At 38.3% G+C, this 124,100-nt stretch overlaps 3 protein-coding genes across 4 annotated transcripts in view; 1 reads left to right on the forward strand and 2 right to left on the reverse strand.

Moving 5' to 3' along the window:
* Nucleotides 1-5,861: 5,861 nt before the first annotated feature.
* On the reverse strand, nt 5,862-91,075 carry rps6ka2 (ribosomal protein S6 kinase, polypeptide 2). The gene is made up of 21 exons (XM_073835214.1): nt 90,756-91,075; nt 67,862-67,978; nt 64,487-64,568; nt 61,747-61,827; nt 61,237-61,316; nt 47,367-47,473; nt 41,747-41,784; nt 41,510-41,652; nt 39,008-39,078; nt 38,708-38,796; nt 26,436-26,500; nt 23,117-23,219; nt 22,627-22,757; nt 16,179-16,304; nt 15,878-15,967; nt 13,520-13,678; nt 13,211-13,372; nt 12,837-12,913; nt 10,683-10,800; nt 9,510-9,647; nt 5,862-7,017 (listed from the first exon to the last, which is right to left on the reverse strand). The coding sequence occupies exons 1-21, from the start codon at nt 90,852-90,854 to the stop codon at nt 6,892-6,894; spliced, it is 2,202 nt and encodes a 733-aa protein (XP_073691315.1). The 5' UTR covers nt 90,855-91,075; the 3' UTR covers nt 5,862-6,891.
* A 20,371-nt stretch (nt 91,076-111,446) lies between these two features.
* Nucleotides 111,447-120,016, reverse strand: rnaset2 (ribonuclease T2). 2 transcript variants are annotated; one of them, XM_073835216.1, is made up of 10 exons: nt 119,800-120,016; nt 119,563-119,660; nt 118,438-118,492; nt 118,277-118,326; nt 117,597-117,654; nt 117,440-117,504; nt 117,243-117,356; nt 116,316-116,361; nt 113,538-113,612; nt 111,447-112,922 (listed from the first exon to the last, which is right to left on the reverse strand). In XM_073835216.1, the coding sequence occupies exons 2-10, from the start codon at nt 119,658-119,660 to the stop codon at nt 112,728-112,730; spliced, it is 756 nt and encodes a 251-aa protein (XP_073691317.1). In that variant the 5' UTR covers nt 119,800-120,016; the 3' UTR covers nt 111,447-112,727. The 2 variants fall into 2 exon arrangements, with proteins under 2 accessions (XP_073691317.1, XP_073691316.1); XM_073835215.1 differs by having other exon boundaries at nt 119,823-120,015.
* Nucleotides 120,017-121,057: 1,041 nt separating this feature from the next.
* The window catches only part of myom2b (myomesin 2b), a 52,782-nt gene continuing 49,739 nt past the window's right edge, over nt 121,058-124,100 (forward strand). The window contains exons 1-5 of the mRNA XM_073834266.1: nt 121,058-121,162; nt 122,130-122,248; nt 123,423-123,480; nt 123,676-123,830; nt 124,031-124,100. The exon at nt 124,031-124,100 is cut by the window's right edge and continues 7 nt beyond it. Coding sequence (XP_073690367.1) covers nt 122,163-122,248; nt 123,423-123,480; nt 123,676-123,830; nt 124,031-124,100 — 369 coding nt within the window. The 5' untranslated portion in view covers nt 121,058-121,162; nt 122,130-122,162. The remainder of the gene's footprint in view (nt 121,163-122,129; nt 122,249-123,422; nt 123,481-123,675; nt 123,831-124,030) is intronic.

The following is a 124,100-nucleotide window of genomic DNA, read 5'->3' on the forward strand; positions in this document are numbered from 1 at the left end:
ACCGACAAAGTACGCTTTCTCGACGCTCCCATCTCCCAGAGTGGCCTTTTCGGCGACGCTGTCGAGGACTTTGCCCAGCAGTTCTCGGCAGCCCACAGACAGACGGAGGCGGTTAAACACATCTTGCCCCGCCGTGAAGCTTCCATCCCGCCGCCGGAGGCGCCTCCTCCGCCTCCTCCGCCTGCACGTCGCCGAGCGCGCCCCCCTGCGGCCGCAACATCTACGGCTCCCCCCTCCGCGGAGGCCCACGACGCCAGGTCGGCGAGAAGGGCCCGCAAGCGCAGAGCCAGCCGCAGGAGAGTGGCGCCGCCCGCGGCAAAGGGACCGGCCCGAAACACTCGCAAGAAAACTGCGAAACGTCCCTGACGCGGGCCTCTACAGGTGATTGAGACTGCTCTTTAGGGGATGCTAACATCTAACGCTCCCCGCTCCCGGTGGAGGGCCGGGAGCCTCTGTGTACTTCAATGCTGCCGTCGGCCATCGGTTGACGGTACCCACATTTTCTCAAAAAGAGCAAATTTCTCACCTCTGGCTTCGGCCTCGAGTTTCCTTCCTGAGCAGCACTTACACTCCTCGGAACCCAGACTCGCGGCCGGCCTTCGCCAGCGCGGGATCCAGGGAAGAAGGTAAGCACTGCTTAGTGCAGTTAGACATTTCTCCAGGACGTTCATCCTTCTGGGTTCTGTCTCCTTCCCTGTCTCCCCATAGGCTGCCCCACCACGGTCACGTCGGTCAACGTTCCCTTGATACCACTACACTGGTTGATACGGACGGCACGGCCCGGCCCCAGGCGTCCGCCCAGACTCAGAGGTACCCCTTACATTCTTATTCGGGCAGGCGTGCCTCTGTTCTGCCTGCGGAGGTCACATTCCTACTGGCGAAGAACGCGATCCAGCCTGTCCCTCCCCCGGGAAGAAGTCGGGATCTCTCAGTAAAGCCCGACTTCACGTGTCCAGTTAATGTGGTGGGTTAATATCCGTCCTGGATGGAGCTCTGTCCCGATCTCTTTCAGGCTGTCGGCACACTCGCTCACGACGAAGCACATACAGGTATGTTTCCGTCTCCAGGGCTGGGTTGCAGCCATCTGCCTGAAGGGCACCCGCTGTCGCGTCTCGATTCTCCCCGATGCACACCCCCTCGGCGGTCTGTTCCGGGGGTCGAGCTCTTCAGCGTGAGGTGCTTCCATTTGGCCAGTCCCCCTCCTTCCTGCCTTTTTTAGGCCATGGGAGCTCCCCTGTCCCCTCTTCGGCAGACAGGACTTCGCATCATCAACCGTCTCTTCGACTGGTGCTTGCCAGCCCACTCGTGAGTTCCGTTGTGCGAACTTGGGGACCTGGTGCTTCGGCACCCCCGCCATCTGGTCCTTCAGGCCAACCGAAGGAATTCGTTCCCTCGGTCGGGAGCCCGACTCGGTCCACAAGACAGCCCGCCTTACTACTAAGAGCGCGCAGTCAGTGCTGTAGTTCCTGAGTCAATCAGGCACAACATAGCGGTCCTCTCAAATTTTGAGGCTCCTGGGGCACATGACAGCTCTAAGCCGCTTAAGAGCCGCTAAGCTTGTTCATGTGAGACCGCTTCAGCATGATCGAGTCCCATGATGGGCATGGCATCTCGGCCCACTCCGGACTGGCGTTTTCCCGCAGTTTGGCCGACAAGCCAGCCCGTGGCTACCACGGGTTGGGTTGCCATGTACGACAGAGGCTTACAACCTCCCCATCTGCTCCCATGGAGTCCAACGTGGCAGATTTTGCTACTTGCCATTCACTTGAAGCAGGGAAACTCAACCGTGCAGCCTGTCGGCTCTCACGGCAGTCTACCCACCTGCAGGATGGCGACTCCACCCCGTGATGCAGCTAGTTTGGAGTATATCGGTGGGCCAGCCACATCCGCTCGTCTTCCGATTCCTCTCATTCCAGCTGTCTCTTTCAGAGTAACGCTGGCACACAGCTGACCTCCGGGGCCCAAGTACGCCCTTCCCCAGCGAGCCTCCTTGCACAGACACTGTGCAAGTCCAGGGAGGACGAGGAGTAAGTCTTTTGGTTGCGCTACAAGAATGGCCCACCCGGACTCAGGTCTTAGTAACCGTTCCCTCGCGGCAGTCCCTCCCTGTAGGGCACGGTATGACACCCCAGACCTCTCCGGCCTTCACAGGCCGTGATACAACTATCACTCAGTACCGAGCTCCCTTGACTAGGCAGGCTTACGCACTGAGATGAGGTCTATTTTGCTGGCTTTCCACAGAGATACACGACTGCAGTAATGCTTCCCTTCCTGCAGGAGAGTTGAGCGCAGGCTGTCCCCTCGACTCCCCAAGTATATGCCGCTGCTTCGCCGCGTATCACATGCAGTAGATGGAGCTAAGTAGGCAAGCATTCACTGACCGTGAGGTTTCGCAGAGGTGCCCAGAACGCACCCCACACCCTCTTGGGGCCTTCCCGTCGCCTTCAGAGCCGCGGGACGCTCCAATTGAGCCATTGGCCTCAGTCGAGCTAGCATTCCTGTCATTAAGACAGTACTCCTGACTGCCCTGGCTTCCTTCAAGAGGGCAGGAGACCTACAAGTTTTCTCTGTCAAGTAACATCTCATACCCTCTGGGACCCCCCCGTCGCCTTTCAGGGCCGCGGGTTGCTCCTTAGGAGCCATGGGCCTCAGTCGAGCTAGAATTCCTGTCATTTAGACAGTACTCCTGACTGCCCTGGCTTCCTTTAAGAGGGTAGAATACCGACAAGCTCAGGCTCCTCAGAGGTGCTTAAAACGCACCTCATACCTCTTGGACCTCCCCGTCGCCTTCCAGGGCCGCGGGTCGCTCCATTGAAGCCACTGGCCTCAGTCGAGCTAAAATTCCTGTCATTAAGACAGCGCTCCTGACTGCCCTATGGACGTCCCAGATCCGGCCATTTTTGCAAAGTGTTTAAAAATTAAATATGAATGCACTTGAAAAACTGTTATGAATATATAAATGTACCTTATTTCAATGACTACACTCTTTAAAAAAAAGGTGCTTTAAAAGGTTCTTCATAGTGATGCCCTCTAAAACGATAAAACGCACCTCATACCTCTTGGACCTCCCCGTCGCCTTCCAGGGCCGCGGGTCGCTCCATTGAAGCCACTGGCCTCAGTCGAGCTAAAATTCCTGTCATTAAGACAGCGCTCCTGACTGCCCTGGCTCCCATCAAGAGGGCCTACAAGCTTCTCTGCCAGCAAAGTGTGTCGAGAAATTCGGGCCCGGCGTCTTCCACGTTACCGTCGAGACCCCGGCCCGGTGCCCAAGGTTCCCACCACGCCTTTCCGCGATCAGGTGGTGAATCTACAAGCTCTGCCCTGGAGGAGGCAGACCCAGCCTTGCGATGTTGTGTCGTTAAATATGTGAAACTTGAATCACTCGGCACTTCAGCCGCACCAAGCAGCTTCATCTGCCTCGGGATTCAGCAGAAAGGGAATGCTCCCCGAACTGAGGTTTGCTAAATGGGTGGTAGATGCCTTCTCCCTGTTATACTCAGGGACAGCCATGATCCTTGGTTCACGGCACCTCACCAGCAGATGTAAAAACCAGAAGCTGCGGGCTGGGCGACACCCTACCTTCGCTTGGTTCTACAACCTTGCGCAGAGGCCGTTCTCCCGTGTCCTAACATGAGGACTCACAGGTGAGCGGGAAGACCGGCTGGTGTCGGCTTGCGGCGCCATTCCCATGTGGATCCGTGCGCTATTTCCCAGAATCTTCCCTCCGGCGAACCCTGGGTCCTCCTGCCCCGCAGTCAGGGCTAGACGCGGAGTAGCCCTGCACTGTGATCCTGCCTGGGTCTCCTTCGCCCCGCAGGTTGTGGCTTAGTTTTTATTTATTCCAGCGGAGGAGACCGCTGTTTCCCTCGTGTATCCCTAAAAACCTTTATGGATATATTGAATTATTCTCATTTCCACATGTAAAAATTTCATGTGCTCCCCCCCCCCCCCCCAACCCATGCTTCAGTACAACTGGCATCCCTGGAAGGGCCCCCTTATTGGGCCTCAGGGCGTTGGGAAGGTTACGTTACACTTCGCCTGCCGGCACGTATACTTGTCAGCACGTGAAGTTGTGCGTAACGCGGCGTCAGGGTCGTGGCCTTTTCCATAGGGCTAGTTCCCATGTAACGTCGAAGTGATTCGACTGAAGGGGAACGTCTAGGTTACGAAGGTAACCCTCGTTCCCTGAAGGAGGGAACGGAGACGTTACATTCCCCTGCCACGCCCCTGGCGTCGCGCTGACGCCGGCTTGACGGCTCTTCAGCGAAAACCTGTTTGAGTGATGCGCGCCGCCATCTTATATACCCGTATGTACGGGGGAGTGGCCGACGCGCACGTCCACTCGCCAATTTGCAATTGGCCTTTTTTATATAAGGCTCAGAGATGATCGGTCTCTCAGGCGAGATCCCATGTAACGTCTCCGTTCCCTCCTTCAGGGAACGAGGGTTACCTTCGTAACCTAGACGTTCTGAGGAGAAAAAAAAGACAGAATTGCCAGTTAATATCTCAAAATGTATTCATTCAGACTTCATTTCTCAGAATTGCGAGCTTATTTCACGCAATTGCGACTTTATTGCTGACTTTATAACTCGCAATTGTGAGTTTGTATCACCCGATTCTAAGAAAAAAGTCAGAATTGGTGAGATACTGTAGCAAGTCGCAAAAACTTTTTTTTATTATTCAGTGGCGAAAACAGGCTTCCATATGGACGTCCCAGATCCGGCCATTTTTGCAAAGTGTTTAAAAATTAAATATGAATGCACTTGAAAAACTGTTATGAATATATAAATGTACCTTATTTCAATGACTACACTCTTTAAAAAAAAGGTGCTTTAAAAGGTTCTTCATAGTGATGCCATATAGGAACCATTCAGTCAAAGGTTCTTTAAAGAACCATCTCTTTCTTACCTTTTTATTAACTTGAAGAATCTTCTTTCGCCATTCAGAACCTTTTGTGAAACAGAAAGGTTCTTCAGATGTTAAAGGTTCTTCATGGAACCATTTGAACAAAAAAGGTTCTTCTATGTTATTGTGAAGCACCTTCATTTTTAGAATGTAAAACTGACATGGTCCACAATTCACTTAAGTACCACACATAATAATACTGAGACCAGTTTGATCACATTTTTATGTTGTTTATTTATAAATGGTTGGTTTACAAGCCAACACAGGGCATAAAATTATATTTTCTTTTTTTTTAGCAAGGACAGATCCTAATACTATTGCTGTTTGGTTGGTAGTCACTGTCTCTACACCTGATGTACAGCATTAACTTTAGCTAGTAGAAGCATTGATGCACTGACATATACCTGTTTAGGGGGATTGTTGAAACAAAAGGAAAATAATAATCAGCATTAACAACAACAACAAAAATGTAAAGCTTTTCACATGTAAAAAATAAGCCACACCAGCAAAAGATAAAGTTTGGCTGAAGGTCCTTAAACAGCCCAGAATGTGTTTCTCTGCGTATCAGAGATCCATTTTGGAAAAGGTGTTGATCATATTCATACAAAAATACTGGACTGTCCACTTTATCATACAAAAGTAAGGTTATTTTCATCTGTACTGCTGTACTTTCATCATTAATCTTTCAGAGGCTGCTACAAATTGTGTATGGCATGCAAACGTAATTTCTGAATATCCTTAAGTATGTTTTTCTAATACACTGTCATGAACTAATGCATATAGGCAAGTTGTGACATTTAATGGAAGAATGACGTAACATTGGTAAACTAATAGATTACAATGGATGACTATATGGGTAATAGATAATGACCTCAGTACATAAATTATATCTTGTGTTTTCAAGATTGTTGATCTGACGACTTTACAATAAATTAAATCAATTTTGGTAGTCCAGGTCAAATTGTATTTACATTTTATTTTTACATTTTCATGAAAGTGAAAATACATGCACATGTTTATATTCAAAATTTTTAATTTCTTTATCATCATTCAATCAATCTAGTGCAAAAGTGTGGCACTTGTTTAGGTTTTGTGTTTATGCATAAAGGTCACTTAAAAACAAACAGATAAAAAAGGTACCGGATATCTTTAGTAAACACAAAAATATTTAAATAATTAAACAGAAATATAAATAAACGTGCATATCAACAAAAATATTTTGAAATAAATAATTTAAATAAATAAATAAACCAACCAATGTGGTGCAAATACGCAAGATGAAAAAAATAGAAACATTAGAATAAAAAAAAAATCACTAAAAAGATCAAATAAAAAATAAAACTGGGACATTAAAGAAAGTTACTAGTAAAACAAGAACCAAAAACAATATGAAAAATGTTCTTTGTGCTTTCAGTAGCATGTAAGAACCATTTGTTTTCTCATAAAAATACATACTGTACATGGCATGCATGTTCAAAAGATGCTAATAATGCTGGCACGTAGCTTAAGGTGCAGCACTGTCACCATGATAGACCAAAGCATCTTCTTCTAACTTCTACATGGCTCTAATCGAAGTGTCTGCAGCAACTTTTATGAACGTCTGAGTTTTCCGACCGCCTGCACACAGTTTAGGAACGATAACTGTGATCTCTATTATGCACCATTAAAACCAAACACTTCATGATGCTACACTCCTGAATGGCTCACACACACACACACAAAAAAAACAGCGTCACGCTCTGAAAGAACTGTTTTTGAACCCTGACAGCTGTGATGTTTGCATCTGGCCCTCATCAATCTCTTGCCATCAGCAGAGACACTTGGCAGATCATTTGTCGCTCTTTGGAGATTGCTCTGACACTCTGTGGTCAATCCAATTTTTCCACTCTGCTCCGGATGCTTTGGCGGTCGCCTGGTGCCTTGTCCGAAGCCTGTGCGCTCTGACATTTCTTAAAGCTGTAGAAGCTCATGTGTCTGCCTGGAGTGCTATAGACGAGTGGATGTGAGTCTTTTCATGCCTCTTCTCTGAGCCAGACAGGAAGAAAGCACTGGCTCTAATTTTGGGGCCTGAGGCGATCGATTTAAAGCAGAGTATGTGGCAGCCATCGCCCCCTGGAAAATTAAATCATAGGATGAATTAATATATCATAAATTATACAGTGTCAAAGCACAAATAGTGATCTGTGATCATTTAAAGTGACAGTGGATCATTGTATGCAACAATACTTAATGTTAGTTATTTAAAAAAAAGAAAAAGTTTTATTCAGCATGGGTGCATAAAATCAATATGTAAACACTTTTTTTTATATTGTCACAAAAAGATTACTATTACAAAGTAATTGTTGATGTTTTAAACTTTTGTTGATGCACAACTGTTCTCAACATTGATAACAGTGAGAAAAAAAAAAACTATTGAGCTGCAATTTAGCATATTAGAATGATTTCTGAATGATCATTTGACACTAATTTTATAAATGTGTTAATACGAAGTGGCAACATTTGTTTTATTTTTTCTCTATATTATCTTTAATATTTGTGACCCTGGATTACAAAACCAGTCATAAGTAGCACGGATAAGTAAAGACGGTGTTTCATGAAGATTTTTTGTTTCAAAAAGTTTCATTTTGTAAATGTCCTACCGTAAATATATCAAAACGTAATTTTTGATTAGTAATATGCATTGCTAAGAACTTCATTTAGACAACTTTAAAGGCGATTTCCCCCTTATTTTGATTTTTTTTGCACCCTCAGAATTAATATATCATAAATTATACAGTTTAAAAGCACAAATAGTGATCTGTGGTCATTTAAGGTGACAGTGAAAAATTGTATGCAACAATACTTATTGTTTTAAGTTTTAATGTTATTTAAAGAAATTAATACTTTTATTCAGCATTAATCAAAAGTGACAGTAAACGTTTTTTTTTTTTTGGTTTGTTTTTTTTATGTTGTCACAAAAAGATTACTATTACGTTATATTCATTAAAAGAATCCAGAACTAAAGTATCCTGGTATTCATAAAAAATATAAAGCAGCACAACTGTTCTCAACATTGGTAATAGTGAGAAAAAACGATTGAGCTGCAAATCAGCATATTAGAATGATTTCTGAAGGATCATTTGACACTAATTTTATGAATGGTAGTGTAGGCAATTTACTGTGTTAATACAAAGTGGCAAAATTTGTTTTATTTTTCTCTGATATATGTGACACTGGATTACAAAACCAGTCATAAGTAGCATGGATAAGTAAAGACCATGTTTCATGAAGATATTTTGTAAATGTCTTACCGTAAATATATCAAAACCTAATTTTTGATTAGTAATATGCATTGCTAAGAACTTCATTTAGACAACTTTAAAGGCGATTTTCTCCTTATTTTGATTTTTTGCACACTCAGAATTAATATATCATTAATTATACAGTGTCAAAGCACAAATATTGATCTGAGATCATTTAAAATGACAGTGAAAAATTTTATGCAACAATACTTAATGTTAGTTATTTAAAGAAATTAATACTTTTACTCAGCATTCAGCATTAATAATTCATAAATTATACAGTGTCAAAGCACAAATAGTCAACTGTGATCATTTAAAGTGACAGTAAAAAATAATATGCAACGATACGTTCAAAGGTTTGGGGACAGTAAGATTTTCTTTTACTGAAATTGGTTCTTTTATTCTGCAAGGGTGCATAAAATGAAACAAAACTGACCGTAACCAACTTTTTTATATTGTTACAAAAGATTACTATTACAAATAAATTATGTTGAGGATTTCAACTTTCTATTCATTAAAGAATCCTGAAAAAAGTAGCATGGTTTTCACAAAAATGTGAAGCATTGATAATAGTGAGAAAAAAGACTGAAGATTGAAGTAATGGCTGTTGATAATTCAGCTTTGCATCACAGGAGTAAATTACATTTTAAAATATATTTAAATAGAAAATACTTGTTTTCAAAATGTATGTTATTATTTTTAATATATTTGACCGTGGACCGTTGTAGCAGTTGGCAACAATACTGTACATTGTATGGGTCAAAATTATCGATTTTTCTTTTATGCCAAAAATCATTAGAATATTAAGTAAAGATTGTGTTCCATGAAGATATTTAGTAAATTTCCTATCATAAATATATCAAAACGTATTTTTTTATTTGTAACATGCATTGTTAAGAACGTCATTTGGACATCTTTAAAGGCGATTTTCTCAAAATTTAGATTTTTTTGCACCCTCAGATTTTCAAATAGTTTCAAAAAGTTTTCAAATCTTGACCAAATATTCAATACATCAATGGAAAGCTTATTTATGCAGATCATGTATAAATCTCAATTTTAAAAAAAGATGTTGTGATTGGTTTTGTGGTCCGGAGTTACATATAGTTCTATCTCCAGAATTCATTAATCATTAGTTCCTTTTTAATTATGTAAGAAGAACTATTCATATCTCTTTATTTCTTTCATTTTTTTTTCTCCACTTGTAAAGTGGAACAGATGCAGTTTTACAGGTAAGCATGAGGTGGCGATATTGCACTTCGATAGTGGTGCGTGAATCTGGCAAGAGCTCAAATGCAGCAGCAGATGGGATGACAGGAGCAGTACCTTCACCAGTTGCACATCCTGTCTGATCAACTGGCTCTGAGATAACTGATCGCGGTTCACTATCCAGGGATGTCTGAGAACAAGAGGTGCCGTCAGCCGCTGATGAGGGTCCACATGCAGCATTTTAGTTACAATGTCCTGTTCAAAATTAAAAAAAAACATTATTTTTATTCGTTTGTCAGGCTAAAATCATTTAGAATGATGAAGATGAATAAAAGGATGAAGTGACTTCACAGTGACTAAAGTGACTAAATATGCATATTATTTCTAGGGCTGGGCAAAGAGTGTCATCAGACTAGTTTAACAAACCTTTCTTATCTCAATATGGTATTCAAGTTGATAATTCCTGTAAATCAGTCTGAATCAAATAAAACAATTTAAAATTATCACTTAAAAATAAGCATGGTTGTCTCTGTCCTTTTATTGCCTAAATTATCTGTATTGCTGTTTACTTTGAACATTTCAGAATGTTTAGAACATTTACATTTAGAAAATTTAGAATTTTTAGAACATTTAGATTTTTTCATGTTTTTGAAAAAAAAAAAAAAAAAGCCCACAGACGCTGCATTTATTTGATCAAAAAAAATACAATGAAAACATTAATATTTTGAATATTACAACAATTTAATTCATTTGATGCAAAGCTGAATTTGCATCATTACTCCAGTCTTCAGTGTCACATGATACTTCAGAAATCATAATAATATAATGATTTGTTGCTCAATTGTAAAGGCATAAATAATGCTTTAAAATATATTAAAATAGAAAACAGTTACAGCTCTACACTGTTCCAAACTGTAATAATGTATAATGATATTATTTTAACTGTATTTTTGGTCCAATAAATGCAGCTTTGGTGAGCATAAAATACTTCTTTAAAAAAAAGATTGATTTTTGATTATGTAAATAAGTAAAATCAAAATTATTTCAAAAGGTATTGTAAATAAATATAAATCTGAAAAGGATTAAATATCTTTCTTACATTTATATACTAAAAATCAATGTGGAAAACATGCCTTTATTATTTATATTAACTAGATTGTACCTTATTTATTGCATTTACAAAAAAAAAAAAAAAACATTCTGAATATTGTCAAAAGACAGAAAATGTTGAGAAAATGGGCTATTTGTTGGACAGGCCTAATCCCAACATGCAAAAATCGGAAAGCTGACCTTGGCTGCGTCAGACACCGTGTCCCAGTTGCCTCCTGACAGGGCAAATTTCCCACTTCCAATGCGAGCCAAGATCTCTTCTGGTGTGTCGTCAGGGCCGTTAGCGAAGGGCGTGAAACTGTGGAACAGAACAAGCACTGAGTGTGTGAAACAACTTGTGAATGTGCCCTTACAGAGAAAGGGTGAGAAGAGAAAGAAAAAGACTGGCTTTTTTGTAATTCCCCCATTTCCACCAAGGTATTTTTAGCGTACACATATGGCTGGGTCAGAAGAGTGAGATTTTTTTTTTTTTTTTTTTTTCAAATGTTCTGATTACACAGAGGTTTAAAGCTCAATCCATAGTCAGGAACATTAAATTGAGAGTGCTGCTTGGCTTCTGATAGCCCTGGCATTGTGCTCAGTACAATTACTCTGTGACTTGACCCGGCTTACCTAGTAATCCCCTCCACCCTGCTCTAGAAATTAGTCCCTCATCCGAGTAATGGGAGAAAGGATGTGCTACATAGAGTTTTGATTTGTTTGTGTTGACAGGTCAATTGCATTGTTGCAGAAAATGAAGAAAATTAAAGCTGGGCTCGTGGGTCATGTAGGCAGATTGATGGCAGAAACAGTGTTAGCATGCCTGCCTAGATGAATATTGTCAGTTCATTTAAAGCAACAAATAGAATCTCTTCATACTGCAATATATAAACTGCTCTAAATGACTTCTTTTCCCACATCAGTCCACACTTCATACACTATAATGTCAAAGCAAAAACAGAATTGTAACAACTTCATGCATTTATTACAAACAAAAACCTGAAATAAGTACATTGCATAAGTATTCATACCCTTAACTCAGTACTTAGTTAAAGCACCTTCACAGCCTCAAGTGTTTTTTTTTTGTTTTGTTTTTTGCACATCTGCATTTGAAAATAATCTGCCATTCTGTTCCTCACCTCTTCAACTCTCAAGCTCTGACCGGTTGGATGGGGGCTGACACACATTTTCAGGTTTCTCCAGAAATCTTTGATTGCGTTCAATCCCAGGCTCTGGCTGGGCCACTCAAGGACATTCACAGAGTTGTGAATAAGCCATTCTTGCTGTGTGTTTAAGGTCATTGTCCTGCTGTAAGGTGAACCTTCTGCCTAGTCTGAGGTTCTGAATGGTCTGAACTAGGTTTTTATTAAGGCTATCTCTATATTTTGATGCATTGAGCTTTTCTTCGACTCTGACAAGTCCTTTAGTCCCTGCGGCTGAAAACAGCCACACAGCGTGTGTCGTGTTGCCACCACATTTTTACTGTTGGGATGCTACTGTGTAGGCGATGAGCTGTGCTTGGTTTCCCCCATACATGATGCCTGGAACTGAGGCTCATCAGACCAGAGAATTTTGTTTTTCACAGTCTGAGTGTGTTTTAATGTGTCTTCACTTAGGAGAGTCTTGCCACACTGCCATCGGTGGAGTGTTGCAGTGATGTTTGTCCTTCTGTAGGTTTTTCCTATCTCCACATATGATCATGGAGCTCAACTTGAGTGACCATCAGGTTATTGGTCACCACTCTAACCAGAGCCCTTCTCCATGCTCAGTTTGGTCAGGAGGCCAGAAAGAGTCCTGGTTGTTTCAAACTTCTTCCATTAAGGGTAATGGAGACTACATGCTGCTGTGAACCATCAATGCAGCAGAATTGTTTTCTGAACTCTTCCCCAGAGGTGTGGCTTGACACAATTCTCTCTCTGAGCTCTACAGACGGTTCTTTTAACCTCAGGGTTTGGTTTTTGCTCTGATCTGCATTTTCAGATGTTAGGCCTTTTATTAAGATGTGTGTGTCTTTCCAAATCATACCCATTCAATTGAATTTGCCACAGTATGCCGCAATATGATTGCTTCTGAGCTGAATTTCAATTGTCCCAGGTTTGAATACTTATGCAATGGAATCATTTAAGTTTTTTTTATTGTTTAATACATTTGCAAAGATGTTAAAAACATTTTTTTTGCTTTGCCATTATAATGTATGGAATGTAGATTGATGTGGAAAAAAAGTAATTTAAAGCAGTTTACATAACAAAACACAAAAAAGGGGGTATGAATACTTTTGCAAGGCACTGTATATATAAATTATATATTTATTTCTTATTTTTTTAAATAAAGATATCTGGTTAAAACTCAACTTACCCTGCCAGCATGGTGTACAGCAAGATTCCCAGACTCCAGATATCACAGGCAGCATCATATCCCTGTTTCTTCAGGACCTGTATGAATCACAGGTTTGTTGTTGTAAATTTGACATTACATCAATTAAAAACACTTTTTAAAAATACTTAGTTCCAATTTTGATTGGATGAGCTGTGTTTGAAAATATCAACTGAATAAAACGTTGATTATATGTACCATATGCTTGTGACAAACCATTGTAATTGTCAATCAAACAATATGAATTTATCTAATAGTAGACTTTTAAACAGCAGTATCATTTGTATGAGTAAAACATTTTAGTATATTTATTTTTTACTAGGGATAACACTGAAAAGTACTGTGTATAAAAGTACCTCAGGGGCCACAAAGTTTGCAGTGTAGCATGGTGTCATGAGCAGACCATTTTCAGCCCTTAACTGTTTGGCAAACCCAAAATCGCATATTCTGATGGACTCTGGGTCGCCTGTTTCATCGACATACAGGATGTTACTGGGCTTCAAGTCTCGATGCACAACCTGGACACAGACGAAGAAATAAGGATGTAGTACATTCTACAAAGTAACCAAAATATGTATAATTTGTTGTATTAGAATTTTTTATCTTCAGTATCAACTAAACAAGCAAATATTTTGCACCTCCACTGTGACAACATGCAAACTGACCCCCTGTGAATGCAGATACTCCACAGTCTTGGTGATGGTGCAGAGCACAGCTGAGGCCTCGCGCTCTGAGAAACACTTCTGCCGCAGGATCCGGTCCAGCAGCTCTCCTCCTCTCATCAGCTCCATCACCAGATACACAAACTTGCCGTCATCATACACCTGCAGCACACAGCACAGCGCAGCTCAATCTCTCCATCACACTGCAGTGATGCAGCTTTCAATCACAGACATCAGCAGACCAGAGAAAGCCCAGGAGGGCTTATGCAACCAAGAAGAGAACTTGTGAAACTGGATCAATGGTAATGCAGGTTAACATGGTAAGACAGCTGAGATAAAGGCCTTAAAAGACATTAAACATTCTGTTAGTAGGCTGGAGTGTTTCTGAGTTTCCAAAATTCTGAATTTGAGAATGAGATCCTTTTTTTGATTAAAAGAATTTAAACGGAATTGACTACAACACACAGAATGTTAAATTGGAATGACAAGAACAGGAATTTGAAACTGAATTCAAGGAATTTCAACACACAACAGAGCAGTTTCATTAGTCTGTTAGCTATCACTGTGAAAATGTTTTTCATAGTAATTTTGTCTTGTTTTCCATTACAAAACACCCTAGTGAAAAATAATCTGCATCATCACTACAACACTGCCTTTATGGTTCTGGCTTTTGTTCACACAGCGCTCGTTCCCGTAATTTTCCAGAATCAGCGCGCATTGTGAAAGGGGCTTTACTGAAGCAACAGTTATGTAGCTTACTGCATTCGGTGTTTGAAAAAGAAAAAACATTAATGATCATTCTGAAATATCCTGTTGAGTATCAGCAAGCTAGGCTCTCTCTATGGCTCTGGGCTCGGCTAAAGTATACATGACCATAGTTAACTGTGGTTGGCCTGGCTGTGCGTCACTCAGAAAACAACAGGCCAATCAGAAGAGAGGCTCATGAATATTAATTAGATGGGCCAAAATCGACCTGTTTTTGACAGAGCTCCTAAAAAAGGAGCTGTAAAAATATACTGAGATGGATTTTGGCACTTATACCGCAAATATATATTCTTAAGGACATCAACAACTAAAATAAACCTCCAGAAATGTGTACAATATGGGACCTTTAAAGTGAAACTATTCCAAGTATACTTTAGGTGCACTTTACATATTTTGCATTTAAAGGCCAATATTATTTACAGATCATACAATCCTCATCAATAGTGACATTAAAACACATTTTAGGCTTACTATTAAGAAACGTGCATTGTGCACGAGTAGAACTCGTAAATAAAATTTAGTTGCAATTTTTGTCTCAAGATTGAAAGTCTCAAGTGATATGTCAGTAAATATGTCAATAGACAATAAAAAAAGTTCACTTTTTGAATTAGGATTATTCTTTTTTTTCTCGCTTTAAGCAAACCAAACCCTAACTCTAACCAGAAACCCTAACCCTTTTTACCCAACTGATAAGGCATTTCTCTAAACTTTATTTTTTGCCAATGCTAATCACACCAAATTCACACTTAACTTCATCAAAATCCATATAATAATATATTATAATGACTATAGAATATATTAAATAAATTAGACCATTCTGAAAAATTAAGTGTCTCCTACTGTAGTCCATAATATTTAAGTTAATGTAATAAATATATATGAGCAAAACAGAAATGCATTATTGAAAAGTAAACTTTATAAAATTATAATTAGGAAACCTCTATTGACTAATTTAATCTAATTTTATCTTCATGAGTTCAGTTTTGAAATTCTAAATATCCACCCTGTTCTTCAACACAAAAGTAAGCATACACTCTTAAAAATAAAGGTGCTTTGAAAGGTTGTTCACAGCGATGCCATAGAAGAACCATTCAGTCAAAGGTTCTTTTAAAAACCATCTCTTGCTTACCTTTTTATAATCTGAAGAACCTTCTTTCGCCGCAAAGAACCTTTTGTGAAACAGAAAGGTTCTTCAGATGTTAAAGGTTCTACATGGAATCATTTCTTTAAAAAAGGTTCTTCTATGGCATCGTGAAGCACCTTTATTTTTAAGAGTGTATGAGCGATACTTTCAGTTAATTTGTAGCTATAGGCAAAAAATGAGAAGAATAACAAAGTGCAGTAAATGGTTAAACTGTTTGCAATTACAATAATATGGTAAGCTGTTTTGTACAGCTAAAAATAGCTGGATGTGAATGAGACCGGAAGTCAGACCCATACAATTTAAAAATGGCCACACCCAGTCTTGCGATAAAAATAAAGTGGATAAATTACAAAATCTGTGGGCACAGACTAAATTCTCCAAAACTTTCAACTACCCGGCCTAGTAGGGGGTCTCCATAAAACTGGAGTAGCATATTTCAAAGTGTGACTCACATCTTTCAAAGTAATGATGTTTGGGTGCTGGCCGTATCGCAGAAGAATCTCGATCTCTTCAGACGGGTCCTTCTTGGCTCTGTCAATAATCTGCAATGAAATGGGTTGGTCACAGCGGTGTCTGATAAAGCTTCGACTGACACTGAGTGATGCTGTCCTCTACGGCAATTCATCAAAATGCTCTTACGAAACAGCCTCTGCCTCTGCTGTTCACTAAATATCACTCTGAACTGTGTGTTTTGTCACACAAAGAGAATTTAATGGAATTCCTGTGCTTTCAAAGATTAGATTTCATACATACTTTGACAGCATACTCCACACTGGTGATTCTGTGGACACATCGCTTGCAGACTGAATACGCTCCAATGCCGATATCCTCCTTCAACTCATAGCCGTCAGTGAAATGAATGTTGTTGCCATGAAGTTGCTGCAATGAAAAAACATACATGAATATACTGATTATTTATATGACATTATTAGAGGTAAAATGACAACAAAACTTCAACTATAGATTTGTTCCACTAATTAACAGTCTTCTACTTGAACAAGTTTTATCATTTATTGTAAATCTAATGCAGTGGCATTCATACATTTTTAAGTGTGGTTTCAGTGTCCACTGTAGATGATGATTTAACCCACACACTGCACTGACTGTCCTCCAGGAGTAAACTGAGGTTAAGAATCTTGCTCAAAGCCACAATGATAATAATTCATATCTCCCTTTAGCAGTTTGACCATTACATACAACCTTTCATTTGCCAGCCCACAACTTTAACATCACCCTGTATTCCTGAACTTCCCTCTAACAAACTAACAAACAAAAATGTTGCAATTGCATTTTTTGCATTTTATATATATATATATATATATATATATATATATATATATATATATACACACACACTGCTGCTCATAAGTTTGGGATCAGTACGATTTTAAAGGTTTTTTAAAGACGTTTCTTATGCTCTTTAAGGCTGCACACTGCAAAAATGCTTTTCTTAATTAGGTTTTTTTTCATTTTTATTCATTCTTTTTTGAAAGAAATTAATACTTTTATTCACCAAAAATATGATAAATTAATAAAAAAGTGATAGCATAGATTTACATTGTTGAAAAAAGATTTCTAGTTTAATCTTAGTCTGTTCTTTTTAGCTTTTTCTTCATCAAGAATCCTGAAAAAAAAAAGAATCTCAGGTTCCAAAAATATTTGGCAGCACAAATGTTTCCAACATTGATAATTCTAATAATAAATCAGCATATTAGAATGATTTCTAAAGGATTGTGTGACACTTAAGACTGGAGTAATGAAAATTCAGCTTTGCATCACAGGAATAAATTATATTTTAAAGTATATTAAAAGAAAAAAACAGTAGTTTATATTGTAATAATATAATATTACTGCTTTTTTATCTTTTGATCAAATAAATGCAGCTTTGTTGAGAATAAAAGACGTCTTTAAAAACATTACAAGTCTAACTGATCCCAAACTTTTGAGCGGCAGTGTATATACACACATTTTAGATACATTTAAGATTAAAAAAAAGGTGAAAAAATCCCATTGACCTTGTTAGAATGTTCAGCATTGCATCACATAATTTGCATACTAAACTGTGTTTGGTCCATTTCTTCCTGCATCTATTTAACGGTTAATAGTCACCTTCACACTGTGAACACATTCTGTGTTGATACTCATGCATAACTGACAAACAAGAACTGACAACAAAAAGGTGACTCTGATGTCACATTTCATTTACATAGAACTACTCTCCATTGAGGTCACAGGTCTTTTTTAAGGTACATGATAAATTGTGAAACAATTCCCTAAATAATAACTGAAATTTATATACAGTGACAAGATGAGTCAATCATTTAAATGGCCAATCAAATTAAGGTATTAATAAAAAATTAAAAAATTAAAATGCACAACAGTAAGATCCAGTTATGCAAACCACTCAACCACATTCATTTTCATCACATTACCCTTATCAAAAAGAAGTATACTTCAAGTTTATTAAGTATACTTAAGTAGAGTTCAAGTATATTTTAAGTATACTTTATGTAGTAAGTATACAAATATCAGTGTACTAGTAGTATACTTTTAAGTGTACTATTTCAATACTCCCTGGGACTAAATTGGCCCATTTTCTAGTATATGAAAGTATACTTTTAAGTATACTTTAAGTATAACAGTAGTAAACTTTGAGTACACAATTAGTTCACATCAATGTTTTCAGTTTGTACTGGAAGTATAGCGAACGTGAACTTATAGGTGTACTGATAGTTTACTAATTAAAATTTTGGATGCATTTTTAGTACATTTTGAAGCATAGTCTCAGTAAACTACTAGTTTAGTAGTCTTATACTGCAAGTATACTTGTAAGTTTTCTTTAAGTGAACTTTACATCATACTTAAAGTATACTACTTTGTCCCTATTTAGGTATTCATTTGTATATATTTTCTTATATGAATATCTGAACATACAAAACATCAAAAGAAATAACACTTTTTCTAAGTATAAGTCAAGTATACTTAAATGTCATTTTAAGTATATTTCTGAGAAGTATATAAAGCACCTTTCTGAGAAGTACATTAAAAGTAGACTGAAAGTACACTTAAGCAATGTTTTTTTCCTGTTAATTCATAAAAGTGTGATATCTGTACCACTGCCTAAATCTCTCATTGTAGTGTCTTACATTATAAACAAACGTATAAAACCAAACACACTTGTGAGCAATATTTAAACAATCTCACAATGATTACAGTCACCAACGTCTAATCTCAGCAGATCTCAGCTTCCATTGGCTTAACCAATGTATTTTAGCACGTTGTTACAAAAGACAATAAAAATCTAGCATTAGAGTACAAAGAGTCCAACTTAAGCAATGCTGATCACAACAATGGTGGTCTGACTATTTTTCAACATTAATAGCGGATGCAAACGATTCACAAATCAACTATTTTTTACATTGATTCAATGGTTGCTTTCATGTTAAAACTTATTTCAACTTAATTTAATAAGTTGAAACAGAAAATACTGTAAAATCAAATGAACGTAAATAAAGCAATTCAACCCTAGGCAAGATTTAAATTTGTGTGTTGAAATGACTTGTGCTTTTAAGCTGAAATAACTTAAAATTTTAAGGCAGCCACAAAACTTAAGTTCCTAAATTGAAATGGGTAAAAAAAATTTTTACAGTGTATGCTTTCCTATATTTTACTTTAAAAGTAATATACTAATAGCACACTTGAATAAACTTTTTCGCAAGGGTAGGCATAAGATTTAGAATGATTTTGTACATATTGCAAATTATTTTTTTTATTATTTATTAATATATTTTTTTTAGCATTTTGATTTTCTTAAAATTTCCAAATAGCCTTTCAGTACAACCACTCAGCGGAATCAAATTTTGTTTATTATAATGTATCTATTTATTCATATATTGTTTTTCCTGGAGAGAGGGGATTATGCCCTCTAACAAGCTCAGTTTTTAGACCTCAGTACTTCTAAAATCTGTACCGCCATGCACCAAACCAAAACATAAAACCTAGACTTCCCTAAAACTTGAACAATATTCTTTTGCTGCCTTGCGAGCAGCTTTTTCCCTTCAGGAAATACAAATCTTGTCTTCAGTGTTTTGTTACAGTGCATGGATATACATTTATATTCATCGGCCTAAAGTGAAACAGACATATACGTCAAGGATGCAAATAACCGACAACATCTTCAGGTAAATGAAACGCCTCGCGAAAACAAAAGCAATTCACTGCACAGGTTTAGAAATTCTCCACAAATAGAGCTCATGCATGTTCATGAGCGCTATCAGAGTAAGTTAATATCGTATGCTCGGCAGATGCCACATCAGATCAGAATGAGCTAGACAACAGCACCGCAGAGCAGATATCTGCTCGTGTGCCAGTGTGCTACCGCCAATCAATACATCTCATTCCGGTCACTGCCACCACAGCTCAGACACTTCAATAAGGCTGTTCCTCAGGTATGAACCATCTGGCAGAATTAGTTCAGCTTATGTAACACAGGTCCCTTTTTTCATTCTCTTTCTTCTTGTTTTGTTTTGTTCTGTGCAATGCAACAGTGCTTCCCTGAGGAACAGGTCTGAATTGACTGCATGTATACAGCCAAACCAAGGTTAAACGGATACAGAAAACTACTTTGGCTTGGCTGACTGCAATACAGTATTTCTTATTTGCCAGCAGCCCTCAATGTAGCAAAGCATGCATAAGTGAAATATTGCTTCTTTCTCATCACTCACTTGTAGCTTCTGCGGGCAGGCTTGCATCATGAAGAAAAATATATTTTTACATTTTCTGAAGAATGGCGATGTTTGCCAGTGCAAAATTTGGTGTAATGATGCTTATAGGTGGGTACTTTTACATAGTTACTAAGGTATTTTGAGTGTTTTGTTTTTAGCATTTTACTATGCCCTATTTTGATTTGATTTTAGCATGTTGCTACATATGCTAAGATATTTTTTGCATGTTGCCATGTGGTTGCTAAAGTATCATGAAAGGCTTTTAGTTAGGTATTTTGACTGGCTTTTAGCATTTAATGATGGCTTTGTGGCATTTTGAGTTGATTTTAACATGTTGCTACATGTGCTAACCCTTAAAAAAAAGAAGTTTATTCTGTTTAAGTGTTTAAGTGTGCTAGTGTACTTATTTCAGTCTACTTTTTATGTACTTCTCAGAAATGTGCTTTTACTTATAAGAAATAAAGTTAAAATGACATTTTAGTATATTTGACTTAAACTTGGAAAAAGTCTCAATATATTTGAGCTATACTTGTGCTCTGAGGATCCGTGTTTTCATTGTTATACGCTAGGGGCGCTGTTACACATCTTCTGTACAAAAAGTGAAGAAGAAACTGAAACAACAGATGCTTCCACATGTAATCTAACACAATCATCAGACAGAAAACAGCATTAAAACCATAGATATGTAAAACTGTAATGTTATGGAATAAAATGTCGACCCATGAAGCGGTAATAATGACTGTCAGGCGCTGCCCACATTCAAGTGTTTACAAAAAAAGAATGCATGAAGCTAGAATAAAATGTTTTTGTTTACAAGCAGATACCCTGTTCTTTCTTTTATTGTTTTGTAACTTCAGACATTCATATAACAAAATATATACAAATTTATACCTAAATAGGGACATAGTAGTATACTTAAAGTATGATGTAAAGTTCACTTAAAGAAAACTTACAAGTATACTTGCAAAATAAAACTACTTAACTAGTAGTTTACTGAGACTATACTTCAAAGTGTACTAAAATGCATAAAAAAACATTTAATTAGTAAACTATCAGTATACATATAAGTTCACTTTTAGTATACTTGCAGTACAAACTATAAACATAGATGTAAACTGTTATAGTTAAAGTATACTTAAAAGTATACTTTTATATACTAGAAAGTGGGCCAATTTAGTCCCAAGGAGTATTGAAATAGTACCCTTAAAAGTATACTATTAGTACACTGATATTTGTATACTTGCTACATAAAGTATACTTACAAACATACTTGAACTTTACCTAAGTATACTTAATAAAATAGAATTGAAGTATACTTCTTTTTGGTAAGGGAAGGTGTTTTTTGCATGTCACTATGTGGCTGCTAAAGTATTTTAAATGGCTTTTAGATGTTTATAAGTTTGCTATAGTATTTTGACTGGCTACCCTGTTGAAAAAACAGCATATGCTGGTTAGGTAGGTTTAAGCTGGTCATGTGTACCATTTTAGGACCAGCACATGACCAGCTAAGGACCAGCATCAAAACCTACCTAACCAGCATATGCTGTTTTTTTTCAACAGGGTACATGTCACTATGCAGTTATTGAGGTGTGGTTGCGGTGTTTTGAGTCAATTTAAAAATTTTGCTACTTGTCATCCAAGATGTTCATGTCTTTCTTTCTTCAGACGTAAAGAAATTATGTTTTTAAGGTAAACATTTCAGGATTTCTCTCCATATAATGGATATGTATGGTGCCCCCAATTTTTAAAATGTGGTTTAAATGCAGTATCAAAGGGCTCTAAACAATCCCAACCGAGGAAGAAAGGTGTTATCAAGCGAAGTGATCGGTTATTTTTGAAACAAATTGACAATTGATATACATTTTAACCTCAAATGCTCGTCTTGTCTCGTCTCTGCGATGCACATGCATAGTTTGTGTAATCCGGGTCAATAAAGTTAGGGTATGTCGAAAAAATTCCCATCTCGTTTTCGTCTTCAACTTCAAAATCGTCCTAAAACTCTGTTTTGCCTTTTTTGTAAAGGGCGTTTGATCTTCTTTGTATGAGTTTTTCGACATACCCTATCTGTATTGACCTGGATCACACAGACTACGCATGTGCATTGCAGAGACAAGACAAGACAAGCATTTGAGGTTAAAAAGCATATAAATTGTCAATTTGTTTAGAAAATAACCGATCGTTTCACTAGATAAGACCCTTCTTTCTTGGCTGGTATTGTTTAGAGCCCTTTCAAGGTGCATTTAAAATGCATTTTGGAAGTTCAAACTTGGGGGCACCATATATGGGAAGAAATCCTGAAATGGTTTCCTCAAAAAAATTAATTTCTTTATGACTGAAGAAAGAAAGACATGAACATCTTGGATGACAAGGGGGTGAGTACATTATCTGTAAATTTTTGTTAAGTGAACTAATCCTTTAAGGCACTTTGGGCAGTTTTAAGCATGTTGCTGTGCAGTTGTGGATGTTTGCATGCTCACCTGTACAATGGGGTTAACAGAGTTTTGCTTGGGTTCAACCAGTGGCTGTTCTTGGCCCAGGTTAGAGGCCACAAAGCTGAAGCCGCGGAAGAGCTGGTGTGCATTAGCGCTGGGTGGAACACCGGGTGAGTCTGCAGACACACACAGATACAAACACATTTAGAAAGCCAACAAGGACACCGTCTCTCTATGAATGGAAACGCACAATTGATCCCATCTGAGCAGTATGAATTGACTGGGTGTACTATGCGGCAGGACCCGAGGGCTCTTGGTAAACAGGTTCTGCTGCTGCAGTTCACTCTAATTTGTTTTTGCACTCTCCCTATGCTTGCTGGGCACAGACTGTTATGTAAGAATAGTTTCCAGCTTGCTGTCTATCACATTGTCCGTGACACTTGAAAGCAAACACTTACAATGATTCTTCCATTAAAATAAAATAGCATATGAGTGTTATGTGTATAATCTGAAAATCAACTGCAATTTGCATCACCTGTCGGTGTGCGGGATGTAAACTCAGGATCAAAATGAAATGTGTCCTCCGGTCGGCCTACTGCTGGTTTGAAAGGAGGCTTGATTTCTCGTCTGTACAATTTCTGTTGACCAAAAACACACTGTTTAAGAAACACACATTGATCATAAGGGTTATACATGCTACAGAAAATAATAGATCACAACATAATAGAGTTTCCTGTGAATTCTGAGCAGTAATTTTTTGAGCAGTATAAAAAAGCACACTGTGCAGAACACTGTATTCCACAATGCATTGCAATTTGTGGGCCTGACTAATTAATTTCTGCTATTTTAAGTAATTTATAATGTGATTTTGAGAATCACTATGAATACAAGTGAGCTGTTTTTATTTCTGACATGATAGACAAAGATTAATTAAGACATGCAATGCATGTAATGAAGAAAGATTAAAAATATAATAGGGTCATGTGACCACAGTCTCAAACGCTTTATACCTACTGTGCACAAATCACACCAGGTACTAATTAAATAAAATGACAGCAGAGCCTCAACTCTTTTTCACGTCTTTATTTTATTCAAACTTCTGGAGTGATGTGCAATGATTGTTGGGTAAATTTTCCCTTCCACATCCCTTATTCCCTATGCTGTTTACAATGCATTTTGCAGAAAACATTACGCTATGCCTAGATAAAAAAGTTAGCCAAGACAAACTTTAAGTTGGCTTGAAAAAGCCTGATCAAAAAGTGTGAAAAGTTTTAAAAAGTTTTAAAAAGTTTTAGAAATTGTATGGCTTTCAGTCTAAAAAAGATTAAAGTTTCAAAGTAGTTTCAAAGCTTAAAGCTTGAATGTTTTGAAGGCAATACTGTATCTAACTTATTTAGCATGTACAGTGCCCTCCACTAATATTGGCACCCTTAAACCCGGCTCACACTACAGGAGTTTTAAAATCCTAACCGATTATGAAATCTGGTTGCAGCGCACACATAAGGAGAATCTTCGCAGCCCTAAATTCAAAACTGAGACAATTTCACTAAAGCAGAGCTCCTCTTTCTCCTTACTTTTGTGGTACGTTTTCGACACATTATACAGACAGTGTTACTACAAAAACTCAAGAAGCAGTTTCCTCCATCGAACGACCCGTGTTTTGCGGTCACGCATTGGCTGTTGTGAAAGCACATAGCGTCATCATCGCGATTTAAAATCTTAAATATCAAACATGTTTGATTTGATCGGGGCAGCCCCGATCTGTGTGCTAGCAGATCGGGAGGTGCAAGATTCGATCTTTGAACGCCTCACATTACGAGATAATCTGCGCCGAACATCGGGGCCGATCGAGGTGCTTGACAAGATTTTTGCTCCGATTCTCGGGAGGGGAAAATCGGGGCAAAATCAGGCTAAAACTCCTGTAGTGTGAGCCGGGCTTTAGTAAGTATGAGCAGCGCAATTTTATTCACGCTGGAAGGCAGCATGGAAACCATGGACCAAATTTTCACCTCAGATAGGGAACCAATCAAAGAACGGGGAGGGAGCAACAAGACGATGACGCCTTCTATGCGAAGCAGTTTGTTTATAACTATGGATCCAGCATGGCAGCAAGTTATCATTCGATGCAGCCGTTCACATGTCGTGCCTAAAAACGCGTGGAAAACGCTAGGCGCGTCGCTTTCTCCTTTCCAAACCGCTCTGTAGCTTGCGCATGGAAAACGTGAGCGCATCGCAACCGCGTCGCTTCCATTATGCGCGCACATACCGCGCGTCTACATTTGAAATAATGAACTTTAGCTCGCAAAAGACGCGACATGTGAACGACCCCTTAGATAGTGTTCTAAGTAGTTTAGAACGCAAGTTTATTTTGAAAAAAGAGCAACTTTTGGCGTTAAACCATCGCTCTGTATACGTCATCCGGTATGATTGAAACGATTGGCTATGAGCTACGCACAGGCGCATTTGATAGACATTCGTAGTGCCCAATAAACGGCTCTGGGCATTCGTAAACCACGCCTCAAATACGAGAAAATGAACATGTGGTTCCCAGACCACGAATCATGACGAAGTCATAACGTGGTCTGGCGTTAGCCAGGCTAGCAGATACAAGGACGATGATCCAAAACTAACATCAAAATCAACACAAAATTGTGTCACTGAGCACAGAATGAAGCCTCTACCATGGCCGTCCCAGTTCCCTGACCTGAACCCTGTATAGAAACGGAAGAGAAGAAGCACCAACATAAAGCTGGGAAGAGAGAGATTCTGGAGAATCTACAGAGATTCTGTTTGAAGGAATGGCCTCTGATCTCTGGTCAGATGTTCTCCAAACTCATTAGACATTGTTGGAGAAAACTCAGAGCTGTTATCTTGGGAAAAGGACGTTGCTATAATTGGATGCCAATAATAATGGCCAACGTGAACTAGAGAAAAACATTTATTTCATAATGAGATTTCACCTCTAGGTTCTAGGTTGTTTTACTTCAATGACAGGTTAGAATTTGGGGAATTTTTTTGAATGAAAGATCAAAAGGATAAATTACGCAGATTTCCCTGGTGAAAAAAACAGCTAAAACCAGCCTAGGCTGGTTGGCTGGTTTTAGCTGGTCAACCAGCCTGGGTTTAGCTGGTCATAGCTGGGAGGCAGGCTGGTTTTAGAGGGGTTTTGGCCATTTTTCCAGCCTGGTCTTAGCTGGTCAGGCTGGGAAACCACCAGCTAAAACCAGCCTGACCAGCCTGGCCAGGCTGGGAGACCAGCTAAAACCAGCCATTTCCAGCTTAAACCAGCTAAGACCAGCCAACCAGCCTAGGCTGGTTTTAGCTGTTTTTTTTCAGCAGGGTTATTTTCACATCCACCTTTGCTCATATTTAAGGGTGCCAATATTAGTGGAGGGCACTGTAGCTAGCATGATTAACCAGTTACTAGCATGTTGCTAGCATGTTTCTAACATGATTAGCATGATTAGAATGTTGCTAGCATGATGCTAGGATTACTAGCATGATTAGCAAGTTACTAGCATGATTAACATGTTGTTAACATGCTTCTAGCCTGACTTGCATGTTGTTACATTTCTAGCATGATTATCATGTTGTTAGCATGCTTCTAGAATGATTAGCAAGTTATCAGTATGTTACTAGCACGATTAGCATGTTGTTAGAATGTTTCTAACATGTTAGCATGAGTAGCCTGTTGTTAGCATGATTGGGAAGTTACCAGTGTGTTTCTAGCATTATTAGCATGTTGTTAACATGTTTCTAGCCTGATTAGCATGTCACTAACATGATTGTAGTTGCTAGGCTTAGATAGATAGATTGCATTACATAGTATTAAGCACAAAGTTCTAAGAACTCACATTCCAGTCTATTGTTGCAAAAAATATGTGCCGCTTGATTTCTTCCACTCCATCAGGCCCTGCTCCTGCAAAACAACCGGAGGACAAACATTCAGTCAGTTAACAGGTTGCACAGACATATATATTTTTTTATTCTGGATGGGATAAAATGCCTCAAAACAAACATCTCTTAAAACCCATCTGTCACAAAAAACTATTTAAAGGATACGATTCCCCTGAAACATAGGCCTGTCTGTGAGTCAGACAAGTGTTGAAAGCACTCTGCTACAATCCTCCACAGCTCTGATTTCTGTAGCTAACCTTTTAAACCCATAACAAATAGGAATCTGAAAGTGCTGTGCTATAGTGCACAACTAAGTGGTCAAAGTTTGATTGCTTAGCGTAACCTATTTAGCCCCTGTTAACATCTGGCTGCAAAAAGCATCTTCAACTTTTGCATCATGTTTGTTTATGTATTAAAATATGTGACATATGCAGAATGTAATCAATAAAAAGCATGTAAATGCATTAAATTGCATTATTATGGCTCTGACCAAAGTGCACATGTGCTCAGACACACAAAAAATCTGCGTATTGTTCACACAATTTCAAGAATAAACTCTGTGACATTATTTTATGGGGGTGCTAGAGGGCAGTGTTAACTTTCACAGCAAATTGTGATTTAGTCTTAGTCATAGTCTTCTGACTAAAATGCCATTTATTTTTAGTCATATTTTTTTAGTCATCTGAATTGTTTTTAGTTTTAGTCTAGCTTTAGTCGACTAAATCTACAGTATATTTAGTTGGCTAAAATCTACCGGGTTTAGTTACAGTGTAATGCATTTATTACGCATTACCAAACTCATTGTACAGGTTTGATATTAAGGTTTTATCGTGATAGACACAGACTGAACTGCTGTGCAAACAGGCCTTTATATTGAAATTAAATGAAAACACTTCTCATAAAGAAACAAGAACATGGTCATCTTTTCAATGAAATACCAATGGTTATATAGGTTAATTAAGCATTCTTTATAACAACTTGTTTACCACATTCTTCATTCTTTCAAACAGACATTATATATATATATATATAAATAAATTTACATTACTCTGTATTAAGGCTACTAAAGTGATTCAGTCAAGAGCAGTGAGTGATTTTCTGTCTTTCTTTTGTTGCTTGATTAACATTAATGCCACAGACAATAGGAACTTAATTATGCTGCTGTCCCTTTAAAACCAAATGTACAGATCCAATGTACTGATACACATCCGATATTCTCCCAACTGTTTACGTTCACACAAGACGTAATCGAGTGAATACTCATCAAAACTGACGCGAAAGAGTACTTGTACACTGTGAGAGGCGCTGCTTTATGAGACGGGCAGCAAATATATGCTATCTTATGTCCCGCCGGATAGATCAATAGGCTATGATACAGTTCAAATGTACACATCTAATCTATTAACCATGCAGTAGATTCATTCTGAATGAAAAATAAGGAAATTGGCGAAACAGCTTTGGTAAACACTTCGATGTGTATTTGTGTTTGTGCTCGAGAGAGCTTCAAAGGCTTCTATTTACACCATGTTTTTCCAGCATAGAGCAATGTAGGCATTGACATTTCTGTTGATTTCTTAAAAGTAATGTCTTGAAAAATCAGAGGCGTTTAAGTTCAAGTGTCCCCTCATCGCTCAAAATGGCAGAGTTGCGCAATCCATACTATATGTGTAGAAAGATTCAAATAATGGATTCAATGTGCAGTGTAGAAAGATTAATTGATTATAACGAACCTTTGTGGGATCGCAATGTTGTGATGTTCATCACGGCGTCGAATAACCTTCCAATATGTCTGTTTTGCATTTGACGTAAGTGGACAGTGGCCAGTGATACACCTAATGTATGCAAATTCATTTTTTGTGTTGTGGGGTAAACGAATAATGACGGCAAAAATAACTACATTTTTTTAGTGAATAATCCGAATGAATTTAATTATTGAATTTTAAACTGAAGTGAAGAGGTTTTCTTGTGTCATGCAAATAAATCCTCACTCTGATTATTAGAAATAATCACACTGTTGGTGCACATGTAAATGTTGAGGAAAGTTACTTTTGAAAGTAATGCATTACTTTACATGGATTATTGTGTGCAATTAGGTCTAGCAACACATTGCAGTTATGTTAAAGGTAAAGTGTGTAATTTCTGTAGCACCAAGCCGAATTGTAAAATTAATGGAGCTCATTTATGAAACACGAGCAGAACGAATTTCTGTGTAAATTTATAATATTCACATTGAAAAACCAGCCCAGGCTTATTGGAAATCTGTGACTCTGCTTGCATTTCTGCAAAACCTGATACATAAATCGAATCTGTAAAGGGTCTACTTGTTTTTGTATACACGCATAATAACAACAAAACTTTGTGCTTTTGTAAAATAAAGAAAACAAACGCGGTGCGCTGTCTGCCGCCTTGGTCTCTGTGATCTATATTTAGAAACGTGTCACTAAAATGAACTGCAACTTAGTGAATACTCGACACAAAGACATGTTCTGTAATAAAGTAATCCATATGAAACCAACGCAATGTCCAGTCTTTCCCGTCTGACTTCATCATCTCTAATTAGATCACGCCCACGGGCTACTTTTCTTTTGATATTACAATAGTCTACGTGAGATGTGCGGCAAGTAAACAAAAAGTAATGGAAAGTAATGCATTACGTTACTTTTGCGCAAGCTCAATAAAACAAACAATGTGCCAAAGATGTAGGCTAGGGGGTAGATGTGGGTGCAGATGTTAATAAATTAATATTTAGGCTATGAGAAAATAATAACTTGTATTTATCACGCAGGTTGCCGAATTTATGCCTATACACAGAAGTAAGCCCTGTCTATAGGCTCTGCCCTGGTACGAGCTATTTGTCGAAAATTCAAGTAATTTATTCATTTTCTAGTCCTGAACGTAAAATCGGAAAATCAAGCATGGTTCTTGTTTTTTATTGTTTTGTTTAGTTTTTTTTTTTTTTTTAATGAAAAATTGAAAAATTTTCTTATTTTTCTGTTTTTAATATTGAATCCAAAAAAAAAAAAAAATAATTGGAATATAATCTGATACTCGGTCCGTGTACTTTTTCGTTCATTCATTATTCAATTTCGGAATGAAAGATGAAATTTAAAAAAGGGTGCAGCTTGGTTTTTTGTTTAAAAGAAAAAAAGCAGAAATGGCTGTATTTTGTTTTCCAAATGTATTGCTGTCATCAAATAATAGTAATAGAAAATTGGACACATTTCCGATCGTCTTTTTAATTTGTAATATTTATTTGTACATTTATTGTATTTCATTTGAATGATCCTATCTTTACCCGGAAGTAAATTACACCGTCGTGCGGGTATCAGTTATTATTGTCTAGTATCACTAAAAATACTACTAAGATCCATATTACTATCACACGAGCCAATGGCAATTAAATGCACGGATGCATAGTCAGATAATGAATGAAATACAACTGTTCACGAACAGAAGATTGTATTTGACTCATGCTGCATACACAATGACAATTATGCCTACTGTAAATACAGATTTACAACTAACGATTAGAGTTGTTTGCATAAAATGCACCGTGAACATTCACACGTTTGCCTAGCTGTGATAGGCTACAATTTATCTCCATTAATGCTATTTTCTCAATTCTGCGCATATATTTTCATTTACCTTACATCAATTGCTCGATCAATATTATCATCACATATTTTACATTTGTAACTGTAGGTACCACAAACAATTTAATATAGCTAAGTTTGTGTATTTTTACAGGTAGTAAAATACTGTGTGTGCTGCTTATAAACACCAGAGAGATAATGATTCATGAAAAAGATGGTCTTTACTCATCTCACTTGCACAAAATAAATGCAGTAATAGAAAGTACAGAAACGCACAAAATACACTGAAATACACTGAGAATTATATGCATTTAAAAATTTGGTGGGGTTGAAGTCATCCCCCCGGATCTTCTGCATCCACTCAGCCCATACGCATGCAGCGTCAACGGGGAATGCGACGAAAGGGTACAAAAATGCACACAACGATGAAGTGCTGAGTCTCCTCTCTTGAATCCTAAAAACACTCAATGTGAAAAAATATCTCTGTGGTAATGGAACTCGGTCGCTGTTGTCTCTCGCTCTCGCTGTCAGATCACCGGAAGTTTTCACCTGAAGTACTGGCCCATAGTGATGCGCCTTTTTTTTTTTTTTACAACCCGCGGGTCCCGCAATTATGAAATTATTTGGCCCGACCCAGCCCGCCCCGCACCACTGTCTATTTTTACAACCCGCCCCGCACCCGCGACCATTAAATAAACATACTATGCATTGTAATGCAAATGAAAACAGCTTTTTTTTAGCCCAAAAGTGCTTGGAAACATCGCCCTTTAAACTGGCAACAACATAGCCTACTGTACGATTATGAATATGAACCATAAATCAAATCATATTAATAACAAGATAATCAGTGATGTAACGTTAGTGGTGCCGGAAGAAAAGTGGGTATATAGGCCCTATGCTTCATTTATGAATATCGTTTTAAACTTTCTATTTGAACGCATTCGTTTACTTGGACTGAAAGGTTTACAGGTTCACTGGTTTAAGGAAGTTCTGATCATAAAAATCGGCTCCTTTTTATTTGTAAGGTATTGTTTTCGTTATTATGTACTACTGTTTAAAATGACTTCGGTGCGGAGACGCAGCGGGCGCACACGCATCAGGTGCAATAACCAAATACATTTCAAAGCAAGCCGGTGCCACAGTCCTGACTGCATCATTGCTGTCTTTATTGTGTGTTTTTAGCGAATATTTACATTAATTCACATATGACTGGATGTGGTTGACTGTCATGATTTTGGCTAATGCAGGAAAATGCGCATCAGAGGAGATTTAAATACGCATAGCACCAGGCCTGCAGAGCTGAATGTGCGCTCGCGCAACACAGTCTCACTCCCAAGTCGTCACATATTGACGTTTGGCCAGGACCCTTTGGCGTCGCATTTTGACGCACAGGGTACCCCTTCAGCGTCATTTTTGGACGTGCAGGGTCCTCCACTACTTTAAATAAGAAACCCTTGGCGTCAATAAGCTGACGCGAAAGGCACTGTGAATTTTATCGTCATGATTAAATGATCTATTGGGTAATAATATTGCCATTATTGCATATGTATTGGGGTGTGATTGTTCAATGCAAACAGTCACAACAGACACATTTACGAGCACGTAACCCAACCCCTGCCCCTAAACCTAACCACTTGTCAATAACTTAATAACAATAACGAGAACTTGTCACTTCTCGGAGGCTGACCCGTTTTGGCCCTTTAAACAACATGTAATGAATCTGATCCATGATTTTGTCGTCACAGAGATATTTTTTCACATTGAGTGTTTTTAGGATTCAAGAGAGGAGACTCAGCACTTCATCGTTGTGTGCATTTTTGTACCCTTTCGTCGCATTCCCCGTTGACGCTGCATGCGTATGGGCTGAGTGGATGCAGAAGATCCGGGGGGATGACTTCAACAACATTTTTAAATGCATATAATTCTCAGTGTATTTCAGTGTATTTTGTGCGTTTCTGTAATTTCTATTACTGCATTTATTTTGTGCAAGTGAGATGAGTAAAGAGTAAGACCATCTTTTTCATGAATCATTATCTCTCTGGTGTTTATAAGCAGCACACACAGTAAAAATACACAAACTTAGCTATATTAAATTGTTTGTGGTACCTACAGTTACAAATGTAAAATATGTGATGATAATACTGATCGAGCAATTGATGTAAGGTAAATGAAAATATATGCGCAGAATTGAGAAAATAGCATTAATGGAGATAAATTGTAGCCTATCACAGCTAGGCAAACGTGTGAATGTTCACGGTGCATTTTATGCAAACAACTCTAATCGTAGTTGTAAATCTGTATTTACAGTAGGCATAATTGTCATTGCGTATGCAGCATGAGTCAGATACAATCGTGAACAGTTGTATTTCATTCATTATCTGACTATGCATCCGTGCATTTAATTGCCATTGGCTCGTGTGATAGTAATATGGATCTTAGTAGTATTTTTAGTGATACTAGACAATAATAATTGATACCCGCACGACGGTGTAATTTACTTCCGGGTAAAGATAGGATCAGTCAAATGAAATACAATAAATATACAAATAAATATTAGAAAATTAAAAAACGATCGGAAATGCGTCCAATTTTCTATTACTATTATTTGATGACAACAATACATTTGGAAAACAAAATACAGCCATTTCTGCTTTTTTTCTTTTAAACAAAAAACCAAGCTGCACCCTTTTTTAAATTTCATCTTTCATTCCGAAATTGAATAATGAATGAACGAAAAAGTACACGGACCATACTCTTTTTCCATGTTTCAGATCACCAGCACCAAAATCAAAAGTCAAAAGCCCTTTTTCTCCATTTTCTCTAGTCATGTTGCACCGATTGTATTAATTTATTTATTTACATTTTCCATTTCTACAGCATAGATAGGAAGGTAGATCTGTTCTAAAGGTGTATATATTATTACAAAAAATATTTTCTCTCTGAACAGAATGAATAGGATTTTTCTTTCAGTAAACCTACTGTTGCGCTCCAGCGCACAGCACTATTCCACCTCATTAACTATTCCATTTTCATTTTACCACCCAAACTATGTTAGTGGTCATACACGAGTGAGTCAGGACCTGGCTGGCATGTATACAACTAATCTGAGACAGAAGAATATTAAGCCACAGTCAACACAAGGTCTCGATGGCATTTATCTCTGCCTTATAAATTATGGATAAAATGATTCACCCAGCTAAATTCAATCTCAGCTTTGACAAACATTCAGTAGCAGCGTCTGGAAGTCTGACTGCAGTCATTCACACAGGAAATCATCTCTGACTAAAATGAGATTCATGCCCACTGCTGCTGTCGTAAGAACAATGTACAATTGCTTTATACTACGTTCAACTAAAAGAGGTATCACTGTGACCATCTCATACATTTATTGTGCTAAGCATTTCATATTGTTTATACTCCTACAGAAATAAACAGCTTAAACCAGTGATTTGCTGGGCTTTGATGGCCCCTGGGCATTTTAAATGTGTTATTTTATGTTGTTGTTTTTTTCTTCTAAATACATTTATGCAGTTCAAAATAAGGCTTTAGGTGAGGCATAACTAATAAAATAAATATTTTACCTCATATGCTATATGAAATATTTTCAAAATTTGTTAGTTTTTCCTTCATAAAAACACACAACATTTTCTTGAGAAAACCCAAGGAACCAAAATACCCAGGTGGAATTGAAATTAGACCCACAATCGTTAAATTATTTATGATTCCAATTCTTACAGTCACAAAAATACAAAGATTTGAAGGTGTTCATTTCAAAGTCAGTCAGAGGTCATCATCATTTATCTCAGTTGGACAATAAATGCAAACACCAAGCTAGTATGTTTTCTAGATCACTAGCAGAGCCTTTTTAGAGTGCTAAAGGTCTGAGCTTATTAAAATGCATCAAGATAACTTTGTGTTTGTCAGAAGATCTGCTTATTAGCACTTGTAGACAAACACTAAATGACTCCAACCAGTGGGAGGAAAAGAAAAACAAAAGAAAATTGTGAGTGAAGAACACAAATAGTAGGATTTTCATGAAAGTTTTTTCACTCTTTGCATGAATCGTACATGTTTTGTTCTAGATCATACTGACCATTAAAGGAGAAGTTCACTTCCAGAACAAAAATTTACAGATCATTTATCCACACCCGCGTCTATCAATATGTTTATGTCGTAAAAAAAAATTATGCGTTCTGAGGAAAACATTTCAGGATTTCTCTCCATATAGTGGACTTCAATGATGCCCCGAGTTTGAACTCCCAAAATTCAGTTTAAATGCAGCTTCAAAGGGATCTAAATGATCCCAGTTGAGGAAGAAGGGTCTTATCCAGTGAAACAATCTGTTATTTTCTAAAAAAAAAAAACATTTTATAAACTTTTTGACCTCAAATGCTCATCTTGTCTAGTTTTGCATGTACTCTCTGCAGTCCTGTTAAAGACAGTCAAAAAACTCCCATCTCATGTTCTTCTCCAACTTCAAAATCGTTGTATATCACTGTTTTATCTTTTTTTGATCTTCTTTGCATGTTCACTTTGTAAAACCTGGGTCGTACTTCTGCCGCGATCGGGCCTGTTTTAGGCTTCTCCTTATTATTTTATTTTAGACATCCATCAATTACGGTGAAGAAAATAATGCTGCGCTTGTCACGATGCAGGCAGGAACACACGAACAACGACGTAAATAAAAGACGTATATTTAATAAATCCAACGGAATACAGGCAGACACAGGAACACCAGGGGAAAACATCCATATAACATTAAAGACCGACAAGAGTACTTGGAAAACACACACCTTAAATAGACAGACTAATTACAAACACAGGTGCAGACAATAAGGGAGAAACCAAAAACACTCAGAACTGCGGGGGAAAATGGGAAAAACCAACAAGAAAGTCCGGGGGTGTGACATTACCTCCCCCTCCCGGAAGGCACGTCCTCGTGCCGACAAACAGACAAAAGGAAACAGTACAAAGTCTTAGGAGGGGGCTTAGGTGGAGGACGGACTCCCGGGAGGAGGACACAAGATGGAGTCCAGGGTGGTGACGGAGGGAGGAGCCAAGGAGGTGACAGGAAGGGGCTGGAGCAGGAGGAGCCAGGGGGGACCCAGAACTCAGCCATGATGGAGTTCCAAGGTGGAGCCGATGGAGGGAGGAGCCATGGTGGAGGAGAGGCTGACGACTCCATGGGGCCGACCGACGGAGGCGGAGCAGGTGGTGGGAGAGCCCGATGCGGAGACGGAAAGCCGAAGATCTTGGGTGACACCGCGGATCCGGAGGGCCAAGGCGGAACCCAAGGCTCTGGTGACCAAGGCGGAGATGGAGATCTGGAGGTCCGCGGCGGAGCCGGAGCGACAGAGGGCTGAGGCTGTGCCCGCGGGAGGGAGGAGGTCCAACGAGCCGGTGGGACGGAGCGACGAGGCACAGCCGGAGGAGTATAGTCCAGAGGCGAAGGTGGGGCGACGACTGACCAGGGCGGAGCCGGAGGGACGATGGAGTCCGGTGGAGCTGGTGGACCGACGGGCGACAGCGGAGACGAGGGAGCAGAGAGCCGGGGTGGAGCCGCAGGGTCGGAGGGCCGAGGCGGAGTCCAGGACTCTGAGGCTGGAGGTGATGGTGAGGGATCCTCCAGCCATGACACCGATGGAGATTGGCAGACCCGCGGCGAACCCACCGCACAGATGGTGGGCTGGGGACAGACAGCAGACAACGGGGATTCATGAAGGCTGGGCGGAACCAGCGGTGACTCTGGACGGCTGGGCGGAACCAGCGGAGATTCAGGCTTAGGCAGAAGAGGGAGGGTGGGAGGGAAATCCAGGCAGATGGGTATTTCCGTGAAACAGTCAATTAAGTCCCCAGAGTGCTCTTGCTCACCCCCAGTGGTGGTGCAGTGGACGGGACTCTCTACAGCCCTTTCTTGCTCCACGAAGCACTCCACCGTCGCGGATGTAATGGCCGGCTCACGCACCTGATCAGCAGTTTTGACCCCGTCGGCACTCCATACTGCTGTCGCTCCGGGCTCGGGCTTTCCGTCTGTGAAGGGCTCATAATCCGCGGGTCGGGGTGGCTGGCTGGGCTCTGGGTCCGGAGTGGCACTGGCGAGATGCTCCTTGGAACAGGCGGGGAACGCGGGTCTGTTTCTCGCCAGTGTCCACTCCACAAATGCAGCGAAATCCGCTCGAGGGCCATCCTCGGACGACGGCGCTCTGCACGACGCGTTGAGGCTAGCGTCATAGAACGTACAGAGCGCGTCCTCCGGGTAGCTGGTGGTGTTTGCTACAAGCTGGAACATGAATGTGTAACCCTCGAGCGGTAAATCCCCCTGCTTCAGCCGGAGGAGGATGAATTCAGGACAGAGGAGGGAATCCATGGGGGAAAACACTACGGAAACAAAAAGACTGAAAAACTGAATGATAAACAAAACGGGGTGGAATACGCAAAAAAAAAAAAAAACTGTTTCGGTCGGGGGAAAATGGGAAAAACCAACAAGAAAGTCCGGGGGTGTGACAGCGCTGGTGAAAACAACACAAGACTTCACTTTTGCTTTCACTTTCGAGACCGTCTCGGACGGAGTTTAGTGTCCTTCAGCACAGCTGAAAGAGATCCGCGTTCAAGCGCACGCAATAGGCTGAAACTTGCCACAAAGCACCGGCAAAAATCAATAACAATGAATGTGTCAGGGGGAAAGAGTAAGGACATATTTGAATTATTTATTAATAAAGTAGTGTATTCTGAGTCAGTGTCGCAAAGATCACATAATGAAAAAGTTTTTGTTTTCGATTTGTTTTATTTTTCTATAGATATATTTATCATGTCTGTGAGGCATGTATTTGCTGAGTTTCGGTTAATTTTTGTGAAGTGTTCCTGTTCAAGAACGAGACGGCAGAAAGCGCATCATGTTTGTTTTCTTTATTTTATAAAAGCACTGTTTGTAACATTTTGTTGAGTGCACACAAATAAAAGTACACCCTTTACAGTTCCAAATGATGTATTACTCTTACCTTTGTGAGCAAAAATTCTAAATTGCTTCCACTGAAAAAGTTCAAGTGATCGCACTGACACCTCCATGTCCTGCAAAGCGGCTTTAGCTTCCACTCTCTGCACAAACTATTGAATATGCGCCTAATAGCACACATTTATCTAGGTTTAATGTTTAAACTAACATTGTTTTATACTTGAACTGTTTTATATCTATAGGCTAGATTTTATTTTAGGCAAGTCGTTATGATTGGAGAAGGCAACAAAAAATGCTCTGAAGAACGTTTTTCTAAATTAACTTAATAAAAAACTAAACTAAATATAATCACTTTGCCATTACATACAAAACTGAACTGAAACAGTAGTATAAGTTGTTTTGGGAGAAGGGGAAAAAAAACAGCTTGGGTCGAACCTAGGCCAAAAATTCTGATAAACTGTCGGACAAGGTCACTAATCTTAGTTTATAGAGATCTCACATAAAGTTCCACTATAATCAATAAAGTTCTCTAAACTACACATTGAATCTTTTAGTTACATTGCGTCTGCAATAATAATGAGATTACTCACGAGCGTGCAAAACGGCTCTTAATAAAAAACGCTGCTTTCAGCGGTGAGTGAATTCTGACAAACTGTTTCTAATTGTTCGAAATCAACAGATATGTCTGTGATTGGCTACATTGCTCAATGCTGCAAAAACACGGTGGATAGTTTGCCAGATCTTCAATTGCTTTTGCTCTCGTTTGAGGGAATTTAGCACCCTAGATAAGACCCCTCTTTCTTGGCTGGGATTGTTTAGAGCCCTTTGAAGCACTGCATTTTGGAAGTTCAAACTCAGAGGCACTATAGTCCACTGTATGGAGAGAAATCCTGAAATGTTTTCCTCAAAAAACATAATTTCTTTACGACTGAAGAAAGAAAGACATAATCTGTAAATTTTTGCTCTGGAAGTGAACTTCTCCTTTAACACCGTGAACAACAAAAAAAGTATGCAGTGTTTTGTAGCCGTGTAGTAGCGGTAGGTCACTACTAATTGACATTACATTGGTTAATGTAAATAATATAAGAGGAGTGGTGAAGAGGATCTTAGTGAACAGCAGTTTCACAGAAAAATATAATTTTACCAAAAAAAAAAAACAATGAAAAAAGACAACGGACTTAACCAAAATCTATAAACAATCATACATAAATGTCTAAAATTATTTAGAAATTTAAAAAAATATATAAAGCTAAAATTTTAAGAAAGAAAGAAAGAATAAAAGTATGAAAGTATGATTAATGTCAGTTTTTCTACATTCAATGCCAATGTCTTTTATCAAAAATGGAGAGAATCATACAATTTCCTTGGGATAGTTATCACGGTAACTAGTACAATAAAAAATGGTATCCATACAACAATAATATAATACAGTACATTGATTTACACCAACAATACTCAATTCTCAGCCTTAGTCTCTTTATTGTAGCTTTTTTGATGCATTGTAGCAAAAGGCTAATGTAGCTCTTTAATGTAACAATTGCAGGTTATCACTTACACTTACAATCTTAGTTTACGTTTCAGACTATCAAACCATTAGGATGGTCTTATGAAGCAGAGATAGAAGGCATGTGAATTGAATATTTGTTGGTTTAAAACAGTGTTTGGTTAATGTACGGTAACCTACCTAATCTATTGGAAGGGTTTCTTTTGAAAAGAGCCCGCAGTAAACTCTGAACTTCTGGGCTGAGGAACTGCGGCATGCCAAGTTTTGCCCTGAGAAAAAAAAGAAAAAGAAACCATTAAATCGGTTATTTATTTCTGAAAATAAATGAGACTGTGACGCATAGCCACAAACATCACAAATCATCTTGACAGATCCATTTGTGAGGACAACTTCAGAATTACAAATCTTTAAACCAAGAAAAAAACAAAACAAAACACTATAGTCTGTCAGAAAATGCACAAATACAACAATAATTCTTACTTGAGAATAAGTGCCATTGTCTCTTTGCGGTCTTTGCCTTGAAATGGCAGGGATCCAGTCAGCATTTCAAACTAGAGACAGTAATAGAAGCATCAGGCTTTGCTCTAGCAAGTTTATTTACGGATGATACAATAAGAGAAGTGTGTATTCAGCATTGCTGCACAGTAAAAACGCATACTGTGAAACCAAATCTGTCTCAGCATGCTAACTCTTATGTAACACTTCTCTGTGAGTGAATTCATTTAAGGCTGGGTTATGCTGTGGATATTTAGAAGTGAGCTTGTTAAATGGGCTGTAGTTATAAAGAGAGATTTCACAACAATTCCACCAAACAACAACTCAAATGTATTTATACAGTGTATTTCTTTAACAACACACATTGTTTCAAAGTATTTTAAAGAAAAAACTTAGATAATGTTCAAGATATCTTAAGATCTTCATGCCTCTCATTGCATTTAGCAGATTAGAGCTGGGTGATAATGTAGTTTAAAATGATATACTTATATACTAAATCATTTGGATCTGCATCAATTGGTTCAACAGCCCTGCATTCACTGTCAAACTTTTAAAGTTTATTTGGTTAATATCTGTACCACAAAAAATCAGCCACTCAGGTTGACCTGATCCAAACTCAGTCATTTTGCTGAGCTAATTATGTTTTGTCCATCCAATGGCTCAAGGTTTGGCTGCTTAGCATGATCCAAAAAAACCCACATTGGTAGATTTGGTGGAGCATAAATTATACTTCACCTTAAACATTTTAACTAGAAATCTCCTCCTTTTAACTGTTCAACATTAGTCGCACGCTCTTTAAAGTCAGGTGTTGCATCCATCTGAGCTCTTTATATTTACAAGTGTGCACCCCTTCAAAAATTATTTGCTCCAATAATGGCTGAGTCAGTTGCTTCTGAGGAAATGAAAATTCTCAGAGGACAAACCCTCATCTAGAAGCAATTACCGACAACAGCTCAAGGCAATAATAAAAAGGTGTTTTTGCCTAAGCAGATCTTTTCAGAATTAATAGAGGAATCTGTGGCCCAGTGCAGCAGCAATAAGAGATCCGCTGATGCAATCTTGTGAGGAAGTGTCCAACAAATATCATTTTCAGACCCACTGCTGAGTGTTTACCAAAATATTGTTGTTAGTTACACAAAAGTTAAACAAGTCTTGCTGATGCTGTGCTCCATTCAAAGTCAGATATGGAATATTCCTACTAAACAAAAGTTGACCAGATTTCTGAATTGGAAACTTAAGACATTTATCATTTAAGTGTTCAAAATATCATTGACATCTTACTTGTTATCTTTGTATGTGTTATCTTTGTGTATTTGAACCCTTTCCAACAATTACAATATGATTTTGAGATCCATCTTTTCACATTGAGAACTACTGAGGGACTCATATGCAACTATTACAGAAGGTTCAAACGCTCACTGATGCTCCAGAAGAAACAGTGCATTAAGAAAGTGAAAACTTTTTGAAGTTGTAGATCAGGGCAAATGTAACTTACTTTGTCTTTTAGGAAACATGTAAGTATCGTCTGTAGCTTCTGAAGGGCAGTACTAAATGAAAACAATATGATATTTAGGCCAAATAAGAAAATATTTACACATCTTCATTCTGTTCAAAAGTTTTCACCCCCTGGCTCTTAATGCATCGTTTTTTCCTTCTGGAGCATCAGTGAGCGTTTGAACCTTCTGTAATAGTTGCATATGAGTCCCTCAGTTGTCCTCAGTATGAAAATATGGATCTCAAAATCATACAGTTATTGGTGGAAAGGGTTCAAATACACAAAAATGCTGAAAAACTAAATAATTTGTGGGACCTGAAGGATTTTTTCTGAAGAACAGCTGGCAGTTTAACTGTTCAGTACAAACCTGCATAACATGTATTTTGTATGATCCCTCTTATTTCGGTGTATGTAAACTGCAAGGTGTATGTAAACTTTTGACTTCAACTGTATATAAAGTGGTACCTTCAAATAAATATGATTATATGTTGTTTTTTGTGTTAATTTTGTACAAAAAAGAAAAAAAAAAGGGAAAAAAGGAAGTAATCTACAGTATATGTACCTGTTATACTGTGTTGACTTTTGCAATAAACAATTTTGTTTGTAATTATATCTGTTGTATCCATGCCTTTTGTAAAGGGGGCAAAAATCACCTTGTACCTTATTGGAAAAATATCACGGTATACTTTTTTAGTTATATCACCCAGCCGTTTGCATTTCTGCCTTCAAGTGGGGGAAAGTGCACTTCAGAAAGTAAAGTTTCTTTCTAAGTTGAAAGGAAAGCAGCATAGCAAGGCTAGTTAATAAATTAAAATATCTAAAGTATGAATGTGCTTAATAAATCTGCACCAAAATGGGCTGTGGGAACCCCACAGAGCAGCGGCCACATCATTCTTTAGCCCCAAGCTAGTGCTACACACGCTCATAACACTAAAACACTGCAGTGCTCACATGGCCCACTATGATGCTTCACTATCTGCAAGGACACTTACCATTAAGACGCCAAAGGACCACCAGTCAGCACTTTGAGTGTGACCTCGTCTATTGACCACCTCTGGGGCCATGTACTCGATGGTCCCGCAGAACGAGTATGCTCGTTTATCATTGTCGATTGCCTCTTTGCTCAGACCAAAATCTGAGAGCAGAGAAGATATTAAAGCATCGGTCGATGACAAACATTAAGAATTGGATCGTGTGGTGAAAGCAAATGAAACAAAAAGCATGCTTGCCTGTGATCTTTATGTGGCCTTCTTCATCAAGGAGAATGCTGGGAAGGGAAAGCAACAGTGAATTAGATTTCATTTCTATATTACGGTATAGAGAACAGCTACTGAATTAAAATGAGATTTTTGTTGTTTGAGAAATTTGTTCTTTGCAATAGTACAAACCTCTCTATATTAATAACATCTTAAAACGTTGAGTTTAGTTGTTTATATACACTACCAGTCAAAAGTGTTTGACTGTAATATTTGTAATTTTTCTTTAAGATTTGTAATTATTTCATTACAACTCAACTTTGTAAGAGTTGTAATGTTTTTAAAGAAGTCTCCTCTGCTCACCAAGCCTGCATTTATAGTAACATTTTGAAATATTGTAACTATTTAAAATAGCTGTTTTTTATTTGAATATATTTTAAAATGTATTCATGTGATCAAAGCTAAATTTTCAGCATCATTACTCCAGTCTTAAGAGTCACATGATCCTTCAGAAATCGTTCTGATATGCTGATTTGCTGAAACATTTATTATTACTAATATTTATTATAAATGTATTATTTATTATAAATTAAACTATTATCAATATTTAAAACAGTTGATTACATCATTTCAAGATTCTTTGAAATAAAATGCTTTTGTAATATTATACACTACACTCTTAAAAATAAAGGTTCTTTATTGGCATCAGTGGTTCTATAAAGAACCTTGCACATCAATGGAACCTTTGAAATGCAGTAAAGGTTCTTTATAGTAAAAAAAAAAGGTTCTTTGGATTTTTAAAATGTTCTTTAAAATGGTTCTTTTAAGAACTGTTCTCTAAAAGGTTCTTTAGGGAACCAAAAAGGGTTCTTCTATGGCATCACTGCAAAAACACCCTTTCGGAACCTTTATTTTTAAGAGTGTCTACCTTTCAAAATCTTGGAATCAGTATAAGAAATTATAGAAATTAACTTTTATTTAGCAAGGATGCTTTAAATTGATGAAAAGTGATGATAAAGACATTCATAATGTTACAAAAGATTTCTATTTCAGGTGAATGATGTTCTTCTGAACTTTCCAGTCATCAAAGAAACCTGAAAAACCTTCTACTCTGATGTTTTCTACTATGCATCTACTATGCAGTTTAAATATAATAATAATAAATCAGAATGAATTATTTCTGAAGGATCATGTGACTGGAGTAATCAGCTTTAAAATCACAGGAATGTATTATATTTTAAAATATATTCAAACACAAAACATTTATTTTAAATAGTAAAAATGTTTCTAAATTATAATGTTTTGCTGTACTTTGGATCAAATAAATGCAGGCTTGGTGCGCAGAAGAGTGTATGAAGAACAATGTCACAACTTGCCATATTAACCCAGTATTAAAGACTTATGGATTTATATTCAACAAAATAAATAATTATAATATAGAATTATTAAAAAATGATTTTTTTGTGTATGCATTCACTAAGTATGTCTTTTTTTATTTAATTTACAGGATTATCCATGAACAGACCTTAAAACATTATAAAATATAATTCATTTTTACAGTTACTATAAAACAGGATTTTGTTCATACCTACAGCTTAAATAAAATTACATAAAAATATAGTTAAATACCACAAATTAAGGTTTATCACAAGGTAAACGCTATACTTCCTTTAGAGCTCTCAGAAGTAGGTAGGGGTGACAAGATCCTATATGCCATTTGCCACCTATGACAGGTCTCAGAACAGCATGCCCTCAAGAGATATAGAGGCTCCCATCGAGACCTGCTCTCAGGCCACCTCCATTTTCACCTTCTCAGACGTGAGCCACAAGGAATAGCTCTTCTACCGTATGGAGTGTCCCTTTCATTATTTCCAGCAATGAATCTCCCTCAAGAGCCAATTCAGAGTGCAGGTGAGCTTGGTTTTGGCCCATTGTTTGAGTAGATATGAGAGAGACAAGCCATGAAAGAGCATTACTGTAAGTGGGAGCACAGGAAGGATTATATTACAGGGCTAGTAGTTGTTCATCGCAGCTCAACAATAGGATATTTTCCTGCTGGTCTAGGTCAGGAATGGTTCTTAAAGGATTAGTTCACTTCCAGAACAAAAATGTACAGATAATGTACCCCCTTGTCATCCAAGATGTTCATGTCTTTCTTTCTTCAGTCGTAAAAAATTATGTTTTTTGAGGAAAACGTTTTAGGATTTCTCTCCATATAATGGATATGTATGGTGCCCCCAAGTTTGAACTTCCAAAATGCAGTTTAAACGTAGTTTTAAAGGACTCTAAATGATCCCAGCCGAGGATGAAGGGTATTCGATTTAGCGAAATGATCGGTTATTTTCAATTTCTATACTTTTTAACCTCAAATGCTCGTCTTGTCTCATCTCTGTGATGCGAATGCGTAGTCTGTGTGATCCGGGGTCAATAAAGTTAGGGTATGTCGAAAAACTACCATTTCGTTTTCTTCCCCAACATCAAAATCATCCAGTATTTACAAAGTGAACATACAAAGAAGATCAAATGCCCTTTAAAAAAAGGTAAAACAGCGATGCAGGGCGATTTTGAAGTTAAAAACGAAAACAAGATGGGGGGTTTTCAACATACCCTAACTGTATTGACCCAGATCACACTACGCACATGCATCGCAGAGACGAGACAAGATGAGCATTTGAGGTTAAAAAGTATATAAATTGTCATTCTATTTAGAAAATAACCAATCGTTTAACTAGATAAGACCCTTCTTCCTCGCCTGGGATCGTTTAGAGCCCTTTGAAGCTGCCTTTAAAATGCATTTTGGAAATTCAAACTTGGGGGCACCATACATATCCATTATATGGAGAGAAATGTATTCCTCATAAATATTTATTTTCAACTGAAGAAAGACATGAACATCTTGGATGACAAGGGGGTGAGTACATTATCTGTACGTTTTTATTCGGGAAGTGAACTAATCCTTTAAGAATGACATTTAATAGTACTAGCCTACTCATGTGGTTGCCTTGTTTACTACAATAAATTCAACAATGGAAAAGCTTAATGATTAATTTAAAGGGATAGTTCACCCAAAAATGAAAATTTGATGTTTATCTGCTTACCCCCAGGGCATCCAAGATGTAGGTGACTTTGTTTCCTCAGAAAAACACAAAGATTTTTAACGAAAACCAGTGCAGTCTGCCAGCCATATCATGGACCGTGACATGTGAACGCGCTCTGGCGTAGAATACGCAAACGCCGTAAGGGGAAATCAGTGAAAAGTCCCGGATGAGTTTGCACAAGCAAATGTAATCTTTTAGCTTTAAATCGGTTTGAACAATCAGGATAAGCGCAAGTAATTACCATTTTGAATAGCCGCTATACCCACACTCTCTGTGCACTGTGTAAACAATGAGTGTTGTATACATGTGACAGATCGCTTCCGGCGTTTGCGTATTCTACGCCAGAGTGCGTTCACATGTCACGATCCGGATGACAAGCTCGTGCTCTGGGCTGCGTTCTCCGATAACATTGTCTCTTAGCGCGCTATGAAGACTCAAAAGGTACACCTTAACTACAGGTATACCTTTCCTATGTGTGTTCTCTGAACTAAACCTTAGAATGTTGCTTAAGGTAAACCTTCTTAAGTGCGACCTTAGCAGGTGCTGTCCATGGTGGAGGTGCTGAAAAGGTTGATATCGATGCCTCGATGATCGATTGTGCGCTCTTTCCTTCACAGCGGTATAGGTAAAGTATTGAGAAAACAATGTTTTTTTTTATAAAGATGCGTTTTAGAAATAGTACAAACTGCATTTATCGATGGAGAGAGGATGCGTACAATAGGGTTGCCACCCGTCCCTTAAAATACGGAATCGTCCCGTATTTGAGAATGAAATTGCGCGTCCCGTTTTGAATCAATACGGGACGGGTTTTGTCCCGTATTTTTTATCTTTTTTTTTTAAAGCAGCATCTCATGCAAATCATCCCACACGCATTTTATGAAGATGGCTCCTTTCCTACTTTTGATTGGGTAATACTTGATGTCATCGTTAGTTTGATTGGTTTTTTAACTGTCCAGTTAAAGGAGGGCGGGTCTTTTAAGCAGAGTCTGGCAATTCTACACCGGACGCGACAGTTGCCGCGCCGCAACAGCTACAGTCTATCTACACTGGACGCGACAAAGTGACCGTTGCAAATCATTTAAACTTTGTGTGAGCACGTCATAAATAGAATGCGGCAGCAAATTACTGTCAAGGATTTGCCGTGTCGAGCCGCACCGCCCAGTGTAGACAGCATAATAGGTTCTATTGTATTTTGTCGCGTCACGCCGCGCCGCTTGCAGTGTAAAAACGGCAGATACTTCTCCAGGTAACCCCCCGCGTCTTAAAGGGTTCGTTTGCAGGAGGATTTGTTTTCTGTCAAATGGTTGCCTTGGGATAGTAATTAAAAAAGCTAACAACCATTAGTGTATGGAAACTTTATTAATGAAAACACTTCCATACACTGGGTGTAGGCTATAACAACTTAAGTATTTTATGAGTAAAATTTTAAAGTAAAGTAAAAATTTAAATTTAATACTAAATCAGATTTTATATTAAATGTTCATATAAAATTTTCTGTGTAATTAAACTGCGATGTAAAAAAGCTTTTTGCGTGGTGGCCACTAGCGGTATGAACCGTCAGCAGCGATGAGGTATAGCTAAGAGTGCTCTATGACTTACAGAAGGTATACTTAACTAAGAAGGTTTCGGAAAACACGTATTAACGATAAGGTACTTCTTAAAGTACAACTTAAGAACGACATAGCGTTAAGGTGGTTTCGGAGAACGCAGCCCTGGATAGATGGACGTGGCTGTGTTTCAAAAGTAAAAACAATATATAAATACTGTTCAGTTTCTCACAAAAACCGATCGTTTCATGTCTTAGGACATCAATGTATCGTCACGAGCCGCAGGGTGTAATTTGGATTTGTCTGTGCATGTTTTTGTTTACTTTTAAAGGTTTGGTGCCCATCCACTCATATTATTTGGCTGGCAGACTGCACCGGTTTTCGTTAAAAATCTTTGTTTGTGTTCTGCTGAGGACACAAAGTCACCTACATCTTGGATGCCCTGGGGGTAAGCAGATAAACATCAAATTTTCATTTTTGGGTGAACTATCCCTTAAAGGACTCTCTCTCTGTTGATCAGCCAAAGTTTGTTTTTCTTGCTCTTTTTTTAGAATATCTCCAGGCCTACAAGTGTGCTAGATTATTTGATCCCTGTACACATTTCAGTCTAATGTGAAGGAATAAGCTATGACAAGCACTCTGGATCCAACAGAAGGACACAAAACAGATGCTGCTGCAACTGCACCAAAGAAACAGTAGCAGAGAAGCTCTCGGGACGGTTGCATCACCCAGTTTGAACCTCTGAATTATGACTGTAATTACATGAGAGTTTCACAGAGTTCTTTTGACTCTAATCCAGATGTGGATTATACTGTTGCTTGAAAATGCAGGACGTAAGCCCTCCTGAACATTACGTCCAATCCGAGGTCATGCTGAGGTTATCAACACAAGGTCATTCTTGTGGCCTTACAGGCACAAGGTCACTATCTAGGGCATGTAGGTTACAGTGTACATTAAAAAAAAAAAACATAATTGAATTTACTGATAAGACAAGGGGTTTGGTCTTACTTCTCTGGTTTAAGATCACGGTAGATGATGCCCAGACTATGAAGATGATCCAAAGCCAAGGCCAGCTCAGCCAAATAGAACTTCACATCTTCCTCAGTAAACATTACCTAGAAAGAAAAAAAAAATGTATATCATAAATAACTAATTTTCATTTAGCCAATGCTTTCACAGAAATACAAATCCCTTTAGGATTATGGATTTGAACAAGGCCCTAACCAGAACATTTTGTCATGTAACTCATCCCACACAGCCTGTGTTATGGACATTAATCATACCTCAAATCATACGGCTTGTTGAGGGGAGGTGTATTATTACTTTTCTTGGACATTAGGGTTATGATTTTCACCTGGAGAAAAATGATTTGCACAGAAGAAGGGGAGGCAAGCATTTACAAAATCTAGTTATTTATTTAACTAATGCTTTAACCTATAAGGTACAGTTAAACTTAATAGAAAACCAGCACTCTTGGGTTTTACCTGTGGATAAATGAGTCAACAAATCAACCTTGGCATGAAATGATAATGTCATAACATATTGAGGGTTATTTCTTAAAATAGCATTTTCAATAGGCTATGTTCTGAATTATAAATTAATATCTATACAGCAAGACTCTGTACCTGTAGTTTATAAAATCAAATGAGAATTATATTTACGGTAATGCACTTACAATAGCAGCCGGCTGTAAATAACCCAGCATATTTCTTTAATGCAGAACCTGGCCAATGACAGATCTTCAATAAAACTGCAGTAGCAGTGTGTTCTTATATTTGGAAGTCCAAAAATTGCTCTTTTGCAAGCTAATTTTAATCACCGGGAGATTTATTTAGACTTTGTAGAGAGCATCAGGGGACAGACAGTGCCATATTGAGGAGGGTAGATTGGCGTAACAAGTTCCAGCCAGGAGAACAGCAGCTGTTGCAGCCAGATGAGAGATTTGAGCACCAGCGGTAATTAATTTACGTCTCACTTCCCAAGCACGGTTCTGCAACGGAGAATCACGATTAAATCAAGTGCATGAATATCTCGGTAAAAGTGCTCCAGTTTCTTTTTAATTCACACTTTACAGAGACTGATTAGTCACTGGAAGTATGTGCAGGAGCTGCTCTTTATGGAAAGTGCAACTGTTGTTGGCCTACATACACTTTTGTCCAACGAAAAGCTCTCTAGAGTGAGAATCCCAGCTAGGAATTGTCATTGTTCTAAGAATGCTCTGAGAACATTATGCTATGTTCTGGTAATAGTTTCAGTGGCAAGCTTCATTGTAGTTTTCTAGAATATTCTCTTAAAACAAAATCTAAAAATGTTTATTGATAGCATTATTAGAACAACATCCTTTAACATATTAATAAAGATTTAAGCAGGAAGCTTTGACATTGGATGTAAACTCAAATGCTGCTCAAATGTTGGCTGAAAAAAAAAAAAAAAAAAAAAAACCCTTTGTTTGATGAAGCTTTGTCTTTATTAAAAACCCCAAAACATCACAAACACAAACATCAAGAATCAGTGTATGAATCTCAAAAATAGTGACATACTTCTTGCTGCAATGTATTCTGGGTGCAATCATACAAAACTCATCCAGGACTCCCAGAATGCACTGCAGCATTAAGGATGTCACCATTGTTGAGATTCATACACTGATTCTTGGTGTGTGTGGCTAAGCATTCATTAGCTTCATGTAATTGATAAGCAATGCGGTTAAAAAATTATAGACAGTAATACAGGCTATCTGATTAGAACACTGCTGGATCTTATGCTGTTGAAGCACATTACTACAGTCACAAATATGAAGTTAATAGCATAGACTTTAGAGTAGATCAGTTGGTCAGATCACTACATATTGATAACAACTTTGACATCAGCAAGTAACCAACATCATCTGATTTTTTTCTGTTGTTTTATTCATAAGAACCATAGTTTGTTATGACTAAAACAAAACATCCAAGAGATAAATTGCCCAACTAAGGAAACACTTATCACCACAATGGTGGCATCAACATCTAAACCTATGTTCATCTCAATAAGACCTTTTGTAAAAAAGTCAATCTGGTTTATAATAAGTGAAGCTGGTAATGTTGTTTTTGCAGTTATTTAATGACGCTGGAGCTTGACATCAGACAAAGGTTGGGTTTTCACTTTTAACCAGAATTTGACTTCTGAGCAATTTAAGTCCACATCTAGTGTGATGGGAAGCGTTATTAGAATTTTAGAGAATAGAATTTTAGAATTTTAGAGAATGTTATCCTAGAATATTCTAGGAACTAAAATAAAACTAAAAACATTTCCAGAACATGAAAAATTTCTAGCTGAGATGCCACTCACCTGTGATGTATATAGCTGTATATTACATATAGCTGCTGTAATGCTATTTGCTGTTTAAGCCCACTTTTTCAGTGGCGCTTTGGTTTCAGAATTATGTTTCCCATTAATTTTCCCATAGGGATTTAAAAAAATAAATAGATAAATAAAATAATGAAGAGTTATAAGCCATGAACAAAACCAGCCTGCTACGAGGTGAATCATAACATACAAAAACTTTGATTTAAAGCAAAAGGAACAAGACTGTACTCAACAACTTTGATGAAGAAAATACATAAATAAACAGTGTTGTCCAAAAGTTTGGGATCATTTTCAATCAATTTAAATAATTAAAAATGTAAATAAAAAATGATTCTTGATTTCCTGTGACTGACTGATCGTAGATGTGATTCAGTCACCTATTGCTGAGTGAAAATAAAATTACAACAGTTAATCAATCGAAAATTAAGAAAAAATTTTAATAATATACAAATAGCATGAGAGAGATTTATCTTTATTGTTGGACACTTGATGGTCAATTTGGATGTCTTGTTGGACAATTTCAAGACAAACTTTGCTGTCATCCATTTAAAACTGCTAAAAAATTATACCATTTTAAGATGAGTGATACTTATATGCCCCCTATTGCAATACACAACTGTTTTTTGAGATTTTTGAGATAAAAACAAATCTCTTTAATGTGTCACACCATAGTACATTATGTCACACTAAAGGACAGAACTTGTCATTGTTATTAAAGTATTTCTATTTAATTTTTAACATGTCAAAGGACAAATCAACAACATTTTCTGCATAAACATCATCGATTAATGTAATTATTGCATTTAAGAAAATTAAAAATGATCAAAAATAATAAATAAATACATAAATAAATCTTATTTAATTATTCAAAAAGCTTTTTAAAGTGCTGTCCTGTGGTGTGACATAATGTACTATTGTAAAGGACAAAAACGTAACACTGTTGTAGTGGTTCCAAAAAATGTAAAAACAAACAAAATGTTTAAACAATTCTGAGATTTACCATGTGCACATGTCATGGGCTTGACAGGGGGCTTCAGTAACATGATCATGAATGGGGTCCTTCAACTAATTAAAGTTTTTTCTGGAATTGGCCGATTTAAAATCAGGATATGGTGTCACACCAGAGGACAGTTAATTAATCATTGAAAAACGCCTGGGGAAGAGAAGTGAGTTCAACAATTCATCCCTGATACCATATAATCTTGTTATCCTAAAGCAAAGTGGCCTATATGATGTACAATGACACAAAGAGGTCCACAAGCAATTAATAAAGACAACTATCTCTAAGCAACCAGAATAAAGACAGAACGATGTGACTGATGAAGAGTGACGCGCACAATAAAGCCCAGACAGGTGCAGAAAACGGGTTGTTTAGCTGAGCGAATGAGCATGGCCAATGAGTCACATTAATCAATGTCTGAAGGAAACGTCTGCTCCAGAAAAGTGTGGGGCTGATACTGGGTTTAAAATCATTTTTTATGTGCTGGAGCTTAGGAGATTTTCAAACTGGGCAACAACTTGACTGGGAGAGTCCCACAGGAATAATGCGTGTAAACATGATCTAAACTGAATCTATAATGGTACATAACACAATTTGCATATCCTGAAGAAAATGTCGGCTTGTGCCATGTTGCTAGGGTATTCTAGGTAGCTATCAAGGAGTTCTGAGTGATTTCTATAGCAGTGATGAGCTATAATGACCCAGGTTAAAAGAGCCCACCCATAAATCTCTTTGATATTCAGAGCCATTTAGCCATTTTCTCATCTATAATGTGAAAATCAGTCTGATTGCTTTCTAAATTAATAGCACACCTATCCTCAATAGGCTGCATGATTTGAGGTATCATTCATCTGTAGCACAAGTTACACACCAAAGTTTAATACTGATGCTTATGGGTTTGTTTAAGTATGAGCAGTAGTAAAAAGGTGCTTGATTTAACAACTGCTCATTTCCATAAACAGCTCATACAATCAGCATGAGGCTGTTTAAAATAAAACAGCGGTTTTGTCATAGATAATGCAAATATAGAATTCTTTCTTGCTTTCAATCATAATTGCTTCTGTGCTTTGAACCTCCAGTGTACATGTTTGTAGCACAGGAACAGATGCCATCATTTTATAAGGTGTAAGAAAAACAGTACTTGGCCTAGATCAGTATAGCAACACGAGATGATGCCACATCTTTAAAGCCAAATATTATGCTTTTAAATAAACCTTGCCATCTCTCATCCGATTACCACGGCAACAAAGTTATTCTTGGTGGTTTGCTGCATGTGCTTTTTATAGATTTAAACCACTCACTCTGCGGTTAGAGAACTCTTTAACATCAGAGGCTGTAATTATGATAAGTGTGAAACCTAAGAAGGACTATAATATAGGACTCTAATATACTGGATAAAGTACAAACTCAATTTTTAAGCATAAAAATTATAGTTCCCTTCCGGGAACTCGGCTGCGTCAAACCACGCTCTGAATGTAGTCTGTAACCAATCAAATGATGGGAGTGACGTCACCGGTGTGGTGACGTAAGCAACCAGGAAGTATAAAGCACGTACGTTTCAAACCGGCGTCAGCTTTTGTCATTCAGCGAAGCGCTATATGTTGGTCTGTCTGTTGCATATTGCTGTTTTTCTGTGCCAGTTTGCAAAACTATTTTGAGCAATATGTCAACCAAGAAAGGGGGAAAGTTTGAATTTAGAACAGCGGTTGAGCAGCCACACAGACGGTGTGTTCCTCCCTGCCAACGTTTTATTGTTGGTGGGGATACACACAGTCTGTGTGTAGTCTGCTTGGGAGTGGAGCATGCACAGTCAGCTCTCGAGGGGGCTGGCTGCCCGCAGTGCGATCGTCTTCCACTGCGGGTGCTCCATTCTCGGAAGGCTCTCTTTGAGGAGGGAGCCTTCACCAGCGTTCCTCGCGGGTCTGGCCCCGCTTCCGCTGAGGCGCTCGTGGGGTTTGCAGCTCAATCTGTTAGAGGGAATGGAGACGGGTGAACCCCTATCTCCTTCCTCACCTAGCAGACCGCACTGCGGTTTCTTCCCTCCGGGATGAGGCATCAACACTTCTCTTATCTTCCTCCGAGGAGGTTGATGTAGAGAGTGTTGACGAACCACAACCGCTCCCTCGATCCCCGCTCTTGGAGGTGGTTACTCGTGCGGTGACCAAGCTTAACATCAGCTGGCCCGCCGAGCAAACATATGAGCCGCAGAAAAGCAAACTTGATGAACGCTTTCTGCGGACTAAAACACCACCTCCAAGACGGAGCCTTCTGTTTTTCCCAGATCTCCACAGTGAGCTGTCGAGATCATGGGAAAAACCTTTTTCCCATTGATCAAAAAAGCCCGTTTATTCACCCCCTCCTCTGTTTACTACAGTAATGTGGGAGGGGTGGATGAGTGTGGCTATAAGATGATGCCACGGGTTGAACAGACGCTCGCGAGCTATCTGTCACCCGATTTGGCATCATCGCTGAAGGCTCCGTCCTTACCCTCCAAGCCACTCAAAACAACTTCGGGCTTGTTGGGTAAGGGGTACACAGCAGCGGGTCAGGCTGGTGCATGCTTGCATATGATGTCCATCTTGCAGGCGTACCAGGCTGACCTGCTGAAGGAATTAGACGATGGTGAGGAGGTCAATGTTTCGGAGTTGCGCCGTACTGCAGATTTGGCTCTCCGTGCCACAAAGGAGACCGCCCGTGCTATTGGGCGGTCTATGGCAGCCCTTGTGGCCGCGGAGAGACATCTGTGGCTGACCCTGTCCGACATGAAAGAAAAGGACAGGGTCCTCCTCTTGTATTCAATTCGGCGCTCCGCTGCCACCTTTCAACAGGGTATTTCCTACTCTTGTAAGCCCCGAGCAGGTTCTGGTAATGGAACAGGAAGTAAATTCTCTTCTGAGGAAGGAGGCCATCGAAGGTGGTCCCTCCTCAACACAGAGAGTCCAGGTTCTACAGCCGGTACTTCATTGTTCCCAAGAAGGATGGAGGGCTGCGGCCCATTCTAGATCTCAGACAGTTGAACTGCTCAGTCAGAAAACTGAAGTTCAAGATGTTAACTGTCAGGCAGGTCGTGTCTCAAATCAGGTCCGAGGACTGGTTTGTCAAGATAGATCTGAAAGACGCGTACTTTCACGTCTCCATCCTTTCTCAACACAGGAAGTTTCTCAGGTTCGCTTTCAGGGGCGACGCTTACCAATACAGAATTCTTCCTTTCGGCCTAGCACTCTCACCCCGCACTTTTACGAAGTGTGTGGATGCTGCTCTGGCTCCTCTGTGACTCCAGGGCATCCGCATTCTCAACTACATAGACGACTGGCTGATTTTAGCCAGCTCGGAACAGTTAGCGGTTCAACATCGAGGTGTTGTTCTCGCTCACATGAAAGAGCTGGGGTTGAGACTCAACACCAAGAAAAGTGTGCTGTCTCCATTACAGAGAACCACTTATCTAGGTGTCGTATGGGATTCGACCACAATGCAGGCACATATGTCACCTGCTCGGATCGAGTCGATCCTTACTGCAGTAAATGCGGTCAAGCTAGGCCTGTCACTCACTGTCAAATAGTTCCAAGTACTGTTAGGTCTAATGGCAGCTGCATCCAACGTGATACCTTTTGGACTGCTGTACATGAGACTGCTACAGTGGTGGCTCAAAACCAAGGGGTTCTCCCCGAGGGGAAATCCATTCCGCAGGATCAAGGTCACGCAGCAATGCCTACGTGCCTTGGACATGTGGAAGAAACCACACGCTAGCGACAGATGCTTCCCTCACCGGTTGGGGAGCGGTCATGAGTGGCCGCTCGGCCTGCGGTCTGTGGAGTGGTCATCATCTCTCATGGCACATAAACTGTCTAGAGATGCTGGCTGTATTCAAGGCCCTAAAACACTTTATCTCAGACCTGAGAGACCGTCATGTGTTGGTCCGCACCGACAACACGGCGGTGGTGTATTACAACAATCACCAGGGGGGTATGCGTTCACGCCCCTTGTACAAGCTGGCGTACCATATCCTCCTGTGGTCACAGATAAAACTCCTCTCACTGAGTGCAGTTCATATCCCTGGACATCTCAATGTGGGAGCAGACGTCCTGTCGAGGCAGGGGCCGAGGCCCGGGGAATGGATGCTTCACCCAGATGTAGTGAAGCAGATATGGAGAGTGTTTGGCCAGGCTCAGGTGGACCTCGTTGCGACTCAAGAGACATCGCAATGTCCCCTCTGGTTCTCTCTAGTTCCTCCAGCTCCTCTCGGACTGGAAGCGATGGTACAGACGTGGTCGAGGCTACGTCTGTACGCCTTTCCCCCGATCGCTCTGCTCCCGGGAGTATGCCGGTATGGAGTCCGTCTACTGTTAGTAGCCCCATACTGGCCGGCCCGAGTATGGTTCTCGGACATAATCACCCTCCTCGTCGGCTCTCCGTGAATGATTCCCGTCAGGAGGGACCTCCTCTCCCAGGCCGGGGGCTCTATTATTCACCCCCGCCCGGAGATGTGGAAGCTATGGGTGTGGCCCCTGAGGGGGCACAACTCATAGATGATGGTCTCTCAACTGAGGTTGTTGAGACCATCCTTCAATCTAGAGCTCCCTCTACAAGGAAACTTTATGGCCTTAAGTGGAAGTTATTCACCTCGTAGTGTACAGAACGGCAATTAGACCCAGTTCACTGCCCAATTGGTACAGTACTGGAGTTCCTGCAGTCTCGCTTTTCCGCAGGGTTAGCCCACTCCACCTTGAAGGTGTACGTGGCGGCTTTATCAGCCTACCACGCCCCTCTTGGTGGCCTGTCAGTGGGTAAGAACCCCCTGGTCACACGTTTCCGGTGCACTCAGGTTGAGACCTCGAGTGAAACCGAGGGTCCCCATGTGGGATCTCGCTGTGGTACTCGAAGCTCTCTGTAGGCCTCCATTCAAGCCTATAGAGGAGATTTCGGACCGCCTTCTTACTATTAAGACGACGTTGCTGTTGGCTCTTACTTCTCTGAGGAGAGTAGGAGACCTTCAGGCCCTTTCTGTGGCCCCTTCTTATATTGACTTTGCGCCCGGTCTGGCCAAAGCCTTCCTCTACCCTAGAGCTGGGTATGTCCCGAAGGTCCCGATAGCAGTACCACAGCCGGTCACACTACAGGCCTTTTACCCTCCTCCATTCATGGAGAGCGACCATCGTAAGTATAATTGCATGTGTTCAGTGCGAGCACTGGACACATACGTCCACAGAGCTGCCTTGTGGCGTAAAACAGAGCAATTGTTGGTTTGTTATGGTCCCCCTAAGAGGGGGCACCCTGCAACAAAACCTACAATCAGTAGATGGATCGTGGATGCCATATCCACTGCTTATGAGTCCTCTGGCCTCCCATCGCCGATGGGAGTCAAGGCTCACTCTACTCGAGGCGTGGCTGCCTCTAAAGCTCTGCTGGCAGGTGTCCCTGTTCAGGACATCTGCAGTGCTACGGGTTGGTCCTCACCTTTAACATTTGTCAGGTTCTACGAGCTAGACCTGAGAGCCGCTCCAGGCTCCTCTGTCCTGGAGTGACAGATATTTTGTCCCTCGTGTGCCTGTGGGGCGAGGTATATTCTCTCCCTCTTGTTCTGGCGGTCCCCCAGACAGAGGTGTAATACTACTCGTGTCCTGGCAATTTCCCCAGGCGGAGACATTCCAGTGTCCTGGCAGGTTCACCAGGCACTACTTGTGTCCCTCTTGCTCTGGCTGTTTCCCAGACAGAGGTGTACTACCTTCTCCTCGTGTGCCTGAGGGCCAAGGTGGATTCTCTCCCTCCTGTTCTGGCGGTTCCCCAGACAGAGGTGTAATACCACTCGCGTCCTGGCAATTTCCCCAGGCGGAGACATTCCAGTGTCCTGGCAGGTTCACCAGGCACTACTTGTGTCCCTCTTGCTCTGGCTGTTTCCCAGACAGAGGTGTACTACCTTCTCCTCGTGTGCCTGAGGGCTGAGGTGGATTCTCTCCCTCCTGTTCTGGCAGTTCCCCAGACAGAGGCGTAATACCACTCTTGTCCTAGCAATTTCCCTAGGCAGAGACTTTATCCCTCCGTGTCCTGGCAATTTCCCCAGGCGGAGACTTCTCATGCTCTGGCATATTCACCAGGCACACCTCTTTCCACCTTGTCCTAGCAGACCCTAGGCAGGGATTTGGAATTCTGGGGGCGTGGACATCTCGTTCCCCAAAGCGTTGATGATGCAGCCGATTTCCCGGAAGGGAACGTCCCAGGTTACGTATGTAACCCTGGTTCCCTGAGGGAACGAGACGCTGCATCATGGACCATAATTCCCGCATTCCTGCCGCGTATCGCTTCATTCCTGGAAGCTGACACCGGTTTGAAATGCACGTGCTTTATACTTCCTGGTCGCTTACGTCACCGTGCCGGTGACGTCACTCCCGTCATTTGATTGGTTACAGACTACGTTCAGAGCGTGGTTCGCCAATGGCATTCCCCAAAGTGTTGGTGACGCAGCGTCTCGTTCCCTCAGGGAACCAGGGTTACATACGTAACCTGGGACATTTTTTTTTCAACATATATATGGGAGGTTGACAAATAGGCAGTAAAAATGCTTTTTTGTTGTTGTAAATGCAGAAAGAATAAATACATATATTATGTAGTGTGAGGTCTTATATAAAGGGTCACTAACTTTGACAGTTCATTGTTTTATTTTTTTACATTTTTACTAAACCTATGGTGTGACATAGCCAAAGTTAAGAAAACAAAAACTATAATAATATATACAAATAGCATGAGAGAGATTATCTTCATTGCTAGACACTTACTTTCATATAGTGTTATTTATTTAATATGAAATTAGAATTAACATAATTTTTCCCCCATGTCTTGTTGGACAATTTCAAGACAGACTTTGCTGTCATCTATTTAAAACTGCTAAAAAATTATACCATTTTAAGATACTTATATAGAGTGATACTTATATGCCCCCTATTGCAAAAAGATGTTTTGAGATAAAAACAAATCTGTGGTTCTTTTACGGTGTGTCACACCGTAGGACATTATGTCACACTAAAGGACAGAAAAGTATTTCTATTTAATTTTGAAAATGTCAAAGGACAAAAGTTTAATTTTAATATAAACAATATCAACAACATTTTCTGCAAAAAGATCAGAAAATAGTTTAATTAATGTAATTATTGCATTTAAGAACACTAAAAACGATCATTAAACAAAAAAAACACCAATTCACATCTCAACAAATAAGAATATGGTGAAATGCCAATCAGCTAATTCATTTAAAAAACCTGCAAAGATTTCCTGAGCCTTTAAAATGGTCTCTCAGTTTGGTTTATAGGCTACACAATCATAGGAAGACTGCTGATCTGACAGTTGTCCAGAAGACAATTATTGACACCCTTCACAAGGAGGGTAAGCCACAAACATTCATTGCCAAAGAAGCTGGCTGTTCACAGAGTGCTGAATCCAAGCATGTTAACAGAAAGTTGAATCAAAGGAAAAAGCATGGAAGAAAAAGTTGCACAACTAACCGAAAGAACCGCAGCCTTGAGAGGCAAAAGTCACTGCACCCGTTTACCAAGCAATTTTAGAGCAGTTCATTCTTCCTTCTGCTGACCAGCTTTTTAAAGATGCTGATTTCATTTTCCAGCAGGATTTGGCACCTGCCCACACTGACAAAAGCACCAAAAGTTGGTTAAATGACCATGGTGATGGTGTGCTTGACTGGCCAACAAACTCACCAGACCTGAACCCCATAGAGAATCTATGGGTATTGTCAAGAGAAAAATGAGAAACAAGAGACCAGAAAAAGCAGATGAGCTGAAGGCCACTGTAAAAGAAACCTGTGCTTCCATACCACCCCAGCAGTGCCACAGACTGATCACCTCCATGCCACGCTGAACTGAGGCAGTAATGACAACAAAAGGAGCCCATATCAAGTATTGAGTACATATACAGTAAATAAACATACTTTCCAGAAGGCCAACAATTAACTAAAAATGTTTTTTTTTTAGACTTATGAAGTATTCTAATTTGTTGAGATTGTGAAATGGTTGGTTTTTGTTAAATGTGAGCCAAATCATCACAATTAAAAGAAGCAAAGACTTAAACTCCCACTTCAGACTACTTCAGTCTGTTTGCATTGAATTTATTTAACAGATGAGTTATTTAATTCACAATTTGAGTTGAATTACTGAAATAAATGGACTTTTCAATGGCATTCTAATTTAGTGAGATGCACCTCTATGTATATATATATATATATGACCTTGGTTTCAGTCACTGAGAATACTTTCGGCACACAGGGGATCTATTACAAACTCTATACAACCGCTAGACACAAACTGTACTAATCAATGTAAAACAGATTATTTTCCCTTAATCGTTACCAGCATCTACACCGTGCTGCATTTCCCAACAATGGCATTGATCATTTTCCCCTGATGACCTCTGCTGCTATGATGTATGATGCGCAGCTCAGAAAGTACAGGCTTCCGCAAGCGTTGCTGTCAATAGATCAATAATCAGATTTGTTCCCCATGCGCGAAGGGAAACATCCTTAAGGGAAGTTTTTATTGAATTCGGAAAATAAGAAAGTGATGTGATCAAGAAAATCAAACACTCCATTAAGGAAAATTATAGTACAGTGAGTGCTAAGAGGGACCAATTACACCATCCATCAGAGAATAGATGCCAGACATGCCTTTAATTACCAAGGCATTCAAACCAAATAATGTCTCCATTACGGTTCAATCTGCACATGTGGATGTACCTCCATTGCAGGTGGATATTTTGGTAATTACTAAATGATCAAATGCTTGCAACCTATTACTAAGCAATTGCAATAGCAACTGTATGAGTGGACACAAATATACTAGTATTATAACTGTCAACTCATTTACTCACTTATCTTAAACACATAAGCTCCAATAGTACAAAAGGGACATTTAGAAGAATCTTCACTGTGATCATTACATAAAATAAATCTTGTCAGTCTCCAAAAAGTGCATCATAAAAGTAGGGCTGTCTCCGACTATGAATTTTCATAGTCGAATCAGAATTTTCGAATCTTTCTATAGTCGACCGATAGTCGAATCATCTAGGCCTATGTGCGTGTGTGAATGGGTTGGGAGGGGCACGACACTATAGTCAGCAGGAGGGTAAAACTATTTTTATTTTATTTTATAAGCGACCAAAACTGCCTGCCAACTGACAGACAAACTTATTTAGGTTTAAATAAAAACACAGAACGCGTCTTTTAGTTCTAAAAGCGCGAGGCGCACAGCACTGCCTTTTTTGGTGACTTTTAATGAAAGAACAGTGTGCTGCGGTTTTTTTATGTTGCTAAGCAACGACCAAAACAGCTGTCCTGTCAGTCAATTCAAAGGATTATAGCGCGAGCGCTCTAAAATCTTAGTTTTTTGCTGTTAACTAAACTGTCATATTAGCAGTAACCCTAAATAATACAGCTCCGTGTTACCCACGATAGACACCAAAGGTTTCTCCTCCATTTCTTGGAGTCTCTGGACTTTTTAAGCAACGGTAAACTTTCGCCATCACAACAGAAGGCCCGCCTCTCCATTCATTCGATTGGACAATGGAAAAGAACACGAATGACGTTGGGCGTTTTTTCCGCTCAGAGTTGATTTTTTTTTCAATTTCAGGCGCTCAGAGCGCTCCTGCAAAACGCGAGGCGCAGCAGGCGGCGAAAACGCGAGGCGCCGGGGGCGCATAAACAGCGTGCAGAACGCTCACTGCCAACAGAAAACCATTCAAAAGAGGCGTTCGGTGTGATCGCCGCCATCCCTGCCGTCAAGATGGTCCTCATCTCGTCATGCATCAGGGAAAGTGAAAATTAAATTAGTCACAGGGGTGGTTGGATTTATTCACAAACACGTTAAACATATTTATTGAACGCTTCTTTCTTTTCACTTTTGTTTTTACTGCATTATCATAATCAAAGGCTGTATATAACTTAATATAACCGTACAAAACCAGTAGTTCTGTGTGCAATTAGACATTGAGCACCCCCATATTGGCAAAATGGTATGATGCTCGTTTCACCCGCGAAGATTCGACTGTGAGATCGGTGGTCGAATCAGGCTCCGCATATCGATGCATCGAATCTTCGACTATTCGGGGACAGCCCTACATAAAAGTATTATTAAAAAAGTATATTTGACTTGTGTGCTCTGAAATCTGCCTTTTCACATATTCAGATTTAGCATGTTGCATTTGTTTAGGAGGAATGTGAAGTGAAGCCAAGTTTGGTAACCCATATTGTAATGAGTGAACATTTTCACTTTTGGAGCTTGAAAACATCGCTTCTCATTCACTTTCACTGGAAAAGTGCAGCAACAACATTTTTAAAAACACCTCCTTTTGTGTTACACAGAGAAAATAAAGTATTTAGGGTTTAGAACAACACAAATTATATAATAAAGATGATTTTTAACTCAATTATTCCTTTTAGAAGCTTTTACACCCAAACAAGCATACCGTGTTGCCTGTTTAGCAACAGTTTAGCAGCAGAATTATTTAGTTGACTTGAGCTATTTTATAAAAACTGACCTCTTTGGAAAGACGTGTGAAAAGATCTCCCCCTCTGAGAAAGTCCAATATAAGGTATAGCTTTCCTTCTGTCTGAAAGGCTGAGGGGAAAAGCAACAGAGGTGACATTTAAGCAGTATTTCTGTAAAAAATCTGTAAAAACCTGAAACTGTAGTTTGCTCAGTTACTCAATTTAAATGCTACAATCAAGCTACTGGCTCTCTTTTTAAATAAATAATGATCCCATTGTTATTATTATTATTTTTTCAATAATTTGACAAAAGACAAAATCAACCTTGAACAGAAAAGAATACATGATAGCTCATTACTGCAAAGCCTTCAACGCTATTAAAACAGCTGAGCTACTGTCATACAACTGCAGAATGTAGTTTAGTTATGTTATGTGGTTAGTCATTCCACAACACTGTCTGTTTGTCACTTCAACTGAGCACAGGGGGTTCAGAAACTGATGTTCCTGTGTAAATGCTCTTGTTCTGTTGTTTATAGACTCCTCTTGAGAGAACAACTTACCATAGTGGAGTTTGACAATGAAGGGATGATTCACTTCTGCGAGAATGTCGCGCTCCATTTTCGATCTCACTCTGTCCCGCACTTAGAGACAAAATGTAGAAACTGATTAATTAAAAATTCTAAATAAATAATAAAAAAAACTGATAAGTTTTCCTTGTGTTTTTTTGGACACAGATTACAACATTGTCAAACCAATCCCTGTTCACACAAATCTGTAAAATTGACTGCATTATGCATGCCAGGCCAGTAGTTGGCAATGTTACTTTGTAAAAAAACACTACACAAACACGTAATAGACATCTGCATAACATCACATGACCACTTTCACAGGTATTGGTATTGTTTTCAGAAACTTGCACTTTGAAACCTGTTTTCAAAAGTTTTCATTTTCAGGCCCCATAAATGCTGTTGTCGTGTAAATAAATGGCCAAAATGCATTAAAAGAAATGAACAGTGGAAATTCCAATGGATCATTTTCACATTTCCGGGTTGCAGTGGAAGTCATCATAGTTGGGTTAACTTCGAGAGCAGTGAATGGGAGAGTACCACAAATAATTTTTTTTTGCATTACCGTTTGCTCAAATAGCAAAAGAAAAACTCTGTGATAGTGTTTTTACAAATTTCAATCAAAGGAAAAAAATTATGGGGACTGATAACAGTAGTCACAAGAGAGAACAATGTCAAATTTACCATCCCTCCCATAGGCTGAGTTTACACTGCAAGTATTAATGCACAGATCCAATCTTTTCACCATATCCGATTTTTTGGCCTGTCTGTTTACATTCACTTTAGACATGCCTAGTATCCGATATCCGTGTTTACACTAATCTCCCTGTTAAAATCATTCCATTGGCTTTCACGACAATAAGCGCAAAGACTGACCCTCAAATTCTGGATGGACTTTTGCTTATTCATCTTTTCCAAAGTCGGCAATAGTATACCAGACAGCAAATAATTAAGCAAAGAAAGCGAATGCTGCCATCATAAGGACAATGGAATATTGCAATATTGCAAAATTGGAATATCGCATAAAACATTTACGAATGAGCGCTGTTACCATCCAACGAGTCAAAGAAAACAAAATCTTCACTTCCTGATAAACTGGCACTAAATATATTTAAGAAAAGTGGCCACTGAATATAATAATTTCCATATATAATTAATTACTAGCGCAACATTTAAGAATGACCATAACAACATTTCAGATGCTGTGCAACAAGATCGTTCTGCCTCATCAGTTATGCCTTTCCATAGCGCAAAGTCACATGATTTTTGATAAGCATGCAGGAATTTATTTGCAAAATGCATTTCCATCTCCTGCTATTAGTGTTAACCCTTTTTCGCAGGCAAAAACCACCTCAAGCAAGCGTATAAACTTTTTTTTTTCCGAAATTTGGTGTTTCATTTCATTTTGCGATACTTCAAAATGCGCATAAAAACGGTGATGGAAACATAGCTAATGACTGTGACATTTATATGGATTTCGACCAAGTAATGGCAATTGGTTAATAGGTTTTTATGACCATAAATAATCAGAATACATAAAAATTTGGATATTAACTTGAATTTTCATGTGCATGTCAAAGTGGTTAATACTCATTTGTGGGAAAATGAATATTAATTTGTCTCCTCCACGTTGTGTACTTGACACATTTCATAGCTCCTGCCATCTTGAAGCTCTTAATTACTTAGTTTGGATCTGCAGATGTCTAAATGAGTGTTGTATTACAGTGATTATTAAACAAAAATTTACGAATTAAGATAACATTGGATATGGGCATTTAGACATAAGTACGGTGATTAGAAATGCACTAGATAAAACCACATGAATGAAAAATATCAGCTCTCATTATGTTCTTGCTGTTTTTGCAAGATGATCTGATCTCTGGGCGATATGATTTATATTAGCAAATATACATTTTTTAAAAAGTCAGTGTCTACATGAATGATTTACAGGCTTCACCTTTAAACCTCCAGGACTGTTCTATAAATCTTTGAAAAGTCTGAAATCAAAAGCAGCATGTTGGATGCTTCATTCACACGGGTGCTTTACATTGAATGGTCAGTCTTATGTAACAGCTGCATCATTGCTGTGGCCTGGCAGTGAGGTGCCACAGTTACCAATAATGTTATTTTCATTCACACGTACATGAAGAACTTGCACAACATCATCCGTGGAAAGCAAAGACTTTGGGATGTAACCATGGTTACATCGAGTGAATAAGTTATGTGGGTTGTGAACAGGTTGTGAAACAAACTACCACTCCAAACTGAGCATTATGAATCACTATGATAACTGCTGTTTTGTTTCAATTTGTGTTTGCTGTGTAAAAACAAAGTGATGAGGAATATCAGTTCGCTTTTTAAGACTTCATCTGTTTTGTTCGTTTGTGATTGCTTCTTTGTCTTTGTTCCAGAGAAGCTGCTACGGATCTGAAGTGCGCAATACCGCAAAATTGTCACTCAGGAAAATTGCCTGGGCATCTGAGTGGGACCTTCTCCCCATGTTAAACAATTTGATGATTCAGATACTCCTTAAAAATCAACTAGAGAGCACTTCAGGCCTCCTAGCAGCTCAGTTATGACTCACAGGTTAGAGATCATGCTGCTGTGAAATAATAACTGCAGGCTGTACATCAATGCATACTAAGGAAAGACTGACAAATGCAAAACATACAAATTGTAGAGCAGAAATCACAATTCAGATCACATAATTTAAGGGCTTAAGCTTCAGTTTTACCTTTCAGTGTTGCCTTTTTCAAAACCTTCATAGCATAGAGTTGTCCTGTATCTGAACCTTTGATTTTTCTCACCAAGAACACCTGTAAAATAAAACGTAAGGTTAAAAAACCCCACAATATTCACATATCTTAGGGCAAATGTGAAACTCCGGTCCTCGAGGGCCACTATCCTGGAAGGTGAAGCTCCAACCAGCTCCAAAACACCTGCCTGGAAGTTTTCAGTAATCCTCTAGTAATCTGGTAGACCCTGATATGCTGGTTTAAGTGTGTTTTATTAAGGCTGGACCTAAACTCTGCTTAATTGGACACCCCTGTTCTAGGGCCTGGTCACTTCATGTGTTTTCTCTGATCTGATAATTATCCAATTGTAAAAAGGCCAGGTTTAAATGGCCTTCAAAATGCTTTCGAGACACATTTAAATCCAATCACTTAAACCACTGGACAAGACGAAACTGGACAAGTGTAAAAGCATTCGGTTGCAAAAAATACATACAGTATGTAAATTTGGTCACACTTTATATTAAGTGGCCTTAACTATTATGTACTTGCATCAAAAAAGAAGTACAATGTACTTAATATGCAAAACACTTTTGCTTCTATTAAGGTGGGATATGGTTAGGTTTTAAATTTAAATAAGGTTAGGGACAAGTTTAGTGGTATGGTTAGGTTTAAGGGTGGGTTAGGGTGTAAGGGATGGGTCAACAGTGATAATTACAGAAATTAATTACAAATGTAATTGTATAGAGGTTTTTTAACAAAAAAAAATCTAAGTACAATGTAAAAACATGTATGTACACAATAAGTACACTGTACCAAATTATTAATTTAAATGTAAGTACATAGTAGTTAAGTCCACCTAATGTAAAGTGGGACCTTAAATTTTACTCCTCCCAAAATGTTAAAAAAATAAATGTGTGAGAGCGTGTTATAGCTATAGCCAGATATGACAGTGCTAATGCAACACACAGTGCCACAGATAAGTAGATGACTGAGTATCCCTTCAGTGAACTGATGTAATGAAAATTAAAGTAAGCTGCAGATGCTACACACTCTCATCTTCGTTAAAAATAATAAGACTAAATTATTTTACCAGTGCTGATGCCGGTCTTTCTCCTGAGCTTAAAGAATTTCTCCACTTTTTGGTTTACTCACCCCATGTCATCCAAGATGTTCATGTCTTTCTTTCTTCAGTTGCAAAGAAATTAAGGTTTTTGAGGAAAACATTCCAGGACTTTTCTCCATATAGTGGACTTCAATGGTGCTCAACGGATTGAAGGTTAAAAATGCAGTTTCAGCACTTCATGATCCCAGCCAAAGAATAAGGATCCTATCTAGCAAAAATGTACAATTTATATACTTTTTAACCTCAAATCCTCATCTTGTCTAGCTCTGCGATGCGCATGCATACTCTGTGCACTCCGGTTCAATACAGTTAGGGTATGTCGAAAAACTCCCATCTCATTTTCTCCTCCAACTTCAAAATTTTCCAACATCGCTGCAGAATACCGACCCAGTGTTTACAAAGTGAATGTGCACAGAAGGGCAAACGCCCTTTACAAAAAAAGGTAAAACAGCGAAGTAGGACGATTTTGAAGTTGGAGGAGAAAATGAGATGCAAGTTTTTTGACATCCACTGTGTTAAACCGGAGTGCCCAGAGTACTCATGCACATAACAGAGCTAGACAAGATTAGCATTTGTGGTTAAAAAGGGTATAAATAATAAAATATAAATAATTTATTTGACACATTGTTTTGCTAGATAAGACCCTTGTTCCTTGGCTGGGATCATGTAGAGCCCTTTGAAGCTGCATTAAAACTGCATTTTTAAACTGCAATCTGTTGAGCACCATTGAAGTCCACTATATGGAGAAAAACCCTGGAATGCTTTCCTCAAAAAAACTTATAATTTATTTGTGAGTGAAGAAAGAAGGAAATGAATATCTTGGATGACATGGGTGAGTATTATCAGGAAATTCTTATGCTAGAAGTGGAGTAATCCTTTAACTGATGATAAACAAAATGCAGCTATCTGTTGCTTTTATTGCTGTTGACTCAGTTAAATTACATATAGCCTTGAAAACCAAACCGCATTATTCATTTTGTGAAAACACATTTAAGTAAATGGAAACATGTTCAAAAATCAAAGGGCCTGTTTACATCTGGTCACTTCATGTGTTTTAACTTATTGGATAGCTATCTGATTTGTTCATATCGTTGTATTTTCATTTGGCCAAATAAATGTGCCTTCACAAAATGGATATAAAACCGTTCTTCAATTCCCACACAATATTCAAATTTAATGGAGTTCACGTCAGCGAAAGCAAAAGATATGAGCTACACTTTATTCATCATCAGCTAATTTCAACATCAAAGACGGCAATAGCTCTTATGGTTAATTTAATTAACCATGGTACAGCTACAGTATTTGATCAGTAAAGCCAAATTGAGTGACCAGATGTAAACAGGCTCTTAGACATTGTCCAAAGGCTGTCAAGCTCAAAAAAGGTGCAAAAACACCATAAAGTGTTCACATGTCCATGACAGTATATCTCAAGTATAAGTCTTAAGCCATATGACAGCTTTGTGACAGCTTAATTTGTGAAGACTGATAGACAGAGATTTCTTTTCTGCTCTAAAACCCGGTGAGCTATCTATGTAGCCAGCATTTAAAGGTATCGTACGTTGGCCTCTCTCGGCCACCGTAGTATCGAGACTAAAAGATCAACTTTGTCTTCTTCACAGAAAGCTATTATATGACTTCTGACTTACTGATACTTTTTTCGTATTTTTTTTTCAATTTTGAACATGCATCTTTTGTGTTTTAACAGAAAAAGGCATCAGTTAAAGCTGAGTAAATTAACCACCTACACATTCACAACCAGCTAAGGCTCAACTTACAATCGACAATCGACTTAGTTGTTGCTAACACTGCAGTACTAATACAGTCTAATACTTTTTTTAGTTTAAAATTTGTAATAAAGGAATTCTAATTATACTTAAAATAAACATTTCTCCTGCTTTGTCTCCAAAGGTATCTCTGATTATGTTGATCATGCAATTATAATGTGCTGCCTGCATAAAACTTACTAGGTTTTGGAACAGGCAGGAATCTTTAGTTTTGGGACACATGATAATCATTTAAAATTATGCAATGAAAATCCTGCAACGACTGATCCTTACTCTCCAACGTTCAACTGAAGGGTTTAAAAGGACACCAAAAATGGTTTTACATCCATTACCCCAAACCTTCACTCCACTTGCATTAACAAAATTACATTTAAACAAATGGCACATCTAATTTTAGCTACTGATGATGAGTCTGCATTACAGTAACAAACAGAGAATAAGTCAGACACAGTATTTTCAAAGCTCACCTTTCCGTAGGAGCCCTGACCCAACACCTTGAGCAGCTCGAACTGTGACGGGTCTGCTTTCTCAAAGCCCTCCTTCACATGATGGCTGATATCAAACTCCTTCAAGATGCTGTCATCCTGCAAAGGCAACAGATGGTATGGCTCAGAGGGAAATAAACAAATGCTTTTGCCATAAAGCTGTGTGTTTAAGCATATTTGGTGATATGATGCCAGCTGGGATTATGAATAACAGTAGTAAACAGGTCAAGGAAAAGAGTTCAGATGGTGTGATCACGAGCGTATGAATTTCATTGCCACATTCATTTACTAGGTGCTTTTTTACAAAGCAAATGGCAAAAAAGTGCACAATATACAAATAACAATAACAATCATACTTTGAAGGTCACAGATTTTAGCAGAATTTGAACACCTGTCATTGACAAAGATCTACACGTCCCTTGGTACTTGATTCTTTGTTTATCAGATATTTTGGCTAATTTGACAGTACTTTAAACTGTACACAGAAGTACAGTATGGTGACATGCACTGTTTAAGATGCAGACTTAGTGTTAAGTGCAGTACGCTCTTACAAATAAAGTCTCCAAAGGGGTGTTTTTTTTGCGGGATTCCATAGAAGAAACACTTTTGGTTCGACAAAGAACCTTTCAGTGAACAGTTCTAAAAAATGTACCATTTTTAAGAACATTTTTAAAAAATCTAAAGAACCTTTTTCCACTATAAAGAACCTTTTCTGCATTTGAAAGGTTCCATGGAAGTTTAAGGTTCTTTATAGAACCATCGATGCCAATAAAGAACCTTTATTTTTAAAAGTGTACTAGCAGACTTGTTGAATGTTTATATTCAAGTTTTATAATCTAATCATGGTTTTTGGTTTAAACCTTCTTTGTTCAGTTTGTCTAAAAACAAATCACAAAGAAACAAAAGAAACAGTATTTTACTGTAAAAAACTGCTTTTTTTTTTTTGGTTTGTTTCAATAGTATTTTCATTTGACACCAAAGTATTATTGTGCAGAACAAATACTGGCTAGCTTTACTTTAAAACTTGTAATACGTAACAGAAAATATAAAACATATTTTAAAAAGACATTACACATTGTCTTTATTTAAACTTAGTGAATTAAACACTGACTAAAACAATGTGTTTAGTTTTATCCTAAGTAAAAATTCTACTTTCATTCTAATTTATAGCTTTTGCTTTGGTGAAAAAGGTGTAAAAATGGTATAGAAAAAAAAAACAATAATTATTATATTGACTTACATTACGTAACATTGTGGCATATGTCTAAAGAAAATATTTTGACTGTTATTATAACAAATAATTATTTTAAGTGTTTTATTTTTAAAATAAATCAATATATATATATATATATATATATATATATATATTTTTTTTTTTTTTTTTTTTTTTTTTTTTAAGTTGGTTTAAAGTCTAATTTTTAGTGTATATCAGCTACCAATTGCTCATTATAATGAGTAAGCAGCCTGGAGTTAAGGTCTGGTAGAAGTTATTCCTCACTCTTAGATTTGATTACACGGTATCACATTGCTAAAAGCTGAAGGGCAGAACAGTTTATGGCGATTAGGATCTTAAATAATGGATTGTGCTTTTCTTTCAGCTGCGGATGATGCGGATCAGTTAATGGCAGATCTTATCCTATGATCCTACAGTATAGGCATCTGACACTAGCATTTGGAGAAAACTTTTGAAGTTCTCTATGTTCTAAATGCATTTTATAGATTTTACTGTTAATGAATGAGTGTATTTGCTCTTGTGACATCTTAATTTTTCATTAAAATGTCAAGCTTGCATTCATCTGCCGTCCTTTCTGAAATGCCAACATTTCAAAATCCATTGAACAATCACTTCTTGTAACCTATAGTCTATTTTCTCTTTTTTTCATCAGTATGTTACACTGCCTATTCAGCAGATTTCTGCAGTCTGCAGATTTTGTCTGGGCTTGGTGAAAAGTTACAGAATTGCATAGAGTATAATGGCGTTAGAGATATTCTGTTCATAAATAAGATAAACAAATATATCTGAATAATTTTGGAGAACAAAAAAAGAAACATTATAAATACAATTTAAACTATAATGCATGACGTCTTTACTATATTAGAAAAAGCTCCTTTTAGTAACAGCAGGTTACCACTTTCACAGAGTACAAGCTGTGTTAAATATCATGTTCATATTCAGATTTTTTTTTTTTTAGTATAAAAGCAATTAGCAGGTTGTGATTTATCCAAAGTGATTTACAGTATAATTATAGTGACAATTTACCTGGCACAATCTGAGGTTAGGCACACACACACACACACACACACACACAGAGAGAGAGACACTTTTCACAATCTAAATTATCATTAAAATATTTTCTTTAAATAAATGTTGAGAAGTTAAAGCTGTAGATTAAACTCTCAGTCCTCCTTGGAAAATTAACATTTTTAACATTATTATATGAGTAAGAACACTTACAGTACATTTACTCCGAGGTAAATGTAAAAAGAATGATTGTAATTTTAACAGTAAAAACTGTAAAAATGCTATGCTAAAATTATTTTACACCATATAGTGAAACACTGTAATAAATATAATGGGACATTTCAAGTCATTTTACAGTTAAACACTGTTAAATCTACAGTTTTCAAAAGTAAAAAAAGTCACATTTGTTGTTTCTTTTTTAATGAAATAACTGTTTCTTTTATATATTTATATATTATATTGTTATTATATTCTATAACAGCTGCTGTTTTCATGCAAGTTAAAGGAGTAGTTCACTTCCAGAACAAATATCTACAGATAATTTACTCACTCCCTTGTCATCCAAGATGAAATGAAATGGATGAAAAATAATATGAATATAATATTTCATAAAATGAAAAAGACAGAATTTCTTTACGAGTGAAGAAAGAAAGACATGACTAGGGGGTGAGTAGATTATCTCTAAATCTTTTAAATCTCTATTCAATTTTCACCACTTTATGGGTGCATTTTATAAAAAAATCACAGAAATCTCCAATTTATTCCTGTTTTGTTCTGCTTGTCTTAGCAAGTAACAGTAACCAAGGAGCTTAGCGAAGGGTCAGTTGTGTTCCAAACACTTTCATCCCCCAATAACAGCCTACTCTCTCGCTCTGTCTGTCTCTGCCAGGTACCACGGCAGTGAGGGTGGGCGCCTGCAGAGGGGACAGTCTGGACTGCCACACTGCAGAAATGTGCCTGTGAACTCAAATGCTGAGCACAGCTAAATGTTGCACCCGTGCTGGGACTGACACAGCTCAGAGCCCTTAAACCGGCTTATGGCGCACCATGCAAACGAATAAGTAAATGTGCAGCTGCATTACATAACCGAAGTCCAGCCTGGGCCACTCCTGTGACATGATGATGAGTACACTGAGGATATACAATCTTCAGCATCAGCATTGAGGCCTGATTAACAATTCTGACAGTTCCTGTTGAGCTACGCACATAAAAGCCAAGCTAAGCAAAAGAGCCTTATGACAACTCATCATGATCGTCAGCAGAATATGATGATAAATTAATAACTCTGCTTTGATGATAATTCACCTTTGGATCATGGGGATGATAAGGATTAAAGACAGACTGGGGCAAGTTGTCACACACAGACGTTTACATTCACAACTTGAGAGTTGGGAAGTTGTTAAATTATGTTCTACAAACCAAAACTATAAATGAACACAATAAAACCACAATGACCAACATTCAGACAAGACTCAAGAGTAATTTGTATATGTGACCCAGAACCACAAAACCAGTCATAAGGGTCATTTTTTTTAAATTAGTTTATACATATAAATAAATAAGCTTTCCATTGATGCATGGTTTATTTGGCCGCGATACAACTATTTAAAAATCTGGAATCAGAGGGTGCAAAACTATCAAAATATTGAGAAAATCGCCTTTAAAGTTGTCCAAATGAAGTTCTTAGCAATGCATATTAAGTTTTGATATATGTACGTTAGGAAATTTACAAAATATCTTCATGGAACATGATTTTTGGCATAAAAGAAAAATCGATAATTTTAACCCATACAATGTATTTTTGTCTATTGCTACAAATATACCCGTGCTACTTAAGACTGGTTTTGTGGTCCAGGGTCACACATATAAACATGTGTCATCTATATATGACAAAATTTTTTGAAATAAACCTTGAGGAATATTTACAGTGTGAACTAGCCTTGGCCTTGCCTTTATATAATCAAATAACCCTTATATGCTGAGTTCAATTTAAGTGCAAGGAAATGATCTACAAAGATTGATTTTGAATTTGTCACTTCTAAAGCAAAAAATAATAACCTTCCACTTGTCAACAGACCAAACAGGCTTTTCAATTTTGTTTTCAATTCAGGATTCGGCCTGAGTGGTTCCATTTTCAGACTCATCTCGCAAAAGAATTTTCTTCTGATTGTGTGAAAGCTGTGCTACTGCAGTGATAAGCAAACAGATACTAAATTCATTTCATTTTGCTCAGTTGAGGTTCAATACAAACCCACTGGGATTTGTGTGACATCATATGCACACTCTTCACATGACGTCTGTTTCAAATGGAAAGCAGCAATTATGCAGCTTAGTAAGATAACTGCTTTTGGACAAATTCTATGAAAACATCACATTTACTGTGCGAGAGTGTTTAAACAAGAGTCTGTTTAATTTTGTTATATCTACTTCAATCAGTACCAAAAATGATTGCTAAGAAAGATCTCAATCTAACTGATGATGGTTTTACACACTATGGATGCGTCATTTTTGTATGTGTATGCGATCTTAATTAAAGTTTTCATTATTTAACACAAAACTAAAAGAATGTAAACCCAGTTCACTTAATATCTAATGTTTATATTATATTGTTTATATTGCACTTTTGCAGTGTTTCTAGTTGGGTGGCTGTGATGGATATAAATCCAGTTAATATATGATTTTATTTATTTATGTATTTATTTATTTGTTCGTTTGTTAAACTGTTTATTTCTTTATTTTTAGGTCACTTTAAAGTTTTTTTTTTTCTAATTAGGTGGGAGTGACAATAAATTATGAAAAGCAATACACAATATTTAGTCCTATATGTAGGTGCCAAATGTTTGTTTTACATTCAAGAATGTAAAATAAGTTTATATTTGATATTTCATAATGTTCATAATTCATAATTTAGGATTTATAATGTAGATAATTAAAAATTGGATTTAGCGTTGCATTTGTAATGATTACATTAAGTACTGTCACTTTAAGCACGTAGACAACGACGGTGCTAGAAAAAGATTAGGGTTGATGGAGAGGGGTCGCACGGTTTTTCTGACCGTGTTTTTCCTGTCAGTTTATAGACGTGCATGTGCACGAGTCAGTGTTTGGAAGGAACGTTTTATTTTGTATATACAGAAGTCACATATTGTTCGTTAAAATAAACCTGCAACCGTGATTCAAGAGAAAGATTTCGTTTTTATTTTTGCATCCTGGAACACGCGTCAGCCACAAGACTTCTCTCTTATTTTTTGAAATTAGACTTGGAAATAACTTAAACATTTAGTCAGAAAAAACCCTGGCTTCGAGTGGAAAAGGAATTTTGGAAAGGATATGATGCTCGTGGAAATCGCGGACTGTTTGGATAACGTTAACAAGGAACCAAAGGATAGCCGTGCACAGAAGATGAACGGTAACTAACTGCGTGTGGAAAAAGTTTTGGTAAGCTGCAACTTGTTTCGCTATTTTTGGAAGTTTGCCAAAATGAACGAAGTTACTGGACATCTAGTTTGTGGAAAAAGAGAATCGAAAATGACAGAGAAGGCTATTGAAGAAAAGCTGCACAAGTTAATTCAATCTAGAAAGGCCAAGTTAGGACATTTAACTAGCCAAGCTAATCAGATTGAAAGACTAATGGAAGACGATGTTAACGTGAACACAGTTAAACAGAAATTGCGTTTGAATTATCAAGACTCATTTGGAGAATTGAGCAAGATGAATGACAGTTTAGAGCAATTAATGTATGTGGAAGAATTCCAGAAGGATCAAAGCTCTTGGTATGAGCCAAATGCAAGTCGTATACATGGATTTATTCAACATGTGGAACTGTGGATTAAAGCAGCTGAGGAGCGTTTAGAACAAGCTAGGCACTGTGATGAAGACGTCCATCCTTCTGACAGCGTCTCTGCTGTGTCTGCATTGAGCAGTAGGAGCAGAAAGCGTGGTTCAACCACTGGAAGCAAAGTGTCCAACACTTCCTCAGTGCGCCTTAAAGCAGAAATAGAAAGAGCTACATTGCTTGCACAGGCAGCGGCTTTAAAACAAAAACAAGATCTTGAGCGTCAGGAAGCTGAGTTGAAATCAAAAAGAGAAGAATTAGATTTACAGACGGCAATTGCTGCCTCGGATGCCAAATTAAGAGTTTTAGAACATTTTGAAAATGAGCGTTCATCACAAGTGAGCCCTGCGCATGCAACGACAATTGACTCCGGATGTATTCCATTACTTGCAAGTCGAAATCCAGTCACCAACACAAAAAACGAACGTGGTGAATTCATACCTCTTCAGCCTCATCCTATAAGCACCCATCAGTTTACAGCGAAAGGCGTAACAGATGATCACACAATCGAAACACTTTGTAGTGTTATGACTCGTCAGAATACTATAACAGAGTTGATAGCGAAACAACAGAAAATGATGACTTTGCCACCATTAGACATTCCTGTATTCAGTGGTGATCCTCTTGATTACAATACATTTGTAAGAGCCTTTGAGCATGGCGTAGAATCTCGCACTGAAAGCCCTAAGGATCGTCTTTACTTTTTAGAGCAGTTCACAAGTGGACAGCCTAAGGAGTTAATAAAGAGCTGTCTTCATATGCATCCAAGTGAAGGTTATTACAAAGCCAGACAGTTACTTGGGGAATACTTTGGAAATGACTACAAAATTGCTGTGGCCTATATGAACAAAGTCTTGAATTGGACGCCTATCAGGCCAGAGGATGCAGAAGCTCTCAATGCATTTTCACTTTTTCTGACAGCTTGCCGTAATACCATGGCTGAAGTGAGTTACATGGAGGAGCTTGATAATGTCGCAAACCTCAAAATAATTGTAACAAAGCTTCCATACAAGCTACGTGAAAGATGGAGAAGTGTTGCATGTGATGTTCAAGAACGATGTGACAGGAGAGTCAAGTTCATGGATTTGGTTGAGTTCATAAATAAACAAGCCAAAATTGCACTTCATCCAATCTTTGGAGACATAAAGGATAGCACAACTGCCAAAACATCTACAACTAAACAAAACAATAACAAAGAGCAAAGAAAAGGTGTAATCAAGAAATCATTCACCACAAGTTATGCACAGTTGGACAAACAAAACCCAAACACAAAGTCAAGAGAAAACACAAATTCCACGATAACAACGCAGATGTGTCTCTTTTGTGAGGGTGAGCACTCCATAGACCTGTGTGGTAAACTTAAAGAAAAGTCACATGATGAAAAGATAGAGTTCTTAAAGAAAAAAGGACTTTGTTTTGGCTGCTTGAAGCAAGGGCACATGAGCAAATTCTGCAAAGGAAGAATTAGTTGTCAGGTGTGTTCTCTAATTCATCCTACGTTGCTACATATTAAGAAAAGAAACACAGCTGTGGAATCAGAGAAGAATACTAAAAGCAGTGAAACTCAAACAATCTTAAGTGCTTTTGTTAATGCAGAATCAAAGGGTTGTGAGCTGAATGGGGCCGGGGAAGATGACTGTTTACTTGCAATCGTTCCTGTTCAAGTAAAGGCCAGGAAGGGGAAAACAGTGGTGCAAACTTACGCATTCGTGGACCCGGGTAGCTCAGCCACGTTCTGTACAGAAGCATTGATGGATGAATTGAAGCTCACTGGGAGAAAGACTGACATACTACTAAGAACCATGAATGAAGAGAAACCCGTCCGTACGTACAAGGTGTCAGGCTTGGAGATCAGTAGTTTGTCCGGTGAGGAATTCATAGATCTTCCAGATGTCTTCACGCAAAAGTCAATACCTGTTGGAAAGGAAAACATACCACAACAAAGGGATATTGAAAGGTGGACCTACCTTAAAGGTATAAACTTACCTCAAATTGAAGCTAACATTGGATTGCTTATTGGAGCAAACGTACCTAAAGCTATGGAGCCGTGGGAGGTGGTGAGCAGTGTTGGTGATGGGCCATATGCAGTTCGGACCAGGTTAGGCTGGTTTGTGAACGGACCTTGGAGGGAAACCTGCTGTCATGCAGACAAGAGAAAGCCAACAAAGACAGTGGTAAACCGCATATCAGTGAGCAGTTTAGAAAATCTGTGGTTACAACAGTTTAAAGTGGATTTTCCCGAAAGTGGAAAGCATGACGAAGTGGAAATGTCCAGAGAGGACCATCGGTTTATGGATATGGTCATGGAATCTGCTAAACTGATAGACGGTCATTACTCCTTATGTCTACCCCTCAAAAACAGATTGGTCAACATGCCAAATAATCGCCCAATTGCTGAGCAACGAGCACACAATTTAGAGCGAAAGTTTCTCAAGAATGACTGCTTTAGACAGGAGTATACAGACTTTATGGACAACCTGATTCAAAAGGGCTATGCAGTGAAATTGTCCAATGATCAACTGAAGCACAAAGAAGGGAAAGTGTGGTATATACCACACCACGCTGTGTACCACCCTGTCAAACAGAAATTGAGAGTTGTGTTTGACTGTGCAGCGTCCTATAGAGGCACATCCCTGAACGATCAACTTCTTCAGGGTCCAGACTTGACCAGCAGTCTGATTGGTGTTGTTATCCGATTCAGACAAGAGCCTGTTGCGATTATGGCGGACGTGGAAGCAATGTTCCACCAAGTAAAGGTGTCTGATGAAGACTCTGATTTACTCAGGTTCCTCTGGTGGACGGACGGTGACTGCAATCAAACACTGAACGAGCACAAGATGACTGTGCATTTGTTTGGGGCCACATCCTCACCCAGTTGCGCCAATTTTGCCTTGAGGAGGTGTGCTGAAGATCAGCGTGGGCAGTTCAGAGAAGAAGTGGTTCAGACAGTTCTTCAGAATTTTTACGTCGATGACTGTCTCAAGTCTGTTGCCACAGAGGAGGCAGCCATATTAATGTGTCAGGATCTTATGAAGATCTGTGCTAATGGAGGATTCCGTCTCAACAAATGGGTGAGCAACCGACGTAAAGTGCTCGATTCGATCCCGAAGTCTGAACTGGCTACAGAAATGAAAACCTTGGATCTGGATAATGAGGAACTTCCTCTGGAGAGGGCTCTCGGTCTCAACTGGTGTGTCGAGTCAGACACGTTCAAATTCAAGATCACCATTAGAGATCGCCCATTTACAAGAAGAGGTCTTCTGTCAGTCATTGGATCAGTCTATGACCCATTAGGCATCTTGTCACCTGTAATCTTACCAGCAAAGATTATGCTGCAAGAACTGTGTAGACTGAGGACTGGATGGGATGACGACTTACCTGAGCATGTGAAAAGGCGGTGGTTTGACTGGTTAGTCAGTCTTTCTGCTTTAGAACACTTCTCAGTTGCAAGATGTCTCAAACCTGAAGAGTTTGGAAGTTGCGTATTTGCTCAATTACATCACTTTGCGGACGCGAGTGAGAATGCTTACGGATCAGTCAGCTACCTTCTCCTGCGCAACGCAAACAATGAGACGCATTGTGCGTTTATGATGGGCAAATCCAGAGTAGCGCCTCTCAGACCTCCTACTATTCCTCGAATGGAATTAACCGCTGCTACTGTTGCTGTCAAGATGGATGGTGTTCTAAGAAGAGAACTACAACTGAACCTTGCAAATTCAATGTTTTGGACTGACAGTACGGTAGTACTCCGGTATCTCCAAAATGAGACCACTCGTTTCCGCACATTCGTGGCAAACAGAGTTTCATCTATTCTGAAAGGCTCTGATGTGGATCAGTGGAGACATGTCAGCACAGACAAGAACCCGGCTGACAGCGCCTCTAGAGGGCAAGGAGTGGATGAGTTCATGAAGAACACGACTTGGGTGTCTGGACCTGAGTTTCTTCACAGTCCTGAAGAGTGTTGGCCCAGCATTCCATTGAATCACACAGACATCACTTCAGATGACCCTGAAATCAAAAATGTCACAGTAAACCAAATAGAAGTGGAAGAAAACATTACTCCATTCATGAGACTGATCAACTACTTCTCATCATGGATTAAGTTGAAAAAAGCCGTGGCATGGTTCCTGAAGTTTAAAGCCTTGTTATGGAGTCTCTGTCAAAAACGCAGAGAGCTGTGTGCGTCTAATACAAAGAACAGCCTAGATTTTAGTCAACAGCTGATTCAAAATCAGATTGATCGTTTCAAAGCAAGCTTTAGGCATACACAACTTACAGTGGAAGAACTGGGTCAAGCAGAACTTGACATAATCAAATTCTGTCAAAAAGAGAAATTCTCAGAAGAGATTTTTGCTTTACACAAAGGACAGAGTATGAGGCGCAGTAGTCACTTGTATAAACTGAACCCTGTACTTCAAGATGACCTGTTGCGAGTTGGTGGGAGACTGAGCCGGGCAGCTATGCCAGAAAGTAGCAAACAGCCTGTTATTTTGTCCCGAGACTTTCATATCACCGATTTAATTCTCCAACAGATACATAAAGAGACTGGACATGGAGGGCGCAATCATATGCTCTCTGAATTACGCCAGAAGTTTTGGATTCCGAGGGCCAACACAGCCATCAGAAAAGTAATTGCAAAGTGTGTGACATGTCGACGCTTACATGGAAAGGCTGGAAATCAACTAATGGCTGATCTTCCACAAGAGCGAGTGATGCCAGATGATCCTCCCTTCACCCGAGTAGGTGTAGATTATTTCGGACCGTTCGAGGTGAGGCGTGGAAGAACACTCTTGAAAAGATACGGAGTCATATTCACTTGTTTAACCATTCGTGCAGTGCACATTGAGCTTGCCTCGTCATTAGACACAGATTCATGCATAAATGCAATTCGGCGTTTTATGGCTCGTAGAGGACAAGTGAAGGAGATTCGCTCAGATAACGGGACAAACTTTGTCGCTGCCAATCGTGAGCTGAAGGCTGCCATTGCTGATTGGAACACCTCAGAGTTTCAGCATCTGTTCCATCAGCATGGAATCAAATGGACATTCAACCCTCCTACTGCTTCACATCACGGTGGTGTGTGGGAGAGGTTGATAAGATCAGTCAGAAAGGTGCTGAATTCCACTGCAAGAGAGCAAATTCTTGATGAGGAAGGCCTTCATACAGTTTTATGTGAGGCAGAGTCGATCATCAACAGCCGACCGATCACTAGGGTATCCAGTGACCCTAACGATCTGGAGGCTCTCACACCCAATCACCTGCTGTTACTGAAAACAACACCATTGTTACCGCCAGGATTGTTTGACCAAAACGACCTCTACTCACGACGCAGATGGAAACAGGTGCAATATATGTCCAACTTATTCTGGAAGAGATGGATTAAAGAGTACCTACCTCAACTCCAAGAGCGCCAGCGGTGGGCCACAGCATCTAGGAACTTTGCAGAAGGTGACGTCATTCTTCTCGTAGATGACTGTGCGCCAAGGAATTCTTGGATTATGGGCAAAATCATCGAAGCTTTCCCAGACAAGAAGGGTTTTGTTCGCAGAGTAAGGATAAAGACAAAGACTAACATCTTGGACCGACCCATTACGAAGATTTGTCTGCTTGTGGAATCTGATCGGGCTAGTGGTAAAGACTAAGCCCCAACGATGAGTCATGTGCTAGTAACCTCTGGCTCTCTTTGTTTTTCGTTATTTCTCCTTAAGAAATGGAGTGGTAATGGACTTTATATCTTGGAAAGGTTAAATGACAAAGCAATAGACATTTAACTTGCTTATTAATAGCATCTTTGTTTTGTGAGAAATTTGAATATTTTCTAATGTGAATACTGTTTATTGTGCATAGTTAAGAGAAATACAGTAATTGTTCTAAGGTATTTGTTACTAGAACAATTAGGGGCCGGTAATGTAGGTGCCAAATGTTTGTTTTACATTCAAGAATGTAAAATAAGTTTATATTTGATATTTCATAATGTTCATAATTCATAATTTAGGATTTATAATGTAGATAATTAAAAATTGGATTTAGCGTTGCATTTGTAATGATTACATTAAGTACTGTCACTTTAAGCACGTAGACAACGACGGTGCTAGAAAAAGATTAGGGTTGATGGAGAGGGGTCGCACGGTTTTTCTGACCGTGTTTTTCCTGTCAGTTTATAGACGTGCATGTGCACGAGTCAGTGTTTGGAAGGAACGTTTTATTTTGTATATACAGAAGTCACATATTGTTCGTTAAAATAAACCTGCAACCGTGATTCAAGAGAAAGATTTCGTTTTTATTTTTGCATCCTGGAACACGCGTCAGCCACAAGACTTCTCTCTTATTTTTTGAAATTAGACTTGGAAATAACTTAAACACTATATGTCATCTCTTTAATTATGTTTATGTTTTTTTTTTTTTTTTTCCCAGTAAAAGTTATGAACCTGAAAGGACCTAAATCCATTTAATATTTAATAATTTATGTTAAATTGTTAGTTTTTTTTAAGTCAATTTTGAAGTGTTCCTAGTTTTTTTTTTGTTAAACTGTTTATTTCTTTATTTTTAGGTCACTTCAAAGTTTTTCTAATTAGGTGGGAGTGACAATAAATTGTGAAAAGCAATACACAATATTTACGTATATGTGTCATCAAAAAATATGTTTATGTTTTTTTTTCCCCCCCAGTAAAAGTTATGAACCTGAAAGGACCTAAATTCATTTAATATTTAATAATTTATGTTAAATTGTTAGTTTTTCATTCGTTTTGATGTTTTTCTAGTTGGGTGGCAGTGACATACAAAAAACAGTACTTTAGTTTAGCAATATGCTAATGCTAAACTCTACTGAAATTAGGTATCCCATATGCTTTGTGTATATGAGATACAGAATTGCTACCTATGTGACCCTGGACCACAAATGCAGTCTTAACTAGCACAGATATATTTGTAGGCAATAGCCAAAAATACATTGTATGGGTCAAAATTATTGATTTTTATTTTATGCCAAAAATCATTAGGATATTAAGTAAATATCATGTTCCATGAAGATATTTTGTAAATTTCCCACTGAAAATATATCAAAACTTAATTTTTGATCAGTAATATGCATTGCAATTTGCAAAATGCAACATTTTGCATTTGGACAACTTAAAAAGCAATTTTCTCAATATTTAGATTTTTTGCACCCTCAGATCCAGATTTCCAAATAGTTGAATCTTGGCCAAATATTGTCCTATCCAGACAAACCATACATCATGAAAGGCTTATTTATGATACAATTTATATGATGTAAAAATCTCAATTTAAACGAATTGACCTATTTGACTGGTTTTGTGGTCCATGGTCACATATATCTTTTCAAAATGAGTCAGGTTCCATTTTATTTTCAAGATTTTGCTTTAAAGCCCAACACTCCTGATGTTATCTTTAGCTGAAACACACTTTCTTTACATGTAATTAAGGCTCATTTTGGAAAGACTTGAAAATTAAAACTGATATGAATAAATCTCATATAAATACTCAGTGGGACCAGATCTAAGTAGAGATGATAAACACTGTTGATCAGAACCCTGTCTAAACACATCACTGGAGATCAACATCAAGCTGGTGTGACCTGAATTTCAGATCTGATGGGTTGCTTGATGGCTTAGGAAAAAAAAAGAGCAAGTAAGGTGAAAGGTTCATCTTTTATGATATAAACTGGGTGATAAACCTTTAAGAGTGCATGTGCAGTTTATTTTTAGTTTTTCTAAAATTATCCTACAATTCTGATGTCAAAAATCTATTTACATTTTACTGCAGAAGACTGCGGCAGGACTGCTGTGATGGTACTGTAATCTAAAGATGGATCTTGTGTGGTATAGTAATATCAGAGATGCTCTACCCCAGCCTACACACTATACAGGCTTCTGGTCTGATCTGCCTCTAAGAGCATACAAACTCACTTCATTGTGGAGAGAACAGCTCTACAGAAAAAGCAAGACAGTATGACTTTGCCATAACAAGCCATACCTCTAAATACACATACCCAGTGATCATTGCTTTATGCTCATCATAATTCAAATTGTATCAGTTTAAGTCACAATTCTAGTCAGTTGCGTCAAAATGAAGCAAAGCTGTGCGCTGCAGTGATTTTCCACAGGAAAAGGGTGTTCTTTGGCAGAGTACAAAGTGAAAGGCCCAAAAGTCCATTTACTGTTGTCAAATCTCTGTAACGCATGGCCTATAGTGGCGAATTGCTTTCATAAATCAGCAACAAAAGCTAGAGGACCATTTCAGTAGAAAAGACCTATTCATTGTCTCCGTAAGGGAATTGATTTTGAGCGATAAGCTACAAGATTGTTAATCAATGGTATATGCTTTTGCTGCATGCATTATTTTCTTATTTATTTATTTAGATAATCGTGCTCAACAACAGAGTTCCTGACGTAAAACCACATTATCCATGATTCTGCACAGAAATTACCAACAATCAAAGGACAGTGACAAGCAAATTGCACCAAAAGTTGCAAGTTGCAAAGTTATGGCCCAGAATTACATGCATTAATATTAACTGTCTTTTCTAAAGAAACTCACTAAAATAAAAATGTTCACCCATTTTGTCACCCACCAGGTAAAAATTGTACGCCAGTTGCTCAGAAAAGTAGCATAGCAGTCTCTAGGTTAACTCTAGGCTGTTTACACTCTCAGAATATAGATAATAATTAAATATATAATAAATATAGATAATAATGTAGTATATGTGTAGTGATGGGTGTGTGCTTTCCTGCATTTGCTTTATCCAACAAGAAGAAGAGTTTTATAAGATATATTTTCACATAATCCTGGATATCTTTTACTCATTTGTACACAATAAGGTCAGTGCTTTCAAAACTATTAACACAGCCATCCAAACACTCCTACTTTAGTTCAATTTCACTTTAACATTAAGTTAAAACACATTACTGTAAAATCATTGCACTCAGACAGATTAGAGCTTTTATTGTTGACTAAGTGCTCTATTATTTTTTACATTATATTTACAATGTAATTCCCAGCAGTTTTTTCCATGCACAGATTTTTCAGAAGGTACATTATAGTGCGCTGAAGTAATTAGCTGATGTTTGAATATAAGCGCATGTGTCATGATAAAATCCATAGTATCTTTGCAAATCTGACACGTGACAACCTGGACAGAGTTACGTAACCTGATATGGATACAGATCTGTAAGATCCCTGTATAGAAATTAATACCTGGACTTTAGCTTAGATTTGACTTCAGCCCTTGCATAAGTAGATTAGCCATATGATGAATTGTTAATAAATTTAACATGCATCAAATTATAGATGAAACTACACGTAACCCTGAAAACAGAATGTTGAGAGCAGAATTACATGGATTCTTTTAAAGAAAAAGGATGACTAAAATCTTGCTTCTTTAAAGAGCATTTGATATGGCAATAGCTACCTTGTATCATAAACATAATGAACTTTAAATAAAGAAATAAATGTTGATTTGTATCAGGCCAATATACCTGTGTAATACAACAACAAGGGGAAGAAATCAAAACTGTCCTTTCTAAAAAAAAAAGATGCATAGTCATTTGTGACCTTTATATTCTCATCTCATTTTTTGTTCATGTCTGTATTTCTTCGATTCTATCAACACAGATAAAGATGTTAAGACCATAACAGAACAATGCCATTTGTTTTATGCAAAAATATTGCCTTGTTTATGCTATCTATGGGAGCTGTGAGAAATTGTAGATTGTAATTTTAATGCCTACGTATAAACAATGAGACTGAATAGGTCAGATAAACACCTAAAAAAACTGAATGGAAAATAATCATAACAAGTTATCACCCTCATGCTGTTCTCAACTTGTATTTGCCATTCTTCGGGTAAACCTTTTTATATCATTCAGTTTCAGAGACAAATCTTTCACCATACTCTTCTGCCTATGCTATCTGTATACTAATTTACTGAAATTAAAAGGTTGATATTTTGGGTGTTTTTGCAGCTGAAATAGTCTGATGGAAACCACATGAGTCACATCGCAGATTGAGCCTTTTCCTGATTGCTTAATATCCTCTCAGGTGTCTCCTGACACAAAATGAAAAACTAATTATTGCATAAATGCCTGTCTCCTGAAGAAAATTATTGAAAGCGATTCTCATGGCTTTGTATTGGGGGTGAGAACAACAAAAATATGGGGGCAGTTTAATTGCTTGTAAGTCCAGGTACAGTCAAACCAAAAATTATTCAGACACCAGATATAATTTTTGATTTTTTTTACTAGTGGGTGCAGGGCACTATAGTTCTTTTATGTAAGTGAGGATAGCAAAATAAAGTAAACTTTGACATATTACACCCAAAAATTATTCATACAGTGGACTACCAGTAAAACTGACACTTTGACCTGACCATGTTTTATTACATCCCTTTCTATCAAAGTTATCTGACATTATCAAGATGAATTTGTTCTGACACTGACTCTTCTCACATTTTATTACCATTCTCTAAACTATAGCGAAAAAAACTATGGTAATGTGAGAAATGTTAAAGGTGTCTGAATAATTTTGGTTTGACTGTACATTTAGCTGGATAAACACCTAACCGGTCAGACTACTCCGTCTGTAAAAGTTTGATATAGGAAAAATATATATATTTTTCCTTTGTGTGTACAAAGCATTAAAGTTCTAATAAAGCAAAGTTACACAGGCTGTAAAGGAATAGTTTACCCAGAAATGAAACTTTTATTCACCATCAGGTCATCAAAGATATGGATGAATTTGTTTCTTGCTCACCAATAGATCCTCTCCAGCGAATGGGTGCCATCAAAATGAGACAGTTTAAACTCAAACTGTTAATTCATAATCTATAATAATGTTTCTACAGGTGCTTTGAATGTTTTCGATTGTAAACTGTGCTTAAAGGAGTAGTTCACTTCCAGAACAAACATTTATAGATAATGTACTCACCCCCTTGTCAACCAAGATGTTCATGTCTTTCTCTCATCAGTCGTAAAAGAAATCATGTTTTTTGAGTGATGTTTCATTAACAAATTTCAGGAGGAGCTCGCGCAGATAATTAACACGGCCAATTCATCATCAGCAATCATTCCCTATCCAATCACTCTCCCTATCCAATTACTACAGTCCCTTTAAATAACCAAGCAGTCCTACCTTCAGCTATCTCTGATTCCAGCATCCCTCCCACCCCCCCTTTTTTTCATTTCTCTTCACCTCCAGCTAGGGGGGAGCGCTATTGGGTTCGGGCCAAATGCCGAGCTCGGACCCCTCTCCCTGGGCAGGGGGAGTGCCCCGGGCTCGGGAATGACTACCGAGCTCGGAGCCCTCTCCCGGACAGCATGCCAAACACGCTTAACTTTTACGCTGTTTATTATATGCAAAAGCGAACTAGTGAAGGAAAACATTTCAGGATTTCTCTCCATATAGTGGACTTCTATGGTGCCCCCAAGTTTGAACTTTAAAACCTCCTTTAAAATCATCCTACATCGTTGCAGAAGTACCGACCCAGTGTTTACAAAGTGAACATGCAAAGAAGGTCAACGTCCTCTACAAAAAAAAAGGTAAAACAGCGATGTATGACGATTTTGAAGTTGGAGGAGAAAATAAGATGGGAGTTTTTCGACATTTCAGTCTAACTGTAATGAACCGTAATACAAAGAGTTCACACAGAGCTAAACAAGACAAGCGTTTGAGGTTAAAAAGTATATAAATTGTAACTTTTTTAGAAAAAAAGAAAGATAGTTTTACTAGATGAGACCCTTTCTCCTTGGCTGGGATCGTTTAAAGCCATGTAAATCTGCATTTAAACAGAATTTTGGAAGTTCAAACTCGGGGGCACCATAGAAGTCAATTATATGAAGAGAAATCCTAAAATGTTTTCTTCAAAAAACTATTTTGGTAACACTTTACAATACGTGTGCACAAATAAGCATTAATTCATGTTTAATTAATGCACAGATAATCACGAGTTAATGTATAATTAATGAAGTACTAAACAATTTATTAATGATTACTACATCAGCAACTAATGAACATTCTATACGATTCATAGATTAAGTAATCAATAAATTGTTATTAGTTAATTGTGCCATAATGTATTAATTCCATAATAACTTTTATTTTATTACCTAATAGTGTAAATTCACGTGTTAGTTACCACAGTGGTCAAAGCTATGTACTTCAACTTCCAGTTGCCTGCTTTAATTACTCATTAGCTAATGATTTGCAAAGATATCATTATGTTATGACTTTACTTATTGAGGCACAAAACTATTAACTAATTGTTAAGTAATATGTCATTGTGGTTATGATATAGAATTAGCCAGTCATGTGCCTTAATGTGTTGAAGCCATGCATTTAAACTTCCATTTGTCTGCTTTAATTAATCATTAGCTAATGATTTGTAAAGATATCATTATATTATGACTTTACTTATTGAGGCACAGAACTATTAACTAATTGTTAAGTAATATAGCTAATGATTAATTAATGCAGACAACTGCAAGTTGAACCCATTTTGGTAATTAATACATTAATTTACACTATTAGTTAACAAAAGGGGTTATTAGGGAATTAATACATTATGACACATTTAACTAATAACAATTTATTGATTACTTAATCTATGAATCATATAGAATGTTCATTAGTTGCTGATGTAGTAATCATTAATAAATTGTTTAGTTCTTCATTAATTATACATTAAAGGTTGTATCAGCGATTTCTAGCCTAAAACATAAAGTGTCAATTTCAGCTGACCTTTCTTCACGATCCGCTCGCTGCTTGCCCCATAAATTGTCTGTGAAAAAACCGCGTCTCTCTGGTCAGCCTAGGGTCCGAGATATGCCAAAAAAACAATCGGCACTACCAACCTTTCCACAGATAAACAAACAGTGTTCCAACCAATCAGCGTCAGGGGTTTGGTGTTGTGGACTTTCCTACTGGTGCAGGGATGTGAGGGAGGCGGAGCGAAAGTCCACAACACCAAACCCCTGACGCTGATTGGTTGGAACACTATTTGTTTATCTGTGGAAAGGTTGGTAGTGCCGATTGTTTTTTTGGCATATCTCGGACCCTAGGCTGACCAGAGAGACGCGTTTTTTTCACAGACAATTTTTGGGGCAGGCAGCGAGCGGATCGTGATGAAAGGTCAGCTGAATTTGACACTTTATGTTTCAGGCTAGAAATCACTGATACAACCTTTAACTCCTGATTATCTGTGCATTAATTAAACATGAATTAATGCACATGTGTGCACACGTATTGTAAAGTGTTACCACTATTTCTTTACGACTGAAGAAAAAAGTCATTAACATACTGAATGACAAGGGGTGAGTACATTATGTGTACATTTTTGTTCTGGAAGTGAACTACTCCTTTAATCTGTGCATATTTCTTTCCTGCGTTAGGCGAGATTACTTTTTTTCAATAGAGAAAGCAATATTATGGATACAGGACTCATATTTTAACCAGAAGAAACTGTTAAAAATGAATCTATTACAAACAAGCTTTGTTTATCATAAAGTTTTTCACTTGACAAGATGTTAATGAAGAAACAAAATCATCTACAGCTTGGATGGCCTGCTGGTGAGTACATTTTTAGTACATTTTCATTTTTGGGCAAACTATTCATTCATACTCATACATCAATAACCACTACATTAAAAACCCATTGGAAATTTAGTATATTGCATGTAAGCATCACATTGTGCAGTTGTTTGCTATTACATCACAGACTGACATCATATACTGATATTTTCGTCTTGCATTGTGCAATGTTGATTACTGATCTCACATTTAATTAAACCTGTCTTCTTATCATTTTACCTCCACATGATTGCTTTTGCCAAACCTGATGACTTCAAAGCTTAGCTTAGTGATGTTGGGCCTGCTCTAGCACTAACTAAATTACTCCAGCCATTTCATTTCCCGGGCTGTGTTATATGCTGACTATACTTATCACTGGTGTTTAAATTCGATCAGCTCTCCAGGGCTCTGCGAACGCAGACTGTCTTTATCTGCAGTAAAGGTTACCAAGACCTTCTCAAAACACTGAGAATGAGCATCTAAACTCATAATGCTCCGAATTACTGACATTTTAAATCTAGAGTTAATACATACATTTACTAAGGTGGTAGAAAATACTTTTCTACACAGTGGGACTTCATTATAGCCAGAGAATTATAACCTGAAGCAGATGAACACCTATTTCTGCTTCTCTAATGGACTCAATGTGTTAGATATTTAGAGCTAACTGTTTACTGGCTGTAAGATAAGGATCACTGTCATTGACCATGTTTGCATGCACATAAAATTAGATTATAGTCATATTCTGTATGTATCATATAAATGCATTAACCTGATTATGTCCTATAAATGCATTAACCTAAACCTTCATTAAGCCGGTTTCTAGGAATACGAAATCAACTTGTTGTCTCTTCTGAATCTGTCTCTTTTTTTCTTCTTTTTGAAATCACTCTTTCAGAGTTTTTCTTCTGCTATTTGAGCATATGGAAATGCAAAATATAAATCTAATTTAATCTCCCATTCACCGCTATAAAGATTTTCCCAACTATGATGACTTCCACTTCTGAGAAACCCAGAAATGTAAAAAGAAAACGGTCCATATGCTTATATTCATCTAAATTCTGTATCATGTATCATGTAAAACTGCTTATCTGAATGAACTTTCGGTGGATGTCCAAACAAAAGGAATTTGTGTTAAGAGACACTGACAGCTTAGAAAACATCTATCATATCATATTTTTGGACATAATTTTGAAAAACTAAAATAAATGAAAACATATTGATACAGTTCATATTCCAATTGGCTGTTCTGTTGCCAGGAATACATCTGAGAATTAATCACTTGATTTAATTACTGTGTGGAATCAATAAATATTGTAAAATGTTTATCATTTTAACAGTGAAATGATAAGAAGACATGCAATATGGGTGGAAAAACGTGCATGTGATATTTGATTTGGAATATGCAGATCTCAAAATTTATTTTCAGAATAAAGATCAATAAGAATATTGATCTGAATATGACAATGATGTAAATGTGGTCAATGAGTCTGCAGAGTACAGTACATGCAGTACTTTGCTGATGTAAAAAATAAGCAGCATATGGATTTCCAATATTTCAATCCTGTTTTGGCAATTGAACATTCCATGACCCATCATTTCAAACGGCTGTGACTAGAGTTTTGTCATGTTCAGTGGTGCATGGAGCTTTAACCCATCAGAAACTAATGTTAAGCCATGAATAAACAACAACTACAGTAACAAGTACTTAAATTCTAAGATAGTGTCTATACACACACAAAACTTTTCTATGAGATGCAGAACTGTACACAATTTCTAACCCAACCTGTTAGCCTAATCATTGTCATTACATACACACACATTAGTGTACAGGTATCAGAGACAACAGACATAAAAGTTGGGTCCATTTCATTATCCAGGGGACATCAGGGCAAGGGCCCCAGATGCTTCATCGAATGCAACTTTTCTGAGGCCTTAACTATTAATACTGTGAGACAGGTATGTCAGGTTTGATCATTGTTGCCAGCAGACATTTGAGGCTTCAGCAAAAACAACACAAGACTGAATGACGAAGGGTCCACAGCTGTTAGAAATCTAACCAGGACATGCTGTTGTTTACTGCTTCTGCTAAGGTCGGTGTGAACTACCTCTAATGAGAATCATATTGCATTTCTTCTAAAACTGTATAAGAATGAATAAATAAAATGTATAAAAGTAGTTCAAACTTGAGCCTAATTATACTATATAAAAAGTATGTATTATACTTTAAAAAATGGCAAAGATTCTAATTGCAACTGAAATTGAATTATATAATGTCAGTAGTATTACTATTTCAGCTATCTTGTTTACTTCTTTACTTTATAAAGTGCTGATAATAACAGGTAGTATACAAAGGAAGGCCACATAAAAAAAACTCTCCAGCAACTGGGCAAATATAATATTAAGATTAATATTGAGTGTAGAGTTTTGCCCACACAGTGACAAAACAGTATCAGAGTAAAAATACATTTGCCTGATAAAAAAATCAAATAAAGAAGAAAAAAAATTCAAATATATAACAAACAAATGTTCAGGGAAATACCACTTTATCAATAAATTGAGGTGATAAATCATCTTTTTACCTATACAAATATTTCAAAAATATTTTATCAATATTTTAAGCTTCCTACAATATTGTACAATAAACGTATATGCTTTCTTTGGAAATAAAACTTTTACTGTTTACATTTAGGACATCACAAAAATGCAAAGAAACACTTTTAAAATGTCAAAACTCTTACAGCTTTGTAAAATTTACTGCTGCAATTAACCCAAAACAATATGCAAGATGTAAAGATACACATACAAAAAGAAACAATACTGTAAAAACTGAAGGGGTCTTATTTGATTCTTAGCGGATTCTTTGATCCCATTAGAATCCTTCATGATGGATTCCAAATTATGAGGAATCCTCTTCACATTCCTGTAGCCGATATGCTTTTCTGACTAGTTCAGGCTATTTCAAAACAAACCCTTTGAGAAATCTAATCGACAATTCAATGCCTGTTTGATGTAAATAACAAATAACAGCTTTCTTAATAAATCTGGGCAACACAGAGAACACTGAAATATTTGCCGTTGCGTTTTCACAAATCGCACTTCAGCACAACTTTACACTGCAGCGGTCTGATTTTGACATTGTTTACAAGCACCCCACACCTTTAATTCACGAAATAAGACACACTGGTTGGTCAAAGCAAAGCAAATGAAGTGATACTCACCTCTAGTTTGCATAAACTCGAGCTTTTGGATCGCGACTTTCTGCGCAGGTACACGGAAAACCATCTTCTCACCGTAAATTTGCGCATGTTCGTATCCATTGTCCCGGCTCGCCTGCTACTATCCTCAAATGACAATTTATCTGCCCAGCGTTTAAATCCAGATCAGCACAACAGTGGGGATTTACAGTCGCCTCCCCTCCACTAATCCATAATGCTCATTTATGAGGGGGGAGGCCATGACAGAGCCAAACATGCAGGTTCGGCGACGTTTGCGGACGCTGACCCGTCCCACTCTATACACGCTATACTTCGGTTGTGGCACGGCAGAGATGACGGGAGCTGTCCTTCTCAGAACCACCTTCACACTCATGCTGTAGTGAAGAACCCTCCCCAATCACTGAGCTCCTTAAAGCTGAAGGATGTCATTTTTTTACGTTAAAATAATTCGTTCTGTCTCAGCTAAATATGCTGAGGGGACTATTAGTAAGCTATTCATATGTTAATGGCCCTGAAAAAAAAATGCTGTATAAACATATTCACTGCTATATTTTCACCATTAGAGGCTACAGAAGTTTTACCAACTATGATGGAAACCCACAAATGTGAAAATAAAAGGGTCCTTATGCTTACATTCATCTAAATGCTATATCATGTATCATGTAAACTGCTTATCTGAATGAACACCGTCTGTTTATTTCTGTGGATGTCCAAACAAAGCAATTTGTGTTAAGAGACACTGACAGCTTAGAAAACATCTATCGAAGAAACAGATTTTTGGACAGATTTTAGGTTTTATGAACATTCAAAGAAATGAAAACATATTGATATGCACACAGGTTAGAGTCTAATGTCTTATAGTACATATTCCAATTGACTGTGCTGTTGCCAGGAATACATTTGAGAATTAATCACTTGTGTGGAATCAGTAAACATTGTGAAATGTTTATCATTTTAACAGTGAAATGATAAGAAGACATGCAATATGGATGGAACACATGTGCATGTGATTTGGAATATGCAGATCACCAAACTTGAAGCACACGTCTTTTTCAGAATAAAGAACATTCAGAATATGGATCTGAATATGACAATGATGTAAACGATTGTTGCTTCAGTATTGTCATAATCAGTGGGTCATTTTGGGGCAAAACTATGTTTTTTTTTTGTTTGTTTGTTTTTTGTTTTTTCTGGCCAAGCGGGGGGAGTGTTTAAAAACTTGTTTGAAAATAGTCTTTTACTTCTGTATTTTCAGAATATGAGCTTTCAACTTAATTCAACTTTTCAAATCTGATGGACTAAGCTTCTGTGGATTTATGGGATAGCAAGGTGTGCTGTGGATGTGCATTTCATAATCTCAGTGGATGCAGTTAGTAACCTATTGTTTGTCTTTTATAAATACTGCATTTCCCTCATTTAACACTCTGCTTTTTGCACAGGGTAAGATGGCCAAGAAGAATTTTCTCTTGACCATAGATGGCACAAAATATAATCTAAACATGTTGATGAATGTCTACGCTATTTGTAATTTTAGCAACATTTATGAGCTTAAGTCAGTCAAAACTGTTTTGAGTTTAAAGTCTAATTTTGTGTCTCTGGAAAATAGTGATCTGTGATATTGTATTATGTTGAACATTAATGCTTTTAATGTTCGTTAATAATGGATCTGTCAGGATCATGTCTGTGTTTTGTCCTGTTCTGTCATGTTTTCCTAGTGTTTTTTCCCCTATGTTTCTAGTTCTATTGGTTTAGTCTGTTCTCCCCCTTTTTGGTTAGTCCTTTTGGTTCCTTCCATGCCCATATTTGTATTTCCCCCTCGTCATCCTGTTATCTCGTTTGTGACCACGCCCCCGTTTCAGTGTATTTAAGAGTCTGTGTGTGCACTCCCCATTTGTCCGTCAATGCTAACTGTTACCTCTGTTTGCTTGTGTTCATGTGCTCATCTTATACTCCCGGTTTTGTTTTGTTTGTATTAGTTACTGTGTTTTATTTAATAAATCTTTATTCGTTCTTCTACTCCGGTTCTCCTCATCATTTTCCACTCCTCAACCCCGCCTGGATTGTGACAGATTGACGGACCTAAAACAGAAGATGAGTCGGGCTGAGGCAGCTTTGAGGAGACTGCGGCAAGGTGGCCGTGAGTTGGAACGATATGTGGAGGATTTCATCGAGCTCTCCCATCAGGTAGGCTGGCACGAGGCTGCTCTTGGTGCTGTGTTTGTTTTGGGGCTGGATGATGAGACCATTCGCTGCGATCTTCCCTCTAGTAATTTCCCCTTGATCGAGCTAATAAACCTGATTCTCTATTTGAATGGATCTGATTTTGAAGTCGAAGAATTTCCAAATTCTGGTCGGTCTCATCTTCCAGTCCCCTCACAGACACAGCACATCGTGCCAATCTGCCATAAGCCGAGAACCTCCACATACCGCTCCAACGGATCGGACCGCCAGCCCAGTCTCCTATCCCCAGTCGTCCTCCAAAGCTCCGCTGCTGTCCTCAGCCCGATGCGGCCGGCCTCCTCCCCGCGCTCTCATCTACCGGCCTCCGCCCAGCGCTCTAATCTGCCGGCTGCCACGCCAGCTCACAAGATGGCTGCCACGCCAGCTCACAAGATGGTTGCCACGCCAGCTCACAAGATGGCTGCCATACCGGAGTCGGCACGCAAGATGGCTGCCACGTCGGATACTGCAAGCAAGATGGCCGCCTTTGCTGAGTTCCCGGCCAAAATGGTAACCAAGCCTGAGTCCCCGGCCAAGATGGCCGCCGTTCCTGAATCCTCGGCCAAGATGGCCGCCAAGCCTGAGTTCCCGGCCAAGATGGCAGCCAAGACTGAGTTCCCGGCCAAGATGGCCGCCGTTCCTGAATCCTCGGCCAAGATGGCTGCCAAGCCGGAGTTCCCGGTCAAGATGGCTGCCGTTACTGAGTTCACGGCCAAGATAAACGCCGTTCCAGAACCCTCGGCCAAAATGACCACCCAACTTGAAATCCCGGCCAAGATGGCCACCAAGCCTGAGTCTGCACCCAAGATGGCTACCGCCAAGTCAGAGTCTTCGCTGGTTCCGCCCAGCCTTCCTGAGTCTCCTCTGGTTCCGCCCAGTCTCCCAGAGTCTTCGCTGGTTCCGCCCAGCCCTCCAGTGACTGCGCCGCCAGAGCGCCCTCCTGTGACTGCGCCGCCAGAGCGCCCTCCTGTGACTGCGCCGCCAGAGCGCCCTCCTGTGACTGCGCCGCCAGAGCGCCCTCCAGTGACTGCGCCGCCAGAGCGCCCTCCTGTGACTGCGCCGCCAGAGCGCCCTCCTGTGACTGCGCCGCCAGAGCGTCCTTCAGTAACCGCTCGCCCAGAGCCTGCTCTGCCAGAGTCTCCGCTGGGGTCGTACAGTCCTCCAGAGCCCGCTCCTCAAGAGCGCCGTCCAGAGCCCGCTCCTCAAGAGCGCCGTCCAGAGCCGACGCCTCCTCCTGCGCGCCATCCAGAGCCGGAGCTTTCTACTGCGCGCCCTCCAGAGCCGGAGCTTTCTCCTGCACGCCCTCCTGAGCCGGAGCTCTCTCCTGCGCGCCCTTCCGTGCTCTCCTGTGTGGACTATACCCTAGGTTCCCCAAGAAAATTTTGGGGGGGGGGGCTACTCCCCTGATCAGCCATGGCCACCTGGACTGTTTACTCGGCCATGGCCACCTGGACTGTTAACCCGGCCATGGTTTCCTGAGCCTCCAGATCCGCCATGGCCACCTGGACTGTTTACCCGGCCATGGCCACCTGGACTGTTTACTCGGCCATGGCCTCCTGGACTGTTAACCCGGCCATGGCTTCCTGAGCCTCCAGATCCGCCATGGCCACCTGGACTGTTAACCCGGCCATGGTTTCCTGAGCCCCCAGATCCGCCATGGTCTCCTGGACTGTTTACTCGGCCATGGCCACCTGAACTGTTTACCCGGCCATGGCCACCTGGACTGTTTACTCGGCCATGGTTTCCTGAGCCTCCAGATCCGCCATGGCCTCCTGAACTATTGTCCCGGCCATGGCTTCCTGAGCCTCCAGATCCGCCATGGCCTCCTGAACTATTGTCCCCGCCATGGCTGCCTGAGCCGCCAGATCCACCATGGCCACCTGGACTGTTTACCCGGCCATGGTTTCCTGAACCCCCAGACCCGCCATGGCCTCCTGAACTATTGTCCCGGCCATGGCTTCCTGAGCCACCTGAGATCCCTGATCCGCCCTGGAGACCACCTCTATATCCCGTGTCCCCTGTGTCCTCCTAGCGGTCCCCAGGGCGCCCACCCTCCCTCCCCTTTGGATGTTATTAGGCACGGGACGCGCCTTCGGGGGAGGGGGGGTAATGTCAGGATCATGTCTGTGTTTTGTCCTGTTCTGTCATGTTTTCCTAGTGTTTTTTCCCCTATGTTTCTAGTTCTATTGGTTTAGTCTGTTCTCCCCCTTTTTGGTTAGTCCTTTTGGTTCCTTCCATGCCCATATTTGTATTTCCCCCTCATCATCCTGTTATCTCGTTTGTGACCACGCCCCCGTTTCAGTGTATTTAAGAGTCTGTGTGTGCACTCCCCATTTGTCCGTCAATGCTAACTGTTACCTCTGTTTGCTTGTGTTCATGTGCTCATCTTATACTCCCGGTTTTGTTTTGTTTGTATTAGTTACTGTGTTTTATTTAATAAATCTTTATTCGTTCTTCTACTCCGGTTCTCCTCATCATTTTCCACTCCTCAACCCCGCCTGGATTGTGACAGGATCTGTGGACACGTCAGTGCTTTTTAGATTTGTGGAGTTAAAAATTATAGTTTTAATTCTGAAGTAAAAGGACAACATTAGACCCTTGGTGTAAAATGATTTATTATTTTACATGACAATTTTGGTAAAATAATATAGGAGACCAGCTTCACCCATGTATTTACACAGTGCTGTCTTGGTCAAAGTGTTGGTTGAGAAACCTCAGTGTATATCTTACATAAGCTAAATTACATGCAATTATACGCTAGTGCACTACTGTGCACTTACTGTATTTTACCTTGGATGTGTATGACTATATTTTGTGTACTAAAATCAAACTCGTTGAACTAAACCAGTTCGAATGAATTTTCATTTTATTGCAGCATTTTCATCATAAATGTTTAAAGCATTTATGCCTGGTAAATGCTCTGACCGCAGCTCTTTGTAGCCGCAGGGGTTTTGTGTTGAGAGCAAAGGAGAGCATGCAATGATACAACCCCCCTCAAACAGTTTAGAGTTAAAAACATGTTGTGTTCTGTAATAGCTTTTTGGTGCATTGGCTTTACTGTATTGTCAAACTGAATAAAATACATGTTTGCATATACTTTGCTTTATTAATTTTATAAGCTTTTGGGTATTTCTTGATTATTACAAATGAGAAATATCTAACAACATATTGCATCATTTTTACCACACTGAATTTGTCAAATAGAATTTTTAAGAAAAATAATGTTTAGGAATATAGACAGTTTATTACACTGACTGATATTTTTTTTTTTTTTTTTTTTGTGTGTGTGTGAGTTTTATAGTGATTGGCTAAATGAGGCGGTGAGTCATCAGCAGCGCTGAAGACAGAGCTGGCTGCGCTCTATAAATAGAATAGACTGACCTGGCCTCACAGGCTAATCTTGCTTTGAAAGGCTGAGCAGGGACACCTTCAGACACCCGGCGGTACCTGCAGCCTTCAATTTGTGAATTATATTCCATTTTTGAAGGTGCTGTAAGCCATTTTTCTTTCGAACATCACTACAACGTGATAGATTATGTATTGTCCAATATCACACCTGTCTTTGTGACAGCCCTATAGGCTCCATAAAGAGCAAAAGTCCAGCCAATCAGAAATTGTCTTTGTCAATCTCTTTTTACATTTTGCGACATTAGGTTTGCAGGCCTGACTGTAAGCATCCAAACGTAATGACAGCAATAATTAGTAAAAGTTTTTTTTCTTTTTTTTTCTAAAAAAAAAAATAGGTTTCAACAGTGTTTCAGTAAGAATAAGTTAGCCAGAGTGCATATTTTCTCCCGCTACACAGAGATTGTTTTAAAATGCCATTCTCCAGAAAGTACCCATAACAAAAGTATGCTGTTTGCTTACTTTATTTAGCAAATCAGTTTTAGCACATTGATAATGCATTGCATGCCATTATGTATCACTTTATTACACATTTACATTAAATGTCACAAATATGTAGTGTTTTTTAAATAGTGATTCTTAACCAGATATTGCTTTTGCTGTAATTGTGACAACAGTCCACCAACTGTAGATCATATATATTATCCAGTACTATATACAGTTGAGGTCAAAAGTTTACATCCCCCTTTTAGAATCTGCAAAATGTTAATTATTTTACCAAAATAGGAGGGATCATGCAAAATGGATGTTATTGTTTATTTAGTATTGACCTGAATAAGATATTTCACATAAAATATATTTACATATACTCCAGAAAAGAAAATAATAACTGAATTTTTAAACTTTTGAACAGGGTCATTTTTTATGAACTCAACTATTATTTTCTTTTTTGGACTACATGTAAACATATTTTACTGTATGCACTATGTATGTACTAAATAAACAATAAACATGTACGTTGTATGATCTCTCTTATTTTGGTAAAACAATTAGTTTAGCATATTCTGAAAGAGTGGTGTAAACGTTTGACTTCAACTGTAATTAACAAACAAATAAATTATTTTTGAATGATTGTCAGTATTGACTATTTTTGCTCTATTCCACCAATGAAAATAGTTCTGAAGTGACTCACAGCAGAACTGTCACTGTTATGTTTCATTGCTGAATGATTCAGCATTTTTTAACAAATTGGGTGAGTCAGTGATTTAATGACCATTTCATAAAGACTGGGTGATTTCCAAAAGCAGGGTTTGCACCCTTTGAAGGGCACTTTGGAAACTTAAAACTTTAACACTAATAAAATGCATTTTTTTTTTTTTTATTATTGTTTTTATCCTGGCTTCACTGAATCCTGCAAAGTATCATCCTGCTTGGTGTTATAGATTTTATGCATTTTATTAGTATTTTCTTAGTAAAAAAAAGTCCAAAGTTTGTTTTCCTTAAAGTTTGCCCCACTTTTTTGAGAATTTAGCTATTATTTAATTATTATTTACAGTGGGGAAAATAATTACTTGATTCCCTGCTGATTTTGTACATTTACCCACTGACAAAGAAATGATCAGTCTGAAGGTAGGCTTAATGGTAGGCTTATTTGTACAGTGAGAGACAGAATAACAACAAAAAAAATCCAGAAAAACATGTTTCAAAAAAATTATAAACTGATTTGCATTTTAATGAGTGAAATAAGTATCTGACCCCTTCGCAAAACATGACTTAGTACTTGTCAAAACCCATTTTGGCAATCACAGAGGTCAGACGTTTCTTGTAGTTGGCCACCAGGTTTGTATACATCTCAAGGAGGGTTTTGTCCCACTCCTCTTTGCAGATACTTTCCAAGTCATTATGGTTTCGAGGCTGACGTTTGGCAACTGAAACCTTCAGCTCCCTCCATAGATTTTCTATGGGGTTAAGGTCTGGAGACTGGCTAGGCCACTCCAAGACCTTAATGTGCTTCTTCTTGAGCAACTCCTTTGTTGCCTTGGCCGTGTGTTTTGGGTTATTGTCCACCATCCCTTTGAAGCAGTGCAGTTGTCCTGTCCCCTTAGCAGAAAAAAAACCTAAAGCATAATGTTTGAGGTGGGGATGGTGTTCTTGGGGTCATGGGCAGCATTCCTCCTCCTCCAAACACGGCGTGTTGAGTTGATGCCGAAGTGCTTGAATTTGGTTTCATCTGACCACAACACTTTCACCCAGTTCTCCTCTGAATCATTCAGATGTTCATTGGCAAACTTCAGACAGGCCTGTACATGTACTTTCTTGAGCAGGGGCACTCTGCGGGTGCTGCAGGATTTAAGTCCTTCATGGCTAGTGTGTTACCAATTGTTTTCTTGGTGACTATGGTCCAAGCTGCCTTGAGATCATTGACAAGATCCTCCTGTGTAGTTCTGGGCTGATTCTTCACCGTTCCCCATGATCATTGAAACTCCACGAGGTGAGATCTTGCATGGAGCCCCAGACCAAGGGAGATTGACATTATTTTGTGTTTCTTTTATTTGTAAATAATCGCACCAACTGTTGTCACCTTCTCATCCAGCTGCTTGGCAATGGTTTTATAGCCCATTCCAGCCTTGTGTAGGTCTACAAACACGTCCCTGACATCCGTGGACAGCTCTTTGGTTTTGGCCATAGTGGAAAGTTTGGAATCTGATTGATTGATTGCTTCTGTGGACAGGTGTCTTTTATAAAGGTAACAAGCTGAGATTAGGAGCACTCCCTTTAAGAGAGAGTGCTCCTAATCTCAGTTTGCTACCTGTATAAAAGACACCTGGAAGCCAGTCAATTTATAAAATGCATTTTGAAATGCTTTGTAACTTTACAAAGTTAAAATAAACCTACCATTAAAATTATAGACTGATAATTCCTTTGTCAGTGGGCAAATGTACAAAATCAGCAGGGGACCAAATAATTGTTTACATAAGATAACATAACCCTGCTGAAAGTCATTGAATAATTCACACAGCGATTTATTAATTTATCATGTTCAAAAAAGGGCAACGGACTGTGTTTGGGTTCCTGGTGGAATAAACTCTTTGCCCTGCATATGTATCCCTGACAAAAGCCAATTAGCACAGTTAAATCAGCCTTGAGAAATGGAGAGGTCCTTCAGGGCATTTACAGGTGTCCCCTGCCCGCTGAAGTTGCAGCACAGAGGCCTCAGTACTGAACACCTGCGCTAAGTGGAGCACACTAAAGCACACTGCACTGTGTTAGAATGGAGTGTGTTTATCACAGCCACTAATATGTGTAATGGTGTGTAACTCCTGCTGTGGGGTGATGTGCCTGTGGGGGCTAGAAGTAGACTGTCTGACTGTAATAGCCTTGAGGTTTAAAGATACGGATGCTGTAAATTATCCTCAGCTCTGCAGTCAAGCAGTAAATGTAAGAAATGCTGCGTATGAAAACACATATTTGCTCATGCAGTGATGTGTATTTTGTTTATACCAAGACCAGTGTGCTTCTTTTCCAAAGGTAACACATGCCTATTTAGGGAAAATGCAAGCTTTGATTGATCTCAGTAACTGTAAACAAGCGTGCATAAATGTATTATTGCAGCAAAATTTGATTACAAAAGCAGCCTGTAGTCAAAAAAATACAGTTGAGGTCAAAAGTTTACATACACCTTGCAGAATCTGGAAAATGTTAATTATTTTACCAAAATAAGAGGGATACGAGGGATAATTTTTATTTAGTACTGACCTAAATAAGATATTTCACATAAAATACATTTACATATATTCCACAAGCGAAAATAATAGTAGCAATTATAAAATTCACCCTATTCAAAAGTTTACATAAACTTAATTCTTAATACTGTTGTTACCTAAATGATCCACAGCTGTTTTTTTCATTTAGTGATAGCTGTTCATGAGTTCCTTGTTTGTCCTGAACAGTTAAACTGCCCGCTGTTCTTCAGAAAAGTCCTTCAGGTCCCACAGATTCTTTGATTTTCAGCATTTTTGTGTATTTAAACCCTTTCCAACAATGATAGGAGGTTCAAACACTCACTGAGGCTTCAGACCAAAAACGATGCATTAAGAGAACATTGAATTTGAAGATCAGGGTAAATTTAACTTTTTTTGTCTTGTGGAGAAAATGTAAGAACATGTAGCTTCTGAAGGGCATTACTAAATGAAAAAAAAAAAAAAAAAAATACAGATCCTCATTTCGTTCAAAAGTCTACACTCCTGGCTCTTAATGCATGTTTTTTTTCTTCTGGAGCATCAGTGAGCATTCAAACCTTCTGTAATAGTTGCATATGAGTCAGCTGTGGATCATTCAGGTAACAACACAATATTAAGAATCAAGTGTATGTAAACTATTATTTTCTCTTGTGGATTATATGTTAACGTTTTTTATGTGAAATATCTAATTCAGGTCAGTACTAAATAAAAAATAACATGCATTTTGTATGATGGATTGTATGAGGATGATCCCTATTTTGGTAAAATAATATTTTACAGATTCTGCAAGGTGTATGTAAACTTTTGACTTCAACTGTAAATATATAAAAAGGCAATAGCAACTTTAAATCTCACACATTACATTTATTTTCCACAATTATGACACAATGTTGAATTCGCCCAGTTGTGACTTTATATTTCACTATGTGCTTTTCTCACTTCAACTTTCTATCTTGCAAATGCTACTTTATATAGAGTATCACATTAACGCACTGTGACTCTGTAATTCTTGTTATACATATTGTCACAATTACTTTTTTTTTTTTTTTTTTTACATTTCTAATTCTGAGGTGGAAACAGACTTCAGTGACACTCGCTGTCTTTTTTTTTTTCCTTCACACTTCCAAAAGTTGGTCTATGGCAGTGATGCCATTGAATAAACTTTCTCATTCCTCAGATCTTTTATTGAATAATTATTGAACCATTTCCCCTCTCAGTATCAAAACACATAATCTAAAGAACCTTTTTCCAGTATAAAGAACATTTTTTTGCTTTGGAAAGGGTCTAAGGATGTTAAAGTTTCTTCATGGAACCATCATTGCCAATAAAAAAACTTATTGTATATCACAAAGGGTTAAATTCAAATTTGGATTACAATTCTGGATCCAGTTTGCTGCCTCAATAAAATTCAGGAGCTGAATTGTAATTTCAAAGGCCTTCTCAATTCAGTTGTGAATGCTGCACATCCATGAGTGATGGTGTTCTGGCAGATGAGATAAAGGACCGGAAAGAACTCCACCCGCTGTGTCTGTCACTGCTCCATACGGGTTATCTTACAGGTGCACTGCTGCTTCCATTCATATTGAAAGTAATCCATCAGACAGGAGAGAGCTGTTTAATTCAGTCTTTTTTTTACATAATCTCTGTCTCTCTCTCTGTGTGTGTGTGTGTGTGTGTGTATGTCTCTGAGAGAGAGCAAAAAAATGAGACAGGATGGATGCAATAGTAGACATTCATTCTTAGACACTCACTGTTAAATCTGCAATTTGCAGACAAGGTCAAAGCCAGCGTATTATGTCAATAACTGTGCTCTCTCAGAACAAAAGGTCCATGAGAGGACAAATACAGCACTTCAAAGAACACATTTATCCCTTTCCATTAACTGTATGTTAAAAGTCGATGAAGACTTTTCATGATACCAGTTTATACCGTTTAGGCCTGTTTATTTTTCCAGAGAGATACATAACTGTAGTCATTAATGGATTTAAAAGTGTCTGATGCGATAGTGTGGGTGCTTTCCAAAAGCACACAAGGAACTAAATAATAAATACAACCATATACAGGGTGGGTGGGAAGTAACTAGGCACTAAAATTGCTAGTAAAGTCTATATTTCTAATACAGATTTATTGAAACAATAATTATTCCATTATTATTCTTTATTAATATGATATAATTATATAAATCATTATTCAATTATTAATTATTATAATTATTGATATTATTGATGAAGTTTCATGAATGTTTCATGTAAGATAATATATATAACCCAATTCATTTACTATAGGGAAAATAAAAAATAAATATTCATTTGAGTGGCAGTTACAGAAGGAAAGTTAAGTTGAGTTTTTAAGTGAACCTCTTTTCCTTTGCCAACTTGATGAATAATAAATACATTGAATAAACTGCTAAATAAATTATTGGTTTTAATAGTGCATGATATTAAAAATAAAATGATCTTTTGATTCAAGTAAAACCTCATATAATTTTCCTTTTCTTTGGAAAATTCATTTATAAGGAGATTGCTAAAATATATCTATTTATATGAACTGCTGTAGGTAATTCTAAAATAATAATTGTGCTGCAACAGGATCTGAAAAAAAGTTGAAGACCCCTGATCTGAATGAACCATTGTGCACCCCAAGGGCTTGTACTAATTTAGTTTAGCTATCTTATTTGTGGGCATGGGCTAATTTGACCAAAGTTCAGTAAGTTATAAAGTAGAGCATCAGAAACTGAAATTCAGTCCCTGTACAATCTTAGTGATGAGGAAATCAGTTCTACTTTATTTCATTTTTCTAGTTCACCAAGGGATTTGTCTGAAAATCTTCAAAGCTCTCCATCATTGTCTATGATTTAACGTTAAGGGATTAGGCGAGGTTAACTAGATTTCAGGGAATTAGAGTGTTTAAAGCAGATACTGTGAAATCTAGAGCAGAGATATTGTCTACAGTGACTTCCTATTAAAAAAAAAAATTAAAAATGTAATTAAGAAAATAATACTTGCTTTACCTTTTTAATAAGATACATTGAATTGGCAGGTTCTGTGTAATAATTTTGCACTTATGGGGTCTTAAATAAAATTACCTTCATTTCACAAACTTATTTCACTTGTAGATCTGCTCTAATAATTCAGAGAAATCATATTCCGTAAACCATCATGTGTTTAACATCATTTTGTACAGCTGAGGTCAAAAGTTTACATCCCTCTTTTGGAATCTGCACAATATTAATTATTTGACCAAAATAATCATACAAAATCATAAAAAATGCATGTTATCGTTTATTTAGTACTGTCCTGAATAAGATATTTCACATAAAATATGTTTACATATAGTCCACAAGAGAAAATAATAGTTGATTTTATAAAAAATGACCCCATTCAAAAGTTTACATGCCCTTGATTCTTAATACAGTTGTGTTACCTGAATGATCCAAAGCTGTGTTTGTTTTGTTTAGTGATAGCTTTTCATTAATCCCTTGTTTGTCCTGAACAGTTAAACTGCCTGCTGTTCTTCAGAAAAAATCCTTCAGGTCCCACAAATTCTTTGGTTATTCATTTTTTTTGTGTATTTAAACCCTTTCCAACAATTACGGTATGATTTTGAGATCCATCTTTTTACACTGAGGACAACTGAGGGACTCATGTGCAACTATTACAGAAGATCCAAACGCTCACTGATGATCCAGAAGAAACATTTTGAAGAGCAGCGTAAATTTAACTTATTTTGCCTTCTGGGAAACATGTGACTATCTTCTGTAGCTTCTGAAGGGAAATACTAAATGAAAAAAAAAAAAAATGATAAAAAATTACACAAAAGTTTTCACTCCCTATGAAAGAGCATCCTTCTAGAGCATCAGTGAGCATTTGAACCTTCTGTAATAGTTGCATATGAGTCCCTCAGTTGTCCTCAGTGTGAAAAAATGGCTCTCAAAAGTATACAGTCATTGTTGGAAAGGGTTCAAATACACAAAAATGCTGGAAAACCAAAGAATTTGAGGGACCTGAAGGATTTTTCTAAAGAACAGCAGACAGTTTAACTGTTCAGGACAAATTGATTCATGAACATTCACAAAAAAACAAAAACAAAAAAAAAAACAGCTGTGGATCATTTAGGTAAGAATACAATAATATTAAGAATCAAGGGGATGTAAACTTTTGAACAGGGTCATTTTTATAAATTCAACTATTATTTTCTCTTGTGGACTATATGTAAACATCTTTTATGTGAGAAATCTTATTCAGGTCAGTACAAAATAAACAATAACATGCATTTTGTATGATCCCTCTTATTTTAGTAAAATAATTAACTTTTTGCAGATTCTGAAAGGGAGGTGTAAACTTTTGACCTAAACTGTATCTCTATTTTTTAAAACATTTTTATAAAGTATTAAATAAATCACAATTAAACATTGCATACTGGTTTAATACAAGCCCTATCAACCTTATTCCTACGGCCCATGACGTGTTGCATGAATTATAGGTGTAACTTGAGAAAGTGAAAAGTTTGCTCTATGAATGCAATAATACGTAAAAAAAAAAAAAAAAAAGAAAAAGAAAAAAAAAGGGGTACAATGAGATGACATTATTCTACTCACCCTTCAACATTAAAAATGACATTTAGTGTAAAAGCATAAACAAGGTACTTTCAACAGACCATGAAAAGCACCAAAAGCATGATTATATCCACAGTAATAACAGATGGGTGAAATATCACTGTAATAATACATATCTATATATATCTATATATATCTATATATATATATTGTGGCGGGAGGGGCAAACGACAGACACAGTGGGTGTGGCGTCAGGCCTCGGAGAGGCTTTTATTAAACAGAAAATAAGGGAAAGTGAGTCCATAAAGTAAAACAGTGTCCAAAATAAAAGGGGAGTCTGGTGTCCTCGGGTGCTGGGGCAGCGTGACGGAACGGTAGTGTTCAGAGGGGAAGGGTCCAGGAGAGGGGCGGAGTCCGGCGGCCGCGGGCTCCTCATTGTGTGATTCTATTTCAAAGAGATTTCAGTCATTTTGACAGATAATAAATTGTATTAACCTGTGAAAACAAACAAACCTGGAAAAACAAGAGATTCTTTGTGCATTAAAGTGAATTATTAATTTCGATATGTCATGAATTAAATCGGGAGAACAGACCACAAATGTGCAGTATATGTTGTCCTTTTTCATACTATTTGGAATGCAAAGAGAAAAAAAGAAAATAATCATGAGGAAAAGAATGCAGCGACTAAAAAGAGCTCTTGCCATAGATATTCACGTTAAAATCAAACAGACGGATAAGCTTTATTTGTAGAGCAACGTTACTTTTTGATATGAAGTTTTTTTTGAATGAGTTCCACAAACCGGAAGTTCATTTGTCAAGGTGATTTTATCGTTAACTCACGTATCTTGACCACAGAACTACTAAACATACTAAACATTTCTGGTGTATACAAGTTTACAATATATTGGTATATTTTATTACATTATTAGCTTAACATGAATACTATTTGTATGCCACACTGTTTTCTGCCTTATAAGACAGCATCCTATGAAGAGAGCAGGCAGTTCACTAGGGTTTGAAACAGATCTCTGTCCACTGAGGGGTTCTGTATAACTTCAAACGATCCCTCATCTTCAGATAGTAAAGCTAAAATACTGTCAAGAGACACGGCTTCAGATCTACACACACAAATATCTCACTCATCCTCACTCTTTCAACCTGAAGGACAGCGGTGACTCAGCCATTACTGTCCACCAGCAAACCAAACATTCAGAGCTCTTTTCACATATGAATAAAAGACAGAAAGGTTTCCAGGCAGTGATCTGTAGCCATTATGTTTGCGTCTGGAACTCTTCAAGTCATTGGGCTTAAAAGCCATGTGACGTCTGTCTGTCTTTATTCAACAGAAGAAGGCCAATCTGAAGCCAATGTGAAGTCAAGGATTTGATGGTTGTGCTTTTATCTATACTCACAAAGAATGAAAGAGATATTGTGTGTGTGTGCGTATATATATATATATATATATATATATATGTATATATATTGTTACGGCCAGCTCGTTTCGACCATACATAAAGGATACAAGTACACTAAAAGAATGACTTGCAAGATTTTATTAGTCTTCAAAATACGGATAAATTAATATTACGAAGTCTAGGGTTCAAAATCAAAGGGGAAAAATCATAATCCAGATGGGGAGGAGAAAAGGTTGGTATGGGCTGTAGACCAGATAAAGGTTTGCAACAAGTGACTTCTCCAGAGGCTGTCAGTCCCCTGGACGAAAGTGAAGGAGAGTGGTGGAGGCCAATGTTTTATCCTCTCCTTAAGTGGTGAACAGGGAACAGGTGTATGCAATCTCCTGCGCTCTCATGGAAGAACAACGCCACCAGCAGGCGAGCAAGTAAAACGCAGGGTCGTAACAATATATATATATATATATATATATATATATATATATATATATATATATATATATATATATATATACGCACACACACGCTGTTTATTGTAAACCATATTTTATTATTATTGTTATTATAAATAAATAAAACAATTTTTATTTAACTAAAACAAAGAAATTAATCGTGGAAACAAATTCTTAATGGAATGGACCAGAACTGCACAGGTTGTTGCTGGGGTCCTCTTCCACTCCTTATGGAGCTGCTGGACGTTAGACACATGGTGCTTCTCCACCTTATGCTTGAGGATGCCCCACAGGTGCTTAATAGGGTTCAGGTCTGGAGACATATTTGGTCACCTTCACCTGAAGCCTCGGCCACGTCTGTACCATCGCGTCCAGTCCTAGAGGAGCTGGAGGGACTAGAGAGTACCAGAGGGGACCCTGCGATGTCTGTTGAGTCGCAAAAAGGTCCACCTGAGCCTGGCCTCCATATCTGCTTCACCCCTCGGGGTGAAGCATCCATTCCCCGGGCCTCAGCCGGGCATCTGCTCTTGAGTGCACTGTTGGAGGAAAACGTATGACCCAGTTGATTCTAACCACTGACAAGCACTGAAAAGGGGTGTGGAAGGCCAATAACTCCGCCACGTACACCTTTTAGGGTGGAGTGGGTCAACCCTGCGGAAAGCGAGACTGCAGAGACTTCAGTACTGTACCAAACGGGCAGTAAGCTGAGTCATATTTGGTGCTGGTTACACCACGCAGTAAACCACTTCCTCTTAAGGCCATAGGATTTCCTCGTAGGGGGAGCTCTGGAGTAAAAAGGATGGTCTCAGCAACCTCAGTTGAGAGACCGGCCTCCATGAGATGTGCCCCCCTCAGGGGTCACCCTCAAAACTCCAGGGAACAGAACGATCGGGAAAAGGGCGTACAGACGAGGCCTCGGCCACGTCCGTGCCATAGCATCCAGTCCCATAGGAGTTGGAAGCACTAGAGAGCACCAGAGGGGTCATTGCGATATCTCATGAGTCGCAAATAAGTCCCCTGAATCTGGCAAGACACTCTCTAACTCTGCTTCACTCATTGTGGGTGAAGCATACATTCCCCAGGCCTCGGCCCCTGCCTTGACAGGACATCTGCTCCCATAAAAGACCACAAATTCCTCCACATGTCCAGGGCACAAAGGAATTGCCGCGTGACCTTGAACTTGCAGAATGGATTTCCCCTCGGGGAAAATCCCTTGGTCTTGAGCCACCACTGTAGCGGCCTCATGTGCAGCAGTCCAAAAGGTATTACGTTGGATGCAGCTGCCATAAGACCTAACAGTACCTGTCTTTTTTTTTTTTTTTTTATACTGTTTTACAGTGAGTGACAGGCCTAGCTTGACCGCATTGACTGCAGTAAGGATCGACTCGATCCGAGCAGGTGACATTTGTGCCTGCATCGTGGTCGGATCCCATACGACACCTAGATAAGTGGTTCTCTGTAATGGAGACAGCACACTTTCCTTGGCGTTGAGTCTCAACCCCAGTTCTTCCATGTGAGCGAGAGCAGCACCTCGATGCTGCCCGGCTTACAGTGGTCGAGTATACGGATGCTCTGGAATCACGGAGGAGCCAGAGCCGCATCCACACACTCTGTGAAAGTTTGGGGGGGAGAGTGCTAGGCTGAAAGAAGAACTCCCTGCTGTTGAGGAAGGATGGGGACATTCTCAGATCTATCGTGACAAATCCGTCCTCGGACCTGATTTGAAGCACGCCGTAGCTGACAGTTTGAACTTCAGTTTCTCTGACTGAGAGATTCATCTGTCTGAGATCTAGGAAGGGGCCCCCCATCCTTCATGAAGAGGGACCATCTCCTGTCTAGAGCCTGCTCGGAGCCCACCTCGGTGGAACACCCCACGTTGAAGGAGGGTTCTTAGATATAATAACCCTTCTTCACAGTACGCAGGACCCACGCAGATACTATCGGCAGTAGTATCACGCTGCCAGAAGTTCTATTAAGGGTACCAGCCTCTCGAGACTGGCCTCTATTTTGCCTTGAGCTCTCAGCTCGGTGCCCTGTAGCGGCGAACCGGCAGGAGACACCTGAACTGTAGCTGTAAGTGCGGGCGATTGAGGGAGCGGAACGTCAGTGACGCTCTCCATATCCACCGCCTCAGAGGAGGATAAACGGAGCACTGTGGGCCATTTGCTGGAGGAAGTACCGCACGGCGGGCTCCCAAAACCAGCAATTGGCTGCCAGTTGTCCCTCTTATTGATAACCAGACCCTGCCCTGGGTCAGTAGTATTAGGCACGGCCCATATGCAGGTCCCATGTAGATATATTCGGCAGTAGTTTTCACGCTGCTCGAAATTCTACTAAGGGAACCAGTCTCTCAAGACTGGTTTCTGGTGCTACTTAGAGCTTTTAATTCAGAGCCCTGTAATAGCTCGCTGGCAGGAAGCATCTGAATTAATTCCTCTGAGGACCCCCGCGGGGGTGGCGAACTCTTTAGCTCCGCTTCGTTTCCGGGCGGAACAACTAGAGAACATTGTTCGCGGGAGATTGCCACGCCCTGTAACACTGGCAGAGTTGGCTGACAGATCTCCTGAGGGCCCCGAGGAGGGGTGGTCACCATGAACTGTGGTGAAACACAACCCTCCCTGAGAGGGGCTGCCCTCATTAGCCCTGCACCGAAGTAGTCAGGGCTGTTTAGCCGAGGACCTCTCAGACTGAAGCACGACCCTCAGATCAGGCTTAGTCTTTGAAGCCCCCGGTCAGGAGTGTTGCTAACCCCGTCCTCTAGGTATTACCGGAGGGATACAGACTGCAACGCTCCTTTTGAGAGCCTCTTATGTAAGGAGCTGGGGTTTACTGCTCCCGTCCAGCACAAGGCACGTGTACATTTGCCCGTCAGGCTTGCATTATATACATGCCTGGAAAGCAAAGACGGAGCTTCCAGTGATGATGCCAGGCTGGGCGACAGATAGCTCGTAAGCGTCTGTTTGACCCCCGGCACTATCTCATAACCGTGCTCATTCAGCCCCCAATATTATATAGTAAACTAAAAAGGGGGGGGGGTGAAGAGCGGGCTAAAACTGGATTTTACCCGCGAGGAACGCTAGTGAAAACTCCCTCCTCGAAGAGAGTCTTCCGAGAACGGAGCACGTGCAGCGGAAAGCATTTCACACTGCAAACAGCCAGCCCCCTCGAGAGCTGACTGAGCGTGCTCCGCACCCAAACAGCCACACACACAGACTGCGTGTATCCCCACCAACAGAAAGTTTTCTCCGTTGGCAGGGAGGAACACGCTGTCTGTGAGGCTGCTAAACCGCTTAAATTACTTTCCCCCCATGTTGGTAACATATCCACTCAAATAAAAGTTGTGCAAACTGGCACAGAAAAACAGTGGAATGAAACAGACAGACAGACACAGAGCGCTTCGCTGAATGACAAAAGCTGACGCCGGTTTGAAACGCACGTGCTTTTATACTTCCTGGTCGCCGACGTCACCGCCCCAGGTGACGTCACTCCCGTCGTTCTATTGGTTGTAGCATAGATATATATGGTTGTAGACTGATTCAGAGCCGGGTTCGCCAATGGCATTTCCCCAAAGCGTTGATGACGCAGTGCGAGTTCCCGGAAGGGAACCTCTGTATGACTCTGACCACTGTAGTGTAACTCGGTTTCAGGGTTTTACTGAACCTCTAATAGTCTTGGCCATCTTTGTGGAGAGCAACAATTCTAATTCTCAAATCTTCAGAGAGTTCTTTGCCATGAGATGCCATGTTGAAGATGCAGTGGTCAGTATGAGAGAATTGTACCTAAAGCATCAAATTTTAACTGCTCTAATACAAGATACACAACAAGAAACAAACATGATATAGGACATGTGGCTTTGCATGGTTAAACGACATATTGCTGTTATAACTTAGGGTGTACTCACTTTTGTTGCCAGCTATTTTGACAATAATGACTGTATGTTGAGTTATTTTTAGAGGACAGTAAATCTATATCACTATACAAGCTGCACATTGACTACTCTAAAATATATCTAAGTTTCATTTCTATAGTATTGTCCCTTGAGAAGACATACTAAAATGGTTGCTGAGGGGTGTACTCACTTTTGTGAGATACTGCAACATCATTTAGGGACTCTTTTGGCAATATCCTAACTGTTGGAAACACATGGAACTAATTTGGAACTGTAGGCACCAATTTTGAGTGTTGTTCACGCAAAACTCTACATGTAAAGTGCACTAGAGACTCCACTCACAAGTGCTTTCAATATAGTCTATTAGTATGAAAAATACTATTTTAGAAATAAACAACCACTTTATCCTATGTAATTCCCATGTAGGATGGATTTCAGTGATTTTACATTGCAATTCTGACTGACAACACTGACTGAAAAAAGATTTGGTTAATTTCTCTTAACCATGGATCAGGTGGCTGTGCAAACAGCCTCTTTAGAGCCGCACATATTCTCAGGATTTTGTCTGCTTTGGTGTCAGACTGATTGGAAGGTTTTATGTCAACATGGTATATACTGTTTTATGCCTCCTAATTGCACATTCCACATGTATTCTTTCACTTGCAGTTCTAACAAAACTCTTCCTCTTTCACTTTTGCTCCATCATGTGGAAAAAACAGAGATAGTGTAGTGTGGAATCATCAGGTGATTCAGACATACCAACTGTGAGAAAATCATTAGTGAACTTCTTAACAACCTTGCATTACAAAAACAGTTATAGTTACGAGGAGACGTGCACAGGTTATTGAACAAGTCCTTCTCATCACATTCCCTAATGCACAGGGCAACAGCAGTCATAAACACCTAAATGGCCTTTAAAAAAAAAGTCTATAAATCGTTTGAACATATGGTTGTTGTTTCTATCAAGTCAAGGACACAGCAGAGGCACAAACTGAAGGCCACATAAATTAGCTTGTAAGACAGTTCAGCAGGAACACATATGGCGTTTTCAAAACAACCAAGATTCAAACACACCCAGGGATTTGTGATTTCTATATTTATTCAAATGACATTGCATTACAAAAAAGTTTTAATTACTGATGTTTACGTGTATAAAATAAGGCAATTATCACATAGTGTAAATTAACACACCTTTGTACTTACAGTATAAAAAGTCTTTCATCAGCAGTATAACTGTCTTCCCAGTATAAAAATCAAAGATTAGGCATTTATTTTACAAGTGGAGTTGCACATCTGATATGCCTTTCATTTAAAAAATTGTGTTTTAAATAAAAAAGACACCTGGAATTTTTGTGCAAATGGTAATATTTCTCCCATTGATAAATCGTACAGTACATGTGAATAACATATCTGTAAACAACATTCAAGGTGTTTTTTTTTTGTTTTTGGCAGAATGCATGTGCTGCCCTCCAGCGGCAGAAGCTTAAATGTGCATTATATGCAACTGTTGACACTAGGCCCAAAGGGTCCAAACTTACCACAGATTTGACACATTGACATAGCAAATTAAGAGATGAATGGCCTCTTTCAATGCCAATCATAATATCAAATTTATCAGATTGAATATATTGAAGGCAGAACATTACAGATAAACTAGGTCTGTACATGTACGTATACTTACATTTTGTACGTATACTTACATTTTGCTTAATAAAAATAGAGAAGATTTGATCTTTTAGGATCACTCAAATTTTTGCATTGTGATATTACTTTTATGGAAATCGAGCAATTCCTAAAAAATAAATCTTGTTAATTTATAAACATAATAGTGGCATATCATGTAAATTGTCAAGAGTTTATACATCATGGTTGTATTTGTTGTATTGCTTGTAATTTACACTTACGATAATAAAATGACTGTGCTATTAAAAGAGAATAATTTAGAATAATGTGAATTGGAAAATGTCACAAATGGTAATGTTGGAAATATGTTAACCTTTCCTAATGTACAATATGCATCATGTATATATTTTCTTTCCTTAAAATTTGGTGGTAAATGTGAAAATAAAAAAACATGACAGCAGTTTGGCACAGCAAGATAAACTGTAAAACCAATAACCAATAAAAAGTGACCCGAGTAAACAACAGAATACAGCAGACACCCTTAAATCTTCACTAGATTGTTCCAGCATCATCATTTAAAACATCAAAGGAATTTATTGTGCAATTATTTAAAAAGATAGTGTAATCAGGAATGGGTTTCCAACTGTTTCCAGCATTTCAAATACTAGACAGAATGAATTCTCATCTTCTCTCGCTCAGTGATTCCAAACTCCCACATGAGGTCTGGGGTTGCCCACCTCTATGATCTGCTGGGCACTGGAGGGTAATAGACCGGCATGGAGTGATCACACACACTGAGATTTGACTGGCCACTGACAAGCACAGTGGGGATGTCATTCCTCCAGATTTCTTTGGTTGACTTTTCACAATCGATCAGCTGGAAATCCCTGTCAACGCAGATCTCTATTTGGCCCAAAGTCTGAACCTGGCCTCCCTGAGAAATACAGTAAAAAATGAGTTTTCACCTTATCAAAACTGATGGCAAACAGCGGTCACTGAGCATCTAACTCTTGCTCTGAGCAGATCAGTCTCACACTATATCAAGTCAAGAGAAAATCAAAATGGACACAATTTACTTTGTGAAAGGAATATTTTAGCTTTAATACAAGGTTCAACTGACAGCATTTGTTGCATTAAAACTAAATGTTAATTATTAATTAAGTATGCTTACACGCACAAGAAATTTGTCTGGATACTACTGGAATAAAACACTTTAATTCTGATAATAACTTTGATATTGTTGGCCCAGTAACAATTTGCATTTGTTCCTCTATTATAGGTCACTTTGGATAAAAGTTTCAGGTAAATGCAGAAATGTTGATTACCACAAAAGTAAGCTTCATAAAAAAAAGGTTGTGTGATGTTTTCACAATAAAATCATACTACACACTACTAGAGAACTGTTTATGGATCAACCCTTATACTTCCATGCCTCACTAAATGCCTCACTGTTCCATAAATATTTGTCTTTTTTCTTACTTATCAACCTTTTTTTCTAACCACAAAGGTTGGTATATATTCAGAATATTCTGTCTTTCTTTATTCATACCTTTCCTGGATGGATGCACTGAATCTTTGTCTTCACTCCGTAGCAGCTGGTAATAGCGGTCTCCACCTGATCAAACTAAAACAAACGGGAAATAAGACACATTTACTCACATGTGCCCATAATCACAAGATTCTTGTTTACTTCACCCCAAAAATAGAGAAGTAGAATAAACCCAACTGAAGATTGCAAGAAGTCAGGCTGCGTGTGTTGAAATGCTGATGTTGCGGCTGGGAAACTGAAGCCATACTGTGGTTTAGAAAAATGCTTAGAGGCCTCTTATCAAATGAATGATACTTTGGGGAAATTTTTAACCTGATCATTCTTTTAAATTTTTCATGTAGCCATAAGTTGTGGAATCACAGACAGGAACAGAAAACAGCAGGCTGGACCATTACAGTAAACACCCTCCAATGCAAGCCTAGCTGCCGAATTACTTTAATATATACACACATGCATATACATATTAGGGATGCACCGAATGTTCGGCAAACGTAATTAATATTTTGTATAAGCAAAAAGACAGAGTAAGTTACACCGAACAATGGCGTGACGTGATCAAATAGAGGCGCGCACTAATGCAGCAAACATGAGTGGAAGCATTTATTGCATCGCATGCCTTCAATGAGATGAAGAAGAGGTGGTTTTTGCTGGTTATTGTATGATGACTGAAATCATTAAATGGCCTCAAACCCAGGGGCGGATTAAGGTTGTCAGGGGCCCCTAGGCTGATCTTTGTGCCAAAGAATATTATTTTACTAACTTATTGATTTTAAGTTAAATTGTACTTTGTTAGTAGGCTATAATGTCTACTAGAATGTTAAAAATGTTGAGTGTTAAGTAAATATTTTTAAATTGATGTTTTGTAATTGATTTTTTTTCTTTGAAAAGCGAGACAAAACTGTAAAAAGCAAATATTGGCAATTTAATTAATGCAATGGTGAAAAAAATAAATAAAAAATTGGCAAAATATATAGGGAAAAGCACAAAATCGGTAATCGGCCTTTGGCCCAGTGTGTAATTTTGTTCAGCTTCGGCCAAGAATTTTCATTTCAGTGCATCCCTAGTATGTATGTATGTGTGTATGTGTATATGTATATGTGTATGTGTATGACTTTTCCAGTCAAAAGTCATAGTTAAATATTCAGGACCACATATAGTGTCTTTTACAATCATTTTTGCACTAATAACAGAACCGTAATGTCATTTTTCAAAACTCTAGACACATAATTCACAAACAATGATCAAAATGCACATTTTTCAAACCACTTAACACATTTTTCAAATGCTTGGATACAATACATATAAGCCAAAGATCATTTGTTCATTGAACTTAAATCACCTGTTCAAAATGACACAACTTAACATCAAAGTATTACTATTTCAAAATCCAACTCACACATTACATCTGAGCATTCATTTCATTACAAAGATTGAACTATCAGTTGATACATCTGCTTAAAATGATAAGTAACTGTTGCATTACCCTTGAAGCAGCTTTTATGGAAAATAGTGCATGTTTCAGGATAGATCATTTGACACCAGTTACCACAGAATATGACCCAGGTGGACTACACTACACTCTCAGAAAAAAACGGTACAAAACTATACCTTTTAGGGTACCAGTAGCTGTCACTGGGGTGTTACCAAGGGTACAATTTTTTGGCTACATAATTGTACAATAAGGACCCATTGTGTACCTTTAAAGGTACCTTTATATGTTTTGTTGCCCAGGAACAAAATTGTACTTCTGCAGTACTTTTTTTTTTTACCGTGTATCTATGGATGTCATATTTCAATCTTTATCAGATATGGTTTCTATGGCCCCATGTACCTCTTTTACAGAACACATTTTCATATTCAACATTACTGAATGCAAGATGTCATTTTTATGTTATTGCTTTTGTGGTTTCAATGAGTTAATGGCTACCCTGGTAAAAAAAAAAAAAAAAAAAAAAAGAATGTATCAAGAACGTTGGTACACAAATTAGCCCTGCTGAAAAAAAATAAAAAAAATAAAAAACCAATCCAAAACCAGCCTAGGCTGTTTGGCTGTTTTTAGCTGGTCAACCAGCCTGGTTTTAGCTGGTCATAGTTGGTTTTAGAGGGGTATTGGCCACTTTTCTGTCTGGTCAGGCTGGGAAACCACCAGCTAAAACCAGCCTGACCAGGCTGGGAGACCAGCTAAAACCAGCTACTTCCAGCTTAAACCAGCTAAGACCAGCCAACCAGCCTAGGCTGGTTTTAGCAGTTTTTTTTTCAGCAGGGTACAATATACTGTACCCTGCTGAAAAAAAAAAACAGCTAAAACTTTGAATCTAAATTTTTTTCCCTTTAGAAAACCTATGCTGAGATTTATTTTATCAGTAAACTCCACATTACAGTATTTCAATGATACCACTGTGTCTGAACTGTTCTCAGTCTACAGTAAAAAAAATGAAACCTGAATCACATATTTTGTACAACTATATTTAATGATTGTACAAAAACACATTGAAACTATGGGTAACTTGTGTATGGGTGATCTAAAGTAATGTTCCTATAATATTTCATAATAAATTCGTTTTTTGAAACAATGCTTCTGCTAATGCAAGGCTTCTTTAAAGATATGAATGTGATATGCAAAGTTTTGAACACTGGACAGCCTGTGTTACAAATAATGACTGTTTTGAGTTTTGTATCTAGAGTTTAGAAAAATGACATTAAGGTTCAGTTATTAGTACAAAAACGATTGTAAAAAACAGTAAATGATAATGTAGGGAAGACAACTAATCTACTTACTGTGTATTTCTCCTCAGAGGGCACGATTTGGTACTTGTTTAAGGCACTGAAAACACAAAAGACTCATGAGGAAACCAGTGTCAACTAGGGCTGGGTGGTGTGGTGCAACTGTGAGGTAGCAGAAATGTGTTAACCGGCAGTGTTGATAGCATTGTATTTATATCTGTGCAGCCATTATGGGCAGGACTGCTTGTATTTACTTGCTGTACATAATGAAAGCGATGAGGAAGCAAGGAGTAATGTGGAAATCGACATTAAGCTGTGTCCCAAACTTGTTATTAAGGCGTGTTGCAATTAATATGAATCAATGTTTAATTGCCGAGCAACATTGTAATTTGCCACATTAAAGTGATAACCCAAAAATGAAAACTCTGTCATCATTTACTCATCCTCATATTGTTCCAAACCTGTATTACTTTCTTTCTTCTGTTGAACACAAAGGAAGATATTTTAAAGAATGTTGGCGGTAGCCATTGGCTCCCATCGTATGGAGAAAAGAAAATACTTTAATACTATGAAATTGTTTTGTTACCAACATTCTTCAAAATATCAAAGACATCACACACATGAGAATGAGTAAATGATGACAAAATTTTCATTTCTGGGTGAACAATCCCTTTAATATAGAATTTAATCCAATGTGCGTCACAGTTGTGCATGTACACGCTATTTTATTAAAAATTGAGTGAGGCTTCAATCAGAATTTTGAGTCAGAAATATCAGTTGTATAATATTAGTTTTACAGTTTTTATTACTTTTTTAACTGAAGTGTTACATAATGTCTGTGTCTGATGAAAGAGTTTTCATTAATACATACTCTCATCTTTTGCTTTGCATCCATCAACTTTACTTTAACTCACAACTTCCTAATATACTGAAAGCCACAAAATCAGGTTTTACAAGAGCCACTGAAAAACAAGAACTTACCTAGTAAGGTCAAACTTGTTGTATAGCTCAAGAGCTTTGCTGAAGTATTTATGTTCACTGTTCAGAGACTCTGCTTTTGCAGCACAGGTTCCATGTTTTGTCCATTCATATTTCCTAAACAAAAAAAGCACACAATAAAAAGTCTGTTATTAAAGTCCAAACAAATTAAAAACACATTTGCACATTTTTAAACATACCAAAATTCAGGGGAAGAAGGTGCTAGCAGATCTGGCCAGTATTCTTTCATCTCTGGTATTAAGTCCTGCAAAACAAGCACATACAACATTTTTAAGCACAAATTCGTAGAAATAAAACATATGATATCCAACAGGGCGAGCAAGGCAAGAAATTTACCTCAATCAAACTGGCATTAAAATGCCAGGATGTATTGCACCTCATGCCAGTGTTGGGCCTGCAACAACAACAAAAAAAATTCTTCAAACATTTCTACACAAAAACTGACACAAATTATAATCATCCATTCAAATTTAAAGTCTAATCATCATTACTAGATGATTTTTAAGATCACATGACAACCAAGGTTGCAGAAAAATTTTAACAATTTAGGAAAACATATTATGCATTACATTAGCAGAAATATTTATCCAAAATGATTTCACATAAATGATTTATATTAGGAACCAACACTATTGCACCATCAAATTAAAAGATTCAGCTATTTTAGCACACAACACAAGCTAGCAGAAAAATTGAAATGGAGAAAAGATTTTTTTTTGTTATAGTAAATGTATTTGTTTATGTTTGTGGATTAGTTAAGTGATAGCAGAAAAGGTCTGCCTGAAGTCTTCGGCTTTGGTTGATACTTCAGATATATATTACAGCCAATATATGATGGCTGATATTACAAATCTATGCACTTTAATGTCCCTAATGCCACACAGCTAACAAACTCAGATTAAGTTGAAAATTAGTGCCTATTAATAATGTGCCTACTCATTACATGCACTTCAAAATAGTAAATAGTATTGTACTTTGACAAACATTAAGATGAAAATGTGTCTTGATAAACCTACCATAATCCATGCAGAGTCCAATAGCTTATATTTGTTGCGCATTTGTTCACCTAAAAATGAAAAACAACACAATTTATCTCCCGACACCCAGTGGAGGAGCAATATATGGTGCGCCTGCAGTAATGGCAATAAAATAATGGAAAGTAAAGGCAATACAATACACTGCAAAATGTCTGTGGCCAGTGTTGAGTCAGGATGAGTTTTGTCCATTCTCCCCTAAAAAAAGGCAGTCAACTTACTATATATGATTTCAGGGTGACAATTACAATCTGACAAACATATTGTACAAATCATGCATCCCCAAAACAACTTAATTTGTGCCTATGTAGAAAAGACGGTCACAGTATCAAAAACATTTAGAGTTTTCATGCAAATGGTTGAATATCATTAACCAAATTATTTTTGCTATAATGCGCCAAATTCTTATTTTGTAATTTCTATTATTCTAAACAGTACTCATTAGATTTCGATTTTCATTGTTGTACTTTTTATTAGTTTACAATAATGAACACTGAGACAATTAGTGGTAGTCTTGTTTAAATGTCATAAATCAAACAAAATCATTAAAAGCAGGGCAAGAAATGCTACCATAATGTTCGTTATTATTATTTTTATTATTAATTACTAAAGACATAATGTTGTGCCTTATGCAAATATTTCACGTGCAAATTGCAAACATGTTTTTCGAACATTTCCTTAAAAAAAGTACCGGAAACAAATGACTTATGATATTTGTGTCAGCATGACTAGTGTAGTCAGATTTCTGAGCCAGTTCTGTCTAGTTGATCAAAAACACCTTAAGTAATCAAGAGAACTGTTGTGTTTTGTTATCATTACTGCAAAAAGTCATTGTTAAAAAAAAGGTCTATGTTAACACACCTATTTTACACTTGTTTTATATTTACTACTTCTTTTTTTACAGATCTTTTAATCTTTTACATTTATTGGACCGCTCTACAGTAGCGCACCAGGGGTTGCTTCCTTAAATATTATTTTCTCAAGAGTACAAAAAAATTTAATTAACAATGAAACCATTGAGCAATTGGATTTCCACATGGTACCACAAAATGCAACACAGGTCCACTTTGTGAACATTATACAGTTGTCTACTAATGTTTACCCTTTCAAACGTCTTTATACTTTTCACTCTGTAACCTTAAGTATATCTTGAGTAACAAACATGGGAAAATACAAACACAAGGCTATGTACAATTTTGTCTGCCTGCTAAAGCACCCCAACTTAAAACTCATCATGTATAGATGCATTATATATTTGAACGACATACCGAGGATGGGCAAAGGCTGTTTGACAGAAATATCCAGCACAAAGTATGACAGCAAATGCAATGAATCTCATTCTTCCACTTGGTGCGAGTCCGTTCATCTTACAGAGAACAAAAGGAGAATTTATTATTAACGTTCATAATCGTACATTGTAAAAAAAAAAAATAATAGACTAAACTAATAATAGAGCATAACACAAAAGCTGCGACCAAAAGTGTGAAAAAATGTGACAAACTTACGTTAAGACGTCGGTAAAAGTTACCTGTTATTGTCTGAAATAGTTTGTAAAATAGTTTGTACGTCCTATTGGTATGACAGAGCGTCGGTTTCAAACGTTTTATTCAGTCTGGATGTTAGTCTTAAGGCAGGACTGCCCAGTCACTGTCTTTCCGAAACACTGTGCGGTTGAGTCACTTCAGAGCCACTTCCTTTCCTGACAAGAGACACACTGCAGACTCTGCATTGATCATGTTTACGTTGTGACTTCTCAACTGCGCGTGCGCTGTCAAGTCACGTGATAAACGGCAATTTATGTCATGTGAAGGTGGATAATGCATCTTAAGCTAAAATGTTACCAGGAACTTTTCTAATGTCATTGGTACAGTTCCTTCTGAGAAATGTTGTATGAACTGGATTCTCCTGAATTGCCAATTTTTTGGTTTAGCAACTCACAACTTAAATTAAGAACTTAATAAAATGTGTCATTTAGTAGCATCTGTTGCTGCTACAAAGTATTTACGCGAATTATTAATGTAGCTTATTTTGCATTTTCTTTTTTCTTTCACCCCTTTAAACACTGGAATTCTCCAAACGTACTTTTTTCATTGTTTGTTGTGTATTTTGTGATAAATAAATTAATAAACGACCCTCTTTTAATGGCTGTGCCTTTATTCATACCCGCAAGAACACTATTCATGAGACACTGTACAGCAGATAATGTTTACACAAACCTACATAAATTCACATAAATATTAATTCTATGGGTTAAAATAGTTCAAACCCAGAATAAAACACGGTCGCTATTTGTGTAATACCATTTGGTGCCGCTACTTGTTTTAAAACTAGATGTAGTTCTCAGAAGACCACTTCAGGTAGCAATAGCAAACACTGTATCAAGATCATACTTTTCTGTCTTTCTCTCTCTAAAAAACATTAAACCATAAATCCAAAATCGTTGCTTAGCAATAACAATAAAATTGAAAATAAAAAATACAAATAAATTAAAAATAGTTTAAAGTGTGGTTTCAAAAATTATGGACAGAGTGCATTTCCTCTTTGGCAATTGAGCCTTTTAACTAATTCAAACCAGTTTACTTTAAACCATTAATATGACTTTCCGTTCGACTCACGTTAAAACTATTTTTTTTTTAAATAATTTAATATCCAGCGTCAATTTAAAACGTCTGTCTGGTATCTTAATATCTGTGCGAAATGATGTGGAAAGTTAGTGTAAATGCTATATATAGTCTAATGCCTATCCATAAATGGGATGCGGGAGAGGCAACATTCCGCATGGGTAATATTTTGCTTTTCATCAGCTGGTTTCTCTCAGGCGGGTAGAGGCTCATCTACCTCCGCGTCGCGCTCTTGTATTCTCCCGGGGTGAGTATGTCTGGCCCCTTATTTCCACACTTTTGATCTGAAATTATAATGCAGAGTTGTCCTTGTGGAAATACAAAATCGTTGAGGCTGAAGGAAACTTTTGAACTTTACCTTGGTTGGATGTTGATCTGTCTCAAATGATGTTTGCTTGAGTGAGTGCTGCACTTGACTTTGAAGGCATTCATAAAAGGTTGGCAATTAAACAGTGCTTTGTAAATGGGTGAATGTATAACTTGACACTGTTTTGTTTGTGGAAAAATTGTCCTGTTGGATGAAATTACCTTATTTATTATTTCTTGATACATTATGCAAAGAATTATAAATTCGTTTTTACACGTCGTCAGCCGAATATGTTATTGAAAACTGTGCATAAATATTTTAATGTTTGATATGCACATAATAAGTTATTGTATGTGGGCTTCTTGTGAATGAGATGTGAATGCTGCTTTTGAGTATGCATGGTTATTTGTTTGTTTGTGTAATTATTTATCAAAAGTAAATGTGAGCAGTGTCTTGTTGATTTTGTATTGTAGGGTAGTTCATTTATCCATATTAGAAGACAAACATTGATGATAATTTGGTTATCTTTCTATTTATCAGTACATTTACACAATAAAAGCTTGTCCTTGTACGTGTACACTGTACAGTAGAAATTACCTTGGAATACTGTACCTATCTCCTTGGACTGTCCGCTATCCCAACCCCCAACCTCTAATTTTAAACTGTCGTGAGGTTTGGCTTCCTTGTGGCCCAAAGCTCCAGAACACCCCCTCCTCTCCATCTCCACAAACAGGTCCACTTTCCCAACACCTAAATCATATCAGGTGTAGGCCGCACTCTACAATTCACTACAAAATTGTGTCCCAAATAACTGAAATTGTAAACTAAGAATAGGAATTTGTGCATCTATCAATGATTGCATTTGGTTTTGTCTTGTGTGCAAAGACGCTGCATGTTTTTGTTCCAGGTTTTATTCGTAGGTTCTTTGGGGTTGCCAAATATGGCTGCAGTTGTTACCAGACACAAGCATTTCACTGAAGAATACCTCAGTACAGAGTCTAAATATGTTGCTCGAGAATACACCAGGTAAGGTGAAGGATTACAGCAGCTTAAATCAAGCAAGTTCAAGTTTAATGGATCGTTGCTAATCATGACATTCATGGCAATACTAAAACTACTTGTAGTAAAATAGTAACATCATGTATAACATATAATAACATCTACCAAATTGTTGGAGCTCTGCTAATACACTCTATCACCTACAGCAGCTGAGCTATAACTGATCCCTTCATGCCACTATTTTCCTCTGGGTAGTTAACATGAATTACTTTAGGAAGCCTGCAGTGTGACATGCTATACTCCATGTAAAACTGTTTTCTAGTTATGCATGCGGCTTATGTGACCTCATATTAGTTAGAGAGAGACCACTGGCTAGATTTACCACACGGCAGGACATGCAGGCAAAAAGGTGATTAAAATAGTGAAGGTTAAAGGGCCTGAGGAATACACTTTAACTTGATCAAACATTTTGCTTTCAATAGTATATTTTAGATATGTTGATTGAGTTTGAAAAGCTTTGACATTAAATTGGTTAAGTGATAAAAGCAATATGGTAATTAATTTATTTTTGTTCATTAAAATTAACTATATAACTTAATATATGCATAGAGAATCCCACACCAAGAAGCAATGTGATGATGGTAGTTATTGTTTGCCCTCTGAGAGGTCAAAAGGTCAATATTCTATTTTTTCAGCTTGAATAATAGGTTAAAATCTATAATAGCTAATTCTTGTAAACCATGAGTAAAGATGATAAAAAGCAGCTTTTATATTTTTCATTTTTACTTCTTTCCACTAAAGACTGCCCTAAAAGTTGTTGCTTGCATAATGCATGAATTATGATATGCTTTTGTATGTTTGACTGCATATTAAAATGAATAAACTGAATATTAACCTGAGATTACATGAAGCGTCACTGACCCACACTGATATGAATACCCCGATGAATCCTTTGTTTCTTTCATGCTGTTTGTTTAGACTGTTATGCTTTAAGCCCACTGATATCATTTTATTAAACACTTTTAGAGGAAAAAGGTACAAAATTGTCGCTGAGGTGATACCCTTTCACTTTAGGTACTAATATATGTTTTTAAAGTAGTAATATGTATTTTTGAGGTACTTTTCAGCTTTTGTACCTTAGGGTTCCACCCCAGTGACAGCCTTGTACAATTTTTGAGAGTGAAATAATGTGTGTTTTTAGCTCTGCGGCTGAAGAGGTGAAATATCAATACCAAACACAGAAGAGAATCCAGGGAGTGGTAAGCCCCATTAAACAATTATTACTTTTCTTTAAAAAAACTTTTTTGTCATGCTGCTGTTATAGTACTTTCATTAGTGAACATGTATTTTAAAGTACTTTAAAGACATTTGCTGATACCTGTTTTAGGCCAAGCGCATTAAAGTTTAAAGTTTTTATCCGACAACTCAATAAATTGTTTGTCTCTTTTCATCAGGTGGCGAAGAAGATGCCTGAGAAATATATCCGTGAGGAGTCCATGATCAGGGGCCCCAAGTTTGTGGTTAGACTGAGGTCCCACACTGTGTATGAAAACAGTGCTATTAAACTTTTCTGCACTGTGGAAGGATATCCCACCCCACATGTCAAATGGTGAGGTTTCTTCACACAAACAGGCCTGTCATGCTTCCTGCAGACTGTGGTTCATTGCAGTCGCTCTCAGATTTCTTCTGTGATCATACAATTTCACTTTGCAGGTTTTTTTTTTTTTAATTGCATCAAAAATTTACATATAAAGAAACTCTAAGATGATATGTTGTTATTTTATGACATGATCTGTATCTATTCTACAGGTTCAAGGATGATGTCATCTTGGATGTTTCCTCTGGAAAGTACTTTGTGGAGAGCAGTGCCGGATTCCAT

This window comes from Garra rufa, chromosome 2, assembly GCF_049309525.1.
Source record: "Garra rufa chromosome 2, GarRuf1.0, whole genome shotgun sequence".
In the NCBI taxonomy this organism is placed as follows: Eukaryota; Metazoa; Chordata; class Actinopteri; order Cypriniformes; family Cyprinidae; genus Garra; species Garra rufa.

What these genes read in the sequence shown, in the direction of transcription:
- rps6ka2 (XM_073835214.1), bottom strand. Translation starts at nt 90,854, where the DNA reads ATGGATACGAACATGCGCAAATTTACGGTGAGAAGATGGTTTTCCGTG. An exon ending in GTCAGGGCTCCTACGGAAAG is followed by an intron (nt 64,569 to 67,861) that starts GTGAGCTTTGAA and finishes TTTATTTTACAG; the next exon opens with GTGTTCTTGGTGAGAAAAAT. An exon ending in AGTATCTGCATTCACAGGGG is followed by an intron (nt 13,373 to 13,519) that starts GTCAGTTTGCAT and finishes GTCTGTGTCCAG; the next exon opens with GTTGTGCATCGAGACTTGAA.
- rnaset2 (XM_073835216.1), bottom strand. Translation starts at nt 119,660, where the DNA reads ATGAACGGACTCGCACCAAGTGGAAGAATGAGATTCATTGCATTTGCT. An exon ending in TGGACTCTGCATGGATTATG is followed by an intron (nt 117,655 to 118,276) that starts GTAGGTTTATCA and finishes TTGTTGTTGCAG; the next exon opens with GCCCAACACTGGCATGAGGT. An exon ending in CCTTCTTCCCCTGAATTTTG is followed by an intron (nt 117,357 to 117,439) that starts GTATGTTTAAAA and finishes TTTTTTGTTTAG; the next exon opens with GAAATATGAATGGACAAAAC.